A 121,896-nucleotide genomic window follows, 5' to 3' on the forward strand; every position below is an offset into this window, starting at 1 on the left:
TTGGAAACTCAAGCATCAGTAGCAGCTTGACCACACACAACTGTAAATTTAGCCTATCAGCTCCCAAAATCTGAATTATTCCTGTCCCCTTCCTTTCTCTTCAAACAGTAGGATGTCTGCATGATGCCTATATTTTTTACCAAGGTTAGAAAAAGTTGTACTTCATAAAATACTAGGAATCATTTGTGTCATGTTAAACTCCAGCTGCATGGTAATAGCCATGAGACAGTATGGAGACAGCACCAATGCCCTCCCAGGCCTTCCACTGGTGGTGTGGGGACATGCCTGCATGCCAGCCTGGGACTTCCTGGCTGGCTACACCCACTGGAGCAAACCAGTGGATTTTAGTATTTCCTTGTATTTCATTTTGGACACACCTGGTATTTATCATAAATACTTCTGGTGTATAAGATGCCTTTCATATTTTCCACTCTGGAGCAGGCCTGATGACACCAAGCCACAAGCCCAAGGGAGGCATCCCTCTGCACAGGCACCCTCTGCTTACCAGCACCTCTGGCACCACGTCCCACTGCTCTACCCATTCCTGGCATAGGGTTATTGTGCCTTCCATCGGTCTGTTCCATGTATTGCCCAGAAGAATATGACTATTCCTCCCCATCCCTGCCCTTGCACTGCCCTCTTAGAGAGATGTGTCTGCAGAAGTGTCAAGGGAAAACGCAGTGTCCTGGCTGAAAACAGGCAGTACAGAGTATACGTGGGACTTTGATGTTACTGGTCCTGCTTGTGGCATTTCTTGTCTTCACAAACTAGCAGAGCTATGGCAGAGGGGAAGGTTTACACATCCTTTTCTGACTACCGGGATTTCTATATAACGATCTAGAAATGCTCTGTCACATGGACCTGCCTAATGAGAAAGCTCAGTAGATTGCTAATCACAAAACCTTCACCATCCCAGGGCCAGGCCCTGCTCCTGGTGCTCGCAGCAAGGGGAGATACTTCAGGGAGAGGATGGCATATGGATGCAATGCTTCCAATGGGTGCAGGAGCAGGAGCAGGGTCCCGGAAAGATTACATCTGCCCAGGGATGCAGCCAAATCACACCCTAGCAAACCACCTGTGTATGGACACACTGAGATTGTCTGATGTGAACTCCCAGGGCTCAGCAGAGCACTGATGTTCAAAAAGAACTTAATTTCAGGTAGGCTGTGGAAAAAAAGGTAATGCTTGTCTCTTAATAGCCATCATGAGGGGCTTACTCTCTGCTGCTGTCAATAGCTCATATGTTTGTCTTCTGTCTTGCTGATAGGTAATAATTTTCCTAGCAAGCTTAGGGAGCAGTGAGTTTATTAAAACTAATAAGGGAAGGAGTCACGGGTTTTTAAAAATCACTCAGGAAATCATTACTGACAACTCTTTCTTGCCTCACTCCACAGAAGGAAAGCAATGAGAAGTTAAGATGCCTTACATGATGTCAGGTCATGATTTTGCTGCCACATACACTCAGGACATACAGGCTTTATAATGCAACATCTTGCAACAGTGGCTTACATTGCAAACAAAACAGTCCTGAAACTTCACCTGGAGTGATAGAAGCTTCAAATGTAAGTTGTTACAAATGTCTAATTTTAGCTAAATATGGCAAAAATTACATTTTAAGGAAATAACTAACCATGTCACATTTTGGGTGCTTTTTAGCACCTGCTTAGGTAGTGAAAATTCAAATCCCAAGAAATAGTAGTTAAAGACAGCACTGACTCTGGCTTTGCTCATGGGCATGTCCCACCAAGGCTCCACAGAGCCCACCTTCTTCCCAGGTGGAAGACAAGGGCAAAGCACAGCAAGGTAAAGCCAGCCTGTCTGCTCAGTTCAGCTGGGACAAATCCTTCCCGGTCTGTCCCTCTGTCCCAAGGAGCTGCATCGCAAAGGAGAGCTACTGGTATCTGCAACCCCAAGCCATCAGCAGGCTTGTGGGGTTTAAGGGACACGAGATAACACAGCCAGACCTTTTTTGAAACCAGACCAAAAGCCTCAGCCATCCATATCAAGATTGTATCTCCTGATTTGACATCTCTCTCTCAAAAAAAACCCAAATCTTGTCTTGCCACAGCGCAGAACCAACCCTTTCCCGGGACTGGTTGTTCTGATGGCTCATTGCCTGCACAATTCTGGACCATATTTATAATCCAGCCTCTGCTTCCTGCTGCTGCCCTTCATGTCGCCTTACCTTCCCTTCCTTTAGCTGGAGCTGTGGGCTTCCTCTGCCAGGCAGCCCACAGAGCATGGAAGGTTAGCCTGGATAAATGAGACCACCTTCCTAACCATCATGCCTTGGGGCAGGTTTGCTTTATCTCTGGTTCCTCTCAAGACTGTTTTCTGGACACTCTCTGACTTCTAAATCCCCTGCCTGAGGAGCAGACACCAGACCTGGATGCACTCACCCCATGACACTCCCACCGGTCCATCAGGGCTCATCTCACCTTTCCCAGCCATTTTTCCTTCCTTTCTGGACACCCAGAAGATTTTCCCCCACCTCAGCTTTGGCATAGTGGGCTTGGCCGCCAGAGCTTGTTGGTGTATCACTGACCACCAACTTGCTCACCTCATTATTTAGTATTTTCCATGGCTTTGCCCATGTCATTCATGGGCTGTGTGTGAGATTTTCCCCTCCCAAGTCTCAGGGTGGTATTTCCTCCTGCCTCATCCTACCATGCTGTCCAGATCCTTGGCCTGCACTGAGCCTCTCCTCCCCAGGTGGGAACCACCATGGTGGCTGCTCATTTAGGGCCAAATATTTAACTCAAAGTTCCCTGCTTCAGTTTCAGACCTCAAGAACAGCCCTTGTACCCAAAGCCTTGTCCGTTCTGCAACCACACAAGCAGGTCTAATAACAGCAATGACCTCTGTCCATGCTGCAGCTGAGAATGTGATCTCAATGAAGTTACTTTTATCAATCATGCTTTTAACCTAATAAAAAAGATGACGGGGGAAATGACATAAAGACCAGTTTCTTGCCAATATTGTTGAATTTCATGCTATTATAACAATCTTCTACGAAAAAAAGAACATGACCATGTGTGGCTACATCCATTTCTGTCTCAAGAAATGTCGGCAGAAACACTGCTTTATTACCCCCTGGGATTTGTCCTGCCGCAGGGAGCAATCTTTCTCCCTTACTGGCAGGAGGTTTGCCTCAGTCATCTGTAGAGCCTCTCCTCATTTTCCCCATCATGAGATTTTCCTCCTTGTGCTGTTTCACAGCTGGACTGTCACAAAGATAGTGATGCAATTTCTACTTCACCACCACAAAAAAGGAAAAATAGAGCCATTTTTTCCTGGAAAATTTTGAAATATTGGCAGTGTTGTCAGACTGGCAGAAGAGGAGATCAGAAACTGGCATTGCCTAAGGCACGATGCAGCCATCACCAAGAAGTGGTGCCACCAGCCACAGTGCCCACAAGGCTCCCTCCCTGGGTTGACAACACATCGGAAGAGCCTCCCACACCTGGAAACATTCCTGCATGCCAGCCATGGTGCGTGGCATTGAACCGTCCTAAAAAACAAACACCAAGTGCCTCTTGCAGGCTGCTGAGAACAAGGGGCAGGCAGATGCCCAACAGCCAGCTCTTCACCCCAGCCATGGATCTCCTGGTTCATACTGGTCAAGCACAGCCATCTCTGAAGGCTGGGCAGGGCTTCTGGCACCCGACGTGAGAAGCACTTTGTCTATACTGTGTACTGCCAGGCATGTTGGACAAAGCCTTGGGTGGCATCCCTGCCCACAGCAGGGGGGTTGGAACTAGGTGATCTTAAGGTCCTTTCCAACCCAAACCATTCTATGACTCTGTGACTGACTGGGAGATTCTACAGGACAGAGGAGGAAAAAAGGAGATGAGGAATGGGATGCACTCCCTGCATTGCACCGGGATATGCCCAAATGCGTAAGTTAAAGTTACCTGCCAGGTCAATCACAATGTATTAGTATTTTGTCAGCCCCATAATACTATCATATGTTTGCATTAGTATTTCACTTTTTCACTCTCTTTGTATTTAACTTTCAGGCTATGGGAACCTGAATTTGGAGGGTTAAAATTAATAATGATTGAAAAATCGTAGTTTTTAGTGCAAAATGATACAGGATTGGCAGGGAGTGGTTTGGGCTATTCTTCTACAGGTCTCTAGGGGGCAAAGGAAGGTGCCCTGTGGTCTGAGACAGGCATATAGGATGGGACTTTGGTATCATTCCAGGTAGGTTCAGGGGAAAACCTTGTAACAAAGTCCTCCAAGCCCTAAGGGTGGCTTGAGCTTTCACAAGCAAAATTAAAAGGAAAACAAAACTCAAAGAATAAAGTGGCACAAAGCACCCTTGGTGCGAGACTTGTCTTTGCCCTTTGGGCTGGGGCTGCAGCTAAGAAATAGAAAGAAAAACAAATAGAATAGAACTAAGGAGTCTTCGTCCTGAACTTAGACTTAAACCCAAAAAACTTAAATTTAATATGCTTCTTTTTTCTTCCAGTTTTTCCTCTAGATAAAACCAAATGATTTAGTTATGCTCCGGTGCCTCTTCTCCCTTTGGCTCTTTAGCAAATTGTATCAAAGTGTGCATGTTCTTCCCCAAAACATCCCTTTTCTCCTTTACTGGCATTTTTGGGGTCCATGTGCTTATTCCATTTTCCATGTGAGTGATAAATTCTCCTACTCTAAAGAACCAGACAGAAAAATAAATCCACTTTACACAAGGTTTTCTGGAAGGGCCATGCAGCTTCAGCAGCCGTAGATGCTTCTGCATCCTCCTGCCCCATGCCCAGTTCAAGCTGGATGGGGAGGCAAAGGGCCAGCAGCACTGCTGGAACCAGAGGCTGACACCAGAGCACTCACAGGGCCCATCAGGCTCTGAGATTTCAGCAACCCAAAAAGTCTTAGTCTGTAGACGAAATAAGTTTAAATATGCTATTTTTAATTTTTAGCATAGAGAAGCATGGAGTGTACCATGAACTCCCATAACATTACCATATCCTCCAGAGCGTGTACCACACACTAATGGCATGAGACATGCCATACTTCCATGCAGTTCTGCCTGCCCTTTCTCTGACACCTTGGACCCAGAAGAGCCTCAGAGCATGGAAAAATAAAACTCACTGATAAGAGAAGTAGCTTTATTAGGTTCCTAACGTCTCCTAGTTCAATAAGTTGTAATTATACAAGCCAATTTTTCTCTTTAATCATGGGGTGAGCTTTTAAGAGGAAAACATCCAAGTCAGTCAGGTTCTATAAATGATATTTACTGGTAGATAATTCAATTATTGTAGAAAATTATTTTAAACATTAAGATGCACAAAGTTCAGTTTTTTCCTGTTTCTGCTACTATCACCCAAGCTATTGATAAGATGTCTAAATTTATTGCAGAATAATTCTGCAGGAAAAGAGATAAAAGGTTCCTGAATAAAATATGAGGCGAGAGCTGTAAATTGTAGCAATGCATATCATTTCATTCAAATGTAGGAAGCAATTACCATCTGCTATACTCATCAGTTCCCTCCTTTATGACTTAATTATATGTTTAATGCTATCAGATCAAGGAAAGGGCACAATAGATGAATGAGTGAAAGAAATAGAAAAGATTCAGCAACAAGACAAAAGGCAGATGAAAAGTAACCCAAGAACAGAATTGATTTCATTTGTTGGGAGAGAAGTTAATTTAAATAGTATGTTCTATCATCTCCTGTGCTGTGCTGAGATAATATAAATCATGTGTTTGTGAATTTGCTTCATACAATTTTAACAAAAGCATTCAAGTTTCTGAAAACCTAGGGTCTGCAGGTTTTGATTTATTTATGAAATGAGTAACATTTACAAAGAAAGAGCAGTGACTGACAACCAAAGCATTTAAATTATTATTAACAGTACTTTGCTGTACAAGTATGAGATGACAGAAGGAAAGCTGACGAGCTCTTCTCGTTCCCCTCCTATCTGGGTTTCAACAATTACCGAGATCACTTTCGGGCACCCTACATCCTGGCACCCTGCACTCTGCATCTTGCATCCTGCACCCTGTATCCTGCACCCTGCGTCCTACACTGCTGGATCCTGCATCCAACACCCTGCATCCTGCACCCCTAGCCCTAGAGCAGGCTATGCCTGCTTCCCTCAGAAGCGTGAGAGTTTGGAATGCTGCCTGTCTGGTACTACAGTTTGTGTCATGCTTGTTCTTCCATTTGAGCAGCTCCCCTGCACCCTTGAGCGGACTCACAGTCCCATTTTCCTGAGTTGGAGATATATCACATCTCTTATCATTAGCAGTGAAATACTAATTCACATGTTGCTGAAACTATTAACACCAAATATTTTCCTACATTTGAAGGTCCTGCTGCTTTAAAATATCAGTTAAGTTTGAAAAACACACCTGCCTACTAAGCCTTGGTTTTGTATTGAGGGGGCTCCATGCTTCCATGCAGCCTGGTGCCAAAGGGAGGAGTCCCTCCTCAGCCCTGGGGAGCTGGCTGGAGTGGTAAGGCACGCAGAGGTGAGTGGGGACCCCACTAATGCAGCCCAGGTCACACATTGCCTCAGAAAGCCAAAACTGCCTTTTCTTGACATTTAGAAAGGATAAACATTTGCTTTAAACTAATCCCCTTTAGCCGGGCCTCATTTGTCAGGGGTTGTTTTGACAAAACACTGCGACACCCATCAGAACTCTGGGAAACCGGTGGAACAGAGAGTACCTGCCTGTGAGCTCACCCTGGAGCATCCCGGGTCCTGCCCTGCCAAGCAAGCAGCAGGATTTGTACCCAGACTGACAAGGAGGCAGTGGCTCGCAGGGAGCACAGCCAGCCCATGGAGGGGGCAGCCCAGGGGAGCAGCTTTTGACCCAGACCCATGTGTCCTGAGCCCACCCAAGCCGGGGCCAGGTGGCAGAGCTGCCCAGGGTGTGGGCTTGGGATGTTGAAGCAGCTGCACATGGTAGTGCTTGGAAGGGAGCCTGGTCTGTGCAGGTGGGCTCAAGGCAGCTCTGCTGCTTCAAGCAGGAGCCCTTTTGCTGAAGTCCATATAGAGGATGAGTAGAACAACTCAGGCTCGACAGCTTTGCAGAGTAGCCCCATTGAAGGAGCCATACCCACCCCCTACAAGAGAGGTTTGGGATGCTGAACACAGCCAGGGGCCTGTGTGACACTGTAGGTGAGACAGACACTTCCTGGCCAGGTCCCCTGAGCCTGGACAGAGCCCGGACAGAGAGGAGAAACAGCTCCACAGCCCGAACGGGGGCAAGGCTGGCCACATGTCGTACTCCACATTAGCCTCGAGGACAGCAGTGCATCTAGGCATCTGAAATGCATTGCCTCTGCAGAGCTCTCCAATGCAGAAGGCTAATGAACTGCCCCAGCTTATGGGCAGCCGTCGAGCCTGTGGGATGAAGGACAGTCCTCCTGTGCTTCCCCATCAGAAAGGCCATGGGCAGGCTGGGGTGGCCGAATTGGGCCATGGCGTTTCAGAAAAAACATGGGCAGGCAGGAAGGGGAATGCAATAATGGGAAGAGTTGCAGAGTAGAGGAGAGAAGAGGGAGCTGTCTTACATAGCACCTTGATATACATCTGCTGAGAAGGAGATAGGACCACTCAAAGTGCAGGTGACCTCTGAAGGTCCCTTCCAGCCTGTCTTTAAGGGGCTGTGATGTCTGGCCTGCCCCCCCCCCCAACAGGTACTACTAGTCCTCAACAAGATCAGGGTTGAACCCTGAAAACTGGACTCAGCAAATAATTGTAAAGTCCTGCTTTCATCCCTAATGTCCAGAAAATTGGCATTCATTTTCAGAGACCCAATTGCTGGAGGCTTCCCACAGCCAAGGCTTGAGATACTGGGAGTGGAAACATGAAACACTCACAGGAATTCAAATCCAGCCCTACTGTCCAGGTGAAGGCTGGAGTGCAGATCCTGCTAGGGAACCCACCTGCAGACACTGGAGATCAGCACACAGGTTGGAAATTGTCCCTGCATGGTCTTTTTCCTAACAGAAAAGCAGCTGCTTCCTGCACTAACTTCATTTCCCAAATGGTTTTAAGGTATAGCTGCATGTTGAGTTTATTGCATTAATCTGTCCTTAATGGCATTGCATACAGAGGCACTTCATTAAGTGCCTTCCCTTTATCTATGTGCTCTCACTGATGATGATAAGTCTGAGAAACTTGCCATTGATTTCAGCAGGAACTGTCCAGTCCTCTCCATGTGAAACGCAGTCTGTTTTGCGGCAGCTATTGGAAGTGAAAATTAAGTCCTGGGCCCTCTCTTGCCACATTTCCCTGAGTTTCTAGAGCGGGGATGGGGTAGGCTCAGCAGTGAGCTCAGCGCTGGAGGGGATGTGAGGGGTTGTTCAAATGGGCAGACAGGACGAGCAGAGGATGGTGCAGGGTTAGCAGCTGTGAGGTGGCCTGAGCTGTTGAGGGGGCACAGGGAAGCCTCACACTGCTCAGCTGCAGCCTCTGTCCATCCAGCCTTCTCCCCTGGGTTTGTTCCACAGCCACAGCCACAAGTCTTAATCACATCCACCCCCTTGGCTGGGACCCCTGGGGCTTGTACATCACTGCAACCTTGCTGACCATCTGTGTCCACAGAGGAAAACACTAATGTTATAATGCAATTTGCTTAAATATCACATGGTGGGGTCAGAACACAAAAAAGTATGTCATCCTTTAACATACCTTCTGATGCTTTCTATTTCCCCTACTGGTTTCAGTAATGTTCATACGGCAATTATATGCAGTCAGAAATGATGGGGTTGTAGAAAATAAAACAGTATGCCTTTTCAGAAGACCCCAGCAAAACTGGAGTTACAGCCGCAGTAACATCCCCACAGGAGGTATCTGCAAGTATTCATCCCAAGAGATAACCACAAGAGGCACCAAGAGTTCTTCTAAAAGAGAGTAAAATATAAAGTTTCAATACTTCTTACTTGAAGTCTGAATCCAGGTTACATTCTGATCAGGGCATCACACTGTTTCTTGCAAGCTCATTTGTCTACCAGTGATTTTCTTGCTTACATGCCTGAAGCACAACTTCTTCTAGGGGCTAAGTGGCACCAAGAAGGTTTCAGTCAGCCACTGGACCCATCCTAAATTAAATATCTGCTCTGAGTCCCCAGGAAACACTGAAGGTGATGAGGAGGATTTGTGGCACACAGCTAAGCATGCCAGAGCTGGTGCTGCCACATCCCACTGCAGAGGGCCAGGGAAGTGCCCAGTCCTGCTCTGACATGAGAACGCTCAGGATGTGGGCAGTCAGCAGGGCCCAGGGCACACAGAGCAGGCAGGGAGGAGAAAGCAGAGCATGCACCTGCCACATCTGGCAGCAATCCTGCCAGCCCCTGGTGAGAGCATTAGGGCTGCTTGCTTGGGACCATGGCAGTGTGTAAAATCCCAGCAAGGATGCTTTGGCTCCAGAGTCGGGTCAGAACCTGTGGAGCCCGAGGGAGGAGGTGCAGTGCAGTGATGATGTCTCTGTTTTGAACCATTTCCTTGTGATGGCTGCTTTACACTGCTGCATCAGGGTACTTACTAATGAGTTTTGCCCCCTCTAAGGATGAGCACAGATACTGAGAACAGCCACAGAGACATCATCCTGAGCCACACTTTCAGTGGTGGAGCTGCCCTGGGGATGTACCTTCATCCCCTTCCAGACATACTGACACCATTGCCCTTACGCAGGCTACCTTACCAAATGAATGTGCACGCAGATATGTGCTGGGAAGCCTATGAAGAAAGAACACAGTTTTATACTAATTCCCTTAATTTATTCACATCAAATGTCAGTGCAGTGTCATATAAAAATCTTTAATGATTTTTAAAACAAATGGTCCCTGAGGCAGGAAAATAGTTATAGTGCCATTTCTAAAATTAATTTAATTTCTGTGGAATAGAAATTAAAAAAAAGTGCCTGCTCAGTTGCATACGCATTACAAATAGCATTAGAAAATATCTTTTCAGCTGGAATCACACAGGGTTTCCCAGACTTTCTATCAACTCTCTTGACATGTTGGCACTGGGAGCACCTTGCTTTGCTCCCTTGCACCTTGTCCACATGCTGAGAGCAGTCCCCTGCCTGCCTCAGCTCTCCTCTCTGCTCCCCTCTGCCAGAGAGATTAATTAGTACCTGTTATTTTCTTTACACAGAAGCAGAACCTATTTTTATTACATTTCTCAATGACTCATAATGGTATATCTTCTCTGCCATATGTGCACAAGCTCAGGACAGCATTGCACTGATATTCTGGTCCTGGAATCCTTCCTCCCGCAAGCTCACAGGATGATCATATACGGTCCCGCTTCACTGCCCACCACCCCACTCAGATGCTGTCATACCTACTCACCATATGGTACGCTGGTTTCACACTGGGATGCTGCTGGCAGCAGCTCTGATGGGCGGCCAGCACCATCTTCATGCCATCAGTTCCTCCCATCCTTCTGGCAGGGGGGCACACTGACCTCTCACCCTGCTCAGCTCTGCATGGCAAGCCTGTCTGTCTCCCGGTGGAATGAGAGGTCGCAAGGGGCAGCCAAAAAGCCACTTGTCTCCCACAGCTCTGGGTGTGATGGGGAGATGGAGAGGTGACATGTGCATTGCTGTGGTTGGTGCAGGGCAGCCCTGGGGTCTGCCTGCACATCCTCAGTGTCAGGAGCTGGGAATCCACAGAGCACCTGGCCAGTGGTGAGGGACAGGGAGTGTCTTGGCCCATTTGTGTCTTTCCAAAAGAAGCCGGCTCAATGGAGCAAAGAGGAGCTTAAGCAAATATTGTCAAAATTAAGCCAAAGAAATCAGTAGCAAAAGCCAGTCCCAGCTCGAGCTGCCACAGAAGAGGTTTGTCTGTCTTTTGCGTGACAACCCCACCTGAGCAGCTGCGGGGCACAGGCAGTAAATTCAGTGCAAGCACCAAGGTTCAGGTCGGCCACCAATCCCAACCCATGAGGTTATCTTAGAAATTAAGCACTTTTATTTTAAAGATGACACTATGATACTGAATTCTAATCTGCATTTTTAGATCATTTGTGTACCCACTACATCTGAATTTGTCACCAGATCTCCTAAGTGCTCAGCCTGAGCTTACCTGAATGAGTTGGATTTGAAGCTCAAAATCCTCCATGCTGCTTATCTGTACAAATTTCCTAGTCTCTCCCCAGACTTTCAAATCCTAACTAACGTTTTCCCCTTTCCCTCAGCCCTGAAACAAGTTACATATGCCTTGGTGGTCCCCTACCAAGAGGCAAAGTAACTTGATATTTCTGAAGTTTGATATTTCTGCAGCTCAGCCCCTCTCAACTCAGAAGTCGTTCTGCCTTGCCACTGTGGAGGCTGTTGGTTTCATCCATGGCTCCCACTAGTTCTTTCCACTCAGCAAAAGGGTTAACTAGGAGAAGTAAAAGGACATCAGGCCAGATTTCTATATAGAAGAGACGGCAATAGATGGCGCTGCAGAAATTGGCAGCCCCATCCCTGCTGGAGTTGCAGGGCAGCTCCCCATGTAGGGCAGGGATTGCCCCCACCTCCCCTCCTGGGGAGGATGGTTCCTGCTGGAGTGGAGGGGTGTGGGTCCCTGCCGAGCGGCACGGATGGTCCTGTTGGCAGCTGGGACATTGGTCTGCACCTTTTGTGCTGAAGTTGAAAAGCGATTTCCAGAATTTACAGACTAAGCTCATGAGCCAGTGGAGAATGTGCAGAAAAGAAGCATCCAGCAAGGACCCCTGCCATGAGAGGAGCTGTTGGGAGACTACTGGTACACCCACCTCCCGCTTCCCTGACCAATGAGTCAGTCAGGATAGCAGGGCTTGGATCTCAGCCTGAGATATAGTCCTTGCAGTACTAGCGAGAGGCTGGTGCACTAGGAAAAGCGGAAGAGTTGGCCATAATAATTTTCAGCACCTTGCATGAAGAAATGTATTTGCTGTCTGTAAAGCACTTTTGCTGAAGGGGTTTCTCAGTAATTCTGTGGTACCTGTAACCACAGACATGGTTGGGATGTTGCTGTCTGTAGCAGGGATGACACAAACATGTGGTGTTTTCTTCCAGGTGCAGAACAGTAGCCTTATCTATCTTTTTATCTCTTGAACACTGAAGTCTTCACTGCATGTCCTGCATGTGCAGTTGCAGCATAAGACCGTGTGTAATGGCAGAATAATATCAAATACAGCTGCCTTTTTATGAAAAGGTGCCTGTGATTAATAAATCAGCCATTCGTGCTGCAATTTCACCTTCAGAGTGTCTGGGATGGCACAGTGCCAGGCTACTTGAGGATAAGTCTCTTCCCCAGCCCTGCCATCACGACTGTGCTCAGCCCATGCCTCGGGCCAGGAGAGGAGGCGGATGCTGGCTATGTGCTGGGCAAACAGGCTGTCAACTCCAGCAATGCCAGACCATGCCTCCCCTTCGCGCTGGCGGCTGCGCTGGTACCCAGCGGGGTGTGCTGGGAGGAGCACAAAGGTGGGAGATTTCCTGAAAACTGCTGGTGTGGATAATTAAAATAAAACCCAAACACATGGAATTATGTTCAGTGACTCAGTCCACACACTCCTACTCTCCTCCCACACGCCTTCTGATGCTCAGGGAGAAATTAAGCCATTATGAGCTTTTTTCATGCTTTGTATTTACAGCTTCACATTTTCTCTCTCCCTCTGCCCATCTGAGACCACCGCCAGCATGACAGAGGGTTTGAAAACCTACCAGAGATGCCTTCATCCTGGCTAACCTGAAACCCTTCTGCAGAGAAAACTCACAGCAGCACAGGTGCATTTTTAAGATAATTATTTTACATTACTCATAGTATTATTTAAAGTACCCAATGGGTATAAGCTTCTTTTAAAAAATGAGAGAACTTTTAATTACTGGGTTGGGGGTTCAGAGCAGAGCTGGAACCTATTGTGAATTATCCTCATTATGATTTCGATGGACTTCTGTGGAATACTTGTGCTTTCATTTTTCAGCCCTTCTCCCATCTGCGTGGTGGTAGTTCACAAATCCCTCAGGTTTGTGCTGTCTGGTGCTTAACTGTCTGCTGGTGGAGCTATTTACCGGGAGCTTTCTCTTGGTTTTCCTGGAAAACCAGAGAAGGTCGCAGACAGTGACATGGTGCCTGGATTCTCCAGCTGGCACACAGACCAGCCCTTCCCTCAGCTTTTAGTGACTCCTCTGGCAGAACGAGTCTGCTAGAAGTCAGGGATGCTGATGAAGAGAAAAAGAGATAAACTCTCTTAAATACTTCCATTTAATTTCATTCTACTAAATCAATTACCATATAGGCAGTCTCTATTATGGACCAAACACTGTGTTTAAAGGAATTAATTTCCAAAGGCATAAAAGTGAATTATGTGACTAAACTGCACTCACTTCAACTAAGGAAGATGCAAATAAATCTGTTTAAATGAATATAAAAGATTCAGTGCCCTTATTTCCAGCACTGCTGTGAAGTAAGTTAAACACCAGCGCTTTGAATTAAGCTGGAGAGCTGGGCCCATGTGAAACTCATGAAGTTCAACAAGGCTAAGCAATAAGGTCCTACACCTGAGTCAGAGCAATCCTGAGCACAAACTCAGGCTGGGCAGAGACTGGAGTGAGAGCAGCCCTGAGAAGGACTTGGGTGTTGCTGATGAGAAGCTCAACGTGACCCAGCAGGGTGTGCACTTGCAGCCCAGAAAGCCAACGATGTCTTGGGCTTCGTGACCAGCAACGTGACAGGGTCAAGGGATGGGATTCTCCCCCTCTGCTCCACTCTCATGAGACCACCCCTGCAATACTGCATTCAGCTATGGGGCCCCCAGTATGAGAAGGACGTGGTCCTGTTGGAGCAAGCCCAGAGGAGGGCACAAATATGCCCCGCGGGCTGGAGGACCTCTGCTCTGGAGACAAACTGAGAGAGCTGGGCTTGTTCAGCCTGGAGAAGAGAAGGCTCTGGGGAGACCTTAGAGCAGCTTCCAGTGTCTAAATGGGCTGACAAGAAAGCTGGAGAGGGGCTTTTTACAAGGGCAGGTAGTGATGGGACAATGGGGGATGGCTTTAAGCTGATAGAGGGGAGATTTAGATTAGGTATTAGGAAGAAGCTTTTCCCTGTTGGGGTGGGGAGGTGCTGGCACAGTTTGCCCTGAGAAGCTGTGGTTGCCCCATCTCTGGCAGTGTTCCAAGCCAGGTTGGACAGGGCTTTGAGCAACCTGGTCTAGTGGAAGGTGTCCCTGCCTGTGGCAGGGGGGTTGGAACTGGATGAGCTTTAAGGTACCTTCCAACCCAAACCAATCTGTGATTCTATGATTCTGATTCTACTATTCTATGTTTCCATGAATCTATGGTTCTAGTGGCTGTGCTTAAGCTGAGGTGCCAAGTTCTAATCATTAGCATATTCAGTAGCATCCACATGACAGTAGATTACGTTTCAAATGGAGATTTGACATGTTAATTTCAGCTGCGCCTTTAAATTTATTCAGGTGGAAAATAGAGCAAATGACCATCTCCAAATACATCGTTAAGCCATATGTTCTCAGTCCCACTCTCCTTTCCTTTTAGTATAAAAACTGAGCTAAAATGCACATGTACTCCAAAAAAGCTCCAGTCCAAGTCAGCTGAATTGCTTGATTTCATCCAAGGTGGCCACTCTGCCCAGCTCCTTACCAACAGACACAAATTGCCAAACTTTCAAAAGGCTGGGGAGATGATAGAGGCGCTTGAACATGGCAGCAAATGGTGGGCAGATGGGATATGGGCAGCTATGGAACCAGCAGCCACGCATCTCCCAGGCACCCAGCACCTCATGTGTCTCCTGCCCACCCTCACTGTGTCACCAGCCCTGAGGATCAAGGACTATGACAGCATGAGGAACACCTGTGCAGATGAATTTTCAAGTCACTTATAAATGAAACCATTTTCATGTCTGTGAGAAACCTGTCTGCGTAGGACAGGGCTTGCCAAGGGCTGTACAGTCTTGTGCTCCAAGATCTTCAAAAGCATTTTAAAAAATCCATCCTCCAGGTCATCAGCTTCTTCCACACTGACGTCTGGAGGATGGGAATCAGTCTTTGGACATGAATGTCAGAAAGACTTGAACAAACAACAGAAATCCTCAGCATCCTGGACAAACAACTGAACGTCATTTCCAAAAGCCACCAGTTCCATCTGCAGGATGTGCAATTCAAGAAAACAATGGGGGATAAGGAGTCAGGTGTTAAGTGCTGGTGGTGTATCAGCTGGTGACGCATGGAGAGCCAATGACAGGTTTTAACACTGAGCATGGAAATAACGTATTGTGCTTCACACAGAGTGGCATATTTTCCTAGGGTTAGGGCTCAGATCTTTCTTGGAACTTTGTAAAACTGTCTGATCCACTTTAGCCCAACCACTGGAAAGTGGCCCCAGCCATCACCTGGGAGAGCCACAAGTCCAACTCCTGGCAGAGACACAACCTTCGTAAAATGCAAATGAAAGTATATTAAGCCCTTAGAAAAACAGAAAGATTGCTAAACATGGGACAAGTGAGAAGAGGCAAGTAGCACTATTTCCACTCTGACATTTTTGGACAGAGCAAGCCAGAAGCCTGTTGTCTTGGTTTTGGCTGGGATAGAGTTAATTTTCTTCTTAGTAGCTGGTGCAGTGCTATGTTTTGGCTTTCATCTGAGAATAATGCTGGTAACCCTAACCAAGGACTTTTCAGTTTCCCATGGTCTGCCAGGGAGGAGGAGCACAAGAAGCTGGGAGGGAGCACAGCCAGGACCCAAACTAGCCAAAGGGGTATGCCATACCACAGCTGGCATGCTCAGTATATAAACTAGGGGGAGTCACTCACAAGAGACCGATTGCTGCTTGGGTCAGGCTGGGTATCAGTCAGTGGGTTGTGAACAAGTGTATTGTGCCTCACTTGGTTTTGCGTTTCCTTGGCTGTGGGGTTGGGTTTTTTTTTCAGTTCTATCACTCTCTGTGTTACTTCCTTTTCATTATAAGTATTAGCACTAGTGGTATTAGTGGTATTGGTATTAGCATCAGTACTAGTACTAGGATTAGCATTATATTGTACTTTAATTATTAAACTGTTCTTATCTCAACCTACAGGGTTTATCTCTTCCCCATCCCACTGGGGGTCAGGGAGAGTGAGTGAGTGGCTGCATGGTACTTAGTTGCCAGCTGGTGTTAATCCATGACATCTGCCCAGCCCACAGCGCAGGTACTGCAGCCTCTGTTCTAATATCATCCTTAATGAACCCCGGGTGCTGGGGAGGGCACAATCCCATGGGGATTTTGGAGGGTCCAGCTTCTCATGAGGAGTGTCCCCAGCCTGGGTGAGTCCTCATGTCTTCTGCCTGACTAAGGCTGAAAAGGGGGCAGAAGTGTAACTTGCTCCAGCACAGCACAGCATGTCTCTGCAAACGGAGAGAGCACAGGACTGCTGTGCTTGTGCCTTGGTGGGTAAAACATGGCTGAAACTGCCCACATGCAGTGGAAAAGGGAACAACGCCACTTAAAGGTGTCCTGAAGAAAGCAGATATGCAATTGCACCTCTGCTACAAAACTTTCTGACACAGCTAATAAAACATATGGAAAATATTTAATTTCTGTGTTTGTAAAGCACAACTCCCCTTGGCTCAGTCACTAAGAGGCTGTGAGGATGTGAAACAGCTTTATTTGCTGTTATAGAAATCCCTTCACGAGTTGCAGCCTGCATCCCGCACAGACAGGCAGGCAGGCAGGTACGCTGCTCCCACCCACCAGAGACCCTGCCAAGAGCCCAGCCTTCCCTCTGGCCCCGCGCTGAGCAGCAGCTCCTGGCCATGGGTCCAAAGGCCTTGGCCCTGACCAGCAGCTCCGTGCTGCCCGCGGGCGATGCTGCAGGCAAAAGCACCACCCGGCGGCGGCGGGAAAGTGCATCCCTTTTCTCCACCATTGCTTCCCGGAACGCTCCTCGTTTCTCTTTCCAAAGTAGGGCGTATCGTCACTGCCCCGGGGCTGCACAGAGCGTCCCCCCCGTCCTCCAAGCCCTGCAATCCTCTCTGACATCCCCTCCAGATCCTGCGAGGGAAAACATGTAAATGCACCTTGTTGCTGTAAGAGAAGCGGCATTCCCAGTCAAGCCCTTGCGCTAGGTCTCTTGGTCCACCACAGCGATGCCCAGCGAGAGCTGTGGGACACCGGGAGGGTGCGAAGCCCCCAGCCTCCCATGAGCAGCTCTGTGCACCCGGACACTAGGGGAGCAGCATGCGTGGTCAGCCAAGAAGGAAAACTTGTGGAAGTTTTACTTCAGTTTCCCTAAACCTGCTGTTGTTTCTGCCTCTTTGAATGGGAGGAAGGCAGCCTGCTCTTGGGCCCCACTGCCTCCCTGCACCATCCAAAAACATGCTCCTGTGTTATGTTCGTATTCTACAACACCAGATGTATTCCTGACCAACCATAGTGGGATGATCAGTTTCTCAGTTTATTATGATGGAGAAATACTTTGAAATACTAGATCCTGGTTATTTGCTTCCTTTATAGCAGGGTCGGCGGCAGCAGTGTGATGTGCCTCTTCATTCCTACAGGCACCGGTGTGTGATGGGGATGCTTAGGACTTGATTTTGGACACACCAGGAACCAGACCAGGAATTATATTTTAAATAACGTGTGAGCTTTTGAAATTGCTTAGGAAACTATTTTGATTCGCAACTTGAAGGAGAGTACATTACACATTACTGATTACTTTCCCTGGCTTGCAATAGATTACTGATTATTTTTACTTTCTTATACATCATGCATGTGAATTGCTCAGCAAGGCAATGACAGACTGCCTTATGGCGTCCATGCTGACTGTCTTTACATGACATATTGCTTCATGGCCATCAAACTACCAAAACATCATCACTCATTCTCAGGACAGACTGTCAAGTACAGTGACCACCTGGTTACCCTGGATTTTATGCAAGGCTTTTTTTAAGTTAATCCATTTCTGTGAGCACTCATGTTGAAATTTCATATAAGGAATATACATTTGCTGCTATCAGTTGCTTTACCAAGTACAGTACTTTTTAAATATTAACGTATTGCATGAGCAATTGAGGATACAGAGCACACGCAGCCTAGTGTCTTTCAGGAGAGGTGAAACAGATGGCTCAAAAGGAAGAGTTAATTCAGCATTGGAGGAGCAGGATCACATTCAGGCAGAGCAGCATTTCTGTACCTGTGCACAGGCACCCTGCTCTGCCCCAGGGTTCAAGACAGCATCTCCCCTGGGGGAGGAAAGGATGCTCACAGTGTAGGCAGCTCCAAGTAATGATGCAAGGCTCTGTTATATCATAAAGGGTTTTCAAACCTTTGCTTACTGCCAGAGAGAAGGAAGTATTGAGGAAAAAAACATCCAAACTGAATCATTTCAGTTGTGTTAGCTAACCCTTTTGAACTCCCCGCTTGTTTTCATTTTTGCCAACGTCCTAATTGGAGAGATCAGCAAGATCAATGAAGAAAACCTTTGAAAAGCATTTCCCAGAAATATGTGTGGTAAAAACAGTACAAATTCCTAAATACTCACTTTGCACTGGAAAAGTGATGCTGTGCAGAGAGCAGGGGAGACCAGAAGTACTCATCCATCTGCTTCACACACAAGTGGGGAGCTGCTCCCACTGCACTATGAGCAGGAGCTGGGACCAAACACACACCCTGTACTAAGGAAAATGTCCCTCTTTTCTTAAAAGATTGCGTACAGAAACTAGTACAAGAAGTGATTCATTTTAATACATGAACCCAGAAGCTTAAGTCCCCAAATGGAGAAACATTATCCCTCAAAGAGAGATGAAGGAGTAAGCCAAGACCCAGAAGGGAGGCTGTTATCTTTGACTTCATATTGATAAACAGTGCTACCAGTTTATTTTACCAGACTTCTGGTGGTGGGCTGCACATACTTGGACAACACCCAGGCCTTTCCACCCCTCCTGCAGGAACTGCCCCAGAGTTGATGTCCTGCCTCACTCACATGCTTCTGCAAATCTCATCCAACATCATTCAGATGTCACAGAAAAAATCAAAGGGTGGGAGAAGAGTCTCTGCACTCCCAGGCTCCAGGCCCTGGCTTGCTGCAAGGAGGCAGCAGGCAGGAGATCCCCCACCAAGGCTTTCTGTATCACTTTGGGAGCAGCATGGAGAAGGAGCTGTAGGAATGCCTCGACAGGGTGAGTGTTCCTGCAGCCAGCCAGACATCCCCAAAACAGGGTTTGGAGACATTTGTCTCTATTCCCACTAGCAATATAGGTCAGCCATGTCCCAGTCCTCTCGTATTTGCTGTTCACTAATAGATGTGTGCCCTGTTAATATTAGAGGAAATTTGCATTGCTGTGCCATGCAAATATTAGAGGAAAGTTGCACTCAGTGCTAATGTCCACTGTCACTGGCTAACAAAGGTCTACATGATTGCACACCTGTAACTCATTCTATAGAACCATCACTTTTGATATCTTTATTAATGAGTTTAGCCTTTCAGGCAGGAGACAGAGAAAATAATGTATAGCTAAGGTGAGCTGTCAAATACCTCAGATATTAAATAATTATTTTGAACAGGCTTCAAACTCTCTGCCCCATGAGCTGAGCACATACAGAAGTATACATATTTACAAAAATCTGGATCCGTTCATGCATTAATCAGGCTGAGACTGAAAGGCTGAACTCTCCTGCTAATGCATTCATGGTAGGGCCACCACCCTTGGCATACAGAGGCAGCTGCCTTGAGCAAACGGTCAGGGTCTGCCCCACCAGTAGGCTGGGGACGCCCCCCGCTCTGCAGCCACCCCATGGCAGGGCTGGGAACCCCCATAGCCACAGCCACCCCACTGGCAGGGCAGCAAATACTGTTCTGAGGTACACTCTGCAGATGGAGCATCAGGAAGGGAAGCCGGGGACCCGGATGTGTAGAGACCAGAAGGGCAGAGAGCAGCTGGTGGCTGTGGGGCTATGCAGGGGGTCCTGGGCAAGAGGGCAACTTTCACCCCTTCCTGAGGACTCAGACAACAGACAGCTGCTGGAAGGGCTGGGATAATACTGGTTTTCCCTAGCCAGTGGGCCAGGGTGGGAATACCCCAGGGAAGTGCTGCAGTGGGCGGGATGGAGGGGTAAGGAGCAGGGTCCACCCCATCCTCTGGAAGGTGTCCACATTTACTGAAATTAAGTGTAGAGAAAAAATAAACAAACAAAAAAAAGGTCCTATCAAAATTCACACATTCATGTCCTTGTTGTTGAAATGTTTTTTCTTTACTAAATTTCCTCCTTTAATAATTCTGAAAGTCATTCCTCTTATATACCTTATTTTGAAGTAATTATTTTTTCTGCAGTTTTTCTTCAAGTTTCAACGCTTTTGATAATTGAGGTCAGAGTTACTGAAGTGTGAAAATCCTCTGCAGAAGGTAACCTTCCCCATCCAGGAAGCTCTTCTGGTCAGCATGAGGAGAGGCTAGCTCTTACACGCCAGAAACACAAGTCGATTAGACTCTGGATCATGCTTTAGCTAGGGGAAGAGGAAGGGTACCCTCCTAGGGAGGCTACCCTGATATTTGGGCTACGAGGACACAGGGGAGTTATGTGCTTCATATGTCCTTGTATTTATTGGTGTGTAAACAGAAGGAATTCAGGAAGCTTAAACAGAATGCTGCTGTAAATCTGTTTGCACCAGCAAAAATGTACCGTGTAACTGTATGTGGTGTCTGGGACCTACAGGAACAAATGAACAAATTGATGCCACACTTGGGATTCCTCACAAGTCCTTACTCCTATTACGTCCTTGCAACCTATTTATACAAATTTCTGTGTAAAGGTGATCAGTGAAGCTTTCTAGCTCACAGCATGCAGTAATGCAGGTGCCTCTCCTCACTGAGTTCATGGCTCGAGGTTTGTGTATCAAGTACCCCAGCAGACCCAGGCACTGTTCATCCAGCTCTTCAGGGGTTGTTTATCTTCCAAACGTCCTTTCATGGGTCCTGGTCCAAAACAGAAGTAACCTTCAGGGTTGTATCAAGAAAACAAAGAAGCCCAGCAACAAGCTGGGCAAAGAGGCTAGAAACCCATTTAGCATTGGTACCGACAAGAGTTGCAAAAGTCACTCTCACTCCATCACAGCTTTCCTGCTTCCCTCCAAACAGATCTTCTCCTCGTTGCAGAGTCAGCTGGAAAGTTGAAATCTTTCCTTCTGAAACTGAGAACCCCCCAGATCACTCCACCAGGGCTGCTGCTGCTAACATGCTCGTACTTGTGGAGCACTGTCTACATAGGCTGTTTTTCTCCGGACTGCAAAGAACACAAATGACATCTGCTACTGCTCCCCATCACAGGTGGCACCACTTCTCTAGCAAGCGTGTCCATCTCTTCCCACACAGCTGAGCTGGGTATCCCTGTACCCAGCCCTGCTGCTTGCAGCCTTTTCACCATCCCTGACCTGGATGAGCCAAACTCCACAAAAGCTGCTGACCCTAGACCTGACCCTGTGTACTCCTGGGAACACATGCCTGGGCACGGTGAGACTACATAGGAAAGGTGAAGGAAATGATGCTCTTCAGGACCATGATGAGGACGGAGGAGGAAGACAAGTAGGGATGCAGGTGAGGGGCAAGGAGGTCAAGGTCTGAGATCTGCCAGGAGGTCCAGCAGGGCACAGGGGCATTGGAGCCAGTGGAGGATGTCCGGGAGGTTCCTGCACCCCGTGAGGAGTTGGGGACCAGGAGCAATCCCCACACCGTGGCGACAGCTCCAAACATCCCCGTGCTTTGCCGACAACTTGACAAATTTAGTTTAACTATTTTGATGTAATAATGTAATTAGGTAAAAGGGTTCAGCAACCGATTGCTTTTCACTAATTTCAACCATCTGCTTCAACATTTGTTCTTATGTGTTCCAGATTTCAGAGTGTCTTTCCTCTAATAGTAATTAATGAAACTGTTAATAAGCTACATATATCATATAATGCTGCAATAATTTATCAAAGGATAATGTTATGAGACAAATTATATATAACAATTATAGAAAATGACTTACATTACTAAATGTTGCACACTGCTAACTAGTTTCTTTACTCTTTTCCTCTTAATGAATTCCCTAATTAATTTAATGCATACTTTATGCATAATTTGAAATTTAAAAACATTACTGGGTCAGGTTTTAACCATCCTTTTTTACATGCTGTCTGCTTCTACAAGACACATATTGGCAAAACATGACCTCTATGCAAATTACCAAGCCCCACTGCTATTTCCATTCCCAATCCCAGCGAATGTACTCTGGCGCGTTCCCCCTTGTGTGCGGGTACCCCAGCCACTTTCACCAGCATCCTCGCACCCTCGCATGCCACCATGCACGTAACAGCAGCATATTTCATGAGAGTCATGGTGAATCTAGGTCACTATTTATAACAAAAAATAAACATAAATGTCTATTCTAATCTTCTGTTACATAACCAGCTCCATTTGGGGGAAGGCTGCTCTCAATCATACTTTGTTCACACAGCTACCTAGCAAACATCACCTAAAAAACATCCACAGCCATCACGCACTGAAAATCACCCACACCCAGAATAACAAGGTCATCTTAAAAATCCAGAAACCTTTCAAAATAGAAATGTAAACTTTAGTGTCTTAGTCTTCAGATTTTTAAGCATCCAACACACAGTTGCCTGGTATTTCCCAGTTTTCTACATCTATGGCTTTGCGGTTTTCCTGCAGAACACAACCATAAACTTTTCTTTCAAAGCCAAAGTTTCCATTCTCATCTGACCATATAATTGCTGGGTGTGGAGACTTCAAGAAAATCACCAATACTCTGGCAGTACAGATGAACTACCGGGGTACTCTAAGTTCAGTGTTTCCTAATCTTTTACTGACTGAATTTCCGTAGTAAGAAAAATAGGATATCCCACCATGGAGGTTACAGTTAGTAACATGTCAAACAAATGCACAGGGAATTTGCACAGAAACTCTCCTCTCCGGCAGTTACATGAGAACCAAGTCTTAATTCAAGTTTTGAGGCTTATCTGCCACTTGCCAACATGCTGTTGGATGCATCTGTGTTTATATAGTGCACATACCTACTACTTCATTACATTAACAACTTATATCTGGGAAGTGATTTAACAGAAAAATGTGAATTGTATTCACTACTATTCTAGTAGTTTATTAACATTTGGTAGATATGGTTATATTTCAGAAACTAAAGCATGACTTTGTAGCTGGGACCACGTACAAAGATCTGATGTGAACTAGATTGAAAGAGCCAGCCTGCTCAGACAGCTGCAGCATTTGAGATGCCAGCATCCTGAGACAGAGAATCATAGGATCACAGAATGGTTTGGGCTGGAAAGGTCCTTAAAGATCATCCAGTTCCACCCCCTGCTACAGGCAGGGATGCCTTCCACTAGACCAGGTTGCTCAAAGCCCCATCTAATCTGGCCTTGAACCTTGTGGGGTTGTAGCTGCCACGTCCCTGGGAGTGTTCAAGGCAGGCTGGATGGAGCTTTGAGCAACCTAACCTTCCAACCCAAACCATTCTCTGATTCTATGATGATACTTTGCTGCTGTCCCCTTCCGTGCACAGAGCAGGTTTCTTTAAACAAATGTCGTTTTCAACATGATTTGCTTAACACAGTGCCTGTATCCATATCCATGCTGGCTGCCCATGTTGTGCTCTATAATGGGAAGTAATTAAGTAACCAAGTAATTAAGATCCTGCCTTGTAGCAAAAAGAAGAGCTTGGTAGTTTTTTGCACTATTTTCTGCTATTTCAGCCAAAAGGGCCCCTTGTATTCTGGATGGTAGGAGCAACCACATGTCTAATCTTGCTTTTGCGGACCACAGTGTTGTCTTCACCTCTGCATGGTCTCTTATGTTCCAGAGAGGAAATACAATTTACCAAGCCAACCAGGCTTCTGGAAGAGATCAGTCCTTCAAGACTTCTCTTTGGACAGTATTTTTTCTACATTCCTAAAATATTATATGGAGACAGAGTGACTTATTGCAGAGTTAGCTCATTTTCTGAGACACTTCTGGCTGGAAAAAATGTTGAGTTTTCATCTTCAAGTTAGCTTCCTTCTCTGCTTTTCCATCTGACACTTTGGATTATTTTAATGATGGAGTAACCTTGATTAAATTAATTCCTCCCTACAAAAGCAGCTGTCTTGTGTCAAGGAATCTGTTCAACTATCTGGAGCACTTATACTTGCCAGGGAGAAGAGCCAAAGCACAGAGCTAGCAGAGGGAATGCCTGACCATACCAAAACAGCGACAACTTTGTCGTAACTCCTAAGTGTGAAGCTGAGGCTTAGAGGAATGTCGAGGGTCTGTCTCCCTGCCCCACGCAGGGTTGGACGCTGCCTGTAACATGTTTCCCTGTTAGAAAAAAAAGGCTATCTGGCCTTTCCCATCTGCAGAGGAACATGCTTCCCGCAGTCCTGGGGACTGAGGTCTGAGGGGCTAAAGTTCATCCACAGCCAGGTTCCCTGCAGAGCTGCGTCTGAGCCACGCTGTACCCCTGGGCTGGCTCCTTGGGGGGGGCCACATGCACCCAAAGCCCAGAGCATGACCCTTGGTGCCACACCAGGCACACCAGGATGGCACGCTGGAGTGGGATCCAAGTGCTCCAGCTGCTGGGTGAGATGGTCAGGAATGGCAAGGGAAGGAAGCTACAGAAATGGAAAAACAATGCCAGCGTGGAGAATGAATCCACAGTCCGTGGTTCGCTTAAACGTTTATTTCCAAACCAAAGGTATTATTTAAGTTCAATCTTGCCTCCAAGCTTCCTTACTTCCAAACAGCTGTTCAATTGTTTCCCCTTTTAACAGTCCTTTTGCAATCTTATCCTTCACTCCAGCTTACTGAAGGTCCTTAAGCACGCACCAGCCATACACGCAAATCCTACTGAAATCAGAACTGCCTGCCACGTCTGAAGAGAGTTTGTTTTACAAAGAAAAGCCTTGGAAAAACACCAGAACTGCCATTTCTTTCTTGTTTTCAATCTCACAATATAACCATAGGCTAGACTTTGAAATTACTGGGGGTTTAAAGTATGAATGTATTTTTTCCCCACTCATTTCTTTTCCTTTCAATATTAATATGCACTGCAGTGGGTTGGATCCCTTTATAAAAAAACAAACAAAAAAAAAAAACACCAAAAACAAACAAAAAAAAAACAAAAAAACAAAAACATCTCCTGCTCTGTGATTTGGGATCCCATGCGTTTCTTTTAAATTTATTAATACCAGAGTTCAAGCAAGCTGCAAAATATTGACGAGCTCAGGCTTTTTCCTCTTTCACTTAGTGCCCATACAGGGGCTTCACAGCTGATGCCCACATGCTACAGCTGACCTTACAGCTCTTTAACTTGACCGTGTGCACAGGCGCAGTGGATGCCACACCAGTTGGGCAGCATTGTCCTCAGGCTTGCTAACGGAGGGGACCTGGCACGGCACATAGAGGCTCCCTGGCAGGGCAGTGGGCCAATGGCTGCTGGTACCAGGGTCTCCACTGCAAAGCTCCTGGCAGCATTGGGATGGCAAAGGGCCCCCGGACCCTGGTTTTGATCAGTTAGTGAAACCCAGTCATGGGGGTCCTGCGTGAGTGTCCCAGCATGCGGAGCTCACAGTGGCGGACGAACAATCGCCCTCTGCAGAGTATCTCCTGAGTATCGCAGCCCCACTGCAGGAGCAACCAGCTGCTGTGGCGTTGGCCGGGTGTTACCCCCTCCTGGCCTGCCATCCCGACACCGGGGACACCGGGGGCACTGCACCCAGGGATTACCCCACAACCAGCCCCGCAAACCCGACCGGGTGCGCTGGGGCTGCCTGGGGTGTTCCAGGGCTGCTGGGGATGACCACCCCACCCTGATCCCCCCACCCCCCCCCCAGCCCCGCAGGCAGCCCCAGCCCCGCCTGAGCCAGCGGTCCGGGCTGCCCCGGCTCTTTTTAACCCAGCTCGAGAGACTGCAGGGTTTTGCCTCCCTCTTTGAGCCAGCGCCGTTCAGCCGTGGCTCGTGTGCCCTGGAATAGAAGCAAGTACGGGAAAAACATCCACGTACTCGGCAGACAGCCTTAACCTCCACACTTCTGCGGCTGCTGCCACGTAACCTACTTACACTGCTTCACTTCTGTGCAAGGACCACTTAGCCGCAGCCCCGTTTGCATCCGCATTGCCACGCGGGCTGGCCCGGGTGCCTTGCCCCTGGCCGGAGACCTGCTGTCCCACCGGGCACAGACACTCCGCAAGCTCCGCACCCCAGAACAGACCGCATAAGCCCCCACGATGTCCCCCGCGGATGGCACACAATGGGCCCCAATGGGAGCGTAGCGCAGCGCCGAGGCCCGTGCAACGGCGGAGGTGAGGGCCGGCCGGAGCTAGCCTCTCCGAGGCGAGCCGGGCCGGGCCGGGCAGAGCCTCCTCCGGTGTTGAGTTACAGCGCGGGCCCCCGGGGCTGGGTGGGGCGAGAGGAGCCCCGGCCCGGCCCGCCTCTCTGCTCCCTCCGGGAACGGGGTGCGCCGGTCCGGGTGCTCCGTCCGTCCGCTCGCCCGCCCGCCCCCAGCCCGGAGCGGCCTCCGGGGATGAGCGGGCTGCGGCGGCTGTTCCGCGGTAGCGGGCGAGCGCTGGCGTTCGTCTTCGCCGCCTCCGTCGTCTGGCTGCTCCTCGACATGGCCGCGCTCCGCCTCTCCCTCGGCGACGCCGGCGGGCGGCTGCTGAAGGAGGCAGCGGACCGCGGGCAGGAGCAAGCGCGCCCGTGGCGGGGTCCCGAAGCGTGGGCGGGCAGCAGCCAGGCCGATCTCCCTGGGCTCCGCCGCGGGCGACGCCGGGGCGTAGGGACGCCGGGCTCCCGGGCAGCTCGCCGGGAGCCTCTCCGGACGCCGAGTCCCCCGGCCTCCGTCGCCGGGACCAGAGGGCGGCACGTCGAGGGGGACCCCGCCGCTCCCCCAGGGACCAGGCCCACCCCGCCGGGGTCGGTTGTAAACTTGAGGGGCGATGCAGGGGTCGTAGCGGCACCGGCAGCGAGCAGACCCCCGTCGAAGGCAGCGGCGGAGTTCGTAGTGGAGCCCACCGGGAGCAGAGCCGGGTCGCTTAAGGCATCACCGTCCCAGCCAGGCTCCCCCGACAAGCCGCATTTTCCTGACCTGCCTGGCGCGGGGCTCTCCGAGCCTGCACGGCGGGTCGGGGTCAGGGGGCCGGCGGTGCGGGGGCCCGGGCATGCCACCGAACCGAGTCGGCAGCAGCCCGCGGGCACGCTGATGAAGGGCGGCCTGCCACCTCGGTCAGCGGAGCTGGGAGCCCTGACTGGGCGGGAGCGAGTGAAAGTGGGAAAAAAAGAAACTTCCTCCGAAAACCACTTCATCCTTCTTGGCAAAGAGGGGATAAAACTGGACAGCCCAGCAGCCTCACGCCTGGGGTCTGACTCTGCGAGGAACATCACAGAGAGACAAGAAACACACAAAGAGTGGCAACTTGCTAATGAAAATGGGGACAGCACCCATGCTGTGAACACCACCACTGGGGCTGCAGCACTGGGTAGCTGGACACAGGGTGCAACGCAAGGAGCAGCTCCCAAGGTGCGTGCCACTGGCAAGGATGGACAGGAACAGATGGGCACCAGCAGCCCGGGGACTCACAGGGTCTTGTCCATGGATGCAACACTTGCCCCAAGAGACCCGCAAGCTCCTGGCCAGTTTGGACACCCTGTTTCAGTCCCTGATGACAAACAAGAAGAAGCAAAAAGTAGATGGAAAGAAGGAAACTTTAATGTCTACCTCAGCGATTTGATTCCTGTAGACCGAGCCATAGTGGACACCAGGCCTGCTGGGTAAGATCTCCTTCTCTTGCACAAATACTTGTGCTGCGCTCAGTGGCTCCTGGAGAGGGCTGCTGGGTGCACTGTGACCTTTTTGTGCTTCTAGCTGTGAGACTGCTTTTGCCTCTCTATGTAGGAGCAGCCTGATATTAAAACTGGGTAAAGTTTGCAGGTTGTCTTAACCCTGAGTCCTGCCATCCAAAGAGGCTGGGGCACATAAGGTGGGCAGTGTGGCGCAGGCCTCTTTGTGCCTTAAAATACTTTATCTCGTTTATCAGGTGCAACACTGAGCACTGTTTGGTTTCAGTATTTGTGCATTTGGTTCCCAGAGCACCCCTGAACCAGCTGATTTCTCTTGGTTGTAGAAGCCACCTGCCTGGAGGTGCTCTCACTCCTTCAAGCAGCCGCTGCCCTTCCCTCAAGGTAGAGGCACCACAACAGCTGCCTCTGCCTGGAGGGACTGCTGGAGCTCTAAAAACAGGAGACAAAGCCACGGGCTGAGCTCTGATGTGGTCAAAAGGGGCACACGCTGGCCAGCAGTCAAGGCGGTCCAGGGGACATGCCTCAGAGCGATCCTTTATGCAGGCCAGCAGCTCTGCTGCCATTGTGCTACAGAGCACTGCCATCGGTACCCACTCTGTGGAGGCCGCTCAGGGACTTGAGTCTGGGCACACAAAGGGAGGAATGGAGAGGTCTGAGTTGGAAAATTGTTGTTGAGCTACAGCTGTTCCGGTGAAATGCATAGCTAATTCTGCAAATCTCAGTACTGTATTTAAAAAACACTCCCTCCCTGTAGTGCCCATAGAAAGGAAAAGGGTGAGGTGTGGGCAGCACCTTGCCCACTGATGGAAGGAGTCAGGGCCTCTTCTGAGCCGCTGTGGGGAGGATGGAGGGAAGGTGCTGCTTCAGGTGAATGGCAGGGTAATCTCTTTATACTCAGTTTTTCCTACTGCAAAAGTTTCTCAGCCCCTTGGCAAGTGAGAGACCTGCCACACACAGAGACCCTTTTCCCACATCTCTCTTCCCACACTTGCAGTGTATGGATATGGTGGGACGGGAGTTGTGCCATGGTTTGTCTCCCATCCCACACAGCAATGCACAGACATTCCCATGGCACTGCTCCTGATCACCATTTATGGTGGATAGAGGATGCCAGCTACAGGAGCCACCTGTGCACAGAAATGGAGCCATGGTGGCTCAAAGCACTGTGTTTTGGTCTTTGACCAAAAGTCCTGAAAGCTGTGGAGCAGAACCCAGAAATGCTTGTAAGTGCAGCCTGCATGCCACGGGTGCCACACACCTGCCCAGAAGGAAACAGCATTGCTGTCTGGGCGTCACGGGGAACGCCTTGGCCAAACAGGGGCGCGTCACTGACAGCACTGCCTGGGATGCATGCTGCTGCGCTGGGGCACGGGGCCATGGGAAGCTGCCCTGGGTGCCCTGGCACTGGCAGGAGCCTGTGCATGCTCTGCGCTTGGCTGGTTGGCACGGCAGATATCAGGCCTTAAGGGCCAGCTCACTCCAATGGCTGTTGACAGCTCTCAGGGATGAAACAGCATGTTACTGCTTTTGCTTCCAGTCTGTCCCAGTTTAAACTGCAGTTCCTCTTGTGATCCTTGCTGGAGTGCTGAACTAGACCACTGAAATTTGGCCAACAGGAACTTGCCCTGTCACAGCCTTCAGTGTGCCTACCAGTGTGCAATGCTTGCTGCTTTCTGAATTTTCTTACCATGGTGGTGCTTGCTGAGCCTCTGCAGAAGTGCATGCAGGGAGAGTCCCACCAAGGAGGAGCTGGACCCCATTTCAGCCCAGCACTGCAGTGCTGTGAGCGAAGGTCCCCATGTGCCTCTGACCCCTCCCCAGGCTACTGACATAGCTTCTCTGGGACAGTTGAGTCATCCAGGTTTAGATAAGGACCAAGATTTCCTGGCCTGGCAAAAAAAATGTTGCCTGCCGCATGCCAGAGCATGGCCTGGATAAGTTGGCATCCATGCTGGCAGGCATGGGGAAGGACCCTAGCTATGCCTGACTGAGCTGGGAAAGGATGGGCTGGGCACCCCCGAAGATCAGGTCTTCAGGGCCAGGCTACTTCTAAGCTGAGGCAGCAGATCAAAGGTGGTGCTTTCCCAAAGCAACTTCAAAGCCTACATTTTGTTGACTTTCAGAGTGATGTCCACAGAACATAAAGGCTGTGGGCTATTTTTGTTTAAAAGCCTGTTTAGGAGAGAAATTTCAAAAGGATTTGACTTCTATTTCCCCTTAGTTATATATATTAATTATATATACATATCTAAAAAATATATAGGTATGTATATGTAAGTTTATACTTAGAAAAGAAACAGCCCAGACTCACACAGGACATAGTGAAATTTCTTTAGCTTGGGGTCAGCAATAACAAACCCAGTGCTCGCTGCCCAGAATCCTACTTTTTTAGGCAAGAAGGGAGGAAAAGATGTTCCTCCATTTGAGGTTTCCCCTCACCCGGGCGCTTTCCAGCTGCCAAGGGTATGTGCAGGCTTTGGCCAAAGGCCTGTTTGCTGCTAATGAAGGAGCTAGGAGAGATGTCCTCATAGCAGGTCCTGCCTGACTTCATGCAGACTTTGTAGCTTGTATCTCAGCTGCGTTTTCTCAGCTGCTTTCACATCCCTCTCTCCGTGCAATGAAAGCTGTTGTGTTCAGCAGCTGCCACCTTATCTGTGGGCTTGTTCCCTCCTCCCACCACAAGCTGCCTCCTTGGGTTCGCTGTAGGAGCAACTACAACTCATCTACTTTCTCCTAGTTTAGCTGTCCCTTGTTGTCTCCTTCTTGCAAGTGACCTTCCTGGTTCAGCCCCTGCCTTCTCTCCATTGACCCTGTGAGTCCTGCCAGCATGCCCAAACCACTCTCCCTCCCCATACTGCAGAGGGGTCCCATCACCACGGGCCAACACCCTTAATGTTTCCAACCAAACCGTAATCAAACAGCACATCCCCTCCTGGCTGAGCCAGTCTTGGCTGATGTCTGAGGTGAACCAGGCTACAGAAGGAGAAGGAAAGACACGTCCCAAGGATTGTGACAGAGAGTAATTCTGGGGATATTTTCACTTATGGGAGCACTTCTGATTAGCTGTGAAGCCCTGAAATGCCTCTGAATTTCCTTCAAAACACCACATGGTCTGAGCTGCACGTCAGCACCCAAGCCAGCACCAGCCAAACCCGAGGGACTGTTCACGGAGACAGAAGAAATCAGCTTTCCATATGCTCCCATGTACCTGTCTATTTTCTCTGTTGTTGACAGCAGAATGGACAGTGGTTTTGATTCATCACTGAGAAATCTGCATCTGCAGATTGGCTGGTGCCTGTCCTGCCTGTGGAGGTCTGCTCTGGAAGACAGAAAAACCTGCTATCAGCCTTCAGCTCATTGACGAGAGAGAAACCAAGTCCCAGCAATTCATGGATATTCTGGGATAAACTGTCAGTCTTGGGGAGAGGAGCAGTCTGGGGGAGAGGAGTGCTCTGCCAGGCATTCTGCAGGCCTGGAGATCCACTTAGAGATAGCAGAGCTAGGGAAGCCCTGCTCCCCAAGGCGCACAGCACAGCAGTGCTGAACTTTCAAATGGAAGATGAGAAAAGCTGCTCACTGACCTTTTGGTCAAACACAGAAGATACAGGCCTGACCCAGCCGTTGAGGTTTTGGCTGTTGCAGAATAAAGTGACAAACCCATGAGCATAGGAGGAATTTAATCATGCCTCAAACCCACCGATGCATATCGCTGGCTGTTTGTGAGGGGAGCAGGCACTGCATGCAGGCTTGGTACAGCCAGGCTGGGTGTCCCAGGAAGGCATAGGTGCTCAGGGCATGAGATACAGGGTGCTCAGGGAACAGACTTGCTAGTACTATCATATGTAAAATTTGTACGCTTGAGTGTTTTATGTTTCTCCAGGATGTCCTGAGTGATGTGCAGCAGTTGGACTGGGAAACTCTTCCTCACTGTCTGCATGTTTGATGAGTTGCTGTGCTGAGTAACCCTTCATGTAAATAAATGGCCGTTTCCCTGCATTTTGAACATAACACCAATTCTTTACTTTCAACGGGACTATCCCATGCAGCCCAGGATGCCAAGTACTGCAAGTGTTCGGAGCACACCAGGATCCTTTTCATGCAGGAGTCCCCGAGACCAGTGGTGCAGAGCTGGGATCAGCCTCACTTTTGGGGCCTTTCAGACATTTGCTCATTGAGAGGAGATATTGTCACCTGCAGGTAGGGAGTTAAAAGAGGTCCCTGTTAGAAAGGAGTGAGCACAACTTACCCCATGGGGTTGCTCGCAAGAAGGGCCCTGTGGGATTGTGTGGGGAGCTCCCCCTGCTCAGTCCTCTGCTCCCTCTCTCAACAAAATCCTGTTGCAGGGCATTGCCTCTCTATTTCACATTTGGCATCTCCCCCCTCCCTGCGTTTTTTCCCAGAAAACAGTAAGCCTGGAGACTTTCAGGAGTGCGAATGGCCATCACCTGTGAGCCTGTGTTGCCATTGCAGGTGCTCTGACCAGCATGTTCATGATGACCTCCCAAACACCAGCATCATCATGTGCTTTGTGGATGAAGTATGGTCCACCCTCCTCCGCTCAGTTCACAGCATTCTCAGCAGGTCTCCTCCTCACCTGATTGAAGAAGTCATTTTGGTGGACGACTTCAGCACTAAAAGTAGGTGAAGCTTCTTCTGCCTTTATGAAACTAATATAACTTGAGGCCAAAATGCAATTTGTTCTCTGTAATTCAATTCTGAATAGAGAGAAATCACATTTTCTCCTTTCGATGTATTGAAGTGCATCCCCATCCTGCTCTGTTCTTTCCAGATCAGGGGGTCAGAGGTCAGATGGGCACTGGGAGTGGCTGTGGTGAATCAAGCTGCAGTTCTTGCCAAGCAGTCTGCCAGACTTTATCATTCACGTCTCTTCCATCCTAGTCTACTCACTTAAACAGCTGCTACGTATACAGCTGTGCATCACTAAGTTTACACACGTGTGCTGCTTTGCACATGTGCGGGAGGCTGGTAGACGCACTGCAGTCCAGGAGAGCCATCTTTGGGGCATCCTGGACCAAGGACTTGAACGTTCATGAAGATGCTGTCATCCTTCTCTATGCACCTTCCAGATGAGTGCCCCATGTTTTCAGTGCTGCACTTCCCCGGTTGCTCAGAGAACGGTATAGTTGCAGTAAAAGCAGTGGTGAGCCAGGCATCTGCACAAGCACAGCAGCTTTGCATATGCACTCAGGCATTTTGTATGATATTGAACCTCTGCTTTGTAATGCTTTCACTCTCTACTGGCTTAAGCCCTTGAAAATGTAGGACTAATGTAATTTTCCAGCTGCTGGTTCTTCTGTGCTCAGCATTGCTGTAATCTGAGTAGCAGCAGCAATAACCTACAGCAAACGTGTCCACAGATGTTTCACCTTTGGAGCTTTTCAAAGCTTTTAACTGGTTTTTGAAATGCAAACAGTTACATTCTCCTGAAAAAAAACTAGAGAGCACTAATAAAGCCCATCTATGGTGGAGATTGGGTGTCCTTCCCACAGACCAAACGGTGTAAGTGGGTGATGGCTGGCTCTGAACAAAGCACTTTTCTCCCCAGCTTCCTCACACTCTTATTTGTGAGAGTTCACCACCAGCTACCTCCACAGCCACAGAAAGCCATGACTAAAGCAGCCTGAGAAGTGGAGATATGTAACAGAAAATCCTTGTGCAGTTTAAACCCAGGCAAAGCCTTTAAATGTGGTGCTTGCTATCAAGAAATATGTAGAGCATTAAAAAAAAATAGGCAAAGTATTTAGAACCAGATTTTAATTGTGATTATAGTGCAAGGGAGAAAAAAAAAAGTCATTTTGGAGTTTTTGAGCGACAGCTCTATACCTGGTTTGAATCATGAGCTACTCGAGTGATGCCACTGAGATTTTGCTCATGACCTGTCACCAAAATCACTGCACTTCATGCTCTCCACTGTCCATGTGCTGTGCGTGCAGCGAGTCACTGCATTCCCCCACACTGGCTATGCCTGCCTTTGCTGCATCTACTGGGCTTGTGCGGAAGCCAAGTGGATGCTTGCTGTGCAGGGAGCAGGAGACGATACCACCACCTGCAGCCCATCCTTTGGAAGAGCATACCCAAAGCAGCCAGACAGCCCATGGTGAGCCCCCAGGACCAAGTAGCATGCCCATTGCAGAGTACCCGGGACACACGTCTCCAGAAGAGATTTTTAAACTCCAGCTGAAACCTGCTGGCACTGATGTGGCTGGGAGTTTCACTGGAGAACAGGCTCAGTCTCCAACACCAGAAGCCCTGCAGCTGTGCCCAGATGTTCACACCCCAGCCCAGAGGATCCTGGTGTATCTGAAGGTGCTTCCAGGGACATTCTACCCCCTGCTTTTCACCTTGGAAGTGGGTGCGAAATTGGTAAGACATCCTCACCCTCTCCTCCTTCTCTGCAGAGTACCTCAAGGAGAAGCTGGACAAATACATGTCGCGGTTCCCAAAAGTGAAGATTCTCCATCTCAAGGAGAGGCATGGTCTAATACGGGCCAGACTGGCAGGAGCAGAGATTGCCAAAGGTAGGATGAAAGCCATTTCAGTCTTGGCTGGAACCCCCACAGGTGCTGATAAGCCATCTCTGAGCTTTAGTCTCATCCCAGTGAGATAATGGCATCTCTTTGGTATGTAAAGCACAAGGATCTGACAAGTGGTAGAGCTTTGTCTTGTCCAGCACCTCAGCACAGCCCTAGCAAGCCACAGCTGGGATCTCCAGCCGTGCCACCTTGACTTCGTTGCCTGCACAGACCAGGCTGTCTTGGCATTGAAATGGTCATTTCTGCTGGGAGCCATCCCACTTCACTCTGCTGGCCTCCATGGCTGAGCAGCAAAAACATGCTCTGAGCTATGGCTGGGAGGGTTTTGGGAGCTATGGCTCATGGCACCATCAGCACTACTGTGAGCTCACAGGGTGTCCAGCCAGCATAGGATGGGAACAGGGAAGGAGCACCTGGGGCCTGATCCTACCCTGGCCTCTGCCACAGGCACCATCCTGACGTTCCTGGACTCACATGTGGAGTGCAATGTGGGGTGGCTGGAGCCACTGCTGGAGAGGGTCCGCCTGAGCCGGACCAAGGTCGCCTGTCCTGTCATCGAGGTCATCAGCGACAAGGACATGAGGTAATGTGGCTTGTGGCCTTGGGATATCCAAAATCCATGCCAGTGGCTTGAGTGAAACCTCTTACTGGGACCACCAACATACTAATTACAGGAAGACCCAGGTCCAGACCTCCTAACTGGCCTTCAGCAGCATCTCACAAGGGATACATCATGTTGCTGTGCACCAGAACTTAACGTCAGCAGTGGATTTGGCCCCTTCATTTATCCCACACACCTTTTCCCTTTTTCATGACTTTTAGTACATGAAGAGGATTCCTGATGAAATTTGTTAAAATCTCATTTTAATTATGTACAGATATTCATCTTCACTCATTAAGGGTGACATTTCAATCAGGAATGTGACTCAGAATTAGTCATCCCGATCTTTTCTCTGTTTAGTTACATGACCGTGGACAACTTTCAGCGTGGGATCTTTACTTGGCCAATGAATTTTGGATGGAAGCAGATTCCGCAAGAGATCATTGAGAAAAATAAAATCAAGGAAACTGATATAATAAGGTAAAAAAACAGCAAATGTGAGAGCTTTGTGGTCCGACCTGTTCCTTTGTTAATAACTTAGTGACAAAGGCTCCTTCAATGCCAAATGTTGTTCCTTTGCCTGCAAGGACAACAGAGACAGGCACTTTGTACGCTGTGGGCAGTCACATCACCAGACATGGGCAAAGCCCAACAAGCCTTTCTCACCTCGTGTGGCACTGCTGACATTTTGCTGGTGTTACTGGGGCTGGGGGAACGTATCATTGCATTTTTCCCTTCCATGTCCCATTATGGTTTTCAGGCTGGGTAAAGCCACTCAAATACAGGATCAGCAAAGTGACTGATCAGGTAGTGTCTTGCTGTCCCTGTAAATGCAGCCGCAGGTACCATCCCCCAGCATTTAGTAGCCCACAGCTTCTCAATGATACCCTTGTCAAGGCAAAGGGAAGGGGATGGGCATTCCCTGACCAGCTGACCTGCTGTGTGGCCTGTCTGTTCCCAGGTGCCCGGTCATGGCAGGTGGCCTGTTCTCCATCGATAAGAAGTACTTTTTTGAGCTGGGAATGTATGACCCAGGGCTGGATGTCTGGGGAGGTGAAAATATGGAGATTTCGTTCAAGGTATGTCACTGTCATACACCTGCATCCATGCCAGCCTGGCTCTGATGATGGGGCTCAGCCAGGGTCTCCCAGAGGGACAGCCCACACTGGAGACACCATTTGTCCTGGTAGTTTACTTAGTTTTCTACTTCTCTTCTGGCTTGCACAAAGCCAGCACCCAGCATTTGCATGTGTTTCTATCAAAGCAACCTCTGTTTCTCAGGTCTGGATGTGTGGAGGAGAGATTGAGATTGTTCCATGCTCCAGAGTTGGACACATTTTCAGGAACGACAATCCTTATTCCTTCCCAAAAGATCGTGTGAGAACAGTGGAGAGGAACTTGGCCCGCGTTGCAGAGGTCTGGCTGGATGAGTACAAGGAGTTATTCTATGGCCATGCTTACCATCTAATCTTGAAAAACGTGGATGTCGGTGACCTCACTCAACAAATCCAACTGCGAAAGAAGCTTCAGTGCAAAAGTTTCCAGTGGTACCTGGAGAATGTCTACCCAGACCTGGAAGCACCCCTGGTTAAAGCCAGTGGTCTGGTATGTAGCCAGATAACTTGCCGCCCTTCATTTAAACATGTTTTCAGTGGCTAGCTACACACTGCCAGTACACTGAGTTGTTTCCCTGGCATTTGGTAACATTACTGAATATTCAATATGTCACGGTGGTCTGGATTCCCTAGTGTTTTTATAAATAGGTCACAGTCACAGTTCCAGGAGACAATTTCCCTTTAAAGAGCCATTTGAGTGTTTCAACCCCAGATGAGCTGCCCCTGTGGCAGACACGGTCAGGGATGTGCACCAGGGCAGGGGGCCAGTATCCTCCCTACCTGCGCAGCATTTTGGCCACGGCAGGAGAGGGAAGTGGTTTATCGGGCAGCCCTGGGGGCCTGGAGCAGGCAAGGTTTGTACCGGTGCTCTGCTGCCAGCAGAGCGCAGCAGAAATCCGCTTTTTCCCTGCGCTGCCTGCAGCCTGAGGAAGCCCGGCATCTTTGCAGCGCGCGAGAAGCCTGTGCTTCGGGAGAGCTCAGTGGGCAGAAAGCACCGTAAATGTTAAGCCCTGCTTCCACAAGACTCTTACTGGCTGATAAGTGGATCAGGCTCCATTTCTCTTCCGCTATCTCTCCATCTCTGCTTTGGGAGACTCCTGGTGATCTCTGGCACCAAGTCCTCCTTCTGCAGCTATTCCTCAGGTGTTCAATGTCACTTTACCAACATTAAAAGGTCACTTAGACAAGAATAAAATATGGGTTCTGAATTTGGCCCAGGCTTGAGCCTAAGCTGAATATTAGCTGGTGCTTTGGACACTCAGAAACCTCAAATATTCTGCCCAGAAAAGATGCAGCTTTGATTACAAATTGCTTATAATGGCAATTACAAAAGTAAAATATTTGGTCTGTCAGAAGAATTTCAGTGATTCCAGGAATGAAAACTAAAGGGTTTTCTGCCTGTCCTAGCCATTGCAGTCTGCCAGTGCCATGGCAGGAGCAACACTTGCTTGAGAGGAGGTGGCCAGAAGCCGGTGACCACAGGTCTGGCATGGCTGGGGCAGTGAGAACAAGAACGGCCTGTCCCCTCCGTCCCTGCCAAGGCGCACAGTTACTGCACCAGCCCTTCTGGGAGCCAGGAAATAGCACATCAACCATTCAGCTGTGTTTCAGGCTTGTTTATGGGCCAAGGGCTTAATGTGAAGGTTCACTGTCACAGGGAGCCCTAGGGATCAGGTCAGGCTCTCTGCCAGCTGCAGTGTGTTGCTTTAATGATCAAGCCATGAAGGTGTGTGAGGGTAGCTCTGCAGAGAGCATGGGGAGGGATGCAGTGCTTCCTCTGGTGACCTCTCAGCTCTCACAGAAAAGCTGTAGGAAACTGCTGGTTTGGGGCGCTTCAGCAGATTATGAGCAGTGCATCCATTCAGACGCATCCATCCATCTCAGTGTGACAGTGGCTGCAAGCAGAAGAGCCAAGGGCTGTCTCTCTGGCTCCAAAACTTGTATGTCCAAAAGCCCATGTCCCTGCATTTTTCAGAAAGCACTGTTTGGATTAGACTGAAGGATTCAGTGAAACATGGGCTTAAGTGACATTTTTGAAAAAGAATTAGCAGTCATAATCTGAGAACATAACCCCACCCCCCCCCAATTTATTGAGAAATATTCACTTTTTCAGCTTTTTTTTTTTAATCAGAGCAGTAAAACAATGTCAAATTCAGTGCAAAGCAGTTAGACCATATATAACCTGAACCAAAACCTCAGTTTGTCAGAGGTGTTTTTGAAAATTTTCAAGATACTGCCTTGCTTTGTCCTGATTCAGGCCACCTGAATTGCTCTTTTATCTTCATTCTCAAAATTTAATAGGGCAGAAAATCTGTTTTTCAGCTAGCTCTGCAAATTCCAGCTGTGCTGAACACTGTCCAAAGTTACTTGAGAACTGTTTTCCAAATAGCCTATTTATTTATGGGGATTAATTCATAGGTTCTTCAGAAATTCTGAAAGAGAAGGAATGACGTTTGCAAGGAATTGGAGATGTGAGTGGCCCCGGGGAGTTATTTGAGGAGTTGGTGATGGTGCCTGCAGACTGCAGCCAACCAAATCCTCTTATGGCCGTGAGCCCCTGCAGTGTGGTAGACTTCAGCCCAGGAACTGGAGTGGGCTGGCAGAGCTCAGTCCAGTGTTTTCAGCTTTCCCATATTACATCCGGTACTCCTGAGCAACCTCTGAACACACCATACAAACAGCGTGAAGGAAGTGCCCCTTTGCAGACCTCACTTTGTGCAGATGCTGGCGCTGGGCAGGTGCTGGATGCTGGCTCACCCATGAGGGATGGTTGCAGGGAGAAAGAGCAAAGAGAAGCCAGGGAAGGGAGCAGAGCCTGATGCTCACTTGCAGCAAGCTGGGGGCTGAATACACATGCTCAGGGAAACTGCGCTACCCAGGGTGCAGTGCTTACTTGTCCTCTCTTACACCCACCAGTGCAAGGTAACAGCAGTTCAGTTACAAACAGTTAATGATGATGTTCCTGCCAGGGTTCCCACTCTAGGGGACTGTGTCTCCATTTCTCCATTGATGGTGGGTACCAAGCCAACCAACCTGGATGGAAAACAGGAAGCTGCCTTGAGGTAGGGCATCAAGCACATCACATACAGTGATGGAGTTGTTCCCTGGGGCCATCTGTGGAGTCTGTGCCCAGCTGGGAGGGGACCACCAGGCATTTGTGTCAGCTGCATGTATTGGTTGCTCCCCTCCTTCACGGGGTAGCAGTGGGAAGAGATTCTGCAGTTGTTACTGCTGGGAGCTGTTTGGTGATTTGCAGAACAGGAACATGAGCTATATCAAAAAAAAAAGCAACCCAGAAAAGAACGTGTTTCATCCAGCCTTAAATGTTTCTGGTAAGGGCTAGTTTCAAGTTTTTGTTGGTAGAAAACGTGTAATGGACCAGATATGCATTTACATACCTCTCCAACACATCATCTCTGCTTTACTTAATTAAGTGGACAGTACCAGTCAGTGTCTCTGAATCCAGGAGGTTAACTGCAGTATAGCAGCCTCTCCTCTTTCTTGGGAATTTATGTCTGAATTTGAATTTTGTTCTGTTTTCCAGCTTGTTAACAAAGCCATGGCAAGATGCATCACTGTGGAAAACACAACTCTAGCTTTTGAGGCATGTGATGTTAACAACAAGGTAAGGATACCCTGCATACTGAGTATGTAATACTATATTTTGTGCATGGCGTAGAGCTCCTGTACCTTCCTATGGTGACCTGCCCCTCCCTCAGGAGCTAAAGCAGTCCTTCCCATAGGGCACATGGCCACACGATGCCTCTACACATCTAGGGGCAGGAACTCCCTGTCTGCAAAGTCTGTAGCCAGCCCACAACCCCGGAACCAGCAAATTCAGCTGGAATAGGAAAGTTTGATAAAGCCATGAGCCTGCACATGAAAATAGGGAGAAACATTTAAATAAAAGCCTGTGCTTTCTGTGCTGCTGCAAAACATCCAGCTGCCCTCTGTTGCTCGATGGGAAGCAGCAGCTGTGGACAGTCTTTCCCTTCCTCTATAGGTAGTGTTTTTTACGCAGGTCCCTGCTAATTGCTCTCTGCTCTAGCACAGGCTGGCTTGAGGGTTGGGCTTGTCATGTCCAGGGGTTTGTCTGTTTGCACCCCAGTGCTGGGGTGCAGCCAGGGGAGGTGGCAGGGCAGACAAGCACACAGCAGTGACTTTGGAGTCAAGGCTGCTGTGCAAGGAGTCACTCTCATAGCCTGCGCTGGGGCTGTTCTGAGCTTTCTTGCTCTGCAAATCCATAGGAAAGGTCTTCCCATGGATCACAGCTTTCCTCATCCCCTGGTCCTGGGTGAGGACAGGAGAAAAGTGAGAAGAGCATCTTCTGGGGAGCCTCTGCCAGCTGCCATCACCATGCAACCAGCCCTGCTGATGGAAGGCAAGTGGGGTCACAGCTCTTCCCGGTCTCTCCCTGCAGAACCAGAAGTTCAACTACACCTGGCTGAGGCTGATCCAGCACGGAGAGCTCTGCATCGCTCAGGCTGGCACTGTGGAAGCACTGGGCCTGCGCCACTGTGAGGGCAGGAGCCGCAGCCTGGCATGGCTGCACAGGTCACTGGCAGCCTTCCAGCCAGAGCTGGTAAGTGCTGCGCTGGCGAGGGCAGCCACACCATGGCCTCTGTCCCCTGGGTTGTGTTAGTGTGCTGGTGTGCAAACTGATGGGCAGCTGCAGCCCAGTGCAAGGTGCAGGATATGCCCTGGCTGTCTGGTCCTGGCTTTGCCGAAGTCTTTTCACCTGGAGTTAGGCGTTGGTCCCCCAGCACCAGAGCCTTTCCTCAATGGGATAGAGATGCACATGCTGGTGTTGGGTTGCATTATATCCAAGTGATGCTTGCTGCGACATTGGGTTTCTCAGGGCTGGGGAGATGCTGGCCATGTGAGGAAGAAATGCTTTACTGTGAGAGTGGTGAGGCACTGGAAAACACTCCCCAAGGAAGTTGTGAATCCTGCATCCCTGGCGGTGTTCAAGGCCAGGTTGGACAGGACCTTGAGCAACCTGGTCTAGTGGGAGGTGTCCTTGCCCATGGAAGGGGGGTTGTAACTAGATGATCTTAAGGTCCTTTCCAACCCAAACCATTCTGTGATTCTATGATTCGCTCTGACATGACAGTAATGGAACATCCCTGTTTTACATAGAAATCATCGATAGTACTTTCTTGGATATTACTTGATATTTATTGGTATTCAGCTCACCAGTGCCTTTTTAAAAGAAAGCATTTATGAAAAGGAAAAGAATGGATACTTACATTTATTGCCTGCACTTGTAAAAAAGCAAGTGAGTCGGGACTGAATCTCCATCAGCCTGGTGTAAGTAGTTGTCCAAAACGCTATGAAATGGCATACTTTATATTTAAGAAAGAAATACTTTTAATTTAAAAAATAAAAAAAAATGTAGCTAAATTATACACTCACCATATATTGCAAAGTTCCCATTCCTTTTTAGTCTGAACAACCGAAACTTTAAAAGCTAGAGCGCCGCAGTGCCAAGGCTCACCCTGGGTGTTTTGTGAAAAATACATGAAAATTGTCATCTGCTTAGGAGTCCAGGCAGCAGTACCAGTGCACAGGCACTTTTTGTCTCCTGTTTCAGCCCTAGCTCACCTCAAGCCATGAGTTGGGTGCACTTGGTGGTCCCAGCCAGAGCAGGCGGCTGGGCATGAGCAGATGCTCCCAGCTGTGGCAGGGGATGGGTCTGGCCACCCAAAGACACAGGCACCACCATCCTCCCCAGGACAGGCAGCCTTGGTCTGTGTGATTGTGTCAGCCTTTATTAGTGCCAGCAGTAGGAAGTCTGAGAAGCAGCTCAGTGCCTGGTGATGTTGACTGAAGGAATTAGTGTGCTTTACCTTCTGATGTCACAGTTATTGTGTCTTATTAAAGTTGTGAAGTGCATTTCCTATATGCACAAAGATCCAACTTTTGCCCAGACAACACTTTACATGTCATTTCAGGAGTATTTCATTGTAAGTAACACTGCAAAGCTAGGAGGTAACACAGAAATGTCCTCACCTTTGGCAGCACTTGCAGCATTGTCTTCCTAGCCATGTGGGTTAAGTAGATAAAGCTAAGCAGATGTGAAAAGCAAGAAAATGGAGATCACTCAGACTCTTCATTCTTTCACAATCCAATTTACTGCCCCAGCATTTGAACTTCAGCACTGAATTATCTAGCATCCTTTTCAATTCAGTAAATGTGCTCGGAGTTCACCAGCCAAGAAACTCCAAAATACGAAAATCAGTCTCCTGGTGTATGTACCCCTATATAGCATGTACCATCTGGAGTGATTTCCTTTGCATGGTAATTTCTGCTTGGACAGTGAGAGAACTAATCTTTCCCTTCCCAGTGAATGAAAGCTCAGGAGGTGTAGTATGATCCTGGCTTGGCAACAGGCACCAGCTTTGGATCCCACCCAGAAGTCCCTGTAAGTCAGCAAAGAGATCTTACGTATTAGGGAATCATGAAAAAAGGGCACAGCATCAAGAATTAAGCTTTCTCAGTGGAAAAATAGAGCTGCTGCCACACGAGTCCTAAAGCTGAAGCTTACCTAAAGCCCTCTCTCTCCCCTGCAGAAAGACCACATCATCTCGGAGCATCTCCAGCAGCTGGCTTGCTTGGAAGTGGATCCCTCTCACAAAGCCCTGAGGGTAAATGCCTGTGACTCTGCAAATCTTTATCAAAAGTGGCAGTTTGGCAATTACTATGCAGACTGAAGGGAACACAGTTGGACCAGAAACACTGTGTTTTCATCTTGCAAACTCAGCAAGGACATCTGTGTGACTTGTGACAGCAATTACAAAACTGAAAGTTTATTTCCAAATGATAATTGAAATCTGTCATTTAAACCAGCATATTGAGAGATCAGAATACCGAGAGCAGCACATCTGGTTTAACGATATCTGAAACATAGGCGTGTTTTTCCTTCACTGTGAGAGACTTTGGCAAAAGCTCAAATAATTTTCTGTATTATTAAATGGAAATATTTTCTAAAGTCCCCCATCCTACTGTAAGCAAACCTTCAGCAATTCCCCCTGGACAACAGCATAAGCTACAGGAATACTTCCAGGGATCAGCAGTCTGTAAACAGCAAGTGGGGCTGCTTATTCTTCCACAGAAAATGGAAGTTTATTGACCAACACATTAAAAAGATCCATCTAACATGCCTGTTCTGGGTCTGGCTGCAGGATCCTACCCTGTGGGACCCACTGCCTCTGACAGATGAGTATCAGGGTTCCTTTAGGAATTGATTGCTTATCGAAAAAGCCTTCTTTTAATAATGGGGGGCAAATATGGGTCAATAAGCTGCCCAGCAGCTGAGGTAAACGGGGCTGTGGAAGGGGCAATGAGTATGCCTTGCCCACACCCCCAGTGAGGATGTGGGTGTCTTGCTTTGCTTGCAGGTGAGAGGAGCTGTTGGGGAGGCAAATTGGGTTTATCCTGCTTTTTGCCAGTGACACGCAGCAGAGGCCAGCTGTGTCTTCGAGCCCCAATGGCTTTTTAGTGGTTCCCCCAGCACTGCTGCAGCTTTACTTGGCCCCTGGCCAGGGTACTGTGTTGCATTGGTGCCTGTGCTGGAGTCTGGTGATGCTTGGTGCAGCCCAAAGCAGGGTGGCTCACCCTGCTCCTGCCACGGCCGTCCCAAGAGAAGCTTTACCTGCCAGCAGCATGAGCCAGGCAGCTCTCCCCATCGTGGCATCCTCCCACTATGGAGGGGAATGGAGGGAGGGCAGAGACCTCTGTCAGAACGTCTCACAACCTAAAACTTCTACCTGTAGGCTCTTGGGATGGAGGAACTCAGTGAGGGCTTTAATTCAAAAAGGGTTGCAGAGCACAAGTGTGTGCACATATATGTGTGTGTGTACATGGCATTTCAGAGGGACCACTGCAGAGGTTAATACAGTGGGATGAGCTGCTGCACAGCCCGAGCTGCACAGGATGGCCAGGCTCTGCACACCAAAAGTCCCTCTGAACTTACTGTTAAGGGCAATTTTTTTCTTACTGTGAAGCTTTTTATCCCCAAAAGGCATCACCAGTTTTTGAAGGGATAGATTTGGTAGGAGACTAAATTCTGCTCTGACAGCACAGTGAGATGTGTCCCTGGCTAGATTTCTTCCCCATTTCCATTAGGAAGTTCCTGCTGTGGGAGGCTGCTCCCTGTACAGATGTGATACAGGGATGTACAGGGATGTGGTACATCGTTGTACATTGACACATCCTTGTGGTACATTGATGGTCACTGGAGAAGCTCATGCTTCTCCTCCTGCCTTGCTGTCCTGCACTGGGGTGAGGATCACAAGCCACTGGGGATCCATGGGGCTGAGCATTGCACTTGGTTCTCATGCCACTGTTGACCACAGCTGAGTCTCCACCTGCATTCACAAAACCCTTGTACCTTTCCTTTGATTTTTCATGTTACCTCTCACATGGTGGATTAATGCTGACAGCATCTGACAGACTGAGTCTGCCAAAATATTGACTGGCCCAACAGATTTTCCCTATTGGCTCCTATTCCAACTGTCTTCCTGATTTTCTCCCTCTTTTAGTGCAGATAGCCTGCAGTCACCATCAGAAAAAATGACACAGATGTTGTTTGTGCAGTCATCTTTTATCAGGAGCATGAGTTTCATCAAATTCTGTTTGCTGACATTCAATCATTTGTCACCAAGTAGGCACCAAATGGTCATATGTCATGGTCACATTCCATTGCCAGGCTTGTCACTTGCATTCTGATGCCCTGTTTGCATAGATGCTCACTTCCATGTTGGTATCTTTTGCTTAAAGACCGGAGCGTGCCTCCGGGGCTGCTGGCAGTGAGCAGTGGCCCTGCTGCTACGCAATATTGAGAAGCGTTCCGATTGCACCAGTCAGCCTAGTCTTCCAGAAACAAGAGCATTTTTTCCATCACACTCGGCAGATGTGGCAACAGGAGTCTCCTTCTACCCAGTGAGCTGCCCACTCCTTTTACCATCTCCACTGATGGCACCTGGGTGTGCATCACACCTTGGGGGGCATGGGGAGGCTTTGGGATCACAGAGGGGAAGGAGGAAGGTACCATGGGTGGGAAGGACCAGTACTCATTCTGGGGACAGGCACCACCATCCTCCCCCATGTCGGCAATGGGAAACAGACACAGCTTTTCTGAACAAGAACAAATGCTGTGGCAGGGAGGGACACTGCACATCATGCTGTGCTTCCATCAGTAAGTACCCTGAAACAAAGCGGCATGCTTGGAGGCCCCATTTGGTTTGTTAAAAAAAAAATAGGAAAAAAAAAGATTAAAAAAAGGGAAAAAATTATAAGAGATGAAGCATCTTCCTCTGCACCCTGTGCATTAACTGTTTCTGTTAATTCAGACCCTTTCCAAGGGGTCTCTTGCCCGAGTTAATGCCAGGCTGAACTGCAAAACGCCTGTAACCCCTTGATCAACATATTGCACCCACCCGCCCTGAGGGTTAGGTGGGAGGGGGAGTGTTTGCAGGCAAGGCCCTTAGGCCCCTAAAGCATCCCAGGACTCAAGCTACCAAGGAAAGCAAAAGAAGGAGTTGCAGTTCTCAGCTGATCAAATGCTGCTTTCCAAGGTAAAAAACTAATATGTTTCTTGACAGTTTCAGCAAGCCCCCACACTCCACTGGAACCTGAGCCCACAATCAGTTTGCCAAGCATCTTATCCCTGCACTTGCCCAAAATGTCTGGAAACTGTTTTGACTGTCACCTAGGGTATAAGCCAGACGTTAAAACTGTTACAGACAGATGTGTGATAGAAGGAAAAAATACTCACCTGCTGTTGATAAAGCAAGCAGGGGGCCCAGCCCGCCTGTGCAGCCATGTGAGGGAGCAGGAAGGTGTCCGGCTTAGCCAGACAATTCCCTGGAGGAGATGGGAATCGCGACAGCAAAAGCCCAGGCAACAAAATGCTACTGTCTCTCCTTCCACTCTCCTCACCCAGGGTTGGGTGGGGAAGTATTTGAACTCCAGCTTTCTATCCCTCTGGGCGTCTGCCTGTTCTGAGGCTTTCCCTCTCTTGGCCCCAGTGCTGATCTCTCCACCCTCCTTGAAGAGTACCTACTACAGCAGCTGTGCCTTTTGCTATGGTACAGATGTCTTTTCCTGGTGTCTCACACTGCTGAAAGTCAGCTGGGTCATCAGCACGAACCAGGGGCTCACATCCCACCCATCCAGCCTCAGCAGCTTTTCCAGAGCCAGGTGCAAGCAAGCGCCCGTATGTGCTGTTGATCCCGATGAGCACAGGCACATCCTGCCCATCAGCCCCTGGCCTTGCTGTCCCTTTAAAACACCAGCTTCTCAGCAATGCACAAAGGTGGGCACTTGAGCTCTGATTTTTATTTTGCCGTGGGGTTTCATTGTTTTGTTCTCTATTGCACTTGCGGATAGCAGTAAAGCAAATTTGTCACTCACATTCCGAAGTGCAAATCAGGCTGGATGGCATGGTGGGGAGGTAGTGGTCACTAGCCCCACCTCAACCACTGTGCCAGTACTTGAAGCTGAGCTTGGCCAGCTCAGAGCAGCTCTTTGGTACCCAGAGCCTCGGCAAGTCACCGACAGCCCAGGCAATGGCCACGTCTTCAAGAGAAATGTGTTGCTCTTAGAGGAGCCGCTGCAAGAGGAGCGATGGGGGGCAGCTGTCAGCGCGCAAACAAACCCACAGTATAAGTTCATACAAGCAAACCTCTGAACTTCCACAACCCAAAGAGTGAATAAACAAGTCTGAATAGCACAATGAGGGCTGTGTCTGGTTTGTACAATACAGAATTGCCATTTATTATTTTCACATTGCCAATAAATAATTGCCTCTATGTAGCACAAGAAAAGTCAAAACGATATTCAGTGCTGCTGGAGATGTAAAACTAATCATTACAAAAGCGCTTATGGCTGAAGGAGGCCACTGCAGCTGAAGCCAGTGTCTAACCTCATTCTTACCTCCTCTCCCTTTGTCAGCTGCTCTCAACTTTCCCAGATGATTTCTGGGATGACATTTGCAAAGCTTAGTCCCAACTCAAGACAAATCTGTCTGTAAAACAGTTAAAAAAGACTTGCATCAATGTTACTGTAGTTACACCAAGAATTTTAAAAATGGAAAAACGTTATTTTCAGATGATGCAAAAACAACGAGTGCAGAAAACTTGCATGGCTTTGACAAAAAAAGTCTTTAGAATTTTGGCCCAAACTAAGCATGAAAGACATGTAAGAGAGTCTGAACTGGTGGCATTGGGAAAGTTCAGATTTCTGGTAGCGGTCAGTTTTGCCAGGTGAAGCATGCACAGGTGTGTGCCATGCCCTGCATACACAGTGTGCAAGCTGCTGCCCCCCAGGGTGTCCCAGAGCCCAGCTGTGCCACTGCAGATGGCACCAGCCACCAGTACCACCTCCCAAAGGCACCTCTGCCCCAAGCATGAGGGGTCAGGCACCACAGCTGGCCACCACTGATGGGATCCACGGCACTGGGGCTGGGAGTCACCGCAGTGCGGAGGAAGGGTGGTGGGGAAGAGGAGCTGCTTCATCACCAGCTGCTGTTCGGGCTGGCTGCACCTATGGTTTCATGCTAGCACCCAGAACAGGCAAGCTAGAATGGAGCACTGCATGAGCTGGTGGTGGCCATGGTGGGGGCTGCAGTGGGCGGGCAACATCATGTCTAAACACATCCACGCAGACAACTCTCACCCCAGCAGGCAGGGGCCAGCAGACAGCACCAGTCCTATCTGGTGTTGACTACAGTGCTGTATAAGGAATCCAGGTACCCACTGGAGGCCTTAGGCATGGGAGTGTGGGAACAGGGACCGTGATGCCTTCTCATCATTTGTAATTCCCACGCATCAGCATCTGCCCATAAATGCAAGTATCCCTCTATCCCACCAGCACAGGTAGGAATGGATGGTTGCTAGCAAGAGGTGTCTGACAGTGCACCATGAGACACCAGCATGGACGGACAGCAAAACAGAGTGTGCTGGGGCTACAAACAGTCGTCTCTTTTGTTACTCGCCCTGCCCTGGCCAGTGCCAGTGAGCTGCTGCTGCCAACTCATTACCAGCACGGCTGACAGCATGGATCACATGTGTGTCGGCAGCTAGAGAAACCCCAGCCAGTTCAAGACATTCTGTTGTTTGAGTATGGTTACAAAAGTTGGATAGAAAATAAAAGGATAAACTTAAAATCAAATGGTGTTATATTTAGCAAACTGATTATTTATTTTCCTGTGTTATGGATGCCTCTGCCCACTGCCAAAGCAAAGATGTTAAATTTTAACAGTGTATTATGAAATCATATACAAAAAGGAAAAGAGCAGTGACCTCATGCTGTGTGAAGAGACATGCCTTGGGGGAAACAAACAAGAAAATCAAAACCAGAGTGAACACTCAGCTCTTTAAGCATTCTCCACCAGTTTATAAGTGCATCATGGATTCAAATTCATCAATTCGCTGTTTGGTGTTTCCTTTTCTAATCCTCCGGTAGGAGATTGTGTTGTACCTAGAATAGCTGTGTCTGGAGATATCATTTTTTTTCCCCAGGCTGAGCTGCTCCCCTGGTTTCTCCACCGGGGAGTTGCAGCCAGGTGTGGTCAGGGGAGATGCCTCCTTGCCACTGTCATACTGCTTTAGATGGGATGCCTTGCTGTTCTCCTTCTTGATTTCGATCACCTGAACATCATCCTCTTCAGTGTCCTCCTCCTCCTCATCATCCTCCTCGTCCTCCACCTCCTCCTCCTCCTCCTCAGTGGCATTTCCCCTCCCATCGGTGCTGGCTGCGAGGGTCTCTGCTGCCTCCACGACAGTGCTGGCTGCCATCCCCATCACTGGCTCCCTGCTGCCCGCAGGCAGCCCTTCGCTGCCTGGCCCTGCAGCAACACAGAGGGGGTGTTGGTAAGGACAGGCTCAACACTGCCTTTGTGCCCCTGTCCTACATGATTTTGATATATCATCATGGTGTCTTACCAGCACCTGCCACCAAAGCACCCATCTTCCAGAGACTGCCTGGTGGTGCCCCACATCTCCAGGCTGAACCCCATCACCACGGGTGCTTGCACATGCTTGAGAAAGGCATTGGACATTCTCAAACTCATTCCTTAAGGCCACTTGCCTTTGCATTTTTTAATGCCCATGTCTACCACCTTTCCCACTGAGCTCTCCCCACTATTGTCTTTTAAAGGGGGAGGTGATGAGAAGCCCATGGCCTAGCCTCAAAGAGGGAAGAGCAGCATAGCATCCCCCCTGAGCCCCAGGACCAGAGGCACTGTGCCTCCCTGCATGCACCAGATCTGCTTCCGTCCTGTGGGATCCACAGCTGGCAAACATCCCACTGTAGGGCCCTGCTGTGGTGCCCTTCCAAACTTCCTTCCAACTTTCCCAAAGCTCTCTGGTAAGTGCCTTGAGCAGGTGCTGGACTCAATTAGACAAACTCCCTGTTCTGGAGTTGCTGCCCCTTCCCTGTAGAACCCACCAGGGGACCAAGGGTCCCATGCTCCTACAGTGCTCAGTGCTGGGTCTGACTGACATGGTGGGAAAGCAAAAGAGAAAGGGAAAAGGAAAATGGAAACAGAAAAGGAAAGGGAAAGGGGAAAAAAAAGGGGAGGGGGAAGCGAAAAGGGAAAAGGAAAAATGAAATATAGAGATGGGAAAAGGGAAAAAGGAAAAGAAAAGGGCTGCTCTGCACCCAGTGCCCAGCTATGCCCATGATGAAGAAGGACCCCAGAGCAGCCCTCCTGGGATGGTTCCTCCTTCAGAGGTGGCCCACCAGGCTGAGATGGCTATTTCGTATTTGTCCTGTTTGGCATTTGTCTTTGTGTTAAATGATGCTTTAGTGTCACAACAAATGGTCTATTCAACATTTTGCCTGTGGGGTCCTGAGTATTAATTAGACTAAATTGGTTAGGTACTAAAAAGCTGCCTGCAATTTAGAGATAAAGTGCTTGTGGCTGGGGAGGGAAAAGGTGCAGGGGGGGAGGGCTGTGTTTAATAGGTTTTATTGTGCACTCATAAAGCAACACAGCTGGAATATGGATGTCAGCTCTAAGTGGGAAAGCCTCCATCATGATTCACCTCCTCACAGTTGCTATGAAATATTATTGTACCCATGACAAACGTTCATATTTTTTCCTTTTCTTAATCAAAGTTTCTGTTTATAGGGCATGGTCCATGCATCTTTTAGAGCCACATTCAACAACAATAGCTTTGCCAGGACTACAACAGCTACCCTGAGTTGTTAATCTCCTCCAAGGAGGGGCTTCATATTTATGTGACAGCTGACATATAGAAAATACCAATTTACTGCAGCCAGGTAGATGGAAATGACAAGAGAGATCCAGCATGGCTGGGGAGTGGGATAGAGCCAGCAGCCCTATGCCCCCAGCTATGGCTGGGTCTCCAGGGTGGGGAGAACACTGTTATCAGCCCCTGGTGCAGCCGCCCCTCATCCCGCACTGCCAAAACCAATAAGACATAGGAAACACGGAAGGACAGCAATGCTGAAAGCCCACCTAGAGAGAGATGTAGCTTTCTTTTAATAACACTCAATAAAATACTCCTCCTTTCTGGAGGAGTGGCTGCATTTTGTATGGTATAATTGAATAGGTTTATCTATTGCATATATATATATGCAAAACATTTTAAGTTGTGATGGGCTCTGGGGAGCAAATGCCCCCCTGCCACCCCACTCACTGCAAGATGCAGGTGTGAGATCCAGCCTTGGCTCCAACTGATTTTTACCGTTTTCACCTAGGAATGAATAGAGAGGGACCCAAGAGACGATGTTTAAGAGAGGAATTTTCTGCTAGATGCTTGGGTGTCAGGGGGATTTAGACATTTGGTGAATCAGGCAGGAATGTGGTTGAGTTTTGGGGCCACACATTTTTGACTGACAGCCTCCTGAGGTTATCCTCTGAGTTCCCCTTCCCAAAGCAGAAGATAAAGCATCTCCCAGCCTCACAAGGCTGTTGGAGACCTCCTGGCTGATGACCCCGCTTGATTGCAATATCCTATAGTCAAGGAGATACACACAAACCCCAGGAAGAAAAAGGTACCAGACATGTTTTCTTAAAGTGCAGCAACTCTATGGATGAGAAATGAGTCACTGCTCTACAGGACATAAGGGTCTGACTGAATTAAACAAAACCAATAGCCACCTGTATGTGATTGTCTCTGAAGGGTACTCATTGCTATGCTTTGGGAAAACCTCTGTCCCACAGCGTTTTCCATTACCTTCCTCTGATTCCTGACCATCAGTCCCCGTGTCCTGGATATCAGCTGATCCCTGCTGTACTGTCCCATCGTTTTCCTCTTGCTTTTCTTTAGGAAATACAAAGCACAAGAAATGGACTGATGGAGCGGTTAGTGAGAATAATTAGGTTTTAATGGTTGCAGATTGGCAGCAGTTTTTCAGAGCAGATTAAAAAATTGCTTGTTTCTGTAGTTACATTCTTTTTATTGCATCCTGTGTAACTGCTAGCTCAAATTTGTCCCTGACTTCGAATTACTCTGATTCATCATTAACAGCTACCATAGGTTAGAAATTTTGACTCACACACATAGTGCATATCATTATTCATAAGCCTATACGTAAAATAGAGCTTTTCTTTCCAAGCACTTAGAGAAAGGCAGCCTTGTACTTTACCTTTGCATTGCTTCTCTTCATCAAAATCCCCATGAACTATGTCCTCTGCCAGTGAGTTTCTATTTTCCCCCCGGTTTTCTTCTGCAGGTGGAGCATCATCAGGGCGCATTTCTGCATTTGTGCAAGGGACCATTCCAACAGATTTTGCTATTTCACCAACGACCTGCAGTGGGCCTTTCTTCAGGGTTACACTCCCATTGCACTCGGGCATGCCAGATGCTGATGGGACTTCTTCTGTCATGCTTAGGGCTGTGCCGTGCCCGCAGACTGGGGCCGTGCACTTCCGGGGGCCCGGTCCTGCGCCCCGGGGTGGGGAGCGATACCCTTCACCCCTTCTCCACAGGGATTCTGCTCCCCTGTGCAAATGGTCAACGTCTGTCTCCTCTCCTGAGGGTGCTGCAGCAGAGCAGGGTCACACCATCAGATGTGCCAAGGGCTTGCCAGTGGGCTCTGGCCATGGGGCAATCCAATCAGCACCTCCCTTGTTGCTGAGGCTCGTCCCATTGCATAATTAAATGCACCATTTTAATTTACATAAACAAACAATCTGAAGCAAGGAAGCTTTTGTGCTGGCATGGAGAGCGGGTCTTTCAGCATGTCAGCCCTGTGGTAATAAACAGGGATTTTGTACTCTTGTCACAATGGCCCTTTGTGTCTCTGCCTGGTCACAGGGCGGACAATTGTTCTGACCTCTAATCCTTGGAGGGTGACCACCTTCCACAGAGCTGCTGCCACCTAACCCGCTTAACATTCCCCATCGGGTTTGTGTGCTGATAAACCTTGCCGTGCTGCTGGCCAGACAATGAAAGCATTTTGCACTTGCTGGAGAACAAACTGGCTGTTTGGAAGGACGCATGCCCTGCCTATGGCGTGACACCACACTCCTCTGCCACCACACGTATTTACAGGCAGGGCCACGTCCTGCCAGATGCTGAGCAGCTGCTATTAAATACTCAGTGAAATGCGTCTTCAAGGGATCAGCCCTTAAGGACGGAACTAGAAGATGAGAACCAAAAGCACAAGCCCATGTGATGTTTTGTGACAAGATGAGAACTGAGGTGGCAGGTCCCCAAGGCCAAGCCAGCCAGGCAATGGGATGCTTGCTGCCCCACCAGTGCCGAGGCAAGTCAACGTCGTGCTTCCCCTTCCACATCCACCACGCAACCCCCTTCTGCAGAAGCATCTTCTGTCCCATATAAATGGGACAAGGGATAAGATTAACACTTACACAGTAATTATCAGTCAGACCTAAAGCTAGCAGGAGTGATATGGGGACATTTCACAAAGTGAAGTAGGAGGATTGCCTGAGCAGCACGGGGCATTTTCTGACCGCAGCTGAACTTGTCTCAACTGTGTGCCCAAAGCCAGGTTTACATAAGAGTGTAATCTCCTGCTGTGAATGACTTTTTGTGGTGGTACAAAACAGCATTTTTGACATCTTTGCGCTTTAGGCCTTTGAAATCTTCTTGTCAAGTTTTGACCTTGATTAGAAATGAACCCAAAACCTTTCCACTGGTTTTGTTCATCTGTGAGTTTGCATCCTGAAATCAACAACTTTTCATCATTGTTATGAAAACAAGATTGGTGTATTTGATTTATAAAATCAATCGTATGCTGGAAAAAATGTGTCCAGGAAAATGGATAATGAGGACTGAAAGTGAATTGACAACATGCAACAACAGTAGGAACCTTCAGGAGAGACTGGGTACCTGGCACAGACTGGTGGCTGGAGAGAAGAATACCTTCTCTTCTTATCAAGCTTTTTCTATATCTCGGACATAATCCAAAGGGCCCTGCAGGTGATTTAGCATGACCAGCAGGTCGAATGAGGTGATCCTGCCCCTCTACTCTGCTCTCATGACATCTCACTTGGAGTATTGTGTGCAGTTCTGGTGTCCTAAACATAAAAAAGGACATGGAACTGTTGGAACAAGTCCAGAGGAGGGCCACGAGGATGATCAGGGGACTGGAGCACCTCCTGTATGAAGACAGGCTGAGCAAGTTGGGGCTGTTCAGCCTGGAGAAGAGAAGGCTGCGTGGAGACCTCATAGCAGCCTTCCAGTATCTGAAGGGGGCCTCTAAGGATGCCGGGGATGGACTCTTCATGAGGGACAGTAGTGACAGGACAAGGGGTAATGGGTTCAAACTTAAACAGGGGAAGTTTAGATTAGGTATAAGGAGGAAGTTCTTAACTGTGAGGGTGGTGAGGCACTGGAATGGGTTGCCCAGGGAAGTGGTGAACGCTCCATCCCTGGCAGTGTTCAAGGCCAGGCTGGACAGAGCCTTGGGTGAGATGGTTTAGTGTGAGGTGTCCCTGCCCATGGCAGGGGGGTTGGAACTAGATGATCTTGAGGTCCTTTCCAACCCTAACTATTCTATGATTCTATGATTTCTCATTTGATAGGTCCTGTCCCCAGGGTTTCCCTCAGTGTGGAAACACCACTGAAAAAGGTTTCATGGTTGGGACTTGCCATGCTTGGGAGCATCCCTGCTGCACCATGATCTCAAGGGCTGAGTGGGCATGTGATCATCTTACAGGGTCAAAGGGCCATGTCTGCATTGGTGCAGCCAGCACAAATCCTGGCTTGAGCATGGGACAAACTCCCAGCCAAGCTTCTAATTTGAAATCACACAAAGCTGAAAACAGGGCACCAGGGTTGGCAAGCAAGTAGCCTGCAAACCTTGGAGCCACATCAACTCCCATGGGAACAGGGACAGATCCTGTCTTCATATCCCCAGGAACCTGCCTGACTGACTTCTTGATTGCAGGAAGGTATTGAAACAATTTTAGGTATTTCCTGGTGCCATCTATTGGTTACACAATCAGTTCTCAACAACTCATGTTTTCCCAAATGAGCACCTCATGGTTGAAGCACGGTTTGCATGACTCTATTATAAATCATTTTTCATGTGACCTTTAGCGCAGGAAGTTTCCATTCCAGCTATGCTTTACTAAAATTTCAGAAACAGCACCTGGGATTTCAGAGGCACAACAGGGATTTGAGAGTCGGTGAGGTAAATCATTGCTGAGCCCCAGTAATTCCAATTCATGCCAAAAATAGGAGGAGGCCACCATGGCAGGGTGTTTGCAGAGATCTGCAGGCTCCTCTGTCATTAACTCTCTGCTGCCCAGTTTCTGCTCCAAGCTTCCAGGAGCATCTCATGCACGTACATGGCTACCTGGAGGGCACATGCACCACACGTGGTCACTGGAGCAGCTCTAGAGCAGAAGCCACATAACCTGGGGTCACCATGGGGGATGCAGTGCCACCCAAAGCCAAGGCAAGATGACAGGAATGGTGGCACTAGAGACAAATGTTCCCACAGCTGAGCACAGCCAGGAAGGATTACATTTCACTTGAACCCTCCCCAGACAAAAACTCCTGTGAATCATGTCAACAAAATACAATCAAGCATTTCCATTTTGTCAGCAAGATAAATACCTTATGTTTCTGAAAAAAAATACCCAAAACCATACCTTGGCATTTCCCTTCTATAGCGAATTTCAGGATTTAACTTTTCATCCAGTAGAGGAATGAAAGGAAAGGCAGAAGCAGGGGTATTCCCCCTGCTAGAGCTGTGTCAGGCACCAGCAAGCCCTCACACATGCTCATGCTTTCCTGATGCTCCCACTGGCCATGCTTGGCTTCAGAGGGGAGTTGCAGAAGGAGCAGCACGTTTCCTCTGAAAAACAGGAATACATGCCAGAGTGATGCAACAAGGGTATGCTAGTTACAAACAATGGGCACATGCAGAGTAATTCAAGTTTTGACAGCGTTAAAAATAGGCAGCTGCTGCTTTCTTCCTGGCAAACACTGCACAAGCAGCCCAAAGGGATTTATGGTGAGGGGAGAGCAGCTCCTGCCTGTTGGAAGGCATTTGCTAATGCAGGTGGTTCCCCTCTGTCTGCCCCCAGGAGCTCAGGGTCACCTGTCACCCCCAGGTCATCTCAGTGACTGAGATCATGGATGCTGCTTGGAGGCCACAGCATCCCCAGCAGTGTTTTTAAGCAGGCAGAGTTCCTGCTTAAAAACACAGCTGGACTCAGAAAAAGGAAAAAGTAGCTGTGCGTTCTTCCCACTGCAGGCAGCTATTTATAATCGAAACTGGGCAAAGCCACCTCCAAGGGCTATGAAAACATTTCATTTGCACAAACCTGAGGTGCTGTCATTTCTGCCTCTAAGCTTTTGAAAAAGTGGAAGCCTGTACTGAAAAGAGCCAAACTTTAAGAAGAAATCCAGGCTGTGGACCTTTCCCCAAGCAGAGCATTGTCTGAACACCCCAGCTCTCTGCTCTCCCCGACACTTCTGTCTGCACTGGAGAAGCTCTTGGCCCCAGCCCACAGGTGCCACCAGGGCATCTCTTGGCTGTGCAGACCAGTATGGCCAATGGCAGCAATGTGGCATTGCCATCCTCTGTCACAGGCCATCTGCTTTGCATCAGTTTTGCAAGGCCTCAGCACTGGGGCTTGTTGGATGGATTCTGTCTGGGCTTCACTGGCGTGTTCTCACTGTGACAGTGATTTCTGTAGCTGACCAGGTGCTTATGGTGAGTTTTATTTACTTTTGCTTATCTGTGTGTAGCACAACCATAGCTTTACACAGACAGCAGTGACAAGCAGCAGCTCTGTGATGGGAGCATAGCAATAAATTCTTGGGTTTATATATGTCTAAGCGGCAGGAAGGACAAACTCACTCACCTGCAATAACTACATGTTGTGATCTTCTTTTCAGTGCTATGATAGCTGGGTACAAACAGCTGCTATGCATGAAAACTTCTAAAACAGCTGCATGAGAAAGGAAATGTGAGGTGCAAAAGCAGAAATCAGCAGAGAAGAAGTGCATGTGGGAAAGCAGAAACACACCCCTAAGAGGCATATGGAAAAGTGGTCGCTGAAGGGATAGCCACCTGCTCTGAGCACAACTGAAAAGGAACAAAACCCAGGACATGCAGAAATATGGCTCAGAGAAACACAGCAACTCCTCACATATTTCAGCAGCTTCTAGGGCTGGACCTTTAATACTTGGGGGGGGGGGGGGGGGGGGTGTGCAGGATAGTACAGCCTTGAAGCCAGAATGATTTTCTGCTGGATCTGAAATGCTTCCAACAGAAGCCACAATGGGCTTCATGGTTTTGTGGAAAAAAAAACTTCCACAGTAGAAATTCAGGCCAAGAGAGCCCAGGGGAGAAAAAAGGAAAGAGGTATTGCAAAGGTCACAAAAAAAGAGCAAGGCTGGCTAGATCTGGGCATTGGGCAAGACTGGGTTAAGCAGTTAAGAACCCTTACAGGGTCAGGCTCAGTAGCATTCATCACATTAATTGAAGTTTTAAGTTTACAAAGGAATTGCATTCTTCAGAGCAGCCACACTTCTTTCTGAAGTAAACTCACACCCTCTATCCACAGGGATAAGAAGAGAAAAGGTAATCCCTTAGCTGTTAGGAAATCAAGCAAACCCTTCAATGACCTCATCATGATCAGCGAGCATATCTCCTCTGCTGGAGGTCCAGAGCACTTCTACACACATTGGTTGGAGCCCCAGCCTTTGAACCAGTGACACCACACAGTGTTTCCTATACACTCATCCTCCTCTTGCCCTGACTCGGGTGAGGCAGAGCAGGGATCCTTTCAGACTGCTCCATGCTAGGACAAATGCCATTTTGAAAGAACTTTCTCCTTTGTTTTGCTGTCTGAGCTATTTGGCTTGCCTGTGAGCTCCTTCCTCCCCTCAGAAGGCTGAGGCACCATTGTTCTTGATGCCCACTGCAGCAACCCCACGGAGCCTGCCTGTCACCCACATCCTGTTTTTGATTGTGACCACGAACGTCATGTTGTCATCTTGTAGTGACCAAAGCATGCTCTTGCAACGGCTAGAAAATCATCATTTATTTAGTCTTTCTTAAGGCCTGTCTTAATCTTGTCGGATGTCCAGCCTCATTCAGCCTTTCCACACTAAAAGCGAGCATGTATCTCCTGAGATAGGACAACTTTCAAACCAGAAGAAATCCTGCTTTGGATCACAAAGCTGCACTAATTTCCACTGGAGATGCAGTCTAAGAGAGTAGAGTTCATAAAGTGTTTTAAATACCTTTTTTCCTCCCTCTATAAATCAAGGCAGAGGGTGTAGGCTGTGACCAAGGCACCCTGTCAAGCGCCACCTCTGCCACTTCATCCCTATAAACTAGCTGCAATAAACAAAAGAAGACATTAATTCAGGAGCTGGGAGGGGGCGGAAGGCAAAGCAGGCCCCAGTCAGGCTGACACATTTTCATTGGTCTCTGCAGACCAGTCAGCCCATGCTCTCCACGGCAAAGAAAAAGCTCTGGTCTGGCTCTGGTGGTGCCCTGACTTTCACACAGGTGAAGAGTCCATAGCACCAGTGGAGAAAGCTTCAACCCTCTGATCAGACATGCTGGGCTAGGGATATTTTGTCTTTTGACACAAATACATACAACAGTCCCGGGTCCAAATACTGCTTGGCCAGGTATAGAGAGAAGAGTGCTCCTGCTGGAGAGGAGCGAGCCACCATCAGCTACCCGCAGCCACATGCAGAAGTGTGCCGACTCTGTTTGGCTGGAAACATCCCCATGCAGGTGATGGAGAGTGCTCTGCCCTCAGTGCAGTCTGGCACCTGAAGCCAAGCGACTCAACTGGACGTGGGACTGATTTCAAGGTTCCTTTCTAAGTGCTGAAGCCATTTGTTCTCTTTGGAGGCCTCTGACAGCCTTCACCAGATTTTCTGGTTATTCTACCCACAGTTGCTTTCAATCACACATGTCTGCATTTAATTCCACAGTTTGTCCAAGTAGAAGTAATATTTCCTGTTTTTTTCTCTCATTTCAGCTGGTGTTACTGGCAAAGAAATGTAAAACTCTATCTTGAGACAGCAAATCACAGGCAACAAACATGATGTCTAGCAATGAGCTCCAGACCAGCACCTGAAATGCTCCAGCCTGGGCTGACAGGTTGGCTCTGACTCCCTGCAGGTGTCAGACCAAAGCCCACCTCCAGGCCCAGGGGCTGGGGGATGAATGATAGCAGAGGGCTCACAGGCTGAACTGCAGGTGTTTGGTTCAGCAGCACAGACTGAGCATCATTCCCATATGTATAAACCTCATGAGCTGTTCTCCTGATTGCCCTTCAGCTTTCCCGGATACTTGCAGTATTACCAGCTATTTAATCCTTTTAAGAAAAATTACAGACGCCAATACGGATTCTGCTGGCTTAGCAACATTCATTAATTAGAGAACTATTGGGAACAGGTTGTTTTTATTTGGGGTTCATCTCAGAGGGAAACTATTGGATTTAGCCTGAGATTTATGAAAAGATCAGGAAATCCTGCCACAGCAGTACCCAAGTGGTAAATAACTGCATGGTCTGCTGGGTCAAAAGATGAATGACTCATACAAGGTATTTAAATTATATTTAAAATTCTTTAAATTGTATTTGAAAAACATAATCGGGTTGCTTGGGCTAAGCAAACAGCCTATTTCCCTGCTGCCTGAGGGGGAAATAAAATTTTTCTTTTTCTTCACATTTATTCCCTTATTTATTAAATCACTTCATATGAGCTATCAAGTTAATCTTACTGATGAAGTCTCTGCTCCTGAAGAAATGTGAACACCTAGTGACCTTCCTGACAATGCAGTGGAAGCACCAACCCCAGGGCCATCTCCTGCAGCCCCTGGACCTCAGAGGGACCACGTCTCAGGCACAGCCCTCTAAGGAGGTCCCCAGGGTACAACCTGCAACTGTCTCCAGGCGCAGGGCAATCCTACTCATCCCTGCAGGACAATCATCTGCCTTTACTTCTCTCACCTTAAAGAGGTGAGATCAATCTGAGCTATATCGTTACATCATGATAAGTGGACAAGTATGTTCTCAAGTCCAGTAAAATTCCAGCCAGGCAACTAGAACACCATGCCCTCCAGGGGTGCAGGGAGACCCCAGCACTCTGGTGATTCTTGCCAATCTGACACCTTGCAGAAAGCTCTGTTTCCAGCAAGACTGGCACCACAGATCTGCGTTGAGAAGTAGGAAATGAAGAGACCCATCACCCTTTGCTAGATCCCCGCTGCCTATCATCTGCAGCCTCCCACAGCAGTCACTGCCACAGCCCCCTTGCCTCCCTCCCAGATCACACAGACATACTCACCTCACTGCTTTTCCCTGGGGAGTGCTCTCTCCACAGAGCTACCAGCCTGTTGGCACCTCTGCTCAATGCTGCTGGTGCTCCCCACTATGCTCGTTTGACACCAGGGCGTATAAGGGGTGCATTAGTGACTGGTGCCCCCTGCTCCGAACATGTGGAGTTGCTCAAAGCAGCAAGCACATGGACACCACCAGCTCCTCATGCACAGAGCCTGTCCTGTGTGCATTCTCAGCAGCCTCCTTTCTACTTCAGATCCCTGGAGCAAGACAGGTTTGGCAAGAGATGCCAAACCAGCTATTGGCAGAGATTGCAGCTGGTCAAATCACAACCAATAAACCAGTTTATTGCAGGTTTATACAATGGCTGCTAAGAGTGAGAAACTGACAGCAGCCAGCATTTACTTTGTAAATCTATCAGTGCTGTCGGCTCAGCTGAACAGCAGAACCGATCCCTGCTTTGGAGACTGGGAACTGAGTTGTGGAGTTCACCCTTTCATTTTCTTTTTACCATGGGTAAATCTCTGCCCTTCATTTCAAAATGTTGCTGCCCAGGGTCTGTCTCTGTCATATGCTCTGGCCTCCATCCTCTTTCTAAGGGCAGCCTGTCACTGGTTTTAGTAGAAGCACTTGCTTTATTGAAGACCTTTGGAAGACTATGACTTTGGTAACAGGAAATAAATAGCTATCAACCAATTTTGCATTCAATTAAAAACTGTTATTAACACTAAAGTATGCTGAGGAAGTTCTGCAAAGGTTCTTCATGGTTTAGAGTTAGTCATTTTTCAAGTTAATGAAGAGGTCCACAGTTTGATCTGATTAAAAATTAAAATACTTGAAAATCCCAGAGCTTTTTAAATATCATCAGTACTGTTGTCTGGAGGACTGCCATGCAGCACCACCACGCATCACCCACTGCATGCCTCCACTGAGCTGCTGCCCGTGGTCCCAGGCCATGTAGCAGTCCCACGTGCAGAGCCCTGGACATCAAGGATGGACATGCAACGTCAGACTCGACTTTCTTCCTCTTCCACTGCCCGGTGAAGGCCTGGAATGAACTTCAAAATATTCTTTCGGACACTGGGTCTCCTGCTTTTCCTCGGGAGGGTCCCAAAAGTACTGGTGCAGCTGCTGCCCTCCCAGAGGGGAGACATGGACCCGCTGCTGGCCAGGCTGATACTGCGGATCCTCCTCAGTGACGACCTCCCAGGAGCACCATCTCCGTCCTTGGGGAAGAAGCAGTCATCATCCACGCTCGACTGGCGGCTCAGACTCTCTGCAGCTGAATCCTCAAAGGCGCAGCTTTGGTAGAAGCTGTCCTCGCTGTCCACAGTCATCGAGCTCAGCCGGCTGCGGGAGCTGCTCTCACTGGAGAAGCGAGGCTTCACCGGAAAGAGGTGTCCTACCGAGCTGCCGCCACTGAGCAAGCTGGCCTCTTCCAGCTCCAGTGCACCCGGCAGTGCATTGTCATTCACCTCCCCTGAAAGCAGAAGCCAAAGAGGAGCATTATTTACTGATGTCTGCTCAGTGCTGGAGAGCAGGATGCCTGTGCCTTAGTGGTGCAGGGAAATGTCATGCCCAGCATCTCAGTGCAGGGAGCAGCCCCTTTGCCTCGAGGGAAGCTATTTCCCAGCTGTGGGTTGCTCTCTGCCCCTGCCATCCCCCACATGCAGAATCAAAGCCACTCTCTAGACAGCCCATAAAAAACACAAGCAAAAAAACCTTTCCCCTGATAAGTCCAAATAAGAATGGATAAAATATTTACATCCTAGAACTCTTGTGAAAGAGCCTTTGGTCAGCATTAGTCAAGCAACATCCAAATTTATCACTCCCAGAAAAAAGCTTTCCCAGGGGCAGCCCCATGTCTTCATTTGCAGGGGAAAAAGAAAGCAAATGAAAATCAGATTAAAGAATTGCTTTTTACAGATGAGACACTGTTTCCACAGAAGAACTCAGCAGCACTGCGGTTTTCTTCCCGGAAACAAGGACGTACCGTGCAGCAAGCGTTGTTCCTGTAAGAGCAGAGAGCGCAACTCCACCCATTTCTGCTGCAGACTTTGCTGTGGAGAGGAAGAGGGCTCTGTCATTCATACACGTTTGCACAAGCGTAAAGCACTTGTAAAGAAAAGGATTTAGAAAGTACAGGTGCTACAGGCAGCACTTGTATGTCCATTTTTTTACAGAGATAATTTTCCTGGAGTTCAGCAAATTTCCCCACAGTCCACTCATATTCTGGGTGCTCAGTGAGGTGCTGTAAACATCTGATTTGAAAAGAAGCAGCCTGAAATCTGTAGAGCGTACTGCTTGCCTTCAGCCAGCACAGGACAGGCCCTGCAGCCCACCCTCCTCTAGCCCTCCGCAGCTCTGGAACCCACCAGCCGTGAATGGGCACCTTGCTCCTCGTTCCTGTATCCTGCAGCTCAGCATGGGGATGGCACAACTAACCATCCCAACCTTGTGTTAGGGTAACACCACCCTGTGTATGGCCAACCTAATGCCATCCAACACAGCAACATTTTTCTTTCCCTCATTGCAGATCAACTTTTGATGTAAAAACAAATTATTGAATAGTTAAAGAAATTACAACAAATCAACTGATGAGCCTCTGCCTGGAGGCAGTCGCAGAGGTACTTCCCCAATAATCTGCCTGAACCTGCTGCACCTTAGACATTCAGCCAGACAGGCTGCCAAATCACACACTTGTACACCCAAACTAACCAGACCTGCATGGGCAATCCTGTCAGCACAGTCACTTTTTTTCCATCACTTTGGAAAAATCAAACACAATGAAAACCCCAGCGCAGCCGCAGGGTGGTGATGTACTGGGATGCCCTGTGGGCAAGCCTGCAAAACAGGAGCAGTGACCGCTTTTGAGGAGAACTAGTCCAAGGTCTGCTCTTACAATCCCTACACAATGTTGAATACAGTAGGTTTTAGAAGTTTATCATTCAAAGAGACCTAGGAAATTGCATGTAAGAGATGCTTGTGCAACTGCACGTCCAAGCCTGTGGTGATGCCTTGTACTCACAGGCACATTGCCATCTCACTGCGGTTACAGGGGTTGGCAACAACCCGGCACACCCTTCAGTAAGGCACTAGAGACAGTTATAAACAGAATTAGATTCTTTCCACTGCAGCACACCGTTCTAAGAGCGCAGGGTCAGGCTCACACCCTATTTTACTCCGTAGCAACACTTGTTGCAGAGGTTTGGCATTTCTGGGAAACAGATGTTTTGTAAAAGTTCTCTTGAAATACAACCATTCACAGCACGTTTTGAAATTTTGGCTTTATGACTTCCCTGTAAAGGTATGGGGAGGAATGGCCCATTTCTGGTGACTTTACTGGTTACTTCATTCAGATTTACAAGGGACCAGACTTAACGACTTGCCGTGGAGTACTGACCATGGCCAGGTTGGAAGCATCCTGCTGCTGTGTTCTCATTAGCACAGTGATGAGTGCTCTGGCTCTGGGTCCTTTCTTGCCATGTCTGGACTAGCCATCCAGGTGGTCAGTCCCAGCATCTCCAAACACCTCCCAGCTCCAGGGATGTGGTCACACAGAGTTCCACGCAAGGCCAGCATGGCGCCTGCCCTAACACCAGCCTCCCAACACCTCCCACCTCACCAGACACACTGGACATGCAGGGGTTTGTCCCAGCCGCATAGGGAGCACCAGAGCTGCCTCTAAGCTCAGCTCTCCCAGCTGCTCATGCCAGCCAAGACCCCAGAGCCCCCCACCACCCACTGGTCAGTTTTACCTCCTTCAGAGAGAAAATAACAGCTGTCTGCCAGGGAGCAATGCCTAAAAGCATTGTAGCCATTTCCAAAAGCATCCTCCATAGTGCCCATCAGTTTAACAAACCTTGGAGGGGAAACTGAGCTCATTGAGGTCTCACCCTGATCTCCTCACACCTGCCCATCATCTGGGCTGAAGTGATGATGACCAAGATATTGTCTGGACAGCCAGACACTGCCCTCGGCATCCATCAGCCACAGACCAGTGAAGGTTGAGAAGAATCCATCCTTTCCTCACCCCCCAACCCCCACAGCTAACGTTTGCTCATCTGCAGCATCAGTGTCATGCAGCAAATTACAACACCCGGTGCTGTGCTGTTATAAATGCAGTGCAAACCAATTAAATAAACAATTAAATAAACATTGTTTCAAACATGATAAATGCTAAATGTGAAATTGCCCCCATGGCAGGACTTACATTTTATAGACAATGGCACACACGACAAACTGTCCCTGCTGCTCAGCTCTGGCAAGCCTAACCCATTTGGCATGAGGCTTATTCTAGCCAGATTAATTTTTAATGAACTTTTTAAAGTACCATACTCCTGTGGGCAGAGTTTGGCATAGAGTCGCCATAAGGAAAAATCCCCCACTCAGGTCAACCAAGTCCCAACTTTGGAAAGCCCTCGGCCCCTGCACTGCTGTGGCTGCAGTGGGGTGAGCAGAGAGGCATGCTGGGTCACTGGAACCCCAAAACCTATTGTTAGCCTGGCTGTCTCAGACCCAGCTGGGAGAATAGAAGTTCTACAAGTCAGAGGTGCCATCAGCATGCTGTCCCTGAAGAGCCTGGACTCTGCTTGGGAAAGCCTGCCTTCCCTTTCTGCTAAGTACAGAGGATATTAAAATACGCTGTTCTGTTCTTACAGAGGAGGCTTGCCTACCAGCTGGGCACAGAGAGAAATGGAAATATTTAGAGAGCTACAGAAATCATTGTGAGGGAAATTATTACCAAAAAAAATATACAGAAAATACTATAGGGACTGTGGCTTGGGGTGCTGGTGACAGTGGACACATGGGTTTCTGTCCCCTGCCACGACATCTAGCCCCATGGACCTACCTCCATTAGCAGTGAAACACAACAGGCCTCTGCATTCAACAACAGATTAACTAATTAATTACATTACCTTCAGTAGCTGCAGCTTGGTCTCGAGCTCCATCTTCCGCACAAACATGGCCCCATTGACAGTCTCTAACCTGTGAAGAACAGGCAATGTTGGCACTGAAATGGAGAGGAGCATTGAGCGCTTCCAGGCCATGTGCCACAGTGCACTGCAGAGCATGGGGCCACGGAGTGCTCAGGAGGCAGCTGCATGTGGGGACAGGGAGCACCCCACATGCTGAACCCTCTCCTCTGTGGCTGTCTTCAGCCTTCACACGCAACAAGAGTGTGGCTCTGCACAAACAGACTCACAGCCTCTGACACAGCACAGGACTGCAGGGGGGCATGAGAAGCTTTCTTGCCTTCCAGTTGAAGAGTCTTTTAAGCTAAAAAGCATTTGAAGGAGAGATGTTTACCTTAAATAGTTCCCTGAAGACTTTATTAAGTCCACTATCTGCTTGTGACTATAGCCATCAGTGTTCACACCATTGATACTGGCAAGGATATCACCTGTTAGAGATACACAGAAGCCAAAATTAGCACATGCATGCCTTCCACATGCTCTACAACAAAAGTAAGTGGGAGGGAAGCAAGGTAAGGCCACCACAGAAGGAAAACAACATGAATAGTTACCAGTTTGAAGGCCAGAAAGATAGGCAGGACTTTCTTCCTGAATTTTGCAGACACAAGTGCATACCTCCGGGGAGTAATCATTTTGGTTTGGAAATCTTATAGTCTGTTAATACCAAAGTGACAGAGTTACCAATATAAAAAACATGAAAACAATTTAAAAATCAATATTCTTTTTTACACATTTTTAAAATGAGAAGCCTGTGTTGAGCAGGGTGTATTATCATGCAAGTGCAGAGAGCAGAATGTTATAACCTAACAATTAGAAATTGCATTCTTATGATAGAGAACAGCAGACACCTGAAAGATACCCGTAAGGTGACTTTGCAAAAAAAAACAACAAACTTTTAAAGCAAGTTGGTTATTCAATATCAAAACTCAGTAACTTCAGTCAAGAATATCTGTTAGCATGGATGCAGATTGCTTTCTGAAAGGATATTTCATGTTCTCAGCCTCAGCATGGCAGGATGCGACTTCGGTTTTCAAGTGATCGACTCCTACTCATTGTGACTGCTGCATGAAGCCAGCTGGTGCTTCCAGATAGATCTATTCACAATAGGGGAACTGAAAAGCAGGAGAAGTTGAACCTACTTTTGCTCTTTTGGCCTCTTAAACTCATTATCCACATCACCACACCCTCTCAAAAGTGCTTTTTATTATTGACTTATACATTTAAATATACATTAAGTAATCCTAACTATAAATCCATCTTGTGATTATCAGTGCTGACGTATTTAAAAAAATGCAAAACTAGGTGACACAACCTGACCAGATCTTGCAATGACAGGAAATGTCATCTTGGTTACATGCAAATATCAGTATTTAGCCGTATCTTCTTACCAAAATTGAAGAGTGAAGCTGAACTTCCTGAAAACCTGACAGCCACATCTAACCCCAATATAAGAAGTCATGTTAGATTCCCAAATTTCTCAATCAGTGTGGAACAAATAGGAATGAAGGCTGTCTGAGTTCAGAGCTTATCTGGCCAAATTACACCATCACAGTGATATCAGCCCTTGGACCAATAATAAAACTTTTGGATAAATTAAGAACACCAAGTCAAACATGAGTGTCTTGGAGGACGTGCAGCTGCAGGTCACGTTCACCTACCAGCCTGAAAGATTGGGCCAGCTTGAGCGATACGAGGGGACGAGCAGGGTGAGATTCATCACACCTAACTGGAGCTTCTAGGCAGAGGCGTCAGGATGTCCCCACAAGAGCTGGAGAGGTGGGCATCTCTGGGGTGTTACTGATGGCGCCAAAAGAAGCACTCCAGGAGACTGGACTTCCCTTCCACGTACCTTCTCGTCTTGGACTGCAGAAGCTGTCTGGGCTGTGGTTTTGGAGGGCACACCTAGCTTTTAAATGGTTGCAGTGGAGGGGAGAGACCAGCTACCAGAGTGTCTGCTCTGCAAGCACTTTGGGTGTTTTGGGAGCTGCACCCAGGCTCTGATCCACAAGTGGGAAGTAGAAGAAGTGATAACATGCAAGAAATTCTGGCATTTGGCCATCACTGCAGTTCTCATGAGCTCCCTGCAGATGGTAGACCTAAAGTTTCACATCATCTTATTGTGGTTTGCCTAATTTTAACTTGTAGTAATGAAATTACAGCCTCTAAATAATGGGTAATCCTTAGTATCAGACAAATGCTGCCTTTCCATAGCCTGGACTTTCTAGAGAACTGCTCAGGCTGAATGTTCAGGAAGAAAATGTGCCAAGAACAATTATTTTTAATCAGAATGTCACATATAATGAAAATCTGCCCTGACAATTTATACAAAAGCCCACTAATTGACTCAATTATCCTCCCTTCTGAAAGCTCTCCACTGTTCACGAGCTGAACACTTACCCACTCATTAGTCACAGAAACAAATCTGAAAAAGTTCAGCTTTTCCTAATACACTAATTTCACTGAAAATATTGTTTTCTCTTTGCGCACAGATACAGGCAAGCACTCTGAAGATGCCCTGCTGCCACGGTGATTGAAACATGGGGATGACATGGGAGGTTCTCTCAAAACATGCTCCCACCTGCAGGTCCTGCTGGTAGGCAGAGCTCTGTGGCAATGCCACAACCCGCTGCTCCCAAAACTTCATCGTTTTATTCCTGAGGTTATCTTTTATTCATAACCAGGATTTTATCAGGTTTACTGTTCTGAGAGTTACCTTTCTCAAAAATCTACAGAACAAAAATCTCCCATTAGCAGTGCTCCTGATAAGATTATGGTTTTTCCTATGTAATGATTTATTGACTTCTACATCTAACAGAATTCCTTCCTATATGGTTTAGCACTCAAAAACTCATGCTTAGCAGTTATTTATTAAAAAACATATCAATAGTATACATCTACTTTGAAAATATGTATGTCTATATACCTTAAAGGAGGTAGTAAAAAGCTACTAGAAGGTATTTTTCTGAGAGAGAGGTTTTTGGATGTCTCTTTATGTTAAAATAGTCTCATATACAATTCTTCTAAAAATACTCATTTATGGAAGTACGAATTCATTGCCATTGTCTCATATTTGGATTTGGATGAGATTTCTCCTGCATTCAACACTCTGACCTGTGAGCAGGCCAGAAATTTTCATCTGTGACCTTTGCTGTGAAAAAAAAAACAAACCAAACTTGGAAATGCATCCTAGTTCTGTATTACTGCTGTAAGCTCTTCAGAGTTCGTGAGGAACTGGCAGATACCTTTCTCTGCTTTATGCTGTCTTAACCTAATTTTGAGGATGTGACACTTGAGAGCTTGCAGCATATTTTATTTTTAAATGAATCAGCTTATCATTTAAGCCTTACCTGGATTTCAAACCCAAATGCCTCTTTATCTTCTTTCAATATAGCAACAAGGTGTCTGTAAGAAGAATGCACAGAACTCCAAATGAATGCTAGGTTGCCACTTCATGCACTCTGTATTTCCAACCAAAACATCGTTGCCCACCCTTGTGCTAGCAGGGTATCATGACGCCTTTCTTCAGATGTTGCAGTGGTTGTGCTTGCTCTTTCCTTACTCAAACTAAATGTTAACAGTTTGACTTGCACATCCCAGGTGTTGGGTACCACTCTTTGCCCTGTACCCTTATCCCACTAGGGCAGCTAAATAGGAAGATTCCCAAAACACACATTTCATGTGGAATAAGTAAATAACAGTGATTATAGAGGAATATTGTCATACCTTTGTGGCCTGGAGGAGTCATCCAAGGAGCTGGATCTGGCTAAGGCAAGCTGTAATCAGAAATGGGAACAAAAAATGGTCAGTAGGCTCATGGTTCTTTGAGGCACATGGCTAAAATCAGTAGTTTAGAAGAAAACTAAAACTAGCTGCGGGCTTCTCACCCCCAGTTTGTACCAACGCAGCCTCCACCTCAGTGAAATGAGAACTTAAACTTTGAGATAGGGAGTAAAAGCAGCACGGTCCAGGATTCAAGACAGCTTCTCATCATGTTCAAAGCCACCTGTTAGATGCTGATGGCAAGCTCAGCCGGGCACAGCAGAGATCCAACAGCCAACAGCGATGACCTCCGGGTGCACAAACCTTGGAAAAAGGTGCTCCCTCCTGCCCAAGAAGACTTTCTTCACCCTAGCATTCCTTTCCAAGTGAGTTAGAGAACAATTTCAAGCCATAACTGGTCTGATATAAATGCCTATGGAGGATGTTTAACTAACATTGCTGTAAGATGAAGTATCAACTGCAACACATTCTGATGTGAAGGATTGCATTAACTGGCATGAGGAAGATGAAGGAATTCATGGTTTTTTTTATTATGTTGGAAATTAAGCCCTGAAAAACAGGCTATAGCTCAGCTTTTCTTATTTTCCTGAACTTTTTAAATATAAAATTTAGTATTTCCAAAAATAAAGCCAAAACAAAACCAACATGGGTACTCTTAGTAAATCAGAATATTGTTTCAGTTGTTCACCTCCAGAAAACATCTGGGCATCCTCACTGGCAGATGGTAATGCAGTACCTGTTCCAACTTTATTAGAAAACCTCCCACTAGCTACCCAATCTTCCCTGCAATAAGTTAAAATTGACAGCTGCCCTACCACCAGCCAATATAAAACAAAGAAACACAAGGCTTTTCTTGTGCAGTGGTGATAATTTCAGGTTGAATCTGACACCAAAAATGCTTGGAGCAGAAAACTCTTCCCCAGAGTGCTGTAGATGCAATTTCTGAGGATTCCAGAATTGGGGAAGCCAAGAGGTTTAACCACTCAAGAAAACCCCTGCATCCAGCTGGGCATCAGAGATGGACATTCGACTGGTTCTAGCAATGTCAACAATGCTCTTGTCTTATTTTGCACACTTAAAAAACAAACAAACAAAACAATCAGGAAGAAAAATAAAGAAAAAAAAACAACCAACCCAAAACACACTATATAGCAACCCTGTGTTTTCAAATAACAGAAGGAATATTCCTTCTTCACAATTCACCTTGTTATACTGCAGTGCACCACACAGAGTAAGGGGTCAGCCAGCTCCGCAGCATGGCTTGTGGCCACCCTGTGCCATGGGCTGCTCCCTCCTCAGGGTTGCACAGGCACCCTTGCTCTTGGGGAAGGCTGATGGGCACACAGCGCCAGAGCATCTTTCCAACAATGGGAGCCCTGCAAAAAGCTGAAATGGGTGAGGCTCCAAGATTCTGGAAAGCAGGGATTGCCATCATTCCCATTACTGCTATAACTATTATCTCTAAAGTGCCCAAATCATATCTCTATTATACTAAGACCTCAGCTTTCTTTTATACCTTCCCACTAAAAATCTGTGGGCATTTATAAACTTATCGCTTGTCAGAAAAGGTAGAAAGCACACATAAATTAAGATATCTGCAGGCAATTTTCTCTGCAGTTTCTTGTGGCAGTTGCACAGCGTTTCTGAGTCAACTGATGCATGGTCATGGCAACAAGTACCTAGGATCCCTGTTTCAAGCGAGGTAGACCTGTGCTTGAAGAGTTCTCTGGAGAAAGTGAGGATCAGTGTTAAACATTGATTTTTCCCATAAAAATGAAACACAAATAAGGAATTACATTATCCCTGAAATGACTGTAGTCTATACAGCCGCACATCTTGGGCTTCAGCAGTATAAAATGATACCACAGCATGACCACCTATAGAAACATACGTTTACTTGTTGAAAGAAAAGGAGAGGAGGGAGAGACCACGTGTAATATAAACTGCACACCAGGTGAAACAGCTAATGGCAGGCCAGTGAGCATTAGGTACATATGGTCTGTTCAGACCAGTTGTTGGGCCTGATGCCCGTGTTGTAAGTCATCTTTAACAAACACAGCAGTGTCACAGCCATTACTGCCAGCTTCCCCTTGCACCAGCAGCAATCGCTGCACAAAGGGCTGCTCCTTCTCAGCTGTGGGAGCTGTATGCTACCCAGCAGTGGTGTTCCCAAGATTAATCTGGCTCTGGCTTTCTTTTATCTCCTCACACTTGTACAAAGAAAAGGATTGTGTTTCCTTTACTGAACAAAGCCTTAAGTGCACAGATATTATGTACCAGTTTTCTAATAGTACTTCCAGATTGCCATGTGTCTCAAACATTTCCTATTTAGGTTCTTTCATGCTAGACAAATAGACCAAAGATGGAATTGCTCGCCTGGCAATTTAGAGCAACAGCAAGAGAGAGTGTTGTGGAACTCCATTTGCAAACAGCAGAAATATACTGCTCTGGGGGAAAAGCCCAGATGCCAGAGACAGCCCAGCAAGTCCAACAGTTGTAGCAAAATACTCCAAAACCCAGATGGAAATAACTCAGGTGCTTTCTGTCAGCACTGCAGCACAAAGAGCAGTCTAGCCAGGCTGCTATACTGAAGTAAATGAAGTTTAAAGGAAATCCTGGACAGAAAGAGCCTATTTTGACTCACAGTACTGTTGTAAACAGAGAAGAAATACAGCCAGGGCAGATCTCAGCTGCAAAAGCATTACATGCACCCAAGCCCCTGCGAGCAGAACACTTCTTTGCTTGCTCCTCTCAAAAGCTTCCCACACAGCTGATGCTGAAAAGATTTTACTGCAATCCCCAAACCAGCTAGGCTAAAAGCATCTGATGGTGATCCTTCTAGCACCCTGACACCAGGAGCCACAGTGAACCTGAGCAGTCACTTGAGGAAACCGGGACGTTTCTGCTGGTACCTGCAGTCACAGGCAGAAAGCGGCTTTCCAGGCTGGAAGGAGCCACCAGCCTCCAAGTACATAGAAACAACCCCGTACCTGCTTGCGCCCGCGGGGCAGAGTCCCCACTATGTTGGCCAGGAGCTGGATCCTCCTGTTGTCCATTGGCAGAGCCTGCTCCCCCCCAGCAGGGTCAGCACTGAAACCTATGAAGTTGGCGTTATGGTTTTGCTGATTGAGCCACCTCAGAGCCATGTTAGTGGAAGATCATTTAAACCAGCATTGCTAAATGCTGCAGCGTGGCTGAGGAAACTAAAATACACTCACCCCTCCGTGATCAAAAAGTATAAGACCGGAAAGCCAGCCATGTGACTTGTGGTTTAGGTGCATGTTACATAAATCTCTTCTAGCAGATCACCAGGGCACTTGGTATGTGTTGTGCTCATAGAAGAGTTAAGAATTAAGCTTGGCAGTTAAAGAAATCTCCTTAATTTCTCCATTCTTGCGCACAATTCTCACCAAACAGCTTCTTCTCTCTGCAATGATTCATCCTTAAAGCACTACTCGCTTCAGACACTTGCCTGCATTCCAGTTGTTCATTCTCCCACTTGCTCGACGTAGCCTGCATTGCTCAAATTACCTTTGTGAAAGATGGGAAAATAATGCTTTCTTTGGATAATGGTGTTAGTGCATGACTTTCCAGCCACAGAGAGGAAAGCAAGAACTGAAAGTCACAGACTGAGAGCAGGAGCTGAAAACTGCAGAGCAAGAGCAGAGCAATGTCTGCAGCTTGTGTTTTGGTAGGGAGCAATGGCTTACTCAACAAAGCAGTTTTGGGAGCAAACACCAAAGTAAGCACAGGGTCTGAAGAAATGAACATGAGGAGCTACCACAGAAGAGCCATGGACAGGCACAGTGCCAGGGAGAGCCTTGCCTAAATATCATCCTTGCATCTTCCTTGGCTGGCCAGGGCTAGGGGAGGATGATGGGAGCTACAGGAAGGCAGCTGCACTGTGCCTGCCCAGCGCATGCACTGAGGCCATCCGGGCAGGCAGGTGGGGTGGTCACAATTACCAGTGACACCCCAGGGACCCTCTCATGCACACCCCCTTGGCAGGCTATGCCAGCAGCCAGGGAGCTGAGCCGTCCGTCCCCCTGGAGCAGAACGATCCCAACCGGGATCTTGCTCTGGTCTGCACAGGCTAGAGCATGGACTGACACACGTGGCAAGCTGTTGCTCTAAAATCAAGTTTTCTGACAGGGGTTCTTCTCTTCCAAAGGATTTTGTCCCAGCAGCAAACTCATTTAGGAGGTTTTGTCACGCTGAGGATTTTTTGTTGGGTTGTTTTTTCATTCCAGTTATCATCTGACCTGTTGCTCACCAGAGCCTTGTGCCCCTGGCCAGCCAGCATTGCCTGCTGCCAGTGGCCAGGAGCAGCCACTGAGAGAGGCTGGACATCCTGATGGGACTCATCTGAAACACACTGACGTTTTTTGCTGAGTCAGCTGGACAAACACTGAGGACTAACTCTACAAAGGAACCAGAGCTTTTCCACAACTAACCTTAGCTGGCATTTGAACCTTCGCAAGGGAAAAGCATGGCTATTGCTGCCAAAATAGAGAAGTAGTAAAAATGTACAAGTTACATTCCTTTTTCTCAGTAGAGACTTTTTATGCATCTTCATGAAGTATTGCTACACTCAGTAGTAGGAGACCCACCTCCCAGAGAGAGAGGTGCTCCATGGGGAGAGGGCAGTTCAGTTTTGTCTCTGCTAACCTTGTGGAATGCCAGTGCAGCCTGTTGTAAGCTGTCACAACAGATTAATTCAGAGGTGATTCACATGCCTTTTATAGTGCTCTGCCCCTACAAGTAGTGATGGAGGAGGTGCAGGGATGGGTGTCCAGCTGTGACCAAGAGAGCTCACCCACAGAAAAGATAACAGCTTTTATGTAAGGGACCGTGAAAAGCAGAACAAGTTTGTAAAATTAGTATAATTTTAAAAAAGAAACCCGTGTCTTCTCTTATGCTGGAAACAAGTCTGGTTTTGGACTGCAAAGCACTATAGATCACATCACAATCTTGGCAGAAACTCAGAGTAAGTAAAACAATGAACACAGGGGGATGGGACATTCAACTAAAAGGTAAGTAAAATTTAACTCCCATGAGTTATATAACACAGGAGGTTTTTGTTTGCTTTTTTTTGCACAGCTGATTTTAATCATATTTCTGACTCACTAAGTTTATTTTCTTACTACTACTTACCCAGCCCTTACTGCGTCACCTCACTAGGGAGGAGCTGCCTTCCCTCTCGCTCCTTGCACCACTGGTCAGCACACGTCCCATGACGGCACCCACACAGGAGAGCCACCAGCTACTCCTTCCACAGAAGCAGGATCCGCATCTATCCCCACATCCTTCTAGCTGCTCTGCCATGCCCAAAAGGACAGAATGTTTCACACACATTTCAAAGTGCTTGGACTGTTTTCTTGGTAAAGATCTCCCTCACCTTTTTTTTTTTTTTTTTTAATCTTGTGATACCTCATCTTGCCATCAAACAAAATTCCCAGTAATTTTAGAAGCAAAGTGAAATATTCTATAAGAATGATAGCTATGTGCTATTGAAAAATACCGTATCACTTTAGAAATGGTCAGAGCTGGAGATCAGATCTGAAATGACTTGGCAAAGGCACAGAGTCACTCACATCCCCAGCAGAGATGCCTCATCTGTCTGCTCATTGGAGTATGGCACCTTGACCAGTCAGTCCTGCCTTGGCACGACTTGCAAGTCCTGGGGGTTAGAAAAAATAGCACACTCCTCCCTGTGCAGGACGGGGGTGCACGGCCTCCCAGGAAAGCTGAGCTCTGAGCTGAAACCTGTCCCTTGAGACCATCCCACCACCATCCCTGTCCTGGTTTCAGCTGTAACAGTTATTTTTCAATGAGAATTAAAGAACTTGTGCTACATTGCTATCATCTCACAAAAGATTTTAAGGAAAAACAAAATCACAAATTTTCAAGAAAAAGGAATTTTTGCAGAATTGGTTTCCACCAGTCACCACCAGTGATTGCTGAAGACCCTGTCTAGGTGCTGGGGACACCAACTGCTAGCCATCCAAAGCAGCCAAAGAACAGACCTTGATGTCTCCTGCAGCCTGCTAGACTGCCCTTTGCCTCCCTCCTGTGTGGGCTTTTTCAGCTGAATGTGTGCATGTATGCTGGCTTTAGAAGTGGGGTTTTCTGCCAACCCAGAAAGAAAGGCTGCTGGCAGACCAGCACTTCTGCTTCCTGACACCCAACTTGTAGTCTGACGAATGCCAGATAAAACCCCCATTTTGCAGGAGGTATTGGTGATACAGCAGACAGGAAAACAGTATCTTCCTCTTTTGAAGAAATACTGGCAATGCTTTGGGATAAGTAATGAAAAGTGGGTTGGATTTGTTCTTATTCCATAGCAGTCCTGATGCCTTGACACAGATGATTTCTAACTCCCTCAAGCCTTTGCACATGTTTGAGCGTTTATGTGAAGGATGTTGCCTACCTGTGCCTTCCCAGGGATCTTGAGGAGCTTTGTTTCTTTCTTCAGACAAAGGCTGGGTTAACCTGTTTAAAATATGGCCATTGGAACATTTTTATATTTGGCAGGTATCTGCAATTAAAAAAAAAAAAAAAAGAAATATATTCTAAGCCAAGGTCAAATCATTTCAATCTGCGGGTGCTATTGGCATCATTGAAGTTCATGTTTCTCCCTCATGCTCTGCCCTTCTGGTGCTCAGGAAAGCATTTGCTGGAGCAGAGGAACTCCTAATGCCAAGAAAATGTTGTCATGGGGCTTACCCTGCTCCAGGGGATCCGCTCATTACCCTGCATTCCTGAAGTGTTGGTACATTCCCATCTTAAATACTCATCCCTCAAAACCTCAGCATCTTGCAACAGAGGAACACCCTGTCCGAAAATACCTGATCCACATAGCTGGAGGGTTTATGGCTGACATGGATAAGGCCCTGCGGTCCCTGTCCCTCTCCTGACAGACAGACGGGAACAGATGTATGTTGCATGTCACAGCAGCACCCCAGGGATGGTTTGACATATCTGTCCTTTGCCTCTGAGATGAAGAATGAATGTCTGGACAGATCAACGGGGAACCCCTCTGGGTTAAGGGAGCGGCACTGACCCTTCTCACAGTTTATATATCTCACTTGCCTTCACCATGGTACTTGTTCGGGGGATAAAAAAAAGAGTTAAAAAAGTAATGCACAACAGGGAGAAAACTCTCCTTTTTCCTGAGAGCAGGAAGCTGTGCCTCAGGGGTGGCGTCCGCTTACTTGCTAAAGCATGCTGTGTAATGCGGTGATGGTGGTGACTCAAAGCCTCTTCCCCTTTTCCTGCCCACAATGACCCTGCTAAGTGCCTTTGAAAACAAACAAAATGCATTTCAGTTCCTCAGTCAACCCTCGTTTACTTTGCTGAAACCGAGTGACTCATCTCCAGCCAAGCTGAGAGGAGAAACAATCTCCCATCAGAGCAAAACGTGGGACCTTAGAGGCTCTTCAGACAAGTCAGCTCAGTGCTGAACTCCCAATCAAATTATACACAATGACATACAGGTGCCAGGCAGCACTGCCGCTAATGTCAGTCTTGCACATTAGACCTCTCTAACGCGCTGTTACTGTTGACAGATTAGCAATATGGTGCTATGAGCGTACCATCTTTTCACTCCTCAGATCTCCTCCAGTGTGCCCATGGTGCTGATGCATTCTGGGCAGACACAAACTCAGGAAAGGCTGATGAAGAAGGGAAGAGTAGAGAAAACATATTGCCAGGGCTCTCGTTTCCTCCTACCTGTTTCTGTGGCATGAAAGCAGAAAATCCTCATCTTGAATCCTCAGACCCCAGAGAGCTGCTTCTTTGCTCCTCCATGGGGATCTAGTCCTTGGTCAATCCGCACCTCTGCCCCTCCAGTCTCAGAGCTCCCAGGCTCTTTACAGGCATCCCAGTTCCCAGAAGTATTTCCAGCATTGATGTCTGCAGAGGAACTCCCTGTCACACATCAGTGCAGACCCCAGCCTCTCCAGCACCTCCAGGAGCAGCACTGCTCAGTAACGGAGCTTGGGCACTGTAGGCTCTGCTCTTCCCCACCACCCTGCAATAGCTCCAAATCATGCTCTCAGCCCTGGATTCAGGGCACAGAACCCTCCTGAAGGACCACAACCCTGAGATACCTTTGGGATACTTCAAGTAGCTGCTGCTTGATAGCAACATTATCTGTCAAATCAAGCTTCTGCTTTCTCAGTGTTGCTACTTCCATAGGTTGGACTTGGCTTCCCAAGCACATTCAGTTTCTGCTCTAACCATTTTCCCTTCTCTTTATACAGCTTATGTGAACTACAAATTTCTAGCTGTTGTGAAAGGAAACCTAAACTGTCATGACACTAAGGGACTGGTTTTGCATTTAAATAATTGGATGGATGCCCACAGACTTAGAATTGATGAGCATTTAATGAAAAGAGAACTGGGTTCTTCAGTGATCTTGCTGAAAATTCAACCTGAGGATGTTCCTGCAAGTTGGTCTAATGTGAATAACTGCAGATCTTGTGATACAGACTCATAAGAGTGCAAAGCCCCTCTTTGAGACTGTGATGAAATCTGCCACATGGTTTGAAACAGTCTATATTTTTAGAATGAGGTTTTATATTGTTACACTTCAAAATGCAGACAAACCACGCAAGCTGCTTTAAGCAGCTAGTCCTTTGTACTACAAACTTTTCCACTTGATAAGTAACTGGTAAACCATGCGATGACTCAGAATAACGGTTTGAGTACTCAAATGAGTATCACCCCACAGGTCTCTCAGCATAGCTGATGATCTACCCCATGTACTTTTCTCTGCTTCCCTAACAATTTTTTCAGAATACCAAATTATGAACTGTGGGGCTGATTTTGAAGAAATCTTCAACCACAAGCTGCTTGCTGAGGGTTGGAACTGCCCTGAAACTTTAGATTGCTGACCTCTACATAGCCTGAGTTTCTGATTCTGTATTAGCTTTTCAAACATTCATGAAGTGTAAAATGGCAATCCCGAGCAATGATCTTGGTGACTCACAAGGAGGCACAAAAGTACAAAATGTAATCAGTTCTAAGTAATGTTAAGTTTGATGGCTTTGTAATGAAAATAACTGTGGTGCTTGAAGGTAATTGACACAGTTTCAGGCCCTCAGGACCTCAGTACAACAGGTGTGAGAAAAGCAGAATAGAAGGACAGGACCTGGGGATGGGGAGTACCTGGGACTAGCAGATGTCCAGGGTGGACACAGTTTAACTGATAAGTAGAGGCCAGGATGATCGCTATGTCTGTAAGCTTGTTGGGAAAAGTAAACGACCCTTAAAGACCACCACATTTTTGTATGCATGCCGCCGGAAACTTTTTGGAAAACGATGTAATATGCTCAGTGACCATATAAGGATGACCTCTATAGCAATTCGGGGACACACGTTAGGAGGAGCTATCCCCCGTGTCTCCCGGCGCCGCAATAAAGAATACCTGCTTGTCAACTTGAAACTCTGCTGGCAAGTTTGTTCCTGGAGTTTTCTCCGAATCAGTTTATAGCCAATAAATTGCCAGCACTTCTCATTTAACTTACCAGTGAAATCAGAATGGGGATTTTTGTAATGAATCAAACCTGAGAAGCAATACAGGAATACACCAGATAGACTCTTGTACAGCTTAGCAGCTCTACCCCCTCTCAGGAGCAGGTAGAGGGCACCCCGCTGCATGTATACACAATATATATAACTGCTTGTTTGTAATGGAAGATACTCAGACAACTGCAGTACCACTGAATTGTAGCATCCTATTTATACTGCTGTCTCCTGAAAAGATAATTTTCATCTGTGTCCATCTTCTTTGTTATTCAAAATAATCTCAAAAAGGCTTAAAATGAAGTAGACTTTAGTATTTCAAATGTTTAAATGAGTAGATTTCAGTATTACATTCTCACACACACTACAAAAACTCAGGTGAGTATCAATTTGATCTTAAATTTTCCCATAGTTTTGCTAGCATTGAGACACCAGTCAGAGCAAATCCCTCCTGCAATGTAGTTTTGTAAGTTATGGCTTCTCTCAGTCCAGCCCAGAGGAGAATGAAACAAATCACGTGAACTTTGTTTTACCCGAAGCCTGTTGCCGTTCTGCATCCTCACCAGCACTGTTAGAGAGGGTGAAGTTTTTACAATAAAATAATCATATAAAATAGTAAAATGATTATATTTGAGAAATTTATAAATCAATAGTGAGGCTTTGTATATTAGAAGACTTTGCCATTTTGTATCATAGTTACTCTGTAACTACATGATACAATGGTAGTCTTGGTAGCAAGAGATAACATAACTGCATATGGTGAGGGGAGTATAGGTGTATGTATTGTAAAACTCTACCCAAGCAGAACCTAAGTTTAAGATAGCCAAAAAGGGCATACCAGAAGCATCCTGGTGAAGATAAGAGAACGCTAACGTCCGGAAGACGATTGGGACCTGGCCAAGTAGAGGAAAGGTGAAAAGGACAACCTGAGGAAGACTTCTTACTTCATATGAGGAAGACTCCTTAATTCATCAGGGCGACCACCAGAGGGGGCGGCGCAAGCGCAGAAGAGGCTAATGTCGTAATAGACTGATGTAGCAATCTTTGATGCATATGTATTAGTCAATGATGTAATCTGTGTTCAATATGTATTAGTTACGAAATTTTTAGTGTATAAATTGCGAACGCGATGTGACAGGAATCAGAACCAGATTTGGGTGCGTACCCCTGGTTCCTGGCACCTCAATAAAGCACCTCATATAACCATTCCGGTGGTTATGTGTCAGTTCTTACGCCAACAGCACAACCCAGCACGGAGCGGGTTCATGGAGCTGTTTGCCCATGACCTGCTCCTGCAGAGGTTCCTTCATCCATGAGAGAGCCTGAAGTGTCAACATATCCAATTTTACCTCCTGGGATTTGTTCTCTGTTTCACTGGAAATAAATTTCCAGAGAGCAAAGATGGGCGCTCCTGCTAGGGCAGTGCTGTGAAACACAAGTGCTTCCCAGCAGGGAAGTTCAACCAGGGCAAGTGCAGGGTCCTACACTTGGGTCAGGGCAATCCCAGACATACCTACAGGCTGGACGGAGAAGAGATTCAGAGCAGCCCTGCGGAGAAGGACTTGGGGGTGTTGGTTGATGAGAAAATGAACATGAGCCGGCTTCAGTGTGTGCTTGCAGCCCAGAAAACCAACCGTATCCTGGGCTGCATCAAAAGGAGCGCGACAGCAGGTCGAATGAGGTGATCCTGCCCCTCTACTCTGCTCTCGTGAGACCTCACCTGGAGTATTGTGTGCAGTTCTGGTGTCCTAAACATAAAAAAGGACATGGAACTGTTGGAACAAGTCCAGAGGAGGGCCACGAGGATGATCAGGGGACTGGAGCACCTCCTGTATGAAGACAGGCTGAGAAAGTTGGGGCTGTTCAGCCTGGAGAAGAGAAGGCTGCGTGGAGACCTCATAGCAGCCTTCCAGTATCTGAAGGGGGCCTATAAGGATGCTGGGGAGGGACTCTTCATTAGGGACTGTAGTGGTAGGACAAGGGGTAATGGGTTCAAACTTATACAGGGGAAGTTTAGGTTAGATATAAGGAGGAAGTTTTGTCATGGTTTAAGCCCAGCCCTTAACTCAGAACCACGCACCCACTCACTCACTCCCTCCATTCTTCCCCCTGCCCTGCTTCCGAAGGTGCGGGGAGGAGAATCAGAAGAATGTAAATCCCATAGCTTGAGATAAGAACAGCCCATTGTACCATTTGCTTTTCCCAGAGGCTGGTGCATGATAAGGGATGTACATACTCAATGCCATCCTATTTGGCCCAAGTGTCTATAAGCTTATTCAGGAAATGAGTTCCATTGTCTGACTCAATTCTCTCTGGGGTGCCATGTCACCACAAGACTTGTTTCTGAAGGCTCAGGATAGTGTTCCAGTCAGTGGCGTGAAGCACAGCGTGTGTTTCCAGTCATCTGGTGATTGCTTCCACCGTGGTAAGCACATGGGAAGTGAGAGTGGTGAGGCACTGGAATGGGTTGCCCAGGGAAGTTGTGAATGCTCCATCCCTGGCAGTGTTCAAGGCCAGGTGGGACACACCCTTGGGTGACATGGTTTAGTGTGAGGTGTCCCTGCCCATAGCAGAGGGGTTGGAACTAGATGATCTTGAGGTCCTTTCCAACCCTAACTATTCTATGATTCTATAAAACACTGTCCTACCATCCAGACTGTTGCAGCCACAGGATGCATGGGCAATGACAAAGTGCAATTAAATTGATGCCAAATAACCAAGAGGTAATCAAACACTTGAGCAAGAGATTCTGCCTCTGCAGCATAATAATGCTCCAGCCTAATGACTGGAGACTACTGATTTTTGCTATTTTCTCTCCTTTTTTTGTTTTCTTTTATGAACTTCCTATACATAGCTTAGGCTGTCATAATCTCACACACTTTCTAAATTCCCACACACCATCAAGCCCAGGAAAAAATAGAATATTTGAAAGAAAACAAGATGCAACAGCTTTCCAAAATCCACAGTCATTTGCCAACAGGACTGTGCCATTCCATAGCTGTAAACTAAATGATGCATTTCCCAGCAGTGACCGGGGGTGCCTGGCACGTCCTGTGCAGATGCAAGCTCCTCTCCACCATGCACACACATGCAAGTACTTTGTACTAATTAGCACACATGTCTACATCCTCCTTGAGCTGCTTAGAAAAGTCACAGAAAACTAAACTTTACAACTTCTGTACCGAAACAAAGCCTCTCTGTACTGCATGCTAAGTTACTGCAGTTTCCAGTCTGACATGTCTGTGAATTCAACTCACAGCTTGGGAGACAGGAAACACCAGCTTCAGAGCTCAGAGGTGAGTTGCATCCTTACGAATGAAAGAGCAGTGGTTTGTGTCTCAGCAACGCTTTACATTCAAGCTCGCTGTTAACTAACTCTAAAACGCACAGAAAAGGATGGGAGACTTTCCTCCAAGCACAGCTCATGCAAAGCTGCCTGCTTCTGAAGCACCCACCCTTCCACGGCTGAGAAGCCTGCTGAGGTTCTGCCCACACTCACATTACAAGGGAAGAAGGAATGAGTGGGGAGCCACCCTCTGCAGGACAGGAACCTGTACCTTCAGGGACTCATGAGCTGGCTCTTCTCCTCTGCTACCAGGTTTCTACTGATGAAACAAGGAGGCACAAAAGTACAAAATGTAATCAGTTCTAAGTAATGTTAAGTTTGATGGCTTTGTAATGGAAAATAACTGCGGTGCTTGAAGGTAATTGACATAGTTTCAGGACCTCAGGACCTCAGTACAACAGGTGTGAGAAAAGCAGAATAGAAGGACAGGACCTGGGGATGGGGAGTACCTGGGACTAGCAGATGTCCAGGGTGGGCACAGATAAACTAACTGATAAGTAAAAGGACAGGATGATTGCTATGCTTGGGGTGTTAATAAACCCATCAAGCTGGTGTAAGCATCTACTAGGGAGTACCTGGGACTAGCAGATGCCCAGGATGAGAGCAGTTAAACGAACTGATAAGTAGAGGCCAGGATGATCGCTATGTCTGTAATGTTAATTAAGCTTGTGGGGAAAAGTAAACGACCCTTAAAGACCACCACATTTTTGTATGCATGCCGCCGGAAACTTTTTGGAAAATGATGTAATATGCTCAGTGACCATATAAGGATGACCTGTAGAGCAATTCGGGGACACACGTTAGGAGGAGCTATCCCCCGTGTCTCCCGGCACCGCAATAAAGAATACCTGCTTGTCAACTTGAAACTCTGCTGGCAAGTTTGTTCCTGGAGTTTTCTCCGAATCACTGGTGACTCCTGTGGACCTGGTTTACCTAACAAAAAGAAAATTAAGATTAGTCCTTTCTCTTTTAGACCAAAATTCTCCACCAAGCAGTCTGTCATGAGCACTTATTCCCAAATGAAAGCACTTGGCATTTTGCTGGTGCTGCCAGGATGCAGCAGACAGGGCATGGCACCTGCATACTAGAGCTCACATCTGGTTCACTGGGGCAAGTTGCTTCTCTTCCATGCGTGCTGGAGAAAGGGATCTCCGAGGAGCATTAATTTTTCAGGCTGCTGGAAGTGCAGCATTTCACCCTCCCAGGCAATAGGACACCAGCCCTGGCCGGGGACAGCAGTCAATGCTCGCAGATGAGCCACAAGCCGCTGCTGTTCCACTGGGGACCCACTCCAGAAACTTTCTGGAAACATGCAGTTACCAAAAAGTGAGAGTGTACTTACGATCCCACTCTGTTGCAGAAGGACTGAAATCACACGTAATTGCCTATAATACAGTGTTCCTTTTAGGAAGAAAAAAACCAAAGCCCACAGTATCTTTCAAAAGCCATGGAAGTCTCTCTTGCGTAGTAGCATGGCGGATTTCATTTTGACATGTCTTAAATTTGAATAAAGTCTGACTTAAAGCCCTAGGCCATAGTTACTTTAGGGGAATTTCCAAGCGAGCTGACTACAGAATTGAAGTGCTCTGTGTGAGTGGGTGTCACTCAGATTTATGCCACTGGAAACCTAAATAGCTGGAAGAGTGGGATCCAGGGACTCTTGTATGAAAGGGAGCTCAGAGTTCACATCAGCACAGGTTCAAGAACAAGGTGCTAAGGCCAAGAGCAGACTCTCCTCCTTGCAGGTTGAAGAAGTAAACCCTTTTCTCAGGAAGGATGTTTTCCAGAATGGGAGAGAAGCTACTCTTTTGCAGGCACAGAGGCACAAGGGTGCAAGGAACACCCTGGTTCAGCACCAGTGCTTACTAGCTGTTCACCTCTTTTAGAATAAGGGTTCATCATTGCTATATAAGCAGAAGCTGGATGTTTTGTGAACCACCATGTCTGCTATACACCAGGAAGAGCATGCACAAGGAGGAACAGCAAGGCAGAGCTCACACACCATAGCTGCACAGGTCCCTACCAGCACAGGAGTCTGGAAAGCACGCAGGACACTCTTCACGCGTGACTTACTCCCCATTTCACAGCACATCAGCCAAGACAAGCAATAGGAAGCTGAGGAAGCAGTGGACAGAAGGAAGTTGCCCCTTCCCAGTCTCTGCAGAGATCTGAGAGCCCCATGCTTGATGGCAGCATCCCCCAGCCCCGCTGGGTGAAGGGCTGGGAGCACATGCCAGCGGTAGAGTTTGGGTTCATGTTTGAAAACTCCAGTGTCACAGGTTACCTGAAACAGCCCTCAGCCCTTTTCCCCTCACATAAATAAACAGTAAAACCAAATATTTTCACACTTCATGGGAACACAATGGCAGAGTGTGCTTAATTTATTAAAATCACCACATCTTTCCCAAAGTATACCAGTATGTAAAATATGCATACAAAATACAACATTGAAACAAATTATTTACATCCAGGGCAGCTGCAATATCAAGCAATAACTTTAGCAGTAGTTTTGAAAACAACTTGCTGCAGTGTACACTAGAGTAGATATTTCACAATATGAAGGTTGAATTTTTACCACTGTACTGCTATATGAAGTTTTAAGATATTACAATACTTCCAGATAAAATATTAATGCTCCTTTAAAAAACAGACGACTGAGAAACTGATCTGTAGACTGACAAAACACGCATTTCTCTTTGGGGACTGAAAACCACAGCAGATTTAGACGCAAATATAACAGCTACATTCAAAATACATTCAATCTATTTATGCCAAAAATACATTCAGTTTAAGTTATTACTTATTGCACATTTCTTATATTCTGTAGAAATATATTGTACCTCTTAATGTGTATTTCCCATACAGTCATAAATTGTACTGCCTGTTAAAACAGAACACAGATGTCTTTCCCTGAAAACTTCACACAGATTGGGGTACCCTGCCACATAGGTATGATACCTGCCACACCACTTGGAATCACAGGCGCACAGCTGGCACTGCCATGGTTCAATTCATGGGAGAAGACAAGCTCTCAGTGCTGCTGCTGGTAGCACCCATGCGCAGTGGCACAAGGTTCCACGTGCAGGCCAAGGAACAGCTCTGCAAAACTGAAGCTAAACCACAGTAGGAACTTTTGAGCCATAACCTTTGTGAACATGCATCACTTTTTGTGCACCTATATCTGCACACCACAAACAATGTGGTAGAGAGTCTTCCCACACATCCTCCCAGTGAAATCTGTGGTACGGGTGGGAGCCATGCAGGAGCACTACCTGACACAGACAGAAATCCTGGTGCTAAGCATGTCCACATAGAAGTGAGGCAGAGTAAGATGCCATTCGTAGCATCAACGAAGGAAACACAAAAACTTCCTTCCTATGAGCAAGGATGTGCCAAGGACATCCTTGAGCCCACCAACAGCCACATGAGATCCAGACAGAGACTGCAAGAAGATCTTGATCCTTTCAATGTTAAGAACCCGCTGTAGGGACTAAACATATTTCTAAAGAAATTTATTTATAATTCCTGGACCTCTTGCAAAAAAAGAAGTGACGTAACAATGACTGAAATATTAAAGGATTCATTACAGGGTTACATGAGGGAATGATCTCAGTTAAGTGCAAATGACTATAAAAGTAGCAAAGTGCAAAATAGATTAGAGTTTCGATTTCTCAAGGGGTACTTGAGGGGACCACTTAAGGAAACAAAAAATTAGGTGCTTGAGATATGGCAATTAACTTTCCCTTTCAGTTCATATTCCATGCATTAAGGTTTATGTTGTTATTAGAAGTGAATTTAAAAGACTAGTAACTCCTCCAAGCTAGAAGCATCAATTAGGAGAGGCTGAATGTGGTGACAGGTCTTGAGCATCCTTGAGCTTGGAAACTTCTATGAGCTTAAGAATTTGTGTTTTAAATGGAGATTAGCAGGAACATCAGTAAACTCTCAAGAAACCTAATGCTCCCTAAAACCACGAAGTGTCTCAGCATAACCTCTGCTCTTAAATTTGAACACAACAAATCTACATTGAGGGAAAAGACCACTAAAACAAGGGTTCTTTGGTTTTGTTTAAAGGAGTGTATAGCTTACAAACATCTTAAAGCCCAGTACAACATCAACCCTTTGGCTCAGTTATGTTTAGCTTGCTAAAACATACATTCACCTCACAGGAAAAAAAAAAAAGAAAAAAAGAAAACCAGTGCAAAAATATTGAGCTAAGTTAAAAGCTAGGGCAAACAGACCATAACATCTATGCACAAGAAAAGACTGAAAGTATTCCCGGGGCTGGAGCTGCGAGAGGTGCAGCCCAGTCAGACAGACATGGCCTAAAAATCCACTACTCCATAAGACTGACCAAATAGATAGGAAAAAGCAAGTGGCATTTACAACTAAAAAGAAGTTACTGATGGTGGTTACACTGGTGTCTGAAGCAAGATTTAACTGGAAAAAAGCAAGGGAAACAGGCAGCAACCCAGGGACGGTATAGCAGAGGAATGCAAGCTTCTGCCTATGTCGTCCCTGCACATCTTGTCCAATTTTATTACACCACAGTGCAAATAAAAACTGGGTGAGCTGCAGTGTAAGGGCATTGTAACAGCCACACGAGCCTTGCAAAGGCAGGGACCATATTTACTGCAGTAGCTACAACAGGCACAAATGCTTCCGCAATCCCCAGAGCAGGGGAGGGCTTCAAGAAACACCCAAGCAGCTGCCAGCAGCACAGCAGTGGCAGCACCAGATCCACAGCCTCGAGCAGGTAGTACTGTCCCCGCTCACCAGTCTACCATCCTGCTACCCAGTAAACCTTCCTGGAAACACCTCCTAGCTCTACAGAGTGGGTCACCAAAGCGTTTTATGCGAAAATGGTGGGGTTTTAATTTCACAGCATGACTTCAGTCTAGCACAGCTCCTGACCCAGAGGAGCTTCTGCATAGACACCAAATTCCTCCACCATGCAATCCACTTCCTGGGAAAGAATCCCCAGGAGCAGTTATCACATACAATTTAGAGGCATAGATACTTTCAAAGGATACTAAGGGTAAAAAGTGCATAGGACAATTTAAAATGGAAGAAAAATCTCTAGAAAGCATTCTGACAACTCTCCCTGCGAAGCTCAAGGAATGCCTCCGTTTCAGGCAAAAAAACCCTGACATGTTTTAAAAGTGGTGTAAGAGGAACTAATGGTGTCCGTTGGCCATCTTGCGTTTTGTACAGCAACTGGTTTTCACCAATGGGTCTCAATGCATCGAGACTGCTACAAACATCACAGGCTTTCCAACCAGATGGTTCCTTTACACTGGTCAGCAAACACCACTCCTTCCTGAGCAGTCATGAACCTGCTCAACCACAAACTGTACTGCTAACAAAAGGTGTACCTGCTGTCAGCGTATGGGCAAGTGTACTTGGCCTCCTTTTGAAACTGCAGTATTTTTTTGTTTTAAAATAATTTCCTTCAGTTATTTCAGAACTATTTTAATCAACTACTTCTGTTTCATTATTGATCACTCCAGCAGTGCTGTGATTATGCAAGTGCATCACACTGCGAGGAGCAGACATCCAGGAATACACTGGAATTGTTTCCAGAGTTCCACTGGCTAGCTGTACATGGGTACCCCATACTAGCAGATCACCCTAGTAGCTTGAGTAGGCTTCACTCTTTGATACATCCTCCTTTTGTTAATTGTTCTAAATGACTCAGTTTAATGCATATTTTAACACACTTCTCTGGTTGGTCACAAACATTCGATTCTTTTTCTCTCAGACAAGCTAACTGGGTTCACAAGCACCAGGAGCTCTGGAATGACAGACCATTTCCTTTCAGGCACCTTCACAAGTGCTACAGCAATTCTGAAAAGTGCATCTCATCTGCACATTCTACACACTTTTGAAGCAGCAGTCCTAATACTACTTAAAATTACTTTTATTTCAGGGGATAAGACATTTCCTTTTCCCATTTAAAATAAATCTTTGATTGCTCCTTTTTAACATAAGGAATTTTTTTCAAGCTATATTCTATAAGAACAAATGCTGGATCTTTTGTTTGCAAATATTTTGATACTGAAGTCAGCATCATGCTTCGGATCATGCAGTTGCAACAATCACCCTTCCAACAGCTACGGAAGAACGCATCTGTTGAGCTCCCTGGTGTAGTTTATGCAGTTGAAGCACACAAGAATTAAACCTATAGGATGGCTTTGATTCCGTCTCAGAAAGCATACTGGAGAAAAATCTACTAGCAATTTAGTAGAAATACTCCACACCTTTCAGCTAACAGACCATGCAAAGACTTACAGTATTTAACACAAGCAGGAGTGACTAAAAGTTATGCAAACAGGTAAATGGCATTAGAGCCTATTTACAGCACAGTTAACATCTATAAAGTGTCCATAATGTCCTAGTGTCAGGATGAAACATGGAGTACTGATACTGCTGAGCATCCCACTCAGTAAATGTTTAACCCATTTTTCCATGTAAAAGCTCCAGTTCAAGAGGTTACATGTCAAAGATTGATCTTAAATAACATACTTAGCAAACAGCTTGCTTCCACAGAGCTGCCTGTGCTACACTGAATTTTTGCAAAGCTTTACTACTCTGGAAAGACTTCTGGGCTTAATTTCCATGGACCATTCAGATTCAAAAACATTTGAAGAACCATATTATTATGAAATGTATAATTTTGGCTACTAAAAATATTAAAAATATTAAAAAATACACTGTATTCAAATGTGTGGACCACGGAGTGGGGCAGAATCCACAAAATGCCAGAACCTCAGTGAATTCTGAAAAAAAACACCCCACTTTCAATAGCTTGCAGTATTATGGAAATGCCATTAGACATGTTTATACTTTTCTCCAGCCCGGCGCTGTTACAGAAATCCATGCGAAGCCTCTGAATAGGCTGTATTGGCTTCGTGCAAGGACATCAGCGCTTTAGATTTACATTTTAACAGATCCCTAGGCCACAACAGACAACAGCAACAGTGACCTAGTCCAGAGTGCAGGTACATTTGAAACATTAAGCCTTGGTCACTGCTTGCATGGGCACCCCCATATCCTCCAACACAGTGAGGTGGGTGCACAGTATGTCACTCCAGTGAGAAACTAACCTTTCTGACAGGTTTCAGCTGTCTCCCAAGGATTAATTTTGTTAAAGCTTCCCCCTAAAACATCAAAAGGCACTAAAAAAATGTTACCAGTGGCAGATTGGCAAAATGTTGTTTAAAAATATATACTCTCTCAGATTAGGTAGAATTCCTCCTATTCCACCCCTACATATCTATCAGAAAAGTATTGCCTCTATTATTTTTCCTACTACTAAAAATAAAAATTGTCTCTTAATCAATATGCTCAATAAACAAATGAACAGAGTGAAATAACTCCAGATACTAACTATAATATAGTATATGAAACCGAGAAAATAAAAATAAAAGTTAATAAAAACCTGACTAGATGCTTTTGTTCACAACATACATACTTAGTAGAATTTTCATCTTTTTTATTTGCTTTGGTAATGATAAATAGAGTATTTAAAAATACATTTTACTGACAGGCCCTTTTCAGATACCTGCATAAAAATATGTAAAAAGCTGGATTAAATTTGGTCTTTTACTTGGTTTGAGGATAAAACTTGTTGTTTCCCTTGCAAACAGGCTTTAAGCAATATTAGTTATTTCCAGTATGTTTGGGGTTTGAGTATGATAAAAAGCACAATAGCAGAAGGTATTTTTTCACTGCTGTGGTGTTTTAAGCTCCTTTATGCAATTAGCCTAGTGTCTAATATTAGAAAACCAAAGCAAGTCATTGACTTCCTGTATAAAACACAATCTACGAGTCAAAAGTTGCCCCTTCCAGTGGCCGAATACGAATCTAGATGTCAGTGCTCTGGTTTGAGCACTTAAATACTGAACTATGTTATCTGAGGTAGACCAAACATAAAAATAATGTCACATGTTAAAAGGTGAACAGAAGAATTCATTCCCCTCTTGTCCTCCAGGGAGCTCCATCAGGCTTTGGAGTCCTCCTGCACACAGAGCTGCGAGATGGTCTTCTTGATACGCAGCGCGGTCAGCCGCGCAGCGCTGTTGGCATACCAGCACTCACGCATTATCCTGCCCATCACTCGCAGCGCCTGCAAACAAGAAATTAAAAGAACAGGTCAAGAATAAAACCATCACCTCCTGCTTTTATTTTTTAATAGCAATACCCTGAGATAAAATATAGCTCTCCGAAACAGTAATCCAACAGCAGTATCATGGATTAAGACCTATATTTGAGAGAGTTCAGCACTGGGTGCAAAGACAGTTTGTATTGATCTGGGAGCTGAAAAAGAGCTAGACATCTGAAACACATTTACATTCAAAAGAGGCTGGACATCAGAAAAATTCCACCTTAATTTAAATATGCTTTGTAATAAACAGGAAAACTGCTTTTACCTCACAGCTTTGCCACTGGTTTGGAATATTTGGTCTGAGCTTCTGCTCACAAACTACCCTTCTCATGTCTTCTATTGAAGGATCAGAAGGCACAACATCATAGTAAGGCAGCTGGTATTCCTCAATGATTCCTAGGAAAGATTTATTGTGCATGTAACACAAAATCCAAAGTAGCTGCTCCAGAATAAACTCTAATTGTTTTTACAGGCAATGGGAGAGAGCAGAGGAATATTTGGGACTACACTGAACAAAAGCTCCATGACAGTTTTCTATTACCACATACTGCCAAGATAATTGAGAGTGCTTTTGGTTTATTAAAGATAAAAGTGGTCTGGACTGCAAAATTAGTTGTGTTCAGCTCTGAGGTCCCCAACATAAGAAGGATGTGGAGCTGTTGGAGCAGGTCCAGAGGAGGCCACAAAGATGCCCCAAAGGCTGGACCACCTCTGCTATGGATACATGTTCAGAGAGCTGCGCTTGTTCAGCCTGGAGAAGAGAGGCTTAGAGCAGCTTCCAGTTCCTAAAGGGGCCAACAAGAAAGCTGAAGAGGGTTTTTTTACAAGGGCAGGTAGGGATAAGACAAGGGGGAATGAATTTAGACTGATGAAGGGGAGATGTAGATTAGATATTAAGAAGAAGTTCTTTCCTGTGAGGGTGGTGAAACACTGGCACAGGTTGCTTGAGAAGTTGTGGCTGCCCAGTCCCTGGCAGTGTTCAAGGCCAGGCTGGACATGGCTTGGAGCAACCTGGTCTAGCGGAAGGTGTCCCTGCCCATGGCAGGGGGGTTGTAACTGGGTGATCTTTAAGGTCCCTTCCAACCCAAATCATTCCAGGATTCTATGAAAAGGCCAGAAACCTCACCCCCAACAGAGCACCTTCGGGCTATCTCCCAGTATACTAGCCCAAGAGAGTATATGTCTGCACGCTTGAAGGACTCGAAGATGTTCATGTTCATTGCGTCATCAAGTATCTCAGGAGCCATATACCTTTAAAGCACACAAAGGTTAATTTGCTGGAGCGTGTACATACGAACAACTGCAGCTGCACTGCTGCATGCTGGAGCCAGGGAGCAGCTGGTCCTACTGCAAAAAAAGGGAACAGAGAAACTCCTTTGATAGCAATTTTGAGTGTAAGAGACAGAGTTGTCCTGGGTGGCGAGTGTAACACTGAGAAAGTCTGAGACAGTGCTTCACACTATGCAGTTCAAGTGACTGTTACGAACTAAGCCACCTGAAACCCCAGGGACAGACAGGGATGGGCTACCAGTAGAAACAAATCATGTCCTCTCTTAAAGGCACTGGTCTCCAGCTCTGCTTTGCTGCTTGCCTTTCACCTTTCACTACCAACAGCTATGCTGGTGGAGGCAGGCAAATCACAAGAGCAACACTACAGCTACCTACATCCACACACGTTTCCATGATTCCTCATGGTGCTGGGCATGATGCACTTCCTGGGCCCCGCAGCACATGGGGTGACCGACACTAGACACCCACGCCACAGAGCACATGTGGGCTGCTGTGTTCCATCCCATCCCAGGGCTGGCAACTGCCTTCTGCACCCAGCCAGCAGGGACAGAGGGCTTCGGTCTGTTGCCAACACTTGACATGCCAAAAGCAGAGGAGGAAGTCATCAATGGAGGAAAGGGCCGAGGGGCACAGAGGAGCCATCCCAGCAGTCAGCAGCCCACCTTCACCCACCTCCTGGTCCCAACCCGGGGGTTCTGGGGAATGTCAATGGTGTTCAGCACCGAGTCGTGCTTCACTGCCAGGCCCAGGTCTGCTATGGCGCAGCTTTCGTTCCTCTTCACTAGGATGTTTTTAGATTTCAGATCTCGGTGAGCGATTGCTGGCTTGCCTGTTCACAGAAGAGAAAGCACTGTCAGTTTTGATAATAGTATGAATTTTAACATAACGAGCAAGGAAGAAAACCCATTTTTGTTCAACTTTGTTACTATACCCTGTGAGAAACCACTGAAGCCTATTTTGTACCAAGTCCAGCTCTGCTAAGTGCCTGCAATTAAACAAACAAACAAAAAAAAAGCCCTTGAGGACATTTTTGTCCCAGCATTGGTATTTCAAGAATAAAACACAAAAAGAGAAAGTGGCAAGTTTACCCTCTAAATTAATTCAGCAAATCCTTCACTGGCACTCCCTTTTAGCACAGCTGCTCCCATAGGCACCCGCTTTAAAGATGTAAAAGGAGAAGCAGACAGAGAAAGAGGGAAGATGATACTCCTATTCTCTGTTGATACTGTACCACACTCACGCTAATACTGTGTCTTGCAGTTTAACAGTTTGTAACATGCCTTCCTATACCATATCACCCATAACCACTTTTGCAAATACTGCTGAAGCTCCTTCAAACACCTGAAGTACAAGCGGAGGGGAAGCACTTGCCTTGTGTGCCAACGATCTCCATGTGGAGGTGTGCCAGGCCACTGGCCACTGACAGCGCCAGCTTCACCATGCCCTCCACTGTCACTGTGCCTCTGTTCAGGTAGTCAAACAGGGACCCTTGCTCGTGGTACTCGGAGACAAGCCAGAGCTGTGTCCATGTCCCGTTATCTATCCAGAGGAAACAAGGTTATTCAGCTTTAAAAAGAATCATCCGGGAAAAGCTTTTCCCATTTTGTGGCCAGCTCAGACATGCAAACGAACAAGTCTTCTGGCCACACCATGAGGAAGGAGCTCAAGGAAAGCTGTGGCTTTCAAAGTGGTGTTTCAGATGGGAGTCAGGGCAGTAAAAGCAATTCCGATACAGAGACCTGGGATTTCCTGCAGGACTCACAGCGTACCCTTGTTATCGGCCGCAATGAAGCCCAGGATGTTCTCGTGTCTCAGCATAACCGTCTGATAAATTTCTGCCTCACGGAACCAGGATCGCTCATCTCTAGAGGAGAAGATTTTCACAGCTACATCTTCCCCACACCATTTTCCACGCCAGACTTCACCAAATCGGCCTTTTCCCACAATTTCCTGCAGGACAATAGTCCTCGCGATGGTTCTTTGTACGAGCAAAGGTAAACCTAGTTTAAAGAAAAGATATGAGTATTTGTGACATAGCAGTGATCTATAAATCCTGAAGCTGGACATTTTTCAGTGAGCTGTTCTCAGGACTTTGCTTTCAGAGAGTACCAAGGGAATATCTTTTCCCAACAAAAATCTCCCAAAATCATACTTTTGAATGTTACTTGCCAGATGAGTGCACATTATGTCTGTTACTAGGTATAACAGTGTCACTTCTGAAGCAAGCTGAAGAGAGCCCTCTGTGCCACCAGCACCGTGCAGACTGAAGACCAGAGCACGGTTTTGGAGCATGCCAAGACCTGAGCTACTTAATTGAGTTTGATATGGACTACTGCTTGTTTTGCAGTCAATTTGTTCTGGGTGAAATTTTCAAAAGGAAAAATAAATTATTGTGGCAGTTTCATTTTGCTTTGCTGGCCATAAACTCCTTCCTCATTTGACCTGATACCATGCTTGTTTGGGGCTTAAAATAAATGATTGGGGCTTTTTTTGTTGTTTTTTTGATTTGGTCTTTTTTTGTTGTTGTTGTTTTGGGTCTTTTTGTTGTTTTTGTTGTTGTTGTTATTTTTTAATCGAGGCAACCTTGCTTTTAACAGCAAAATAATGAGCAGGAAAAATACAGTTTGAAGATCAGCTTACTCAAATTCCCTCCCATTTCTCCAACAGAGCCTCACCCTGCAGCCAGTACTAACTTCAAACAGGCTCATCCTGGCTGCCTGTGGCCAGCCCTGGGTTGGCTCTGGGCAGAGATGAGCAAACTTGCCCTTCAGCTGAAATCAGAACAAACCGCACCAGCACGCACAAGACTCCATCTGCCTCCACCATGGCTCAGCACAAATAAAGCCCTGTTATTAGCTCAGGGATACTGATGGACAGTTGAAACTTCAGGATAAATAAAGCCAAAGTCTACTCATTATATCTGTGAAAAAGCAATCAAGAAGTATAATAAATTAATCTTAAAGGGCATGTAGTTAACGGAAAACAAAATTTCAGCCAGAAATGTTTTGTTTCAGACTTGAAACTGACTTCTGAGTTAACTTTTTTAACTTTTCCATTCAAATAATCAAACTTTCATAATTTGACAGAAAAAGAGCAAACAAAGCCCTATTTCTGCTGTAAGGTGTCATCAAGCGTATCAGCACAAAACTTCCCTTGACATAAAACCTGTCACTGGTGTGAGACCTTCTGAATTAAGACCCCCACCAGTGGGCACCCTGTGCCCAGTTGGCAATGTTCTTTACATCCCTACAAGCAAGGTGGCACATGTGCCTTTTCCATCAAGAATATCCGCTCTTTATGTTGGTGGCAAAGCAAAGGCAGCCACGGTGAAGGCAACAGGAGGGCAGCTGGGCAGCCCCCACATACCAGAGCCGGAGCCAGAGGTCGTCATGTCGTAGATGAGATCCTTCAGCGTCTTCCCGGAGTTCACCAGGTTGCACTCGGAGAGCGGCTCCTCCACATTGGGCTGCTTCGCCCTGCCACGGGCACAGCGCCGACTCTGGCAGGTGCACGCCACCAGCACCGCCGCGAGGGACAGGATGCAGACTGGCACCGCCACTGTCACCGCCAGCACCACTGGTCCCGTGCTGGCTCTGCTGGGAGACTCCGATGCTTTTGTTAGACACAGGAAAAAGAGGGGAAAAAGACAGTAAGTGAAGGGCTGCGGAGCAACAACATACTTAGATTTAATGATTTCCCACAGTTGTCCTGACCAGCACTGGCAGCAGTGAGACAGACCGCATTTCTGTAAGTTATGGAGTCTTTCCCACCACACTTTTTTTGCAGGTAGCCCAGATTCGGGTTAGCACTGTGAGCACTGCTGACCACCACCACCTCAGGCAGACCACCCCACCAGCCCTACCAGCAGTTCCTAAGGGCAGCACCAGCAGAAATGCTCAGAAGCATGTGGCTGGTGGCAGCGCAGCTGGAGGTAAGGTGCCATATAGACCACCACTATACCTACCCCCAAACAGCCCCAGGAAAGCTCCTCAGACATGCTGTCCCCTCCATGCAGGGTACTGCCCACTTGTATCCCCACTGATTGGTTACTAAACACATGCAGACTTCTCACAACACAACACATACTAACTACCAGCTTCTCCAGCTAGTCCATCCCACCTCTCTGCACTATTCAACACAGCAAACATCTGAAGAACATTTCTTTGCAACTGCAAAGAAAAAGCAGAAAACGCAAAAACGCAGCAGAAACCCTGCGAAGTATGCGGTTCTAATTTGTTTTGTTAGCAAAGAACTATTTGTCTGCAGTTAGCTGATCTCCCACCTCCCCACCGCAGAAGATCAAGAGACAGGACCTGCAGGTCCCACCAAGATGCAATCCATGCACAGGGCTGCACCAGCTTGCCCACCACTCCAGCAGTCAGCAACCTGCATTCCTCACAGAGGAGCAGAAGCATGCATGCAGTCTGCACTCAGTGAGCAACACCAGATCAGCTTTGTAACCAGCAGCACAGTGCCCTTCCCACACTTGAAAGCCTGTGTGTAAATTTCTCGGCACACTGCCCCCGCTGAAAACAAAGCCTTGGAAAAAAATATTTCCTAACAATGCATACAGAAATACAAAATTCTAGTAAATAAGGCATTACAAGGATTTCTAAGACAGAACACTTTTGGAACTTGTGTTCATGAAGCTGCATTTCACAAGAGTCAAGAAACAGGACTGTCCTGGATCATTTTCCATTTCTCTCAAACTGTAAGGGTAAAACAAAACGTATCAGGAAGCTATAGGAATACATTACTAAGGTATTTACTTGCACATGCACACACAATGTGTCAACCTTAATGACCCCAAAATTGTAAATAAGCAAAATGACAACAAACACACAAAGAAAAAACACCAACACTGTACCCACCCACCCCAAAAAAATTAACCCCCAAAATGCCTCAACACTCAGAATCATGAGTACCAAACAGTGGATCTAAATAAAGGCTTTGGAAGATTTAAGAATCATGAATCCCACACCACCAAAATCACGCCTTTGCCATTTTAGAAAATGAACGGCCCCTCTCTCCCTTCAGAAAAAAGCTAAGCAACCTGTATGCTGTAATCCAGATCCTGAGAGTAACTCAGAAGCAGCCTGATGGCCCTCAGCATTGACTGCTACTTTCCTCCAGTTACTATTACAATAGAAATACTTCTCCAATGGACCTCATCAAGCCATGCGCTCAGTCTTCAGAAGTGGCAAGAGCATTAGCTGTGGAAAGCTAACTTGCTCCTTTTTCTTCTCTTCCTTAAATTTTAGCACTATATGCTTATGATTAAGTGGGAAAAGAAAAGAAACAAATGTTAACAACAGAAGGCCCCATGTCTATTCATGGCACACAATTCAAATCATTCTGAAAACAAAGCTGTTACATCTTGCCTGCAGGCTTTTTCTTTAAAAGACTTCAGCTGGACACTCAAGGGGTTATCTGCTAGATTTTTAAGAGGATTTGAAAGCAGGACTCCTCCTTGCAACTGCTGCTTGTTAACTGACACACGGTGATTTCCCAAGCTCTTTTTAGTTATGTGTCTACATGGCAGAGGCTTCTCCCAAAGCAGATAGGAAATGCAGCAAGTCACAGGAACTTGGGCACTGTCACCGAACACTGTGCCTTGCAGAGCTGCTTCGGCTACGCAAGACTGCATGGCTGGGAAATACCGCATGCATGATGAAGGCTGCAGAGGAAGACTGCCATGCTGTGCAGCTGGGCACAGAGCTAGAACGTTGTGTTGTGATGAGGAGTTGTCCTCTGGGTGTTCATAATACAGCACTTCTAGTGTCATCACCCAAACCAATGCCCGCATTGCAGACCTAAGCAGATTTATTATCTGAGCGGCTATGACAGACAAACATGCACAAGATGCTTACTATAAAATGTCAGTTTTTCCCACCAACTGATCAAAAACAACATACCATGAAATTAACAAAATATAAAACTTTATTGTTCTTAGGCCAGTGTGAAGAGTATTAAAAGGAAAATAATCAAGAAGCTTTGAACAGCAGCAGAAGAGAGACTCAGAAGGGCATCTTCACAGACAGGAACACAAGCTACAGGTCCTGAACCGAGGAGCAATTCTCCCCACCACAAGCAGTCCTACTGTGGATGATCTTAAGCACCTGCAGATCCTGCACATGTCACATGCCAACAGACAGGCAGGGGGCAAGCATTGGTCCTGGTGTCGCATCCTCCACCAGTGCCTGCTGCTCTTGCCTGTGAGTCTTGCCATGCACCCACATCGTCTTCTGCTGGAGAGTCTTTCCACTTTGTCAGCACAGTGTCTGCTGCCGGGTCACAGTAGTCCCTTCTCGCAGCTCCTTCTTTTCCCTTTTTTTTTTCACAGCTACCTTTGTTCCAGAGCACCACTCTTTACAGATTCAAACTTCAAAAAAATCTCCACTTCTCTTTTTCTTTGCTTTCATGCCCATTTTGTTGCAGGCTGGATGGTACAGGCAGCAAACCTGTACAGGCAAAAAAGAGTAACAGTTATCATTGGCTTTTTATCTTAAAAATATACATACCTATGTATATATATGAAAATTTCCAGGATCTCGTGAAACTGGAAAGCAGCTCCAGCAGTACTTCAAATAGGAGAAAGGCCAAGTTTTGCTAAGAGCACAATACACTACTTTGCTTAGCTTTTCTTAGTTGTTCCTGAGCCCGTTGTATGCCTCATTGCTGCAATAACACCTTGGCCTGTATTTAGAGAGGCTGCATGGGCCACAGTTCCAGACTGGCAGCTATGAGAGTAACTGCGTGATGACAACAAGCACAAAGGACTGAGGCATAGAGCAAGGCTAGTGGAGAAGTTTCCATTTCCACAAGCACTCTTCTCATTGTTCAGTTTTCACTGCTACAGCCACATTACTACATTGGCCATGTCTACACTACCTTGTAATTTACTCCGCAAATCTAGGTTTGGTTCCTAGATTTGCCAACAGTAAGACAGACAACAATGCGGTTTAGGCTTCTGGGATGTGACAATTTGAAACTTGTGGTGCACTGTTTGTACACTGCAGACTACTGAAACAGGTGGCATAGCAGAATTTTAAGGGGCTCAGAATATGCTCAGTGTATATTCAAAAGGGGCAACAAACCACCCTCACAGAAAAAAAAAAAGTCTTCAATTTTAACAGAAAAGTGACCCAATTCATTTTTACTGAAAACGTGTATCGACACAAGTTGTGTCATCAAAGAACTGCAGAGAGAGCATTGCAAGAGAACCGCAATAGAACTTAATTTTTAGAGCTACTTCCCTGCCATATGGCATTCTGGGAGCCAGGCAACCAGCAGAGCAGGCTGGAGAAAGCAGCAGGTCTAGCAGGGACATTGTGAACACTGCAGGCCAGCAAAGCTGTCTTTGACTTTAGGGCAAGGAGCAGGAGAAGCTTCAGCTGAAGCAAGAGGATGGAGGAGGAAGCACAGAGACACTAACGTGGAGGAAGCACAGAGATGCTAACGGCCATTCTGGAGGTGTAGAGCAGGACATCAGACCAAAGCACAAGCAAAATTCAAAGACTCTCTTACACCCACTCAGGAGAGCGAGATCCAGCATCAGGAAAACAGACACCAGCTTTATGACTTATGCAGTGACAGTTGTTCAGAATAAAACCAAGCTCAGTGATGCTTACAGGTCTCCTCTGAGATGCTGCTAAGTTGAGAGGTCAAGTGCAGAAGGCAAGTTAGCAGTGAGACTGGAAGCTGAGGTGTCTGGGCCAGTTTGCACGAGGTCTCCACAGAGTTCCTGGCAAATGAAGAGATCCTGACTGTCTAGAGAAGTTTCTTGAAAGGAGTCAACCGGAAACCTCCTTTGTCATCCTTCAGTCTACTGGCTGTACCAAACTGTGGATCAAGGCTGGTGGCAACTACCCAAACCCTTTCCAGTTCTTCATAGAGCACATGTAGGAGACTTGAGAAGTACCAGCGCTGAGGTTTCTGCTGTACAGTTGATAACAGGCCATCTTCAGTCTTGACCCCTTGCAGCAGGGGGTCCTGCAGCCAGGGCAGCAGCCATGTCCTTGCTGCGCTTGTGCACCATGGCCCTTTGGGGATCCTTGGGGCGTCTCACAGCATAGACCATACAGGAGCAGTGACAAACAGCCCCGGTGCAAAATACATGGCACATAAGGTAAAAACAGTCATTAAAGGCAAAATCACCCAGTAAGTGTGGCAATGTTTACAGCAGTTGTGCAATGTTAAACTCTTTGGGAAGTAAGAACACCCCTCATGACTACCTAAAACTATCAAATCAACACCATTAATCACAACATTTTGCAATCTGATTGTGAATGTACTATTCAATGACTAATTAATCAAGAATAGAAGCTGAATACATGTTGCCATGTATGAAGTAAAAAAAGAACATCTGGCAATATCTATCAATTTCACAATATGGTATTAGTTGTATTCCAAGTTGTGTAAACAAAATAGTACTTTTAGGCACCAAAAAAAAAGGAAGGAGTTTTTTTTCTCCTCCAGTGGAAAAGACATTTTACACACAGCATTTGCCTTGCTTCTAACATATAATGGGCACTGCAAAACTTCTAAAAGCCCTGAACTATGCATGTTTAAGCTCCTAAACTACTCAGGGGGAGGGGGTTGGAAATATGCACTCTTTCCAATGTGGTAAGAAAATACTACATCTGTAATGCATCTACACTACAGATGTAGTGCATCTGTAGGGGGGCTCTAGTCAGACATACAGAATACTTTTAAACAATTTCAAAAATACACAATTTGGACTAAAGTCTATAATGAAGTCTATCTCATTTCCACCATGGCTACAGACCCCATCTCCCCCTCCAGGACATTCAGAAATCAGCTGGGAAAGGTCTGCTCAAGGATCCAGAAGTTCAAGCAAACCTATCAATCAGGAACACAGCTATGAGATAAATGGATGCATTACATGAAGTGCTGTTTCCCCCCAGCCCTGCCTCCTCTTTGCACGGTTGTATTTTTACCAGTCTCTCCTGAGAACACGAATATGGGACAGCCAAGATGGACAAAAGCATATGAAGGATTTGCAGAACGAGACATCCACAGAGCAGCTATGACAGGCTGGGGCTCTCCCCACAGGGTATTTTTGAAGGAGAACCTCAGAAATCAGTCCAGCCAGGCACTTCTCTCTTCTTTTGCTCCATTCCCCATCCTCCTTGCTATTATTCATCACAAACATTTTAGGCTAGTTAGTAAGAAGAATTGTGTTTTGTCTCTTCATTCACAGTCCAAACCTTCCTTCTAACTCTACTCTTGGACCAAGTCCGTGCTGGGGAAAGAAAGTGAGATCTTTTCATCCTGATCAATAACAAATGAGGAACGCCAAAAACAAAGGAGAGGGAAAACCAGAGTTTTGCCCTGTATCGCACCCTGCAGCACAGCCCGCACATCCCTCAAGGTCCATAAACTATTACAATTTGTATTCGAGCACTGGCTTTCATTCAGAATTTTATTAGTTGAAGGCTGATTTTTCTCCTTTTCTACATTAATATGTACCTTATCAAACTCTTGGTACAGTTCTATCTGACTTCTTTAATACTAACATATCCATTCTCCTAAGAGCTTTAATGTCTTTAAGGCATTTTTAAACAGGTAAAGGAAGAGTATTTGTTCATGCAACTACGAAAATCTTGCACAACAATTAGTCTAAGTGGTAGCATTCATCTCTCTTGGCAATACGAATATACTCCAGGGATTTTTGTCTCAACAATTCTATTACATTTTCCTTTATTTCATCCCAGTGTGTGCCACTGTAGGTGATATGAGGTCCATTTGAGCCTTTGTACAGTTTGGTCAATAAGAATAAAGAAGAGAGCTGGCAAATTACTTATTATTCAGTTTGTTAATCCCAATATTAGCTTAATCTTGTTGCATAAAGCCTCCTTTCTTCTCTGACTCATTTTCCATTATGCAAATACAGAACAGAAATCATACGCTTTTTATCTCAAGTTCTAGAGATGCTGCTGTGCCAGGTCACCCAAAACAGCAAAGAGGAGACCGTTCTTGCTGTGTGCTGCCTTTGCTGGAATGACAGAGGTACTTTTGAAGGCAAAACCCTAAAAGCAGAGAATTCTTTGCTGTGCTGAATTTTCCCACCAACTCACGGACATGTGGCTGCACTCACTGGAGACATCCCCATGATTTTTTCTTAGAAGCTGACGTTTTCTTTAGCCAGCCTCTGAAAGCAGCCTGGTCAGAAAGCCCAGAAATCTGTGACAAATTTGCCAACTCACCTGCACCCACCCAATTTCGGTTATCAGTATCTGTAAAGATGGAGGCTTAGAATCCAGTGTCACTAGGTGTTTTCAGATCAAGAGGTAGAATGAGTAGCAGCACGAACTTTTCTCCACACTTCTATAGACATGCAAATAAAGACACCAGATCTCTAGAGGTCCTCTTACCTATGTCTGGTAACAAATATAGTGTCTGAGCTTTCAGGCGCCAGCAATTCAACAGCTGCCAATTCACTGTCTCCAACTAATAAGGTAACTGAGGGCAACACCAATTTTGCTGGCCCCTCCACCATAGCCAAATGTAAACATCACGTTATAAGAAGCTCCATAGTCCACTTCAGGGCTGCAGGTAAAGGTCTGTCATCTATGCACAGGCTTGTGTGCGGGGTATATCTTGTCCACAAGCGGATTTGGATCAGAAACCACAGGCACTGTCTCCCAGATCTGAAATATGCCCTGAAAATCCTGAGACACACAAGTCTGCAACTGGAAGAAGTCTTCTAGATTTTATTAGCAACTCCTCAAAATAGCCTGTTGCATGCTGAGGTGCACAGAGGCAATTTCTCATACAGAGGGAGATTCACAGAAAGTTCCATTAAGGAAGTGGCATGCTGGTCATTTTCTGCAGCCCTGTTATGACATCCCACTGGCAGGGGAAGGTCACCTCAGGCAACCTGCTGGGGCAGAAAGTATCCCAGTAAAAACAGTAGAACCCAGGAAGTGAATTCAGGGTAACACTGAAGCCCCCTCCTTACCACAAACTAATCCTACACCTTGAAATTTAGCACCTGTTAATGCAAAATACTGCAGTGAAATCCCTGGCAATGAGAAGCATATAAAAAGTAGATATCCAGGCTGAATCTGTCCCTAAAGATGCGTATTTTCAGACGCTGTAAAACCAACTAAAGCAAGAGTAACCTCCTCTCATGCAAGGCACAATCACACACTCTCTGCTGCTGTCTGAGGCATGCAATGCCATCTGCAGTCTGACTACGGAAATTCATATACCAGCTATCAAAACAAATTGCTTTATCCACTCAGATCTGCACGCTGCAAGTCATTTGATTGTTTTCCAATCACTCTTGATACATTTACAACATCAGCCCTTGGTAACTAACACCGGGACAAGCCAAAGCAGGGCACCATGAAGAGGCACTGAAGGGCAGTCTTGTGTCCCCAGCTGGAGGCAGCTACAGCAACCAGAGGAAAAGCCAGCCAAAGCTCCAGCCTCCACTTTAATTTTTGTTTATCTCAGTCAAAGAGGAACCCAAGATCAGGATTTGGATTTCTAAGTGCCGTATAAGGCCAGAAAGAAACAAAAAATACAAGCTGATCGAGGAATTGCCTAAAACCTCACTTTGGAAACACCAATTTCCTAAGCTCAGGAGTGTACCTATAAAGGCAGCCTAGGCAATGGTATTCAAAATGGTTTTCCTTGTGGCACAGCCCACCTCCTCAGGATGTTGCCCTGGTTTTTCAGCTGTAACAGTTATTATTCTCTTTCTTAGCAGGTGGTGCAGTGCTGTGTTTCGGCTTTAGCCTGAGAACGATGCTGATAACACACCACTGTTTTGGTTGTTGCTAAGTAGCACTTACCCTGATCAAGGACTTTTCAGTCTCTCATGCTCTGCCAGTGAGGAGGGGCACACAGAATCACAGAATCAACTAGGTTGGAAAAGACCTTTAAGATCATCAAGTCCAATTATTACCCCAGAACTGCCAAGTTCCCCACTAAACCATGTCACTAAGGACCTCAGTTACATGGGTTTTGAACACTTCCAGGGACAGTGACTCCACCACTGCCCTGGGCAGCCAGTTCCAACACCTGATCACCTACTCTGTAAAGAAATTTTTTCTAATATCCAGTCCAAACCTTCCGTGGCACAGCTTGAGGCCGTTACCGCTTGTCCTATTGCTTGTTACTTGGGAGAAGAGACTGTAGCTTCATATTCTTTAAGAATTCTTCTCTGATTTACCTTAGTTCAAGATTCAGTTGGAAATTACTTCCAGGAGGAAGCAGAGACAGGACACTTCACCCAAACTAGCCAAAGAAGTATTCCATTCCACAGTATTATACTTTAGTTACTGGGCTGTTCTTACTTAACCTTTGGGGTTTGCATTCTTTCAGTTCTCCTCCCTGTTCAGCCTGGAGCAGGGTGGGAGAAGAAGGGATGGGGAGTGAGTGAGCAGCTGCTTGGTTCTGAGTTACCGTCTGGGCTTAAACCACAAGACAGGTACACTGCTCGAAACCTCCTACTGCAGAGGGCATGGGTACTGCAGAGGCACCCTGGACAGGCCAGTTGTACAGCCCAGATCCCTCACCTACACACTCAGCAGTGCTCCTTAGAAAGGTTATTTTCACTGGGGCCCAAATGAAGCTTTCCTGCAGTATGAATTATGTGAAGGAGAGCTGCCAGAAAAGACCAGCAATCAAATAACAATGGCACTGTTAAATTTCTGACTAACATGAATTCTCTCAAATGTTCAGAGCAAAGGGCTCAGGCTAAAAATTAAGTAATTTTCCCTGGTACTGAAATATGAAACCAGAGGTTTTGCAACTACCAGTTCAAGATGACAGATATGCTTCCACCGCTCCTCTATAAATAGCAGTTTTCTCCCAAGATTCCAGCATCCCAACTTAAAAAAAAAAAAGCATAGCATTTTATTTCTACATTTCTAGAGCATGACCACTATTAATACCTCCTTTCTCTTGTCAGCTGGAAAAAAAAAAACATTTAAATATCTTTGCTCTTGCCTCAAGCAATAGGTGACGTTAGGTAGGGGGGTACAGACCACCCAGCTGCTGGGCTTCTCCTTCTGCCCAGGCTGGCTCCTCCAGAGCCGCCTGGAGTAGCCTGGAATAGCCCTTCCCTCTTCTGGTAGCATCCAGCATCTGCCTGTTCACACCAGGAGATGTTGGTACCCAAGGCCACCACAGCAGCTCCCTCGTCTGCCTCCTGCATCGTGCATGATGTGCTTCCTGTATCGTACAAGTGCTTCCAGTAAAAGCCTTTTAAATTCTGGTAAGGATTATATGAAGGCAGCTTAAACACAAGTTATAATTGTAAATTATGTATTAATTTACATCTTTCTTACCTGTAACATCTCTCACTGGCATAAGTGTATAAAAAGGTATCATCTGATAAGGTAGTATATTTTACAGCTTTTTAAAAAAAGCCTGGATTAAATGCAAATATTGGAAAGAACAGTCAAACATGAAGATAGCATAAATATTTATTTTTTAAAAGGACTGAATTAACTTCATTACACAATTTTGAGTCTGGCAGACTCAAGTACTGCACCAGCTGTGCAATACACAGAGCTTCTGGAAGTGCAAATCTTTTTCCTCCCTCTAATTGGGACCAGGAATCTTATACTTTCTCACCCCTGCTGGGCAAGAATCAATGATACCAATCTAACACCAAAGAAAAGCTGCCTTACGAGCTGCTAAAATGAACTACTGAATCCCAGAGTTCAAGGCAGACTAACAAGACTGCTGAAACGTCATCAGCCAAGGACATCCCCCAGAAATGACCCGGTGCCCTGTACCCCTCTCACCCCCCACAGTAGAAGACCCTACATGCTGTAGGAGCCAGGGAGGACACTTCTGCCTTCCTGGCCACCACAGAGCCACTGCATACCCCTTGCTCCTGAAGCACAGGCACAAAAACATCAGCTGTAGTAACTGCTCCTCAGTCCAGGTCACAAAGATATGGCACTCAGTGACACAGACTGGCCAAGGACAGTGAGGAGAACAGCTCCTCACACACCAGGGCACTGCCACGGGTCAAACCTCTCCACCAACCCAGATATTTGTCTGTCCAAAATCATGGGTGCATTTCCCATATACAATGCAGTCAGCACCTACAACTATTCACCTTCTTTCAAAACCTCTCTAGTCTTAATTCTTATCTGAGCCATCTAAAGGAGGTCTTTTAAATTGTGTGCAGAGATGTTTGAGACTGTAAGACTTCAGCCAGTGCAAGGTCTTCATTATTTCCTTGTGATACACCAGTTAACAGCTCTCAGCTCCTCACAATTGCTAATTCACAGCTGCTATACATTGCTGATCCATGCCCCATGGCAAGTCCCCAGTACATTAGATATCATCTTCCCAACATCTAGACTAATGCCAGTTCAAATAAAAAACTCCTTAAGATATTCCAGCAAATAACCTGTGAGGTTACAAGTCTCTTTCCTTCAGACACTTCCTTTCACCTTCACTGTTAATGCCCCATAGGATATCAAAGACAGCATTTGGAATATCTTTAGGAGATGGAAGAAATTCTCTCTTCCCCAGACAGTGTTGCAGTTTAGAATGTCCCATCTGAAACAAGTCAGGAAAAAAAATAGGTACTGTTTTACAGACAACCTTTAAAATCCCACTTAGCTGGCTCTTAGGGTCACATCCTCCGCACAGTATTTCTGCACTCTCAGGCTGTCACACAAGCCTTTGAACAGTGTCCTGCAGTCGAGAAGCACTTACCGACAGGCAGGCGGAGGGTGATGTTGTTGCAGAAGTCAGTGTAGCAGCACTCGGTCTTCGTGATGTTCTTGGAACTGTGGCAGAAGACCTGTGCATTCAGCTCCGGAAGGGAGACACAGGACTTGATCACCTCCTCCCGCCCGTTGGTCAGCATGACAGAGGCCCAGCAGGCACCCTCTGTCTGGCAGGTGAAGTTGGTGTGCTCGCACAGCTGGCACACACACTTGAGACCTGGAAAAGAGGTTTCCAGCTTCTGTGAGAAGACCCCGAGAAGACAGACCCCTATGGCAACCATGCAAGCTTGTCTGGCCAGTTGGCCACTATGAGCACCCATGGGAGCTCCAGCACAGGTCCTGCACTGAGGACATTGCCTACACTGGAGGAAGTCAGTCCTGACAGTCCAGGTCCCAAACATGTACAGATGGCAAGTTTGAAACCAGTTTGTCCTTGGTGACAGGGAAGTACATAGCATCTACCTTGCATGGTGGAGAAGATTGAACATGGCCAGCCCTCACTCATGCCAGCCACCCCACCCACGCCACGCTAGCAATACACACATCTTGCCAGAGCCGACTGGGTTAGAGAAACAAGTCCAAGGAAGCACCAGGATGCAAAATCCCGGCACAAACCACCTGACACCCTACAGACAGACACAGGAAGTAACCATGGGCTTTTCCACCCTGTGTTTTCTGAGATGATGCACCTTTTTCAGACACACAAACAGCTTCCTGATTTCTTTTGGAGGAAAAGTCTGCTGACTTCTAAACTTTGCATGTTTTTTACCATATCCTCATGTCTCACCAAATCAAATAGAAACACATTTAATTGCTACCACATTTTTTCAGACTCTTGGAAGATGAAGGTGGAAACCAAAGCCACGTCATCTCAGTGAAACACCAGATGTCAACTATACTTTTTTTTGCTTTCCTTGTTTTCTTCACCTGCTTCATAACAAAGAATTTTTCTTGCTTCATGCCAAGTTTAAGAGCCCGTATCAGCAGTGATAGCTCAGACACCTTAACCTTCATCTGAAATCAATTTCTAAAAAAAAACAAAAAGAAAACCAAACCTGTCTTTAAGTGCAATTTATGTGATTGTTTTGTTTCTGTACAAGCAAACAAACAAAACAAACCCCAGCAAAACAACAAACCCCTCATTTTAGAGTACAAAGGCTTGCTCTCTTTAATTTTTTGTGCAAACAGTACTTCACTGGGTCCCCAAATGCACCCTGTACAGCTTCTCAGGTCAGTCGTAACCCTGCAAGATTGACCCCTGTTCTACTTACAGAAGCCAGGGTATTTAAAAATAATATGATTAAAAAGTAATCTTATCCATAAATCAGTTCTGTTTTTTTGGGAATTGGGCAGAGGGAGGCTGTTTCTTTTAGTTAAAGATAACAGACATCTGAAAAGTAAAAGTATGAGGAAACAAGGATGGCCACCAGGAACAGAAGAGCTTTCTTCCGATCTAGCTGGCCCCTGACAAGGCAGTGTGCCCCACTCTCTGCTACCTTTCCCTGATCATACTAGGACCTAAAACAGTCTACACCATCACTCCCAGCTGACAACCAGCAAAAGCTTTGTTTATACAGGAATGCCCTGGCTCTTCGTGTAATTTATTGTGTCCCACACCCACAGCTGAGGGGGAAGGAGCGATGACCGATGGCTGCAGCAGTGCTCACCACGTGGCAGGAGGAGCAGGGACTCATCTCAGAGCCTCTGGAGGAACGGAGAAGTCCTGACAGATGTCAGTGCAATTTGGTTTCTGTGACACTATTTGTTTTCTTTACAACCTTCATCCTGTGCTACCCTTCTGAAATAACAGCTTGTAGTGTTTATCTTCAGCTTAGGCCCGCAACAAACTTCCTTGGCACCATATGTTCATGTTTATCCTGGATGCAGGGTACGCTAGAAACCATATCACTGTCTGTCTGCTTTGGCTGTCTCTCTGCGCAGGAAGTGAACACAATCAATCATTCAGCAACAAAACAGGTGAATCTCTTCCTTAAAGATATTACCATAGTCCTAGAACAGATGCCGGGAGCAAGACTCATCAGATCCAAATAAATAACAGATCTAGCAGAAGAAAAACAGACACATCGTCACCAATGCTGCAAAATAAAACCATTACTTGAGGAAATGAGTATAAGATTGTCGCAAGTGCCTTCAGTGTTTCAGACACATCATTACGCTGTTTTTCTCCCCCTTCTCATCACCTAAAAATAAAATGGGAAATGGTCTTTACAATGTCATCCACAGTAGGTAACCGCAAGTTTTATCCATATCCTGGTATTTTGTAGATTACTTGAAAGGAGCTGAACAAAACCGTCATTGCAAGTTCCAAACACCTTCTAGGGTATCCCTCTGAGCACTGTGAGCACAGGGTGAGAACAAGATGGCTAAGGGACCCTGTAACCTCTCTGACCAAGCTAAGACAGTCACTTATTTCCAGAATGAAAGGGGCTATGCACCACCTCGACCCTACTTGTACCCACCACTGGCTGGATGCCCTGCAAGCACACCAGTCGGACACGGGCTCACCTGGCTGGGAAAGCAGAGGATGCCATCGCCTGAAGACCAGTATTTTCTACTGTTGTGTTCACAGAGTGTTTTGCTCTGCTCAATGTCCTTTTTTCTTTCTACTTCAATGAAAGACTCTAACCCCATTTTTCTCTTTAGTTCTGAGTGTTTTGCTCAGTACCGACTTGTCCAATCTACTGCCCACAGCTGAAAGTTCACAGACCTATGGAAATCAGACCAGCTCCCCACAGTTGTTTCTGCAAAAAGCCATTACACAAAGAAGCATAAAAAGAAAGAAGGTTTTGGTCAAAATTCCCAGTACAACCCAATTACATCATTATTGCTTCTGAAAGTGAATGCATTCAGCTGCCTGATGACAAGCTGGGAGGAGCCGGGATGGGAGCATGTTGAACTCAACTTGCAGGGAATTATTCATGCCCACTGGAGACTAGAAAGTCCTGGAGACCAGGACAAGCATTCCCCGTTCTCCTTTGGAACTACTGAGATCAGAGACATACGCAAGACAGGCACGCAAACTTCTGATGGGAACACTACATTCAGTTTGGAAGAAGTGGAAGAGCGTACAAAGAAAAAAACCCTTGTCCACACCCAAAACCATTACATCCTAAAAAAAAAAACACTTTAAGGTGTGTTTGTCCTACCACACTTGAATTGTTGGCCTTTTTAATCATTCCTTTAAAAAAAGCTGATAACCACTGCCCTAGCTACAAACCCTTCAGCCTGCTCTTCTCAACCCAGCTCCTTCCAGCTGTCCTGTTTTGTCCCACATCCCACCCCATCCCAGTTCCCATTCCCCCAGCATCAGGCAGCTCCAGATCCCCACTGCCACCTAATGCCAGGGGCTGTCCCCAGGAGTGTCCACACCTCCCCACCAGCACATCAGCTCCTCCCAAGGTGGCTCGCACTCAGTCATACCCCACCAGCTCCCAAAGCCTCACTGACATGCCATCCCATCCACATATCTCTCCCTTCACCCTCTCCCAGTTGCTGCTTTGGTCCTTGCTCTTGGTCCTGCTTTCCTTCCGATGGGATTGCCAGCCTCAGCATTAGCCCCCACAGCCTCTCAGTCCTGACTCCACCAGACTCTTCCCCTATCTCTTGGACAAGGTTTCACCCTCTCCCTTCTCGGTGGCAGCATTCAGAGCTGGGGCAGGGGAAGCACGGCACTGGCAGCACCAAAGAGAGGCTTCTCTGTTCTGCTACTTTCAACAGCCCTGAGCTATCCTGCTTCTGACATCAGCTGCTCCAGCCAAGTCTTCCTAAACAAAGACTTTTTGGCCTGGAACAGGTCTGGACTGTCAGTAGAAGTGTGTTGGAAGTCAAAGGAACAACATCATGAGAGCTGGGAATAACGCACTGGTCAGCAAGAATGGAGGCTTCACATGTCTCTGCTGCTAGCAAGATTCAAAGGGGTCCTACCAAGAGTCAAAACCTGCACTCCCTTCAGCCTCATATTTTGTATTTTCCTAGCACTGCATTTTCTGCCATTGCTCACCCATGGATAAATGCTGCCCTTACAGAGAAAAAAAAACAACAAACAGGAAAACAGCATGGCTAAAACTACTTAAAGACAAGTCTGAGTTGTGGGGGAGACAAAACTCTTTCCTCCCAGAAAATTTACACAGACCACTTTTAAATATAATTCTAGAAACATAGAAGCCCAAGGTTCCCTAGATAATCTGCCTGTGCTACTGCGCAATTTCTCATATAGAAAACCAGATACAAATACCCAACCTTGTTTTCAAGACCATTTATGTACATCAAGAATCCTCTGTTAACAAAGCAGTATGATCTTAAAATGTAACCATGAAAGTACGTTTTCCTGCACCTGTGCTATTTCAGCTGCCTCACCTCAAGGGAATTGAAGAGGATCCTGGACCCTTCTGAACATGTCCGTGAGAAGATCCACTCTTTTCCTGCTCCTGGTCCCACTGAACAGGGGGACCCCATCAGCTCTTACCCAGTGCAGTAGAATTCTAGAATGGTTTGGGTTGGAAGGGACCTTGAAGACCATCCAGTTCCAACCTCCTATCACAGGCAGGGACACCTCCCACTAGACCAGGTTGCTCAAAGCCCTGTCAAACCTGGCCTTGAACACTGCCAGGGATGGGCTGTGTTCCCGTACTGCACCACATGTGTAGCTCCTCGCAGATACCTGTACAGCCACTCGAACTTGGCCGAGCCCATATCACCATCCCCACTGATAACCTCAGGGACACAGGACTCGCCAGAATTTGCGACTTATCCGTGCTGATCTACCAGGCATGCCTCAGTGCTCTTTCAGTTTATCCATGACAACTTCCTCTATTACCATTTTCTTTTTATGGAAAAAACATCCATACTCACCTATATAATCTTGCAACCTATAATACCTAGCAATGTATCTCAAGCTTTCACATCACTGCATAGTTTCTGCTCTACTTTGACTACACCACTGTCCCAGAGAAGCTGGCAAGACGCTCCCATCAGCTTACAGACCCGAGGGGTAACAGCATTATGACGAAAGATCTCCCACATGTATCACACTGCTCAAGCAACACCACCTTTGAACCATGCTTCCCCTCCCAAGCAGCCATTCTATGGCACAAAGAAAGAGGAAGAACTTGCAAATATCGACTGAAATTCTGCAAGTCCCCACAGGCAGCAAGAAATTCCTTTTCTATCCCAGAGAAAGGAACACCACATATCTCCAGCTCTGTTCCCAGGGATGGTCCTGTCTAGGGGTATAGTGTCACGGGAAGAAAGTCAGGACTTCCATCACCACAGGAACCAGAGAAGTGGAGTAAGGTGACTGTGAAGGAGTTAAAGGGAAAAGGATCAAAGAGGCAGGAGGAAAATATGGTCCCAAAGTTTCAAAATAAGGCACTTTTTAATCCAGTAATGAATATGACTCTTTATTTACTCAAGCACAAGTACATTTCACTTAAAACATTGCATTCTCTGGTTGGGAAATTAGGAGAAAGTGAACAACTGAAATATGCCATAGCCTCAGAGAGCTATGCTAGGCATCCAAACTTCGTTGCCAATGGTTACAGTTCTGAGCATGCAATTCTCCAGCAGTCATTAACAAATTTGTGCCAAATCTCCCCAGAGAACAGCTCCCCACAGAGGCTGCACCTCTGTAAGGATCATGAGCACGCTGTCCTGCCAAGGTCAGCTGCATAGCCCAGGGCAGGGTTAGAGCAAGAGGAGACATGAGCTCCCTTTGGTAGGGACAGCAGTTACAAAGACACACTGCATGACAGGGGTGTGCAGCTCCCTTGACTTGCAAAGAGAAGTGCAGCACTTGTCAAGACCCAAGTGAACAACAGGGGAAACCAACAGCCAACTGAGGTTACCAGGAAGTAATTCATGAGCAGTCCAATACACAAGGAAAGCAACCTTTAGATAATGAGGCCAGGATGAAGAGGTGTTCCCTGGTTTTATCATTTTAAAGACATAAGTAGTTCTCAAGCATTTTTTCCTGTTGTTATTGCAATAGGAGCTGAGCCTATATACCAGTTTCTTGGATGAGACCTACCATGAATCAAGGACAGGATGATTTGTTCTTCGAGCAGAAAATAACCTGCATGACTTACAGAAAAAGCAACAGGGTTTTTTTTGTCATTTAGTTTTCAATGCAACTGTAAGAAAACACAAGTACAAGCAAACACACTGTGCAACTAACTTACATAGCAGGAATAGCTGAACCAGCACCTGATTCACAACAAACTAACACAAGGATGCACAGCAGAAGATTGGTTTTTATATGCTTCCATCCATTTTTCCTCAAGTGTCAGCTTCAAACACATGAAGCACTAGATAATCAAAGAACAAGAATGAAACTACATGTGAGCAACAGATGAAAGAAAATGAGTTTAGACACCAGGTAACAAAAGCAGCTAACAACTAAAACAAGTAAATAGACATAGTGCAACCTCTGCAGTTAAACTGAAAGAACTGAGCATGTAACTGACATAAACTGACTAAGACTGTGGGACTAAAACAATAAACCAAAAACTGTAGGGACATAAAACTGCAACTTGCTATCTCTTATGAACCACACAAGGTTCTACATTTCAACAAAGATTTTTTACTATACAGATTTAACAAGGCATTAATCTTCCATTAAGTCATAAACCAGCACTACCCACAACACTTAGCAGTTTATTCTTGTGACTACAGGGCAGCAGAGCGTTTAAAAATTAAATTGGAAAGCAAATATCTATGTGGCCTTACAGCAATTAGTTGTCTTTAATCATAATGGGAAGGAGGGCTGAATGTCCAGAGTGTTTCCATCCTCGATCCTTCTGTACAGTTATTCTGTATTGTGCACTTCACATATCCTTTCATTTCCAGATTAAGAGATCTGGGGCTCATGTGAGAGTGGGCTCTCCACACTGCCCAGGTCCCCGTCTCAGGCACAGACCACAGTGTGAGGACATAGCTGCCCCCCAGGCCACTCTCACATAGGAGGAAGCGTTGCAGTACTGCAAGGACCATACCTGGACCTGACCCACCACTCAACCCAGACACCCCCCTCGTGGGAGGGCACCAGGGGGCAAAAGCTTCAGTGCTGTTAAAAAACATTTCAAAGGAGACCCTAAGACCTGCAGGCTGGCCAATTCCCATTGTCCAGTCCGTTACTTATGATGGTGCTGGAACAAAAACTGGTTCAGGCACAGGTAAAGGTGCCACAGGGTCAGCCAGCTCTGACACTGTCCCTCAGCAGGCGTTCTCTGATCGAGTCTGCACGACTGTGGGTAACCAACCATAGCAAAGAAACTTCACTGCCATGAGGCAGGGCTGCTTGAGTCTTATCCAGAGGTCAGCCCACTTGCCTGCTAGCAGCTGGGATAAAAGGTAGAGGGAAACTGCCAGCCTTCACAGTGAGAGACTTTTATCTGCAGAGCTGCAAAAATGCATGTTGTTTGCTCCAGTGATCTGGAAAGGGGAATCGATAAGAAAGCAGCAAGGTTTGCTGAGGATAGAAAAATCAGACTTCAGAGAATCACAAAGAAATATCACCATGCCAAGGGACTGAAAGACAGAAGAGAGTAAAATCATACAGGAGAAGAAACAACTTCACTTGCGTATGTGCAGTAACCAGCCCAATATCAGCACGCAGAGCAGAGATTGCTCTGCCGTTCTCTGAGGAACATCAGCTCAGCTTGCAGAGGGAGGCACAACCAGGAGAAGCCAGGAGATCCAGTGCCCTGTTCTGCCATTTGGGACTGGTTTCCCTCACACACTCCAGAAGCGCAGAGAAGTAGAAATTGTTATGGGACAGATGGCAAAGGGGATTGGACACAGATTAGGAAACTGGGCTCTGGCATGTCAAAGGCAACTTTGGGGAGATATGAAAGTTTTATAAAGAAATCATAGATCATATTGAGAAGGCGAATGGGATCAGCCACTCACCACTGCCCAATAACTTGACAGTCTCAGGCAGCACAGGTGTTATTGACAGAAGACTTACAACAAGCAAGAGGAAGCACTCTGCTTTCTCATGCTGCCTTGCCACCCTTCCCAACAGTGCTAGGTGTCAGTATTATTGCCACTGTTTAGGATAAAGCATTAGTGTATGCAAAAAATCATTGGCTAATTCCACCCTTACACGCTAGAGATTTGTAGAAGCTGCCATCCGCAAAGATACAAACCCATCTTCTGACTGAGAGCCCTTAACCTGTCAGCTGCGAGAGCTGGGAGAGTCCAGAAAGCACGTTCTGTACTCACACTGTGTCCCACCCTCCCTCTTCAAGCATGTGCTGGAGGAGCAGCGATGGTCGGGGCTGCTGAGACCACTCCTCTGCCTCCTGCATGCAGCCAGGAGCCCAAGGCAAGAGGAAGAATTAACTTGCAATTGCTCACTAGAACTCTGCAAATCTTTCCCTGTAGCCGGTGATGTGCATTCCTTCCCAGAGCACTGCGCCTGCTCACATGGGTCTCCACATCCATGGACGTGACAGCACATCCCTATCACATTCACTTGAGTAATGCCAAGTGTTGAAAAACCCTTGTTTTGGGGGCTACTATGAAAAATATGGGGAAGTTCCCACTCTGAAAAAAAAATAAACCAAAAAGCAGTAGGAGTAATAATAGATTAAAAGCTCACTACATAAATATACTGCAAAGAGGACTGATACCAAACTAGGCAAAAACTAGAAAGCTGTAGAGAAGAGAGGAAAAGTACATATTCCAGAACTGAAGAAAATGTCCTAGAATGACAGCACTAAGTAGTTCCAATATTCTGATTCCTTAAAAGTATGTATGGGAAGTGATTTTATTAATGTCTGCAAGTATCTTAATTTTGGAAGTAGGGCACTAGGTGCTCAAAATCCCTCCTCTAAAAAAGCTCAGCAACCATAACCAAGCAAAACAGTAGACAGAAGCTGAGGCCAGGCATTTAAACCAACGCTAACTGAGCAGGGAAAGAGCAACAAAACCCCAAGATACTATTTTTGTTGGAATAAGCTGTCAAAGGACATTTGCTAATTTCTCATTGGTTTTGATTATGCAGGATATGCTTTGAAAAGGTGTGCTTTAGGAAACAGAAGCCACGCAGCCAAACACAATGCATGCAAGAATTCTGTGAGATACAGCCTACACATAAAGCTGAAGAAGAACGTGCTGGTCTTGGTCTGTAAGGCACTGAAGAGGGATCCAGTGTTGGGCTGAGGGTACGAGTTCCATGGGGAGGCAGCTGCGATAACACAGTGCCAACTGCCAGTGTGAAATGGCTTGCATAAAAAAGAATCCCTAGCACTGAAAGCTGAATATAGCCAACATCTGAAAAGAGTCAGACAAGGTACTTCACATCCAGGAAATGACACTGACTGCCTTTTCTATTGCCACACAGCTCCCCTCTAGTTAAATACAGCTTTTTTTCACAAAAACATAGGTAGGTACTGAAGGATGAAATTCTATCTTTAGGATGAAAATTTGAATGGTTTTAAATTGCTGTCCTAAGAAGAGCATAGTAGTTCAATTCATTTGGAAACCCAAAACATCCCTTTTACTTAACTGATGGTGGTTTTGCCCCACTTTATGTCAGACTGAAAATGTTTAGTGCTGGTGTGAAGTGAGAGGGATGCAAGTTCTGCAAATACTGATCCGATCGCCTAGAATCAGCTTCCTGGTAAACATGGAACTGAGGAAACATTGACTTTTGAGTGCACTTTATTTATTTTTGCCACTGTCAAACTGAAAAGATAAATTCTGACTGCATACTGGCAGTTGGACAAGACGATTGTTGTAGGTCCTTTCCTATTCTCTTCCATAAGAAAATCTTAATTTGCAAATACCACTTGTTCTGGAAAAAGGCATACCCCAGGCTACACCCAGCAGTGAAATGCAGCCACCTCTGAAGGAGGGCTGGCACAGCCAGGGTTACATCCATCACTTCAGCCCTAAGGCAATGGAAGAATCCTTTCATCCTGGGGGACCTCAGGACTGCAGCATCTCTGACAGCACTCAGGACAGGACATGCGCCAAAGTGACAAAACCATCAACCCCCAGAGTGATTTTCCTGTGCCCAGATTCACCTACACGTGTCCAGAGGTGCTGGGGAGGTAACCCCCCTCCTCAGTGGGTATTCATAGCATCGAGATTTAGGTATCCAACTTTGTCTCAGTTAGGACTTTGTTCTCTGCATGATAGCTGGAGACGAACCATGATAATTCAGAGCCTAACAGCACTTCAGTTACAAGAGAGGAAATCACATTTTTGAACAGGGAGTTATTATCCAAATATCTCTTCCCTATTATCTGCTCACTGCTCAACACTTTCGTGTCATGGTTATGTTAATTACCAGGTTATCAGAACCTTCCCAGCTAGGCAGAAGCTGAATTTCTAGCCTACAAAAATAAGCACGGAAAAAAGCCCTGAGCCTATCCCTCCCAGCACCTGATACAAAGAATATAGTAGCAGACTATGGCTCCAAGGGGCTTCAGCAGGATATCCAAGACCCCTTTTCCCAGGGATTTTTGTTGAAAGCTGTGACATCGCAATGCCGTAACCCAGGACAGATGCTCCAACATGTGTACAGCTGAACCAACAGGCACATGCAGCAGCTCATCCACTACCTGATAGGGATGAATGGTTGCACTGCTGCAGGTGGAGAGCAACTGTATTGCTCTTGTATCAGCAGTACTCCTCAAAAGTGACAAAATACCGTAGCCAGATTACAGACTACAATAATCATTGCACACAGCTGGTAAGAATCTAGAGCCTACTCCAAAAAAAGCAAAATGAAATTGCACCCACTCATCCCACATACAGTCCTTTATCTGTGTGAATTGTTGGTAGACACCCTGGTAGATCACAGCTGGGCTTGTGCTTCTCATCTATGTTGTTTCATTAAAGCTTATGTATTTTTACAGTTTTTTACTAAAAGCTAGGAAAACAGAGCTTCAGTGACCCACAGAAATGAGAAGACAGCATCATACTGATAATTTGTCACACAGCAGAGAATTAAATTGTGCAGTGAAGTACAACTGCTTTGCTACTGCCATACTTCTTTCCAGGGACATACTATTTTTGGTGCTTGACAACATGTAGGCTTTTCAATATTGCCAGTTAATAAAGACTAAGTAAACCAAATGATTAATCTGGAACAAAGATGCTTTTCGCAGAATGTGGCTCACTGGACCCTTCAGCAGCACACACATAAACAGATGCGCAGTGGACGGTTCACAGCAGCTATTGCCGTGAGAGTTACACACCTCAGACTTGTAGCCCAAGTTTACATCCTATAGGAAATGCTGGAATAAACAGTGTGCTAAACATTCAGACTTGAGATCCACAGAGCATTTTCAGCAACTGTTTATAACTCAATACAGGGATATTACAAAGCATGAAAAAGATAAAAAAGATAAAGTTGCTTTAATATATTACTACTCACATAGCAACAGTCCAATTTTATGCTATTTCATATATTTATCATTATGTAGCAATTTACAATAGCAACCTATTTTGCTTCTCACTTTTATACAGCAAATGTATATTATACCTGGCTGTAAGCAGTCGTTGCTTTTGTGTGTCTGTGCTTTCAGCTACACAAATTCCTGGCACTCCCATGGTTCCAGTGAAGATCCACACCTACCCACTTTACTGTACCTACAGGCATCTTTGCCATTCATCAGGGATAGCTTACAGTTTTCATGGTTTGCTTTCTGGGAATTAAAATGCTTTTAAGTGGGAAACAAACTTTCACAAACTTAGCATATGCCTAAAGGCTCTCAAGAAATACAAGGCAGTTCAGTGTTGAGTGCTAGAAGAGGCTAACATGCCACCAGCAGATACAGCAACATTCTTCCTTATTGCAGTCTGCACCCTTAACTCTTGTTTATTTAGGAATGCTTACAGCACCCTGAGTACTCTCTAATTCCTTGAAATAATGCTATGAAGAGTATGGAAGAGCGTGCAAAGCTTTTGATACAGCACACATTGAGGTGATGGAGAGCAAAGGTCGTGACAGCCAGGAGGGGGAAACAATTTTGAGAAGCCCACAGCAGGTAAGTAGACAGGAAACAGCAGGACCATTCACCACTTTTGCCCTTAATGCTACAAACATACCTGAATACGGGGGCACCATGACGCACTTGCATGACAGAGAACAGGGGGTAAAAAAGCTTATCAGCTTATCAGTGACATGGACAGTGGGACTGAGTGCACCCGCAGCAAGTTTGCCAACGACACCAAGCTGTGTGGTTCGGCTGACACTCTGGAGGGAAGGAATGCCATCCAGAGGGACCTTGACACACTTGTGAGGTGGGCTGATGCCAACCTCATGAAGTTTAACCATGCCAAGTGCAAGGTCCTACACCTGGGTCAGAGCAATCCCAGGCACAGCTACAGGTTGGGCAGAGAAGAGATTCAGAGCAGCCCTGCGGAGAAGGACTTGGGGGTGTTGGTTGATGAGAAAATGAACATGAGCCGGCTTCAGTGTGTGCTTGCAGCCCAGAAAGCCAACCATATCCTGGGCTGCATCAAAAGGAGCGCGACAGCAGGTCGAATGAGGTGATCCTGCCCCTCTACTCTGCTGTTGTGAGATCTCACTTGGAGTATTGTGTGCAGTTCTGGTGTCCTCAACATAAAAAGGACATGGAACTGTTGGAACAAGTCCAGAGGAGGGCCACGAGGATGATCAGGGGACTGGAGCACCTCCTGTATGAAGACAGGCTGAGAAAGTTGGGGCTGTTCAGCCTGGAGAAGAGAAGGCTGCGTGGAGACCTCATAGCAGCCTTCCAGTATCTGAAGGGGGCCTGTAGGGATGCTGTGGATGGACTCTTCATTAGGGACTGTAGTGACAGGACAAGGGGTAATGGGTTCAAACTTAAACATGGGAAGTTTAAATTGGATATAAGGAAGAACTTCTTTCCTGTAAGGGTGGTGAGGTACTGGAATGGGTTGCCCAAGGAAGCTGTGAATGCTCCATCCCTGGCAGTGTTCAGGGCCAGGCTGGACAAAGCCTTGGGTGAGATGGTTTAGTGTGAGGTGTCCCTGCCCATGGCAGAGGGGTTGGAACTAGATGATCTTAAGGTCCTTTCCAACCCTAACTATTCTATGATTCTGTGATCAGAGCATGCTTAGTCACATACCCTGATCAGACAGGTTTGCAGTGGAGTGTGAGCTGGTATACAGTAAATCGAGCAGATGCACAGCTAAATGCTTTACACTGAACATCAATCACTGCTCAAGACCTGAAGACTGTTCCTAGGTATGTGTAAATCCCCTCAATGCCCCCTCTGAAGAGCTGTAAGGGTGCAGAGGATGTCTGCCTACCCTGGACCATACACACACACTCCATTATCCAATCCAGACTCTTAAAAGATAACTAATGGGATAATAAAACCAGAGGACAGTACTACTGAAACTTCAGAGAGCAAAACAGTGCAAGACTATTTTACATAAATAACACTCAAAGCCAATGAGATTCATTAGGGTACTGAATAGTCTTCAGAGGGAAGTAGTAATGGCCACAGCACTGGCAATGCTTCAGTTCAAGCATAAAAACCCTTGAGTAGCACAGGGCTGTCTGTATCTGTGGTTCACTTCCAAGCTTGAATAACAAAAGATAAGACAAACACATAGAGCTCAGATAGATCAGGTCTGACACCCGTTGAAGGAATAAGGATTTACCAGATGTACAATACTTTATAGAAGTACTTCAAATATCAACAGTGGAGCCTTGTTACTCCTCTTTTTCCAAAAGAAGGGATTATATGAGCACTGGGATGGGGGGTGGGCACAGTCCTTCCTTTCAGCTTGGAGCTGCGACCACCCCTCTCTGCAAGAGTGCAATGAGCATCACACCAAGAAGCTCCTGGAGTGAAAACATTGAGAGAAAAGTAAATTAGAATAAACCTAATAAAAAAAAATAAATTGAAAGAGTCTGTCCTATGCTGCCTAACTGCTGGTTTGCAGAGCACAGTTTGAGAGCATAAGCCTGGGCTTTAAATGAAAAATTGAGGTGAATGAATATTTCATAACACCTGCTGCGCAAGAGAAGAACCTGTATTGGAAGAACTTAGACACTGTGCGTTTTATGCCCCCGCCCGAAACCTCCAGCACTCGTGAACCTTGTCCTATCCGTCCCTGTGTCCTGCTGGGAGGACAGGATGGAGCACACCGCCCTGGGCGGCCCCACAGGACACCCAGCACGGGGCTGATGCCAGAGCTTCTCACCGTGACCAAGGGCGCTCAGTTCGACGAAGCTGCCTCTGAAGCACCCAGCAGAGCTACGGGTGCACGAGCAAAGCGTGGGGTGCACGCCCGAACTCCCTCGGGGTGAGATCCACCAGGCTGCACTTGCTAGAACCCATCAATCGAGAACCGGATGGTTTTAAGGTCCTTCCCAACCCTCACCATTCCGTGATTAACTTCTGAGAGCGCAGTGCCCAAACAGGCGTGAGCTGGAGCCAGCCCCGGGCCGGTTATTCCCCGTAAATCCCAGCTGACCCATTTCTTGCGCGGACACGTCGGTCACAATGAAAAGCATTAAGCTCCTTAACCTCCCGAGAAACAGCGCTGACCCGGCCTGGCGCGGGCACAGCTGTCGAGCACCGGGCGCACGGCGGGGCGGGGGGCACCCAGGGTGAGGGAAGGTCCCGGGAGAAGGGGAGAGGGTCCCGACGCTCGGCGCAGCGATTGCTACACCCGCGCCCAGCGGCGGCCACGCGTCCCCGTTGCCGAAGGTGGCAGGCGGGACGCGCCCGGTGCCGCTCCCGGTCCTACCTGCGCACAGCGAGACGGCGGCGCCCAGCAGCGGCAGGGCCACCCGCAGCACGGGGCTGGGCGCCCGCCACATGGCCACGCACCGGCGGCGGGCACGGATCCTGCTGCCGCTGCTGCCGGGCGCCGGCCCCGCCGGCAGCTGCCCGCCCCGCGCTGCCGGCGACAGCTATAGCGGAGCGGGGAGGGGCCCGGCCGGCCCCGCCCGCCCTTACCTTCCCCGCCCGGGCGGGGGCCGCCGCTGCCCCGCCCGAAGCCCCCCTGTCCGTCCCGCTCGGCCTCCCTCGGTGCCGTGGGTCCGGAGGGGAAGGGACCTTGGAGCGGGGCTCAGCTCAGCTCCCCCGTTCTGCCAGGGGAAACCCGGGCTGGCACCGCCTCATCGCTCGCTACACGAGCGATTGTTCACCATGACAGCCCTCTTGAGAGTCTCAAAGGCAGGTAAACGTAAAGCTAGCCCAGAAGAAATGACGGCTTCTCCTCCTCAGGTTTTAACTACGATTTTTTCCAAGCACATATTAGTGTTCTTCAGCGTTCCAGTTCTTAAAGGGGCCTACAGTGCTGGAAAGAGGCTTTTTACAATGGCATGTAGTGACAGAACAAGGGAAGAATGGCTTTAAACTGATAGAGGAAACATTTAGATATTGGGAAAAAATTCTTTATTATGAGAGTGGGGAGGCACTGGCACAGGTTACCCAGAGAAGCTGTGGCTGCCCTATCCCTGGCAGTGTTCCAGGCCAGGTCAGACAGGGCTTTGAGCAACCTGGTCTAGTGGAAGGTGTCCCTGCTCATGGCAGGGGATGAGCTTTAAAAGGTCCCTTCTAACCCAAACCCTTCTAGGAATCTAGAATTCTTCCCCTTGGTTGCTTCATCAGGCTATGCCAAATTCCTCACAAACAGCGAAATTCTGAACTGTTTTCAGCATTCATTTAATGTCTTGTTATAATCTATTCTTCATCAAGACCCTCATAAACTCCATCCTCTCCTTTCAGCCTGGATAGCACAAACATCCGAAAAAGCTCTCTTACACACTACAAACCACTGTGACATTGTTTGCAGCATTTAACCCCAAATGCTCAGTATTACTTACATGTACCATCATAAAAATAAATCAATAAAATCTAAATCAAAATATAATCAAGTCTATACTAAAAGTGTTAGTGGAGCAGACTACGTAACCTAAATTACTTTCAGGAAGGTGTTGCACATGCTCCATTTCTCTATATTTATTTTAAAGTAAAAACATTATTTCCCACACATCGTAGCATGCATCCCTAGGTCTTTATTACTGCCATGCAATACTTTATTATTATTATGACATCTCTGTTAAGCCTTTTAGGTTTCCCTAGACAGTAATTCCTAGCAATGATCTTTTTCCAGTTTTTTTTTTTTCAGTACTGAAGTTAGTGACATTTGTGAAAACAGCCTTTTGCAATCTACCTTGTTCTACCTGGTATTTCCAAATGTGCTGGCAGAGATTCCATAATTTTATCAAAATGCCTGAGGGGAAAAAATTATATTACTACCAATTGATT

At 46.8% G+C, this 121,896-nt stretch overlaps 5 protein-coding genes across 8 annotated transcripts in view; 2 read left to right on the forward strand and 3 right to left on the reverse strand.

Moving 5' to 3' along the window:
• KCNJ3 (potassium inwardly rectifying channel subfamily J member 3) overlaps nt 1–9,833 on the forward strand; it is a 650,962-nt gene extending 641,129 nt beyond the window's left edge. The window contains exon 4 of the transcript XR_009741983.1: nt 9,816–9,833. The gene's annotated coding sequence lies outside the window, so the exon portion shown is untranslated. The remainder of the gene's footprint in view (nt 1–9,815) is intronic.
• A 16,641-nt stretch (nt 9,834–26,474) lies between these two features.
• On the forward strand, nt 26,475–43,036 carry GALNT5 (polypeptide N-acetylgalactosaminyltransferase 5). Of its 3 annotated transcripts, XM_061446209.1 has the most exons (10): nt 26,475–27,742; nt 32,243–32,409; nt 34,192–34,311; nt 34,774–34,909; nt 35,288–35,407; nt 35,889–36,006; nt 36,209–36,532; nt 39,587–39,667; nt 40,463–40,624; nt 42,615–43,036. In XM_061446209.1, exons 1-10 carry the CDS (start codon nt 26,499–26,501, stop codon nt 42,753–42,755), a joined length of 2,613 nt encoding a protein of 870 aa, XP_061302193.1. In that variant the 5' UTR covers nt 26,475–26,498; the 3' UTR covers nt 42,756–43,036. The 3 variants fall into 3 exon arrangements, with proteins under 3 accessions (XP_061302193.1, XP_061302203.1, XP_061302209.1); XM_061446219.1 differs by lacking the exon at nt 40,463–40,624; XM_061446225.1 differs by lacking the exons at nt 39,587–39,667; nt 40,463–40,624; nt 42,615–43,036 and adding an exon at nt 37,450–38,130.
• A 5,185-nt stretch (nt 43,037–48,221) lies between these two features.
• ERMN (ermin) lies at nt 48,222–52,132 on the reverse strand. Of its 2 annotated transcripts, XM_061446237.1 has the most exons (3): nt 51,664–52,125; nt 51,252–51,338; nt 48,222–48,892 (listed from the first exon to the last, which is right to left on the reverse strand). In XM_061446237.1, exons 1-3 carry the CDS (start codon nt 51,902–51,904, stop codon nt 48,441–48,443), a joined length of 780 nt encoding a protein of 259 aa, XP_061302221.1. In that variant the 5' UTR covers nt 51,905–52,125; the 3' UTR covers nt 48,222–48,440. The 2 variants fall into 2 exon arrangements, with proteins under 2 accessions (XP_061302221.1, XP_061302231.1); XM_061446247.1 differs by lacking the exon at nt 51,252–51,338 and having other exon boundaries at nt 51,664–52,132.
• Nucleotides 52,133–58,913: 6,781 nt separating this feature from the next.
• CYTIP (cytohesin 1 interacting protein) lies at nt 58,914–71,795 on the reverse strand. Its single transcript, XM_061446259.1, has 8 exons — nt 71,556–71,795; nt 68,509–68,558; nt 68,133–68,187; nt 65,337–65,439; nt 65,120–65,213; nt 64,729–64,798; nt 61,803–61,869; nt 58,914–61,289 (listed from the first exon to the last, which is right to left on the reverse strand). The coding sequence occupies exons 1-8, from the start codon at nt 71,709–71,711 to the stop codon at nt 60,817–60,819; spliced, it is 1,068 nt and encodes a 355-aa protein (XP_061302243.1). The 5' UTR covers nt 71,712–71,795; the 3' UTR covers nt 58,914–60,816.
• Nucleotides 71,796–83,838: 12,043 nt separating this feature from the next.
• ACVR1C (activin A receptor type 1C) lies at nt 83,839–120,498 on the reverse strand. The gene is made up of 9 exons (XM_061446272.1): nt 120,368–120,498; nt 105,612–105,842; nt 94,263–94,508; nt 92,666–92,896; nt 92,268–92,435; nt 91,569–91,725; nt 90,733–90,857; nt 89,872–90,002; nt 83,839–89,567 (listed from the first exon to the last, which is right to left on the reverse strand). Exons 1-9 carry the CDS (start codon nt 120,438–120,440, stop codon nt 89,442–89,444), a joined length of 1,488 nt encoding a protein of 495 aa, XP_061302256.1. The 5' UTR covers nt 120,441–120,498; the 3' UTR covers nt 83,839–89,441.
• Between the last annotated feature and the right edge of the window lie 1,398 nt (nt 120,499–121,896).

This window comes from Pezoporus flaviventris, unplaced genomic scaffold (assembly GCF_033815535.1).
Source record: "Pezoporus flaviventris isolate CSIRO_AGI_PZ_B2104156 unplaced genomic scaffold, CSIRO_AGI_Pfla_v1 ptg000001l, whole genome shotgun sequence".
Lineage (NCBI taxonomy): Eukaryota > Metazoa > Chordata > Aves > Psittaciformes > Psittacidae > Pezoporus > Pezoporus flaviventris.

Excerpts from the sequence above, each read along its gene's own strand:
- ACVR1C (XM_061446272.1), bottom strand. The coding sequence starts at position 120,440 with ATGTGGCGGGCGCCCAGCCCCGTGCTGCGGGTGGCCCTGCCGCTGCTG. Across the intron at positions 90,003-90,732 it reads CCGAAGGTGCTCTGTTGGGG|GAATCATTGAGGAATACCAG; the intron begins GTGAGGTTTCTG and ends AATCTTTCCTAG. Across the intron at positions 89,568-89,871 it reads ACCAGTGGCAAAGCTGTGAG|GCGCTGCGAGTGATGGGCAG; the intron begins GTAAAAGCAGTT and ends TCTTGTTTGCAG.
- GALNT5 (XM_061446209.1), top strand. The coding sequence starts at position 26,499 with ATGAGCGGGCTGCGGCGGCTGTTCCGCGGTAGCGGGCGAGCGCTGGCG. Across the intron at positions 27,743-32,242 it reads GTGGACACCAGGCCTGCTGG|GTGCTCTGACCAGCATGTTC; the intron begins GTAAGATCTCCT and ends TTGCCATTGCAG. Across the intron at positions 34,910-35,287 it reads ATCAGCGACAAGGACATGAG|TTACATGACCGTGGACAACT; the intron begins GTAATGTGGCTT and ends TTCTCTGTTTAG.
- CYTIP (XM_061446259.1), bottom strand. The coding sequence starts at position 71,711 with ATGGCTCTGAGGTGGCTCAATCAGCAAAACCATAACGCCAACTTCATA. Across the intron at positions 68,559-71,555 it reads TGCCCCGCGGGCGCAAGCAG|CTTGCCTTAGCCAGATCCAG; the intron begins GTACGGGGTTGT and ends TTCTGATTACAG. Across the intron at positions 65,214-65,336 it reads TCTTTCTGGCCTTCAAACTG|GTGATATCCTTGCCAGTATC; the intron begins GTAACTATTCAT and ends TATCTCTAACAG.
- ERMN (XM_061446237.1), bottom strand. The coding sequence starts at position 51,904 with ATGACAGAAGAAGTCCCATCAGCATCTGGCATGCCCGAGTGCAATGGG. Across the intron at positions 51,339-51,663 it reads TGAAGAGAAGCAATGCAAAG|AAAAGCAAGAGGAAAACGAT; the intron begins GTAAAGTACAAG and ends TATTTCCTAAAG. Across the intron at positions 48,893-51,251 it reads TGGTCAGGAATCAGAGGAAG|GGCCAGGCAGCGAAGGGCTG; the intron begins GTAATGGAAAAC and ends GTGTTGCTGCAG.